Source organism: Alnus glutinosa, chromosome 14 (genome assembly GCF_958979055.1).
Source record: "Alnus glutinosa chromosome 14, dhAlnGlut1.1, whole genome shotgun sequence".
Lineage (NCBI taxonomy): Eukaryota > Viridiplantae > Streptophyta > Magnoliopsida > Fagales > Betulaceae > Alnus > Alnus glutinosa.
Genome location: NC_084899.1, coordinates 25,016,217 through 25,130,168, shown reverse-complemented (window position 1 = coordinate 25,130,168; position 113,952 = coordinate 25,016,217). Strand labels below are relative to the sequence as shown.

The 113,952-nt window shown below is 35.5% G+C and overlaps 11 protein-coding genes and 1 long non-coding RNA gene across 19 annotated transcripts; 7 read left to right on the top strand and 5 right to left on the bottom strand.

Annotated features, from left to right (window-relative positions):
• Positions 1-7,348: 7,348 nt before the first annotated feature.
• On the top strand, positions 7,349-12,362 carry LOC133856527 (magnesium transporter MRS2-I-like). 2 transcript variants are annotated; one of them, XM_062291579.1, is made up of 11 exons: positions 7,349-7,846; positions 7,981-8,010; positions 8,254-8,395; positions 8,540-8,661; positions 9,791-9,865; positions 10,827-11,051; positions 11,126-11,170; positions 11,336-11,380; positions 11,623-11,652; positions 11,867-11,989; positions 12,138-12,362. In XM_062291579.1, exons 1-11 carry the CDS (start codon positions 7,616-7,618, stop codon positions 12,222-12,224), a joined length of 1,155 nt encoding a protein of 384 aa, XP_062147563.1. In that variant the 5' UTR covers positions 7,349-7,615; the 3' UTR covers positions 12,225-12,362. The 2 variants fall into 2 exon arrangements, with proteins under 2 accessions (XP_062147563.1, XP_062147562.1); XM_062291578.1 differs by having other exon boundaries at positions 11,623-11,674.
• Positions 12,363-14,880: 2,518 nt separating this feature from the next.
• On the top strand, positions 14,881-21,513 carry LOC133857089 (E3 ubiquitin protein ligase DRIP2). 5 transcript variants are annotated; one of them, XM_062292209.1, is made up of 8 exons: positions 14,881-15,078; positions 15,236-15,390; positions 16,278-16,377; positions 17,789-18,122; positions 18,276-18,718; positions 18,839-18,889; positions 19,798-19,870; positions 20,940-21,513. In XM_062292209.1, the coding sequence occupies exons 2-8, from the start codon at positions 15,276-15,278 to the stop codon at positions 21,111-21,113; spliced, it is 1,290 nt and encodes a 429-aa protein (XP_062148193.1). In that variant the 5' UTR covers positions 14,881-15,078; positions 15,236-15,275; the 3' UTR covers positions 21,114-21,513. The 5 variants fall into 5 exon arrangements, with proteins under 5 accessions (XP_062148193.1, XP_062148192.1, XP_062148189.1 ...); XM_062292208.1 differs by having other exon boundaries at positions 15,188-15,390; XM_062292205.1 differs by having other exon boundaries at positions 15,179-15,390.
• Positions 21,514-23,339: 1,826 nt separating this feature from the next.
• On the bottom strand, positions 23,340-24,608 carry LOC133857090 (PRA1 family protein E-like). Its single transcript, XM_062292210.1, has 2 exons — positions 23,682-24,608; positions 23,340-23,558 (listed from the first exon to the last, which is right to left on the bottom strand). The coding sequence occupies exon 1, from the start codon at positions 24,349-24,351 to the stop codon at positions 23,767-23,769; it is 585 nt and encodes a 194-aa protein (XP_062148194.1). The 5' UTR covers positions 24,352-24,608; the 3' UTR covers positions 23,340-23,558; positions 23,682-23,766.
• A 1,026-nt stretch (positions 24,609-25,634) lies between these two features.
• Positions 25,635-32,194, bottom strand: LOC133857555 (GABA transporter 1-like). 2 transcript variants are annotated; one of them, XM_062292820.1, is made up of 8 exons: positions 31,898-32,194; positions 30,270-30,392; positions 28,638-28,732; positions 28,328-28,514; positions 28,112-28,242; positions 27,689-27,904; positions 26,702-27,093; positions 25,635-25,944 (listed from the first exon to the last, which is right to left on the bottom strand). In XM_062292820.1, exons 1-8 carry the CDS (start codon positions 32,100-32,102, stop codon positions 25,899-25,901), a joined length of 1,395 nt encoding a protein of 464 aa, XP_062148804.1. In that variant the 5' UTR covers positions 32,103-32,194; the 3' UTR covers positions 25,635-25,898. The 2 variants fall into 2 exon arrangements, with proteins under 2 accessions (XP_062148804.1, XP_062148805.1); XM_062292821.1 differs by lacking the exon at positions 25,635-25,944 and having other exon boundaries at positions 26,493-27,093; positions 31,898-32,193.
• Positions 32,195-36,503: 4,309 nt separating this feature from the next.
• LOC133857549 (signal recognition particle 9 kDa protein) lies at positions 36,504-39,297 on the top strand. Its single transcript, XM_062292816.1, has 4 exons — positions 36,504-36,655; positions 36,862-36,930; positions 38,446-38,539; positions 38,885-39,297. Exons 1-4 carry the CDS (start codon positions 36,584-36,586, stop codon positions 38,959-38,961), a joined length of 312 nt encoding a protein of 103 aa, XP_062148800.1. The 5' UTR covers positions 36,504-36,583; the 3' UTR covers positions 38,962-39,297.
• A 7,401-nt stretch (positions 39,298-46,698) lies between these two features.
• LOC133857439 (probable WRKY transcription factor 21) lies at positions 46,699-49,577 on the top strand. The gene is made up of 3 exons (XM_062292707.1): positions 46,699-48,041; positions 48,182-48,307; positions 49,140-49,577. The coding sequence occupies exons 1-3, from the start codon at positions 47,278-47,280 to the stop codon at positions 49,282-49,284; spliced, it is 1,035 nt and encodes a 344-aa protein (XP_062148691.1). The 5' UTR covers positions 46,699-47,277; the 3' UTR covers positions 49,285-49,577.
• A 3,635-nt stretch (positions 49,578-53,212) lies between these two features.
• LOC133857807 (ethylene-responsive transcription factor 8-like) lies at positions 53,213-54,044 on the bottom strand. The gene has a single exon (XM_062293156.1). The coding sequence runs from the start codon at positions 53,977-53,979 to the stop codon at positions 53,470-53,472; it is 510 nt and encodes a 169-aa protein (XP_062149140.1). The 5' UTR covers positions 53,980-54,044; the 3' UTR covers positions 53,213-53,469.
• Positions 54,045-59,858: 5,814 nt separating this feature from the next.
• On the bottom strand, positions 59,859-65,220 carry LOC133857894 (small ribosomal subunit protein uS19x-like). The gene is made up of 4 exons (XM_062293269.1): positions 65,064-65,220; positions 64,776-64,924; positions 64,564-64,621; positions 59,859-60,309 (listed from the first exon to the last, which is right to left on the bottom strand). Exons 1-4 carry the CDS (start codon positions 65,064-65,066, stop codon positions 60,061-60,063), a joined length of 459 nt encoding a protein of 152 aa, XP_062149253.1. The 5' UTR covers positions 65,067-65,220; the 3' UTR covers positions 59,859-60,060.
• Positions 65,221-80,698: 15,478 nt separating this feature from the next.
• Positions 80,699-82,016, top strand: LOC133856923 (histone H1-like). Its single transcript, XM_062291979.1, has 2 exons — positions 80,699-81,019; positions 81,136-82,016. The coding sequence occupies exons 1-2, from the start codon at positions 80,840-80,842 to the stop codon at positions 81,805-81,807; spliced, it is 852 nt and encodes a 283-aa protein (XP_062147963.1). The 5' UTR covers positions 80,699-80,839; the 3' UTR covers positions 81,808-82,016.
• Positions 82,017-82,317: 301 nt separating this feature from the next.
• On the top strand, positions 82,318-93,449 carry LOC133856924 (uncharacterized). Of its 2 annotated transcripts, none has more exons than XR_009898256.1 (4): positions 82,318-82,401; positions 85,911-92,039; positions 92,261-92,509; positions 93,318-93,449. It is a non-coding gene; the product is annotated as an uncharacterized LOC133856924 (long non-coding RNA). The 2 variants fall into 2 exon arrangements; XR_009898257.1 differs by having other exon boundaries at positions 82,319-82,401; positions 91,669-92,039.
• LOC133856922 (calmodulin calcium-dependent NAD kinase-like) lies at positions 90,391-94,007 on the bottom strand. The gene is made up of 6 exons (XM_062291978.1): positions 93,876-94,007; positions 93,378-93,599; positions 92,348-92,480; positions 91,222-91,544; positions 90,952-91,096; positions 90,391-90,627 (listed from the first exon to the last, which is right to left on the bottom strand). The coding sequence occupies exons 1-6, from the start codon at positions 93,887-93,889 to the stop codon at positions 90,391-90,393; spliced, it is 1,074 nt and encodes a 357-aa protein (XP_062147962.1). The 5' UTR covers positions 93,890-94,007.
• Positions 94,008-102,813: 8,806 nt separating this feature from the next.
• LOC133857480 (putative pentatricopeptide repeat-containing protein At1g12700, mitochondrial) lies at positions 102,814-105,403 on the top strand. Its single transcript, XM_062292751.1, has one exon. It carries the CDS (start codon positions 102,944-102,946, stop codon positions 104,855-104,857), a length of 1,914 nt encoding a protein of 637 aa, XP_062148735.1. The 5' UTR covers positions 102,814-102,943; the 3' UTR covers positions 104,858-105,403.
• Positions 105,404-113,952: the final 8,549 nt, after the last annotated feature.

The window sequence follows — 113,952 nt, the reverse complement described above, 5'->3', positions numbered from 1 at the left end:
AATTCTCAATTTACAAATTTGTTCTTTCCTTATCAATGACCTTATCTCTTGCTCAGTTTTACAAATTTGTTCTTTCCTTATCAATGACCTTATCTCTTGCTCAGTTTTTCATTCTAGATTTATCCTTCTAGATTTAGGCTCTCATATGCTATTTGCTTCATCTTTTTTATCTTTTTTCTTTTTTTAAAAAAAATTCTTTTTCTTAAGTATTTACTTTAGACACATCATTGTTTTGTGTAAGTCACCACATGGCCCACTAACGCAACTTAAAAATAAAAAATAAATAAACAAAAGAAAGAAAGAAAAAAGCTAAGGCTGGGCCCACAGGGCCACAAGGCTACATACAATCCGACAGTCTATTAAAACGGTGTATTTAAGGCCATCTTGATTCTCATCTTCTTCTTCCCCTTCCATCTGGTTCTAACCTAAACCTAACATTCAGAAAAATTTCAAAGACATTTATTCTCTACAATTGAAGTTTGCCCTAAAGTTTGGTGACTGGGTTTCGATTGCCCCGGACTTTGCAGTTGATTGGAGGGTGGGCAAAAAGGGCATCTAAAAAATTTTCTACTATAGGTAAAAAATATTTTTGGAAGTTGAGGGGGGCATGTGCCCTCTCTCGACCCTGGCTCCTTCTTTGTATCATCAAGACACATTGGATGTGAGATCCATGTATATGAGACTCACATGCTATATGTCTTGGTGTAGGATTGATATAAGATAATGTGACGTAAAAAAATCATTTATCTATTTAGAACGGGGAGTAATAAGTGTGTGCGCTTTGGATTTTTTGTTTTTTTTTTTTTAAAAAAAAAATCATTGAATACAAAAAAGGAGTTGTGTAAGCATTTACTCGGGGATTTATATATGAAGGGATGTGCATAGAGATTTGAGAATGATGGAGGTCGGGGGTTGGATGATGTACCATTACGATGACGAATTTGGAACGGTCGTTTCTCTTTCATTTATGGGCCGGTGATGATGATGTGTGATGGTGACATGGCAGGCATTGGCCGCGGTCATGAGTCAATAGTCATGATGATGGAGTTGGTACGATGGTGATGGTCTTATCCCAACCATATTCACATACATTTATACGCCTATATTTTAAATTAATCATTTAATTTATAGGACAGATTTAATTATTAATTTTAAAAAGTGTAAAATATATATATACATATATATATATATATATATATATATATATATATATAAAAGATGTAAAAAAATTATTTTTCTACGACAATTATGTCAACTAGCTTTCAGCGGTGCACGTTGTTTTTGTTTTGTATTTTTATTTTCTTTTTTAACAACATTCGGTTTTTTATTTTATTTTATTTACAGGAAAGAACAAAAAAAAAAAAAAATTGATAAATGTTTCTATACTATTCGTTGGGCAACGTGATTGAAGCGCTAAACACGCTAGGATTGTCTGCAAAAAGTCACATAACCGATCTGTAGGATACGAGGAAGGTACACGTTTAATATATTAATTAGGACATTTTTATTACAGAATTAGATTTTAATTTTTTATTAATACAAGTAACATACATGTGACGAGGCCCAGGGAATAGAGGATATGTTTGTTTGTTAATTGGGCTGTTTTTTGTTTTAAATTTTAAAAATAATTCTTATCTCAGATAAAGCTGAAAATTATTATTATTATTATTATTATTTTTATGCTTTTAATGAGTGTTTTGTGTTTGAATTATTTGTTAAAATTTTTTATAATTGCTCATCCAATTAAAGTTTTTTTTTTTTTTTTTTATAATTGTTGATCCAATAATTAATTTTTACTATCACATCATCAAATTATATAATAGTCATATAAAGTAGCATTATTATTAACAAATAGATCTACGCAAAATCTCTCTATTTCACTTGAAACAAATTTGTTAATAGTAAAATTTTATTTTGTTCTATTTAATAGTGTACATGATGTCACACCACTTAAAACTTCAATTAACGTGACGATATATTTACCATTTTCTCTATAAAATATAATGTTTAACCATGAATCGGATGGACGGGAAACATCCTTTATCAAATGACAATTACTAATTTATCACATATTCCGGTGTAAGAGAAATGAATATGATATGACAACCAAACGTGGGACAAAATTTTGAAGAACATGTTACATGCATGCTAAAAGAGTTTACTATATAGTTTAGAAAAAAAATAGGTTAGGACAATAAAGAGTGTGGTACATATAAACTACACATTAAAATGGCCGAAAGTCATGCCTAAATTTCTGCCAAAGTCAACCGGTTCAAACTTTCATTTGGATTGTTCATATTTATCGATTTTGGTGATCCAACATGGGAAGTTATGACTAATTAAAATATGAGTGAATGTTAAGTTTTCTTAACCCAGATTACTCCAAGTCAAATCTAAACCGATGGACACAATAAAAGAGGGAGAAAAAAAAGTCTAACTTTATATTGACGTCACCTAGATAATGGCTTGATATTATTGTGGTATATAAATAATATTATGAATAATGCTAAAATATATATATATATCAATATCACTTTTTTTTTTTTTTTTTTTAACATGTCCACACAAAAGGGGAGGGCAAATTCAAATTAGTAACCTCCGCTTCATGAGGCGTGGTTCCCAACCGATTAAGCTACCCCTTGATATTGTCACCTCTGCAAATAAGATAGTAGTATAATAAAAATTTGGTTTATAGCATTATTATAGTATTATATTATTGGGTATTTTGTTTTACAATTAGCATAATGTTAAAAATCATATTTTTATCCCACAATGATGACATGACAATTTCAACCAACTTTTTTTTTCTTTTTTTTTTTCTTTTTTTTTTCAAAATGAAGAATTAAACTTCATTGAATCAAATAGTAGAGGACACTCCTCCATCCAAATAGAATCAAAAAGCTAAGTAACCGCCATTCTATCGTTCTTTTTTTAAAAAAAATATAATTGTTGGTTGAGGCCACTATAGTATAACGTTGTGAGATCAAAATGTAGTTTATAGTATTTTTCTTCATTATTAACGCTTTCTCTTTTTTTAAAAAAAATAAAATAAAATAAAATTATATATATATATATATATATATATTGTCTTTTAAAATTGTGGTTTGATTAAATTGAATAATAATCAATCACAAACCCAATCATGATTTTAAAAGACACGTCCTTATTAGAGGGACACAAAGAAAACTTTTATCCTTACTCAATAATTAGAGCCTGTCTAATCCAACACGGATTGAATTTATTTTGAATTAACACTTTTAATTTGATTGAGATTGGATAGGTTCTCAAGTTGACCCATTGGTTATGCAAAATTTATGTTTACATTTATAATTAAAGGGAAATACTCAAAATACTTATGGCGTATAACAAGTGCACTACCACAAGGCACAATGGAGTGTGGCACAATTGAGTGGGACACACTCCATTGTGCCTTGTGATAGTGCATTTGTTGTACACCATGAGTGCATGTATCATTCCTCATAATTAAAATATGTATAGCATATGTTCTTTAATTCAAAAGGACTTGGGGGAATAGAATCAAACATTTGAGTGGTACCCGGAGTACTACAAATTATTGTGATAATTTACATGACATTTCAAGTTAGTCATTAAATAATTAAATTTATTCATTAAATTTTTTTGCTTAATATATTCAAGAAAACACTTAAAGTACAACAACTTTTACTATAAAGTAATTTACAATCTAACGTAATGATCCATGGTTGACTAAATAATTAAGAGAAATGATAAACCAATTTTTTTTGCTTAGTTAATTTACCAATTATGAATTGTTACATCAGTTTGTAAATAACTTTATATTACAAAGTTATAGTATCCCTAGCACTATTCATTAGGAAAAAAAAAATTCCCTTAAAAATATTTTTTTCACTATTTTGCACAATTTTTTTTTTTTTTGCCCCCCAAATAATTTTGCACTATCTTTTTAGTTTTGCCCCTCCCCCAAATATAATTTTTTTTTTATTTTTTTTTACCCCTCAAATTCCAAATGCTAGCTCAGCCCTTGTGCTCACCCATGTTGTGTCATGTGACACTTATGTGGACTAACATATAACTCATGTGAGTTTATGAATAAATTATACACAAGCATTTTTTTAAGAATTATACTAAAATCACACTTTTATTCAACCTTCTAAATATGACAGTTCAAATAAACTTTTACATCAATCATTATTTTTAAAAAATTAAATTAAATTAAAAATATAATACTAAAAACCACATTTTTATAAGTAAACGCGCAACAGCAACTCATAAGTATTAATTAAGATTTCTTAAATAGACATTTGTTGGCCATTGGACCACGAAATATGTGTCTTTGACTCATTGTTAATTTTGTGCCAATTGGCTTGCAAAACCTTCCATCTGATTTTTGCCTTTTCATTGCTACCAAATACCAAAGCTTTGGTGCCTAGCAAAGTTGTTGCTTGGTCGTGATAAACTGATCCTTGATTCATTGATGATAATGAGATATCTACATAAGATAATATTTTATCCTTTTTGCTTAATTGTTGTAGCACTGCTTGGTAACTGTGGATCATCTACTTAATTTCACTTAAGTTATGAGAAAAATTCACTTAACCTTTTTATCATTTTTTGTAATCATATTCTTAAACTTTAAAAGGTAGCAATTTAGTACATCTATCTTTCAATTTTATTTTTTTATTTTTTTATTTATTTTATTTTCAATCATTCATTAGGATTTTCTGTTAAATATTGTAAAATTTTCCAAAATAATCATGTTTTTTTTTTCTTCAAAGATTTAACTGTGGGTACTTTGTAAATTCTATTAAATCTTGTCCAACGCTTAAATCTTTGCAATTTTTTTTTTTCTAAAAAAAGAAAAGAAAAGAAATGCATTTTGAAAATTTTGACATTTATCCGTTAGGATTTAACCGAAATTCCTAACGAATAATTGAAATTGAGAAAAATTGAAAAATGAATATATTAAATTGATGCTTTTTAAAGTTTAAGGATATAATTGCAAAAATGATGAAATATTGGAAGTGGCAAATGAAGTTTTTTCATAAGTTATTGTATGGTCGAGATTTTATTTTGTTGCATATAACGGTATATATGATGTATGCTGCAACATTTTTACCGTATTGCATCATATCAAAAAGTTAAGCACGTGAAATCTAAAAGTGAAATAAAGAGGATTCTATTCCTTAAAAGACTAACAATTTAGACAAAGGATCAATAAAAGATGCATCCTGGTTGGAAATTTGAGAACAACTCCCATGTTATGCCCAAACTTCAATATTTAAAATGTGAGGTAAAACTTTCAAAACCACTTATGAATTTTAATTAGTGATGACATAGATATGCCCTAAAAAAGTAGTTCATGTCGTGTGTATCAAAATAGGATCCGAAGTGGCTGCAATTTCTTATTGGATCGCAACTTGACTACAATTGTGAGATCGAGGCTTAATTCCCTGGAGTCCACGTGTCCGAGACCTGCCCGGGCACGTGGACCTATCAAGAAATTAGGAAAAATATGAGGTCAGGAAAGCCAATAGGATGGGAATTTAAAAGTACGATGTGGGTCACTAGTGTCTATTCGACCATGACACTTGCAAACACTCAAAAATGCTAATCTAAAGACGCTGTTTTTTTCTTTTTCGATTTGTTGTTTTGACAACGAGATCGAAAAGGGCATGCCAAAAAAAAGAAAAAAAAAGAAAAAAAAAAAAAAAAAAAAGAGTGTGGTAATTCAGAAGAGCATATTTCGTATTTTGCTTAATTAGTTGTTAGGACATGTTTGGTATTAATTAGAAGGAACTTCCAAAAGGAAAGTTATATATATATATAGCTAAAGAGCACAAACCGAAAGGAGAAACACCTTTTGCTATTCAGTAGTTTAACCTATTATGTGTTCGTCCAAGTACAAATAATTGTGGTCTCTTTTCGATCTGTTCATGAGATATCAGAAATTCAGATTAATTATGTAAACTTTCCTTACCTTACAATAAATTATGTAAAATTTACACGGTAAAAATATTTATACTTCAATCAACTTCTTGATAGAGGGTGTGACAACGTTACTTTGTGGTGTTAATTTATTAATCCAATTAGCTTTTTTAGAGGACAGATGTCAAGTTGAATTAAATCACTTAGAAAATGATAAAGTGTTTTTTTTTTTTTAACAAAGACTGTTTTAATAGGTGACGGGTGTTACCACGTTAACCTAGCAAAATAGAGAATATAACATATAGCATTACTCGATTATCACATGCAGTATAAAAAAAAAAAAATGTTATAAATTAAAATTTTATTCCACTTTATTGATCTGATATGGTTAATCAACTTTTGAATTAACCCTAATTAAAAAATAAATTCAAAAACAAATCGACCGCACCCGCATCACTAAAATATGATAAAAATATAGTGCGTAACATTATTCTTATAAATAAAAAAAGAAAAAGAAAAATTGTTTGGGTGTATATATATTTTTTTCCAACCCAACTCAAGAGGGAAAGCTCCGCTCCAAAGAATCGTTTTCATCAAGTTGCCTTACCCTTCAATCTTCACTATTATTAACATGGTAGCCTGGTAGGTGAGCAAGACAATTTGTCATTTTCGGCTCTCTCCACGCGCTTTAACTCATAGGGAGAATAACGATCCAATGAAAAGAAAAAGAAAAAGGGGCGTAGAAATAAGAGAGCAGACTCAGCTTGTTGTTAATTTTTATTTAAAATTATATTTCAATATGATATAAAAATTAAAATAATTTTGAGAGTTTTGTGTTTTTGGTTGTTTATTAATTTTTTTTATTTTAAAAAATAAAAAAGCACTTAATTAATCGATGTGAAATATTTATAATCGTAACATACTATCACATTTTACAATTGAAGATCCTCATCTTTAATTTCTAATGGGAGACATGAGCGTTATAAACTCCATTCCTTAAATTCTTGACGTTCTTGTCAGGATTACGTCATGCGGTGCTTCAGCATAACATAGTTTGGAAGGTAAAGGTGTACATACATGTGGATATTAATCGGTCGCATTCATTACCCACGACCACCCTTTATTCGAAAAGAAGAGCTTTTCATATAATTAATATTGTACTAAACAAATATGAGACAATTAAGATTGTAGCAATGAAAGACAATTTAGGTAATAGAACTGTACGTGAGCGCTAGTACAATATAATATTTAATTAGTTAATCGTGTATATATATCAAATTCTTTCTTGTTATAAAAAAATAATTATAACAATAAATAGAATTAAGCTTCTATTCATCTATACCACGCGCATACACACCGAGAGTAGAGGCAAGAGTTTAACATGGAGTTTCAAACCTTTTCCCCTCCAATTTTTAACTCGCACTCCAACATTCCACTGCCAGTCTACCAGCCACTAAACTCCCCCCATGCAAATATCTCTCAGAGCTCCAATGATTCCACCAATGCCAACACTCTGCTCCCCTCCATAACCCAACTTCTCCCAGCACAACCCAATTTTTCCAATCCACCAATCTTCTTACCTCAAACACAAACCTTACTTTACATGGCAATTCACAAGCACCAACCATAGTTATTGCTCTTCACCTACTTAATTTGCTTTGCACTTTGCAAACACAGAGTTACTGGATTTATGGCTCGTGATGGGTTCGAGATTGAAGCTTCTTTGAAGAAGAAGACAGCCGTTTCAAGGAGCTGGGTTTTGCTGGACCACTGTGGGAGGAGTTCCATACTAGATGTGGACAAGTATGCTATTATGCGACGAGTTCAGATTCACGCTAGAGATCTTCGAATTCTGGATCCCCTGCTTTCCTACCCTTCCACCATTCTTGGCAGGGAAAAAGTTATTGTTCTCAACTTGGAGGTGAATAGAAAATTCCTTGCTTCACATTCACTTGTGCTTTTATATTTTATTTTATTTGCTTTGATTTTAGTTTTTTTCTGTGGATGATGTATTCACTTCTTTCGCTAATCTTTTATCTGGGTTTTGTTTTCCAGCACATCAAAGCAATAATCACAGCAGAAGAGGTAAAAATCTTTTTTTTTTTTTCCTGGGTTTTGGGGGAATGGTGATTTCTGAATATCTTTTGAGGGGTGAACTTTTTGTTTTTTTCCTGGGCAGGGTTGAAATTCTTTTACTTTACTTTGAACAGTACCTTTTTCTGTCCTGTTTAGTATTTGGTAGGTACAAGGAAATGTCGGCTTCACGTGAATCGGAGTGAATTATTTTGAGGAAATTGATCACGCTTTGTTTTTGTTCTTTTTTTGTAGGTACTGCTTAGAGATCCATTTGATGACAACGTAATTCCTCTAGTCGAGGAACTCCAAAGACGATTGCCTTTAGCAAACGCCATTTGCCAAGGCCAGGCAGAAGAAGAAGAGCACCCGGGCGTTGAAAGTGGTGAAGAAAACGGTACAAGACTTAATAATGACGCTTTTTCTTGCCAGTTTTGGCATTCTATGGAGGAATAGTTTCATTTTTCTTGTTCATAACGCATTCTGATTCTAAATTTTGGTGCCACACCACCAACACTCTTGCTTTGGCTCGATTATGCAGAGTTTCCATTCGAATTCCAAGCCTTAGAAGTTGCACTAGAAGCCATTTGCAGTTTTCTTGATGCACGCACAAGAGAACTTGAGACTGAAGTTTATCCAGCTTTAGATGAGCTGACCTCCAAGGTATAAAGCTTGTTCACTGAGCTGTCACCCTTTTACTTGTACAGACGAATTCCATTTACATGTTGAGATCAGTTAAAGCTAAGTCATGATTTAATTGCTGTCTTGCATACCATACATAGAATTCAATTTAGCCCTATATCTTTGTGTGCTGCATCTTTTGTTGGCTACGTTTTATATTTCCACTTTGGTGCAAATGCTTGACAGTTAATTTACTGCTTGTTACTTTTTGAGACATCCGTATGTTCCAGTGGTCTCTCTGGATAACTTGAATTGCAATTTGATCCTAGGTTGTCAACAAAGAATTAGTTAGTTAGTTACTTGTGTGTTTCTGAAGAAGAGTGGATGCTCCAAACGCCCACTATTGTGTCTTATTTTAAACTACATAGCAGCCAGCAAGGTCACTCCTGCATCGAACTGAAACCCTGCATTCTTCATTCCATTGCATGCTTTAATCTAGCTCGTCTTTATTCAAAATATAGGATAGGATACTAGGTTTTGTACAACTAAGCCAAGAACCACTTTTTAACTAAGCGATTTCTAGTTATATTTTCATACAGGCCAACTTTGGAGAGGAGTGGCGAGTAGTGCTCCCTTGTTGTGTTCGGGTTACGTAGTATCGATGCTTGAGTATAAGGCTATAAATCAATCATAATCTGACCTATTTAATTAAACGAGTCAGACCCATCAACTCTAACCTGCAAATTTTATATTGAATTCATGCGTAAAAAATTGCTAGTCTAAAATGTCGAGTGTCGGGTTTGAGTTGTGTTATGTTAAGGCATGAGTATAAGACTAAATAGGTCAACCCTAACTCAACTCATTAAATTAAACGGGTCAAACCCCTCAACCCTAACCTGCTAATTTCATGTCGGATTCACGAGTCGTATAAAAAATTGCCAGCCCTACTTTGGAGGAATGCATTTAGGCACTTAAGGTAGCAATATGAAATGGAATATGTTGAAACAACTGTGTTGATGTGCTTCTTGTTGTGTTGAGCTGAAAAGTTGCATGAATTAATACCATCTGTTTTGAAGGTAAGTATTGTTCTCTTGATGGTGATTTCTAGACTTGCAAAGAGTTCAGATGACAAGCTTCTGCTTTCTTGTATAACACTTTCCATAACATGCAGATTAGCAGTCGTAATTTGGATCGGGTGCGCAAATTGAAAAGTGCAATGACAAGGTTGACAAATCGGGTTCAAAAGGTATGTTGATATCTACACGGCATCTGGAATCTTGAATTTAGGTAAAATTCCTTTCCCTTTGGCTGGTTAAATTCCTTTCTTTTTGTATGAAGTTGATTAGACATATATATTTCCTCTATAGATGAGTTTTATTTGTCTTAGGAGGTTGATCAACTCTTAATTGATTGAGCACAGGACTTCAGATAGGCTGTAGCAGCTGCTTTGTTGGTGCTGCAGGGCATCTTGTCCTGACTATTCTATAAGAAAGTAAAGAAACAAAAAGATGAAAAGCAAAACGTTAGACAGACCTGTAGACTACTTCATGGAGTAGTCGTCTTCGGTTATGGGGGACTGGATCTTAGTACAATCTCATGATATTGGCTTTAAAGTTTTGAGTCTGTTAATGGTAGTGTATATCAGCTTACTTGGAGATTTCTATTATTCATTCCCAAAAGAATAACTCTTTTTTTTTCTTTCTTTTTTTTCTGTTGGCAGCCCCAAAAGAACAATTACAAATTCAATACTAATCCAATTATTACATATACCCTAATGCACATGGTTGTTGCAGGTTGAAGAAATTTGTGACCAGTGTTATCATTGCTTTCTTAATTTCTCCTTCAATCATAAATCATTCTCATTGATCACCTAAATAAAAACATCAATCACTTCATTCTAATTTACATAATTAAAAAAAAAAAAAAAAAAAAAAAAAAAAAAAAAAAAAACAGGAGAAAAAAATGGGAAAGGAAATGCTGAGAATAAGAATTGGTCCTTATAGATAGCAATAGGAGAATGTTTTGACAAGATCTATTGTATGGAGTTTAAATCAAAACAAACCAGTAAACACACTACAACACAGAAAAGAGTAGTACACTTTTTACCAATTGGCAGTTGGCACAAAAGATGGAATAGGATCAGGGTGGTAGTTACATCACAAGCTAAAGGATTTTAACTGTTTTCACTGGTTTTCTGGTTTCCTCAGGTAAGGGATGAACTCGAACAACTTCTTGATGATGACGATGATATGGCAGACCTTTACTTGTCAAGAAAGTTGGCTGGGGCATCTTCACCTGTCAGTGGCTCTGTTGCTTCCAATTGGTTTCTTAACTCTCCTACCATAGGCTCAAAGATATCCAAGACAAGTAGGGCAAGTGCTGCAACAACTCAAGGGGAGAATGATGTGGAGGAGCTTGAAATGTTGCTTGAGGTTATAAAAATGTCATCTAATTGTTGTAGGTTTTGCTAAAACTAAAATTAAACTCACGCTGAAATATTTTACAGGCATACTTCATGCAAATTGATGGCACAATGAACAAATTGACTACGGTATGCATCAACCTGTACTAACATGCATGTTGACTTCTCCAGTCTATTGTTCGTGGAATCCTAATTATCCTTAGTAATATTGTAGATTTGAATTTTCTCAAAACATATTTAGTGTTTCATGTTGGTCCATGTTGATGCTTTTCTAAATAATCTTATTTTGGCCAGCTGCGTGAATACATTGATGACACAGAGGATTACATCAATATCCAGGTGCGTGAATGCATCATGAAATTCAAAGTTGTATCCTTTTGAGTTAGTTTTTGCCTTTATTTGATGTCGGAATCAAAAGATATGACCGATTTAATCCAAACTTGAATTCTTAATTATGTCTTGGACCAACTTTTACACCGACTTAACCCTAGACCTAAACCTTAAATAAAAATACGTTTTGATACTGAATTTGTCAGCAACGCTAAAAACCTAACAAATTCCTTATGCATCCCTTGTTGCAGCTAGATAATCATCGAAATCAGCTGATTCAGGTACTGTATTTGAGCTCTAAATGTATGATCTCCCTTTCCCTGTCCAAGTTAATTTATTCACCTGTATCTCTCCTTATCATCAACATGCATGCTTCTTTTACTGCAACCGATCGAGTTGGCCACAAATATTTTTTTCATATAATTCTGGCTAAAACAGTTGCATCTACATCATGTTTATGAAGTTTTATCATACTTTATCTTTTCTCTGTGGCAGCTAGAACTGTTCCTAAGTTCTGGAACTGTTTGTTTGTCTGTGTATTCTTTGGTGGCTGCAATATTTGGCATGAACTTCCCAACTATATGGAAGCAAGCTGGCCATGGATACATATTCAAATGGGTATGTATTAATTTCTCATAATGAAAAGAAAATTAGATCCCCCCAAGAAGGCAAGAATAATAATAATAAAAAAAAGCATTCTGCCATGTCTTGCCAATATACTTAATCATTCGATCGTGTGATAACCTTCCTTTCTTATTTCTTTTAGGTGGTCATCCTCACAGGAGTAGTTTGCTCATCCCTCTTCTTATTCACAATTTCATATGCTCGCCACAAAGGCCTTGTTGGTTCTTGAAATTCATAAAACCAAGTTGAAAAGATATACATGCACAATAAAGCTTGCAATTTCACTTGGAAGTCTTGGGTGAATTTGGAGGAGCATGGTTTACAAACTCAATTAATTAACCAATTCAATTAAGTGCCATTGCATGCAGTGTTTTTTCTCCGCTAGAGATATACACAGATTGGATCATGGGTTCACTTGTAATTAGGGTCCGTTTAGATTTGCAGTTTCAAAACGTACCATTTGAAAACATAATTTTTAAAAGGGCAATTAAGCATTTGGCCTTAAAAATTGTAGTTTTAAAAACGCATCCCTTGTTAGTGATTTGAAAACACATATTTTCTATTTTTTTAAAAAACATTATTTGAATCTGAAACTTTTCTTGTTCTTTTTCTTTTTTTAAACTCTCAAAAAAAAAAAAAAATCTTGATTCTCATCTTAAAAGTTCAACCTTACAATTTTTATTATAAATTTTTTACAAATTAACATGACAACTTACGTCAATCATTAAACAATTAAATTTACATGTCAAATTTTATTATTTAATTATTTTGACACTTAAAAAAAAAATTATCACGTAAATTTGTAAAAACATTATGATGAAAACTGAAATACGGAAACATTTGATTAATATGATGTGGAACACTCACTCGGAAGGGGCAGGCGGTTATGATGATTGATGAATGACTAGTATCCTCCTCTTTTAGCATTGTTGTCAACAACTCTGATGCTCCGGGCCCTTTGGATGCCAGCTCACTTCTCCTTTGAATGATTGCACGATTTGTTTGTTGAAACACTAGATGGCCTCTTTTTACAAGTTACAACTCTGTAAAAAAAATAAAAATAAATTATTATTGTTTTTTTAACCGTCTAGTGTTAATTATAAGTTTTCTATGAAAATGAACCGTTAAAAAATTTGTAGTATATATGAAGTAATTTTTTATTTTTATTTTTACGGTACCTAAACCAAAACTGTATATTTTATACATATACAACGCATGAACTCAATCAATCTTTTAAGGAAAAACTTAAAGTTAGTCATTTGGTAAGAATTTAATAACTGCATGCATCATATTTTTTCTTCAAATAATTTTGGACTATGAAAGTTGAAATTTTTGGCTGTTTTTATCCACAAATTACAAGGTGGGGAATTAGTAATTGCCTATTGGTTGATTTATGAGATCGACCGACCATAATCAGTTTAAAAGTGCTTATTTACGGATGGATCAGAATTGACTGCAATTTATTCAATTAATCCAACCCCAACACGAGAAAGAATCCCGTTGAAGCTCACTTGCTCGAGCAACATGCACAAGACCTGCCAAAGGATCATTGGGCCTCTTGAAATTCTCTGTCAATTGCCCCCTCAAATTAGCTGCAAATTAGGCAAGAAATTACATGATGTGGGATCCCTTATTTGCTTAGCAAGAAATATCCAAAAGAATAAAGCTACCTAACATTCATATGCATGCCCAAAAAAGAAAAAAGAAAAAAGAAAAAAGAAAAAAGAAAAAAGAAAAAAGAAAAAAGAAAAAAAAAAAGAAAAAAAGAAAAGCCTTTAAGTGGGATCCATAAGTTCAACGTGTTTGACTTGCCAAATTCCAGCCTGCAGAATTTTCACGCTGTAGAGTACGGACTTCATGTGAACGGAATAAACATTTTGGACGTACGGATTTGACATTTCCTACCCATCCTTCTTTCTCTCTCTCCGGAATAAACATGTTGCCGTAGAGTTGTAGGTGAGGCGCCTATACCATCAACTCCGTGATTGCCTTTCCAAAGGCCGACAATTGCTCTATCACAATTTGATTTTCTTCGTAATTCACTGTTTGGATTACAACTAATTGATAGAGAAAACTTGGATGAAGTCCACCTTCAGAGGATCTCGCCCGCATCTTGAACTGTTCGGACACCTATTTTTGATAAAAAGGCTCATTCTGACCCTATTTCATTAAGACCGGGCACAAATTATAGTTTGGATCGAATTGTAGCCGATTCAGTCTTAAGTCTTTTATACTGCAGAGGGTATGTTTTCTTTTAAAGTAATGTTACTCTTTATTTTAGATTTTCACATTAATTTTATGGCGGTATATATATATATGATAATTATTTTATAAAATAAAAATAGTAACCGCTTAAAATACGACACATGGACTCATTGAGATGATATGAAATTGGTTGTGAAAATTTGGCATTGCCCTTTCTTTAAACAAAGCTTCGTGGGCAACAAAACAAGTTTGTCCCAAAAAGAAAATCTGAACCGAAGTAACTTTGTGTGCCCAAAACACAAAAAGCAAAAACCTGAACCGAAGTAAACCCCACCCCCCCCATCTGAATCACGAGAGCTCGCTAACATATACCGGTGCACACATTAACACCCCACTCCCGCATAACTCGCCGTCGCGTACACGAAACTCCGTGCGCATCTCACTCCTGTGGCGCACCCCGGCGCACGTTATCCCTACCCTTTAACTCGCACTTCAGCTGTTGAACTCGCCTCTTTAACACTAAACATTCTCAAATAAATAATAATAATAATAATAATAATAATAAAAAAGAGAGAGAAAAAAAGGATACAACGAAAACACACAAATCAAAAAATAAAGAATAAAAAAAAGAAGAAGGAAAAAAGAAAGAAAGAAAACAAATTATATAAAAAGAAACTCTGGGTTCATGCTATTTTCAACGAAGAGAACCTCTCCTCTCATCGATTCAGATCAATCAGACAGACCCTTTCTCTCTCTCCACAAATACACCAAAACCCACGTCAAATCCCCACAAATCTCGCCGACCCATTCGATAATCTCACACTCTGAAGTCACCAGCTTTGGTTTTCTGCACCGATCAAGAACCATATTGCTTCTCTGTATGCAACTATGCATTAATTTCTTTTTCTTGGTACCGTATTTACTGGCTTTGTTTGCTTATTCTTGTTCTCACTTCACCGTTACTGGGTCTAATGCAAGTGAACATAGAGAAATGGACGTAAATTTTGCCTGTGTCCGTGTGGTGGTGACATGCAGTGTCTGGGCACGTTGGTGAGAGAGGCTTTGGGTGGTGGAAATGGCGAATCCGGTGGTGAAGGTCAGGCGGGAGACAATTGCGGCGTGCATGACTTGTCCTTTATGCAAGAAGCTCTTCAGAGATGCCACTACAATATCTGAATGCCTTCATACGTGTGAGTCCCTCTAATCTGTTTCTTGTGGTTTGAATCTTGTTTGTTTGTTTGTTTGTTTTTTTTTTTTTTTTTTTTTTTTTTTAATGCAAATTTTGAAAATTTGGGGATTAAGGTCTGTTGTTGAGGCATTTTGTGGTTTTGGTTATATGGGTTGTTGTTATTTTGTGTTTTATTATATGGGTTTGGCTTGGTCTGGCTCTTATTGATCTGGGCATTGGATTTTGTAGTTTTTTGATTTTTAAGGGATCTCTGTTCCTCTCTCTCTCTTTCTCCCAGTTCTTGAAATAAGATCCTTAAACCCAACTATTACTTTCGCTAAACAAGTATCTGTTTCATAAATATACGTGGTGGAGAAAGATTTGGATGTTTGACTAATAGTGATATAATGGAGGGCGTTTTGTTGTAGTGACTAAGTAAGCATACAAGCATTGCACTCATGCAAAAGGTATATTAGGAAATTTTAGATTTTGCTGGGCTTTGAGTGTGCTTGCCTATGGGCGAGCCTAGGATACAATAATACAGTTTGGTTATTGGGAAATCATTATCAGGGGATCCATTAATTCTCGTTTTGTTGTAATTGATAATTTAACTTTTATCGCAGTCAGTAAATTTTTCCTTCACTTAGCTTAGAAGCCTCTTCTTCTGGTCAAGACTCTAAGAAAAGCTATTGTAAGCCTTATGTGTGAAAAGGAATTCTAAGTATGGCCTATATCGTAGGACTTATTTTCGCTGGCCTCTTTTCCTAAGTTGAAGAGTTTATTGGAATTGATTTTTTGAAATTCAAAGACAAATCATCTGATGATTTGGATTTCCTTGTCTCTATACTTAGTAACGTTATTGACTAAATGAACGGATGTTGTCTAATTTGTCTTTTAAATTTCATCCAGTTTGCAGGAGGTGCATATATAATAAGATTTCAGACGAGGAAATAGAATGCTGTCCAATATGCAATACGGATCTGGGATGTGTTCCACTGGAGAAATTAAGGTTTGATCTGTGATCGATAGCTCAGCTACACATATTTCTCTCTCTCTCTCTCTCTGTACTTTTAACGTGGTAGTAAGCTGATCTATATATAGCATGAAATGAGGTTGCATAAAACAGTGATAGCTTCAAGTTCATATGATTGCCTGGTTGCTAGTATCTATACTTCCATAAGCTAGTGCTTTAGATGCAGTTGTTGAATGATTGATGTCATTGCACATGCACAGGGCACATATAGTTCAACAAGTAGCTGTCATGTTCAGATAGAAATCGATAGAATTGTTGATCACTTAGTCAAAACCTGATTATTTTGTAATATAGATGCATTTGTATCAGAGTCTTGCATCCTCTCCCGCTGGTGCTCCCATGAATCTACTGTTTTTCTGGAAAAAGGATCAAATTATATAGAAGAAATTGGGGTATGTGTGCTAATTTGGGTAAATATTGAGATGCCGAGAGAAGATGCTGGTATCAAGAAGACTTTAACGAGGAAGTAGAATGATGCAATTTGAAACTCTCAAGATCATTTTTTTTTCTCCTTTTAATAAGTTGTCACTACATAAACTAGTTGTAAGGCTTTCTGTTACTTATCTCTCAGTTACAAACATTCTCAAAGAATTTAACTTACAAAAACATATTGTACTTCTCTATCACTTACTTTTGTGAATTATGTAATTTTTTCTTTAGTTGAAACTTTGCTGATGGCTTCTTCCACTTTTTTTTTTTTTTTTTTGGTCCTTTTCTTTTAATAATACTATGTATACTTACACATCTAAAACAAAAAAAAACGTGTAAAGCTTACAACAGAAAGAGTAGAAAGCTTTCCAATGAAGTACACCTCACAATTCATTTTATGCCCTTTAGTGCGAGAAAATGATTTCAGGTGCTTGATATATATTTGAATTCATTTTTTATAGCTGAGATTGCTGATTTGTCATGCTTTGTAATAAAATTTAGGTATTCGTTTTGGTGCTTATTTTTAGTTTCCTTAGGTAAGAGATAATATTTTTGTAATTGCAAGGGCGTATTATTGACATGTTGGGCTGTTGGAACTTGTATTGTGTGTCCGTTTGAGAGTGTTGATGCTTTGACTAGTTTTTTTCTTCTTCTTCTGGCTTTCTGCATATGTGGCAATATTCTTGATTACCTCTGAGAGTTCCACTTATACAGCTCTTTTGCATGTATGCGGGTGGGTTGCTTTGCATTCATATCGATGTGCTTGATCAATGATATATATTGCATCTACTGCCATATTTCAACTTCTCATCACACGTACCATTCTGCAGCAACAATAAAATCTGCTTGCTGAGCAGCATGCACATTATTTCTGCATATTAACCACACATTTCAGTGGATGCTTTAGATGAGAATCCATTGTTCTAGTTAGCCATACTTAATAACCTCTAATCATCAGGCCGGACCACAGTTTGCAAGATGTAAGGGCCAAGATTTTCCCTTTCAAAAGAAGGAAGGTGAATGCACCTGAAGTTGCGCCTTCAACTACATTACCAGCTAGAAGAAAGGAGAGATCACTCTCGTCATTGGTGGTCAGCACTCCCAGAGTGTCAACCCAGGCTAGCATGACTGGGAGAAGATCAAGAGCTGTTGCAAGAAAAGCTTCTGCTTTACAAGGCTCCAGGTTTTCCATTGAGAAACCCATTAAAAAGGAGGGTGATTCTGTGGAAGATCATCCTGAGAGTTCAAGTTCACCAGAGACATCAAACAAGTTTCTGCAGAATACTGGGCAGGTAAAAAGAAGGCCAACATGCTGTTTTCTTCACGCTTGCCATGACTTCTATTTTTCAGCCTGCCTATGTAGTTTTGTTTTCCACTAGTTCAAAAAGATTGCATCTGCTCAAGTTCACTAATAACTTTCCCGCTTTTATATTTTACTTGTACAGAGTTCTTCCCCTGGTGAGCCTAGCCAATCCACCTCCATTAAAGAAACAGAGAATGATGTGGAACCATGGGACGCAAAATTGGATCTCTGGAAACCTTTAAACTGTCTGGTGGAAGTTGCAAATAGGACTAAATCTTTCAAGTCTAATTCACAGGGGTCTGATGCTAAGTTAGAAACTATGCAAGCCAATGAAAGCGAAGGTCGAGTGCGAAAATCCAAAATTAAGGAAGTTAAACGCAAATTGAAAGTTGAGGATGAAAAGAATATCACTGAACCTGCCTCTTCAGAAACAGTAAAACCCAAAATGTTACGAAGGGTTCGCCGGAAAAGGGAACATGCTTTTGGAGAATCATGCATTTCACCCCAAGCTGTGCTGGATGCTGCTGGTAAACATGAAAGAAGACTTGGTCCAGTTTGGTTCTCTCTAGTAGCTTCCGAAGACCAGTGAGAAATAACTTTAGCTTTGAGACTTGAAATAATTAACTCTATTATGAAAACTGGTTGATTAGTGCTGAAAATTTGGTTTTCCTCTGTTTAACATTAACTTGAAATTGATCGTTTCAGGGAAGGAAGTACACCCTTGGCACAAGTTCCTGCAAGTTACTTAAGAATAAAGTAAGTTCCTTTTGCCGCTTTACATGGTATTCATTGCTTTTGACAGCTTATTTGATAACATAACTACATGTGAACATTTTGATGGATTATGTGGGTGTCAAGGTTATCTGCGTAAATAACATAAATAAAACTTATCCAAATAACCCAATTATCTTAATCGGTTAATCCCAAAACACTCCCACTGGGAAATTTTTCACATGCTATTGAGTCAGTTTTTAGGATGCTTATGATAAGCACCAGTATGGTGATTCTAGTTTTTGAATATTTTAAGAGGTGTATATACTGTGAAGACTTCTGGTGACTAGGCATAGGTGAGGTTCCTAAGCATATGTTCTCCAGCTGCCATCATAAGCCTTGAACGTGGGCTTGGTTTTTCTTTCAGTTCTCACCTCAATCATTGTACTTTGCGCTGCTTCTCAGGCAGCTCAAACATCATTTTATTTCAAGCTGAAAAAATTCAAATAAGTTGTTATTTGAGTCACCTGTATGTTAAATATCCCAATGTATAATTATATATATATATATCATATGAAACTGTATAGGATCTATAATCCCAGCATCCATCTCCCCCCTCTTCCAAGATAAAAATCCTCTTGATTTGACTCTCTCTACCAAACTGACTTTTTGACAAAATCTGAATCATCTAGATTGAGCTGCTAATAGCAAAGATTCTTTTCTGACATATCCTAGTGTGCAATAACTGTTCTCACTAAGAAAAAAGAAAAAGAAAGTAATTTTAATATGTTCGAGTAACAGTTGTCTTTCAAACTGTTGTACCTAGCCGGCAATATGTGAATTGGAATATATATTATTATTACTGAATACTGACTAAAGTGGAAAGAATTATGTATTTTGTCGGGATATACTCGGGATATATCTTTATGTCATGTTTGTGAATTTTGTCACAGGGATGGAAATATGCCTGTTTCATTTATACAAAAGTACCTGATGAGGAAACTGGAACTCACCAGCGAAGCCGAGGTGGGTGAATTCGTCAATACTTCTTTAAAAGATAATCTTTAATTAATAGAAAACTGACTTGAATGATTCAATTGTTGTGTTTAATTAATATCCGTCTTGATGTTGGGTTGCCATAAGGTTCAACAGGCTAAGGTTACAAATGTCATTGGGTTGTCTTGACACTATATATTCTTATGTCCGGGAAACAATTTAAATACCAAAAGCTTCTCCTACTTGTCTTTCAAGAGATAGATTATGAAATGTCACTTGTCATTTGGAGAGGTGCACACCCAATCAACCTTTTCTGGACCCTTTTTTTTTTCTTCAATAATGTCCATTATATCGCAACTTTTCTTGTCATATATTCTTCTAATCTTTAATTAGCCATCAAAATTATGATTTTTTTTTTTCCCCGAATGACGATAGTTTAGGCAGAATGGTATTGCTAACTCAAAATCAAATGCCCTAAACATGCAGCCATGTATTGAGAACCTAGAAGCCAAACAAAATTTTCCTGAAATTTAGCCCCATATTTGTGGCCCCTCCTCTCTAAAACAAGTAGACATCTGAATTAATTGGCTGAAAAGTAGGTGACGGGTAAAACAAAAGTAAATCACTATTCTCATGGGCCACCTCTAACAGAGCCCGTTTGCATATATGCTGCCGCATGGGAAGCATTTGGTTATAATTTATAGCATTAACAGAAGTTCACATTTTGTAATGTCCTCTGAACTGCTGAAGGATAAACCAAATGACAATCATTATCCAGTGTTCATCCCAACTAAGTAGGGTCTTGGGAGTTGGGAGTGGTCACTTGACTATTGTCCTCCCTTCAGCTTTTGACTCCCGAGTCTCAAACCGTTGACTTGCCATCTGACAGCCAGAGACTTCATGATTGTACTATATAAAGGCCCCTTGAGGGATAAAGAAAGTATATTGTTAAATTCCTTAAAATTATCAAGGTGCTGTATAACCTGCAATGGATGAACACCATTGGCCGGCCTTTGGTATTTGTCGATCGGTATTCTGCAAACAAAGGCGGGTATTTTGAGTTTATACATTGATAACCGTTCAGTTGATGCTCTTGCAGGTTGAGATCAAATGCATGGGACAACCAGTTGTCCCCACCTTGCGATTATATACTTTAGTTGATTCGTGGCTAAAAACGACGGCAACATCGGAGCGAGTTCCGGCATCCATTGGGTCCTCAGCAAAGGATTTTGTGATGGTGCTGGCCTATGCTCGAAAGGTTTCAGACCCTTGATCATGGTTTTCTCCATCTGCTGCCCCTTGACATCTTCCATAATCTAAATATACTCCTTAGAATCTCCATGTAGAATAGGACTTTCTGATCCGGCATGTATGTTATGAGTAATTTGTATTCTAGAATTGGTTCCTTCACCATAAACTGCCAGCCAGGGCACTCAGGAGTCAGGATAGGAGGGGAGAAATAAGCTACTATAGAGAGCCACTCGCACAAATTGTTACCCATGTTGAAATAATCAGTGTCCCCTAGACTATGGCATGGCCTGCTGGTTGGCTGTAGTATGATCAAGAGGTCCACTCTTCAAGTTTATGGATTTATTTTTCTAATTACTGCATTATTATTACACACCACGTTGTACAACCCTTTTAAGTTGAAATTATTTTTTTTCTGATGCACACTTCCTGGCTACTAGTTGCTCAGCTTGATTGTAACAACATGTCTACTTTATGACGTTCATTAGCAAATTACTAGCATCATTCTGAAATGGTCATGAGCCAGAAACTCTTATTTTCACCCTTGGATCTTTTATCCATACAAATAGTAAAGGACAAAAGTGATGTTGCGGTTCTTTAATGCCTTCCATTTGAAATTGTCTCTTAGTATGTGAGAAACACGTAACAAACAAAATTCTTCCGAATCGGTGTATAGAAACTTTCAATTCATACTTTTTAATAATCGGACTTTTAAGATGACGTATAAGCAGGTTCAGAAAAGAAAATAAAAGAAAATAAAAATAAATAAGGATGAATAGCAATTTGTTCTCTCTAGAAGCCCTGGAATGCTGTTCAATTAAAATAAAAAAAGTCTTGGCATTGACGTTTGTTTTACACGCTTGACCTTTGTGGAAACGCACTTTCAAAGCTTCGGACAGACTGGGACAGTCATGGTTATTATCGTAATCCAGTTAAGCCATCTCCAACAGATTTGCTATTTTAGCCAAAATAATCAAATTTGACTTTTTTTGCTTTTTTTTTTTTTTTCCAACAGAATGGTTACTTTAACCATTTTTCTAAATACATGAACAGTAAATAGCCAACATTGGTTATTCACTGTTCATGTGTTTAGACTTTTTTTATTAATTTTTTCTCTCTCCCTCTCCAATCACTCTTTGTCCCTCTCCGTCCCTCTCTGTCACTCTCCGTCCCTCATTTAATATTTTCTCAATCTCCCACTCTCCCTCTTCGTCCCTCCCGGTCCTGATGCCCAACGAAACCCTCCGCCCCTCTCGGTCAACACCACCAACCCCTTCCCTCTCCTTCACCGCCGCTGCCCTTCTTTCCTCCGTCCCCAGCAACGTCGTCATTCTCACCCAAGACCTTGCCGATGAGCTCGTCCTTGTCGACACCAAGCCTAACACCCTTTCTTCCAGCACGCTATTGCCTTCCTCCCACACACCAAAATCCACGCCTCCGTCGACTACGCCGTCACCGTCGGATCCGATCTCTGCATCGTCATTGCCGGGGCCCGCCAGATCCTCGACTCGTCCAGGTTTTGGTTTCTCGTCGCCGATCATCTCGACGCTCGCCGATCCTCATCAGCTCAAGAAATGAGACGGATTGGGGTTAGGGAGATGGGTTGGGGTTGGGGTTGGGGTTAGGGTTGGGGTTGGGGGAGATCAGAGAGTGAGAGGGAGAAGTGAAAAAAAAAAAATTAAAAATAAAGAAAAAGACTAAAAAATACAATATTTTAAGAAAATGAAGAATGGAATAGATATTATTGTTTGAGTGTTTTTAAGATAGTCAGTAGTTAAAGTAGAGATTTGTATTTTTTGAGTAGTTATTTTAACTCCAATTGCTGGAGAAGGCCTAAACTACCAAACTACACCAATTTTTGGGTTTCGACATGCTCCCCCAATAATATTTAGGTGAAAAAGTAATGCTAACTTTACTTATAATTTTACATACGCCGGCCTTATGCGCTGATCTGGCATTCGACGTGGAACTATCATGTCGGCTAATAATTTTTTTTTTGGCTCAAAAATAATTTTATTACACCTCTAATGCATTTCTGGTACATTTTTTTCTAAATCTATTATTCTGAATGAAAGTCTGCAAAAATATAATAATGGTTGATTTAGAAAAAAGATGTGTAGAAAATATACATCTTAAAAAAATGCTGCTGCTTTTCTTAGATGCAAGAGATGAAATTGGGGCTATTAGCTCATAGACTACATTGAAAGCATTCGACATTAAACAAATCCCACCAGTTGAAGGAATTCAAAACTAAGAACTCCAATCGGATTACAAAATCTGTATCATTAAACTAATTAAATACCCTTTTCGCTTCTTCCTTGAATCGTTTCTCTCAAATTCAAAGACCTCCCCCACATGGGCCATAACAAAAGCATTGCAATCTCCAATGCCTTTGCACTTTGTAAATCCCACATCCCACAATCAACGGAGTTGACAACTTCTCTCACACGCAAATGGCAGAACAGAGAATCTGTATAACGTCAATTCACACTACAAACATTTACAAACATATTCTTCATATTGATGGAATTGAAAATTCATGAAAAATTAGACCATATCAAAAACCAACTATAAGCGACAAAAACGAAAATACCAGATTCCTGGCCTGGCCTACTCAATGATGATGAATATTGAATAGTCTTTGCATTACGACAACTTTCGGCGCGTGACAAACGATCTTATATGCGGCTGAAAGCGGAGCGAGTGGGGGGACTGCCGACGACGGAGAAGAGGCCTCCATCGGCGGCGTCTCGCTCGTTTTCGTAATACAAGTCCTCCGTGCCACGAAACGCAGCGTGTAGGACGACAATCGCGGTTCCGATCAAGAGCGAAACCAGCACGTTCAACCACACTTCGGTGAGAACCAGAGCGACGACGGTGACGACCGCGAGGAGGGCGAGAACGAGGCGGTCGTCGACTGTGCGGTTGAGGATGACGAGCGGCGCGTCGCGGAGGAGGTAGAGGAAGCACCAGGCGACGAAGACGAGGATGAAGACGATCATGGAGATCGGGTGCCAGAGGAGGCTGAGGAAGAGGACGAGAAGGACGATTAGCGCGTAGTTCACGCGGAAGTTGCTCAGGTTGCGCTTGATGTGCAGGCCGGCGTCGCCCAGCGAGCAGGGGCGCGTGAAGGAGGAAAGCGGTAGGACGAGCTCCCGCCATGGGCGACACGTGGGGAAGGAGAAGCGCGCGTCAGCTGTGTTGGAGGTGGAGGTAGAGGTGGAGGGGAGTGTGGAGTAGTAGGCTCCTGATTGCGAAGACATTGGGGAGGGAAACCCCTTGGGAGAGAGAAGAGAATCAAAAACCCTAATGAGAAATCAAATTGATTCTGAAGCAGAGAGAGAGAGAGAGAGAGAGAGAGAGAGAGGATCTGATACGCTGGGCTTTTGATATTTGTGATTGGGGAAAGCACTTGAGAATGGGCATAGACGACGTCGTTTTCGCCGTAATAAACCCAACTGATTAAGAAAGGCATTTAATTCCCAGCCACCATAAAGAAGAAAAGGCAGGGCGTCGCGCCGACTCGCGTCGGCACACAACAGACTGGACAATATTGTTCTTCCCTGTTTTTATACGTTAAAATTACAGAAAATGCTGAATCTACTTCTTTCTAGCCACACAAATTGGTGGGGGATATTTGTTGAAAATTATTTCATGAAAATTTAAGTTTATTTCTAATTTGAATATATAGAAATTTAAATATTTAATTTTTTTTTTATTTCTTTTTGTTACTCTTTGTCCCACATTGAAAAGTTATGAGTATTTTTTGTACTTTATAATCAGTTATCAATCTCTTATACTAGATAAGATTTTGAGTATACATATGCTAGTTGCGTCACCCACTGGTCGTCGCACACATGGCGCTTTGACGCTTTAGACGCACTTCGCATCGTCGCACACGAAATTATTAATTACGTGTGTATTTTTTCTAATATGTCAGTAACTGTGTTTACAATAGTTAGAAACTGTATTAAAACTGCTATAAACTGATTCTGAGTTTTTAGATAAAAAAAACTATATTCTCCAGCATATTTTGGAGATCTTTTTTCTTCTCTTCTTTTTTATCTTCTCTGCTGGTACAGAATTTCTGAATTAAGAGTAGTGTTTAGAATTTGCTGTCTGCACATTACATTTGAACAGTATTGTATCATGGGGACAAAATTGTTGTCTTCCTTTTTGCAAAACTTATTGTTTAAGTGGGAGGCAATGTTTATCTAAGAGCAGGGGCGGAGCCACCTTGAGGCTTGGGGGGGCCTGGCCCCCCCCCCCAGCCCCAAGGTTCTCCCAAAAAAAAAAAAAAAATTTTAAAAAATTTTAAAAAATTAAAATTTTACCCCACAATTTATTATTTCTTCTAATTTTGGCCCCCCCAACTTGGGAGGGCTGGCTCCGCCCCTGTCTAAGAGACAGATTTACATTCGCCGTATTATTCAGTGTTCTTTCTATATGGTAGTTCCACATCTTTATATTTCCAACATTATTTATCATTTAATTATTTATAATATAATCCTAAATTGATTCAAAACTAAACCAAACGGTCTCCTTCTTTGCTAATTTTTAGTTCTGGTTTTCTTTTTCTTTTTCTTTTCATTTCTTTTTTTAATTTCTTTTCCTTTGACTGAAAATAGAAAGTTCCCATCATCCGTTGCTGCCTTGCTGGTGCTTGGGCCACAACAATGTGATAGGCTGATAGCCCTGCAAGCGGCGGCCATGTTGGTAGAAAGCGGCCTTTGGAAAGGTGAAGCCTGCACTTTGAGCAGCCACAGGCCCATCGGAAGCTGAAAATGTTTGTAAGGGTCTCCTGATTCTCCTACTTCGGCACATATAAGTAATGATTTATAAGGGTCTCCCGAAGGCTGAAATTGAAGAGAATATTGTTAAAAAACTCTCTTACAAACTCGTTTAGTAGTTGTTACGATCTTAAGTGTCTCACATGATTTAAGTGCAATCTTAATCATGTATATATAAGTTCTTGGACATCATTTCCTTGTAAGTCGGTTTTCAAAGGTGAATCATACTTTAGGTTTATATCATTTGGTATCCAAGCTAACCACCATGTCGAGTTTGAGATCGAACGCAGTTCGTTGAGTATGAGATCAAATGAGTTGTGACTTTGTGGTCGAGGTACAGAGAAAGTGACCTATAAGATAGATTAAGTCATTGAATATGATCAATGTCGATAGAAGGCCGTAGTAGACATTGTTTGTGGAGTGTAGTGATACGTTATGATCTTAAGTGTCCCACGTGGTTTAAGTGCAATCTTAAGTTTCATGTGTATAAAAGTTCTTCGGTACCATTTCCTAATAAGCCAATTTTTAAGGGTGAGTTCTACCTGAAATTTGTATCAGCAGTTCACGTGTCACTTACTACATTAGTCACTAAATAATTAAATGTACCTGTCAAATTTTGTTACTAATTTTTTTTCATTCATGTTGTAGCAGATTGTATTAATGTGAATTACCACATGAGTTTCGTAGTAAAAGTTGAAGTACCCTAAGTATTTTCCTACTGTAAATTCCTGTTTCAGTCTTGGAAGCTATACATAACCCTTCCAAATATGCTCTAAACATAAAACGAACAGAGATAACAATAGTGTAGAGATACGTAACTCACATATCATGAAAGAACTTGTAAGTCTTGATATCTTCTACAATGAACCTGACTGCACCAATGCAACCCAACACTGCAACAACTGAGAACCAGGAAGCTATTGCAAAATTAAGGAGCTGCATTGAAAGGCGAAGTCCGGTGTTCTTGGGCATTCTTCCCACTTTCAAATATGCTACAGCAGGGAAGACAAAGTCCAGTGGAGTGAACCCAATTGCCCCACAGATGGACACAAAATCTCCGAAAAAGGGCATGGCCGCCGCAATAAGAGTAATAAGAACCATGTAAATGGAGGTAAAAATAAGACGGACGAGGTGATTTCTCAGGGGAAAATGGCTATTAGCTTTATTGGACAGCATTCTTTCCTCAAAGTAGGCATATGTCGGCCTGCAATATATCTAAAAGAAGAGGCATTCAATTTATAAATATTTGGAACCAATAATAACCCCCCAGTTGGGAATAAGAGAAAAAATAATCATAAGTCATACAAAAATTTGGTTTGATATAAAGGAAGTTTGGATTTATGTATTTGAATGCTCATATGGTCATATTCTCTTTTTCCAGGAATCTCCTATCTTCACAATTTGATGCCTACTTCATAAATTATTTGTTTCTGTACTGTAAAATCAAACAACACATAGCTAATAAATCGCTCATTTTTAGAGATTAATTGCCAGATACTGTAACACTGAGGTCGGTTTGTAACAATGCATCAGTGTGAATAATGTTCTCAAAATGTTTGCATGAACTGTCTTCTGAATTCTTACCATACCATGCTTTCCATCAGATTTTATGAATAACTTTTGATCTCTTTATTTACTCAAAATTTAGAAATATTCCTGATTTTTTTTTTAAAAAACAAACTATCAACGTTAAATCACTACTTGTCCCAAAAAACTTAAGCTGATAGAAAATGATAAACACGTAAACTTGTAATGGCAAAGCATGTTATGTAAAATGTAACCGTTCATGTAATAAATGTTCAAATAGTACCTGATAGCATCCTGATATTTGTATCACAGCAAAGAGATTTGCCATAACAATTGTCCATTCAGGAACAGTTAGAGAAGATAATATGTAAGGCTGGACTTCTGATCCAAAAGCCCAGTATCCACAGAAGGCCAATTGCCAGTAACTCAGGATAATGACAGTGTATGCTGCTGATACACCCTTATACATATTCTTCCTTGCAGGTTCTCTTACAGTGTTCTGGAAAGCAAATAATTCTTTAAGTCACCCTATTGATTGTTAAGAACATATAATTTACAAAAATGTTTTCCCTTAATCTACAGGTAGACTGACAAAAGACCAAAACAAAATCAAATCTGACTTCAGCAGATTGAAAACATCAGCAAAAGAAAAACCATGAAACTCAATTTCTCAAATGTGAAGTGTTGTGGAAGTATATTATATTACTTGTATTTCTGGAAGCATTGCATCTCCAAATGAAAAGGCAATTATCCCGAGAGCATTAAAGGCTGTAAAGGTCTTTAGAGAGGAGCTTCCTTGTAAACTATAACTTACTGCATTTCTGTCAATCTTTTTACCTACAATGACATGGGAAAAAATGGAGATGAAGCTCTGAAGAGACTGAGTTTGATGAGAGAGCAAATAATAGTATCAGAAGCCTACCATCATAAATCGACACACCAATGGTTGTAGCAGCAAACCCAATAGTGCTGAAAGTGCACAATGCGTTTACCCATCTCAATGAGTGAATATCAGGAAGCTGGGAGAGAACAAGTTCAAAGGCACCAAAGAAAATAATGAAATGCTGCAAGGTCAAGGCACCATCCTTGTGAAAATATTTGTAAACTGCCTTCATAGAGATGAAGCAGAACCCCCGCGCCAAAAAATCAGAAAAGGGAACAAACCAATCAGCCAATCAGAAAAGAGAAAGAAACAAAAATATTACTCGTGTTCTAATTTTGAGATTGCTAACCTTAAGGCTGCTCCCAGCAGCAATTTGAATGGCAATGTTATTGCCCAAAGAAGCCACCTGCTGAAAAAATGCAATAGAGCAATAACCCCAGAATCCTTCAAGAAGTGGGAAAAAGAAATATTATAGTCAAATAAGCAGAAAATAGATGGCGAACGAGCAATACAAGAAAAAGCACTCAAAAGATCATCAAAGTTAAATGCATCAGTTAAGTGGCGATATTTGGTTCAATTTGTGAAAATCAAGATCTTTTAACTGTATATGAGCATTAAAACTTGTAGGAAGAAAACAAGTGAAATATATGTAACTCAAGGAAATACTTGCCATAACTTATAAAAAAATGACCATAGGAACTATAGATCATTTGTTATCCAAAGGGCGAAATAAGAGGTCCAGAGTTCAATTAACTTGTACCCTATGTTTCAGGTTGGGAATAGGAGTAGGATTTTCAAATTTTAAAGTTCTGATTTTCTGAAATGTACCTAACAAAGCATTAACACTAAGGTTCAACATAGAAGATTTAGAAGGGCGAAGAAGTATATTAATATCCATGGAAAATTTAATGACTACAATTATTCTAAATCTTCTAAATCTCTGGTGACATTGTGATACAAATTTTGGGTAGAATTCATTCTTGAAAACAGGCTTGCAAGGAGAGGGTATCCAAAAGCTTATATCCACGTGGTTAAGATTGTATTTAAAGCCATGTGGGACACTTAGGATCGTGATATACCACTACGCTCTGCAGTCGACGTCAACAACGGCCCACTCTATTAACACTGACCCGATTGTAGTCCTTTATCTTTTGGAAGCTCCATTCACCTATCAATATTCAATGACTTAACACTATGCCCATACATAGTATGAAGATATTTTAATCCAGCCTATAGATTACCCCCTCTGTGACTCGACCACAAAGCCACAACATCTTCGATTCTATACTTGACGTGGTAGCTAACTCTGGCACCAAATGATACAAACTTTGGGTGAAACTCACCACCCTTGAAAATCGATTTGCAAGAGAAGAGTGTCAAAAAACTTATATATACATGATTAAGATTGTATTTAAGCCATATAAGACATTACACTTAAGATCGTAACACATTGTCTCTCCCATCAACACTCTGCCTTTACCACTAAAAGATAATTAATATTCATTATCTCAGACAGACTATTGCAAACATCTCACAATCATAGACAAAAGATAATTTAATGGCTACAATTATTCTAAAAGTACATTGCTTTCTAGTGCGTTGTGATGCTGGAGACATAGATAAGGATATTACTTGTTTACAGGGTCCAGAAAATAATTTCTTCAATCAACATACAAGTACAGATAATCCCGAATTATAAAGAAACTCGCCTGAGGAATATCGCAAACCAATCTGTAATGCCATTCTAAATGAAACCAAAACTGGGAACAACAAGCCTGAATTCCCTCTTTTTCTTTTCTTTTCCACATTTCTTATTTCTTAGACGGATGTTTGAGTTCTCCTAATCATAATAGCTCGACAAGTACACAACCTATATGAAGCTAACCTTGAATTGGATTTCAAGGCTATATTTCTTATTCTAGTTCTTGTTGTCACTGTTGTTCTTATCATTATAAACTGAAATTCAGGAGATAATACCAACCAAAGATGCTCTCTGCAAGTTTTGTATACTTAATGTGCTTCTTTCCATTCCATCTCCATAACGATGCAATCATAAGACTAGAATACCAAGTTGCCAATGTTGCACCCACTAAACTGCTTACACCTGAAAAGGGGAGAAAAGTGGATTAGCAACAACATATCCACAGTAAGAGATTGCCTGGTTAAGGAAATTACAGAATGGTGGCAAAAAAGAAAAATTAGCACCAACCAAATATAAAACACAAGAAAACGAGAAGCCGTAATTTAAAGCATTATACATTAGCATGAATGCATGATCTATGTTATTTAATTACCTTTCTACAATAAACCCACTTTAGAAAAGTTCAAAAAAATTATTGAACTGAAATAAGATTTGGTCAAATGGGTTTCCCTCGAAAGGCCTAGGACGGATTGTAAAACATTATCAACAAGGAACTACAGCAAACGAAATTTATATATATTATGCATGTTTCAATCAACAAAAGAGAAAGAAATGAAGTTGTGTTGTTGTTCCTTATAGCACTAAATTCAAGGAGATTCGTGGTGCGTTTGGGTATTGAATTTTGAGAATTAGAATTGAATTCTAATTCTATTTACAAATATCGAGGTAAAAAATTGTGTTTGGATGTTGAATTTTGAGATTGAAAAATATTATATTTTAATGGTAAAAAATGATTGGAAGTTTAAAAAGTTGTGTATAATGATTGGTATTTTGAAAAGTTGTGTAAAATAATAATTTAAATAATAATAATTTATTATATATTGATTATTTAATTAATAAATAAATAAATAATTTTTTTAAAAAAAAAATTAAAAAAAAAAAATGATGCAAGGGTAGCTGCCGGTTGGCAGCCACCCCCAGTGGCCGGGGGAGGCCACGCGGCCACCCCCCGTGGTCGGGGGAGGCCGCGTGGGTGGGGGGAGGCCGCGCGGCCACCCCCGCTGACCGGGGGTGACCGCGCGGCCACCCCTTGTGTTTTTAATTAATTTCTTTTATTTTTTTTATTTAAATTTGTATTATTTTATTATTTATATGTGGGACCCACGCGCTTTTTGGGAGACAGCTTGTCCTGCGCGTGGGGCCCAGCCATTACTCAAAATGTCAGCTTAAAATTCAAACGAAATTCGGGTCAAATTCGAGTATTCGGGCGGGTTTTAGAAAAAACCCGAGTGGAATAATTATTCCACTCGGTTGCCAAACAGGGTAGATAACGTGAGAGGGCTTGTTTTTATCATGCACAACGATATTGAATAATAAAGAATCGAAAAGAGAAAAACAAAAAAAAATTTACGTAATTCGGCAATTTGCCTACGTCCACCTTAGTCCAGCTATGAAACCACTTGTTCCAACCGGCCTTATATGAAATCACATGTCCAAATAAATGTTGGGCTACGGAGCCACCTACCCGGTGAGGTAAGTCTCACACGGAGTCTCTCTCAAATCCCTTATATGGAACCATGTGCTTAAAAAAATATTGGACTGTCAGGTTTCAGAATATATAATTGCTTTGGCCTCAATCCATAAAATTCAGCTAACTTGAGTCTACCCTTTTCCTTCCCTAATAAGTTTTCCGAGCAACAAACAGAGGTTACCAAAAAAAAAAAATCAAAGAAGGAAAGAGAACTGACCGAGGGGCCAACCAAGAGAAGCAAGAGCGAAGGGCAAGGGAGCGTAAGCAGCCGGAGTGGCAATCGTGGTGGCGACATGGAAAGCCGCGTGCTTCCACGTCCCTCTTCCACCCTTTACTGCTTCTTTTTCATGCTCCTCTGGTGCTATTGTTGGTGTAGTGGGCGGTGGCGGCTGAGAAGAATTGTCGGAGACGACGGAGAGCATTGCACCAAGTCAGCCAGTTGGAAAATATGGAGTTGAAAATGGCACAAACATCCATCACTTGTCTTTCTTTGGAGGCCTGATCCTGATACACACGTAAACTTTCCGTCCCCTAACAGGCTTCTTTTATTAAAAAATTAAGTTTTAATACAAAAATATCGTTTGATGCGATATCAAAGGACATTTTCGTATTAAAATTTAATTTTTTAATACAAAAAACCTGTTGAGGACAGTTTTCCGTTCCCATTTTAATACAAAAATGTCATTTGACGTGCTATCAAAGGGATCCGGCTTCAGTGCTGTTATAAAAAAGAACAGCATATCTGCTGTTAAAAAGCGGACGGCTAAGATTCAATAGCAGAAATTTCAAAAAGAGGACGTCGTCGTTTAAAGACATCTAACGTCTAACTCTAACGTTTACTTTTAAAACTAATGTCTTCCCTACCAGGCTACCACTTACTTAGAACACGAAGGAAAAAAAAAATGGCCCCAGCTCCAACATTCGCCACATGGTCTCCATGGTTGAGCTTGGCAAGCTCATCCTCCACCCCAACTCAGAGCTACCCTGCTACAATAGCATTTGAGTTTATCTGGCTCACCTGCCACTTAAGTGCGATTAAAGACTAGTAGAATTTGTAGCCATCTGAACCACATAAGATAGATGTCCACCAATAAACTGAAAATCCCAAAATTAACATATCCCAATACTCTCTTCCACTTACTGAGACTCTCCAGAGAATTGACCTCACATCCCTCTCTCCAGTAAGTGGAATAAACTTCTGGAATGTGAGCAACTTTTTAATAGTAATTCCCTTTTTCAGCTGGAAGAAGCATCTTGATTAATTATTCGGGCATGTCAAAAAATTCAAGCATAATGGTGGTTGGATCAAAGACCACTACTAACTCTCCCTATTTACAAGGCAACTGTTTTGACCAAATCATCCCGTCACTTGGGCTCATGCATCCAGGTCTGTTTTCCCCTCTATTCACCTCTGTTTTTATGTTCTAAAACAGAGCATTCATTCCCGCATCAATCTGCGACATATTTTGTATTTGGCTTTCTAAAACGACGTAGTCTATCAGCGTATGCACTAATAATAATGCACCTCATGACTTTTGTGGAGGTATCCAAGCCCAGGTGGAGGTGGTAAGAGCGCATTCTTTGTGTTTGTTGTCCAAGGTATTTCTTCGATGCTTTCGTCTTAGGCTATATGATATCTCCTAAATTCGCTAACTGTGTGGTGTGTTGGCTTGAGAAGGAGGTAATACATTCATACATTGAACCTTCCGTCTTCATATCTAGCTATTACCTTTCACTTTAAGTTTGTTACACTTACAGATCTAAAATACAGGAGAAAAATGGTTGATGAAAGGGCACAAATGGTGGTTGAGTAGGCGATTTGTTGGAGTGCCTGGGGGCATGGGCTAAGCCGAGGCTGATAAACTCGAACGCTATGATGGGTTGGCTCCGAGTTGTGGTGGAGGATGAGCTTGCCAAGCTTAAGTTGCTTAACTATGGAAATCACGTGGCCTAGAGCTGGGTCAGTGGGATTTTTATTTTTTTTGTTCCCTTCGTGGTCTGATCAGTGGTAGGAAGACGTTAGTTTTAAAATGAGACGTTAGAGGTAGACGGTAGATGGTCTTTAAAATGACGTCGTGTTTTCAATTTTTTTGTCCTCAGATCTTGGCCGTCCATTTTTAACAGCAGATGTGCTGTTATTTTATTTTACAGCACTGAAGCTGGATCCCAAAGAAATTTTTTTTATTAAAACTTAACTTTTTAATACAAAAAGCCTATTGGCCCGTCCCCACAAATCATTTTCCCTTTCTTTTTGACTTTTCGTTTGTTGCCGGGAGAGATCCAAGTGTTGCTTTCCCTACGCCGACTTCTATCAGTCTCTCTTAATTGCAAGTGAAATTGACATTTTCTGGGTTCAGACTGCATAACTTGCATTCGGTTCGGTTGTTTATTTGAAGCCTTTTTTTTTTATTTCTTTTTTTTTAGAGAAAAAAAAAAAGTCCACTTACGACATGCGTTACTCAAACTACCGCATAATCACACAGAATTTCAAATCAACTTTGTTGATACAGTTTTTGGTACGAAGACGTGTCAATTTTTAGTTGGTTTTTAAGAGACTGATAAAATGAAGTAATCTTTGATTGGTTAATTAAACAAGGACCTGCAAAACAGCAAAAGCACGTCTGGGTTGGCCAGCCGAGCCTCTTCTAATGCTTAAGTCAGTAAAAGTCGGTATTATAAATGAATAAAAGTATATGTTCAGCTCTGTTTTACCTACTCTTTTTATCGTGTATTTATACTTCCTTTTGAATTTGCTGACGAAAAGGCGATCCCCTATTTTTCAGGATTATTGACCATCCGATGCGAGGTGCACAACAACTTGGCACTGTATGAGCAGTGGTTGGTCCTAAAGCCTACCCTTCCTTTCGGCCGGATTTGACCCTGTTTAGTACTTGACTCAATAAATGCTGGAGATCCCAACAAATGTTGAAAATTCCAGAATCTCCACATTTGTCAGGCAGGCGACACCCTCGGTTGTGCGCCAAACTTCGGCTATTGAGAATGCGTGCTCGGGGAGATGATTGGTAAACCTCCCTGGATACGACACCTTGTACCCGATCTATTATCCATCTAATCGCTCCACTACGGCTGCAGTATATCAACTTGAATTCAATTTGACTGTAGCTCATATGGGCTTGAGGAATGACAATTCCTCAACAAACTTGATTATAGGAAATCTTTCAATTATAATATTTGGTCCATATATGCATTTTACCACATGCATATTGGCACGGTTCAAACTAAAATTAAGATTTTATGATTTTTTTTTTATTTTTTTTAATCAAAGCTTCTTATAATTAGGGATGAAACCGCCTCGGCAGTTGGTGGTTATATACCCACTAACCGTGAAAAGCATTAGGATTCAAATTTTACTTCCATTGCTATGCTTGGATTCATTTCTAAGCAACCAAATGAAACCAAAAAAACAATAAAAAATACAATCAGATCGAGAATTTTCAACGAATATTTGCATTATAAGACCAATCAAACAACGCATGAAAACATATGTTTTGGATTCATACATAGAAAATACAGAAAAAATTAAATCGAAGACTGCAAAATTGATTGGGAATTAACGTACGAGGATCCTTGGTTGTAGATGTCGATGGAGATAGAGACGCGTTCGGCACTGGACTTGAGCCTTGTGAGCAAGGCCTTCTTGGCGGCAAGAGAGAGAGAGAGAGAGAGAGAGAGAGAGAGGGGTTGAGAGTCAGACAAAATGAGAAAATGAGATGAAACTTGAGGGTTTTTTTTTTTTTGGAAGGGGGGGGGGGGGGGGGGGGTTTGGAGTGAAATGACACTGTTTTGGTGTTAAAAACCTAAACGACGCCGTTTCATATATATATATATATATAGACACACACACACAAAGGTGGTTAGCGGTCCGCTTTTAAATGCGGTTTTACGATTTTACGGTTAGCGGGCGATTATTATGAGGCGGTTATTTCACCCCTAATCGCATGTAGAAGATTTTGTATGACAAAACTATTTCAACATTATTCCATGCAATCTTCCCACATTTAATATTGTTTTTAAATCAAGGGCCATGATTTAATATCGTTAAAATCAATGATTTAGATCATCGGCTATGATTCATTATTGAATATTTTTAACGAAATTATTTTTAAGAAAAAATATTTTATCTGAAAATATTTTTCGGCATTTGGCCTGTACAAAAAAATAACCAACAACAAAAAAATTACAGTTAACGAGATTCTTTCATTGGCTGGCAAGATTCTAGCCACTTTTATCGAATTCTGGCTATTGTTGTTAGATTTCAACAATGAATGTCAAAATCTGATGACAATGGCCAAATTCTGACCAATTTTCCCGGCATGTGGCCCAATTACATTTCGGTTCAAGGGGTACGCGTGCCTGAACAACGCCTCCACAAAATTTATATCCCAACATGTATGGGAGTCATGGGACCTCAAAAGCTAATATCAATTAGTGGCCATATCCATTTGGCTCACTGGTCTTTAGATTTTTTTTGTAATTAAGGAGTATTTAAATTTTTAAAATGGCTGATATTTCTCTAATTACATGCTAATAGGTACTAGCAAATTACAAAATAAAAATATAATTTTTAGTATTATTCTTATAAAAGAGCTATAAAGAGATTTGGGATCACATTAGTCAATAGTCAGTTAAACAATTGAACATATATTATCTCAAAAAAATAAAAAATAAATAAAATTAACATATATATTATATTTTTTTTTATTGTGATAATTTTCCTCACGGCCAAGAAAAGGTTATTTCTCTGTTAAAAAAAAAATTTATATGTCGTTTTGTTATATATAAAAGCCCACCCTAAAGTTTTAAACCCAAAGCAAAATAACGTGGTTTTTTTAGGTCCTCTGCAGATTCTTTGGATTTCTCAATCTCTCCTCTTTGCGGCGCAATGGTTTACATAACCTCGTGGGATGAGTTCGTAGAGCGATCAGTGCAGTTGTTCCGTGCCGATCCCGATTCTGTGCGTTTTTTTATAGTTTCTTCTACTTTCTCTGTTATTTTCCTCTTCTCTATCTCCTGTTTGGTTTCCGAGAAAGCCCGAGGAAAAGATGATAAAGTGCAATACTCATTTTTTGATTATTTTTTCATATACTGGGTGTATCCCCACAATTAAATATTTTGTTAATACTGTTTTTTTTTTTTCCCCCTCTAATTTGTTGGATATAGACACGGTATGCGATGAAGTACCGGCACTGCGATGGTAAACTGGTTCTCAAGGTCACTGATAACCGAGAGGTACGAGCTTTTTAAGAAGTTTATTTATGTGTTATTTAGATCGAAGTCATTGAGTATTACTGTTGTGAAGGCTATGATTTTCTGGGTTTCAATGAGGAATGTCTAAGGTTGTGTTTGATAGCAAATATTGGAATCCCAATTGCGTTGAATGTTAGATTTTAGGTTTAACCATGGAATCTTCTTGTGGATTTGGGGTCTAGTGATGCTTTCAAGTAAATTGGTAATGCCCAATCTCAATGGGTTTTGATTGGGTCTTTGTTCTGTCCATCTCTTTGTGTTTTTTTTTTTTTTGTCCGCTCCTTCAATATGTAGTTTTTATGAGTTTGCCATTTGTAGTGAAAATGGTTAAACCCAGAAAATTTATCTTGAGAAAGGAATGGAATTGAGTTGCTAATCAATAATTGCCATTGGCTGGTCAGGAGTCTCTTGAGTAGTGGTTTGGCTTCATCAAAGATTCGATGGAGGTTGGAGTTGGTGTTTTTGGGTGGTTATTGACGGAGATGTAAAACGCAGGCCATTAGGGAAGGAGACATAGAGCTCGACTCTAGTAGCAGTATTGGGTAATTGATTAGTGCAACGGGAGGGACTCACAAGAGATGCTCTTTTGGCTAGAGAAGAGAGGTTTTCTCTGCTTTTTGGTTAAAGTTTCTAGTGAATGAAACAGGAAAATAAAATATGAAAGATATGAGTAGAAGAGTTTGAATCTAAATGCTTGAATGATTTATACTTGCTCCACAATTTGGGCTTATAAAATGCTTATTGATTAATCTTGATTCTGTCCAGGGTACTTATCCCTATCAAATAGTGAAGGGGAGTCAATGAACCATCATATGTTTTATGTTGATAAATGTGCATGTTAAAGAACTCTCATGACCTGGGAGGTAATTGCTATATAATATAAAATGAGAAAATCTTGTGCATTTGTTCTTGTGTCTTTCCGAAACAGTTGCTAGCAAGTTAATTTGCACAATGTACTTTATGTTGAGTGGATTTTTTTTAAAAGTTTTCTTGGTTGGAACAAGTGCTGATGGTAGTTCGAGATTGATATGCTAGAGGACATTTTCTCTCTATTTTTCTAAATTAGAATGCCAGTGATTATATGCGATAAGTGTTCATTGCTATGTTATGGGGATTTCAGGCATCAATGAAATCTGACATGCACTTTTTTTTTTGTCAAGGGAAAAAACACCTATGCTTGCTTATGTTGCAATGGCAAATTTAAGCTATATTATATGCTTATTTTCTGAGCTTTTGCATCATAAACCTGGACTAAATATTTTAGGCAACTCGTTGCTAGATATTGAGTTGGGAATGTTTTTTTGCACGTGGTTTGGTCATGGCTTTCAGGTAAAGAGAATAACATTGAGTTGAGAATGTTTTCAGTACACGTGATTTAGTCATGGTTTGAGAATAACTGAATATCACTCATGTGGTTGAATAACCACGGAATCAGAATTTTATCTATTGGTTTAGTATATGGTTGCTCATATGATGGGTTCTTCTGCTTTTTGCCAGTGTCTCAAGTTTAAGACAGACCAGGCACAGGATGCTAAGAAAATGGAGAAGCTTAACAACATATTCTTCACTTTAATGGCTCGGGGCCCTGATGGTATCATCTTATTCTAAGCTTCTCTTTGTAATCTATGGTGTATTTTGGTATTCCATGGAAGTAAATTGTTCTATTTCTATCCAGGGTAGTTGAGTACTTGAGTGCCCACAGATTTTGAAATGGAATTACTAAAAATGGATGTATCACGATGCATTATTATAAGGTTTAATCGGTATAGATTTCATGACATTTAAAGTCTTTCCCTAAAACTTGTCATAATGATGAACTTAAAATAATCAGAGAAACTGGTTTCAAATGCTATATGAAATGCAATGGTTTAATTTTCTTACCGTGAGACACCTACCATACACTAATGAAAACCTGTTCGGCTTTCTCATTTTGCAGCGGAGACGTCAGAAGTTACTGGGAAGGAACAGATGGATGCACAGCCAACCAAGAAAGGAAGAGGAAGGAAACAATAACTTTGTTTGCTACTAGACAAATATGTTTCAGACAAATTTTAGTAGGCATCATAGGCTGGCAAACTGTGATGCCCGGAAAATCCATTAAAATCATATAGGTTAAATCAAATTTTCAAGAGGGATTTTATCAACTGCTGCTTCATTTAGGTTAAATCAAATCATTTTTGTTTCGTGTATACGGATCATTGCTACTTTTCACTGTCTTTATTTGGATTCTTGTGCATTCATTTTATTTCTTGTTTGAAGCTTACTGGATCCTGTGGCCTTGATTTGTTACCAGTTGCCACCATACGGAACATCTCTAAAGAATACTGTGGCAGTAACCTTGATTTGTTACTGGATCCTGTGGCCTTGATTTTTTTTTTTTTAATAATTGATCTGAAAACGGGTTCTGATGTGATATAAATATGAAAATTGTTTTTATATTTTGAGTTGTTAATATTTTTGACTTGAGAACAGTCAATTTCTTCTCGTTCAATCTTGTCAATATCAGAGGATTGAAAACTAAATTGGGCATAGCCAATGAATAAGAAGATTCACCTTGTTGTGGTTTGTCTAGAATCACTAGATCGAGTAGTGATGCCATTATTGACAACAATGGGTTGTGGACAAAATATGGATGTATATGCATTTGTTTGTTTGTATATCTTAGGCTGCTGCACGACCTTTCATTTTGATAGTCCATTATTGTAGAGCGAGTCACTATTTCTCATGGAATCAGTTTTGAGAGATCCGCGATAGAATTACTTTTTTCACACATTCTAAATTCTAATTTCTAATTTCTAATATATATTGCGTACTACAGTGACATTTGAGTAGCCTAATTTTAGGATATTCATTTCAGTAAATGACCAAAATGTGAAAATGGTTGTATTTTTGCCAAGTTATAGGGCTGGAAATGAGCAGAGTCACTAGCGAAGAGGCTTAGGCTCGATTCAACTTAGCTCGACTCGAAATCAATATATTTTTTAAGCAAACAAAGCCTGAACAAATATTCAAGCATGTTTCTTAAACAACTCGACTGGATTTGTATAACTTTATTTTTTATTATTTTTAATTTTCTAATGAGAACATCTTAAGCATATGAAAGATTAAAAAAAAAATTATCTTCTTAATGTAATAGATATAGTTTTGAATTATTTTAATTGTGAATCTTGATAAAGATATATGTGTATGTGTACATGAGTGAGTTTGTGTGTATGTAATAAATGTATATACATATTATAAGATAAACATATATATATACTCGAAGATCAAATTGTTTAAGATTTGAGTTAATTTATTAATAATTAGTATGGATTTACGAAAAAAATTAAACAATCGCAATATTTACTTTATATATGAAATAAATAAGTTAATTGTATAGCTTGTGAACAAGCACGAGTTCATTTAAAAAATAAGTGAACAGATTATCTGGTTCGGTGATAAGTTCGAACTCGACTTATATTAAATAAAAAAAAAAACCAAAACCGAACTCAAACATTTGGCTCAACTATAGCCTTATGCCTAGTTGATGTACCTTTTATTGGATAAGGATCCTTGCACATGTGAGAGTTCTTAAACCATTTAACATTCTAGTTGTAAAGTGTAAACAAAGTGTTGGGTTGTAATATCATGTCCAAATGCAAATGCAAATGCAAATGCATGCACTTGTGAGGTAAGAAAAAAGTGGAAACGTGGCCGATAGTTTGTGTGTGTGTATGTGGCTGAAAGTTCATGTTTAAAACTTACATGTCAGCAACTCACTTTGGCTGCGGCATGTCTCTCTTTATACCTCCCACAAGTGTGCTAATTGAGAAAAGAGATAAAGGTTTGGAAATAAAGGAGCATCCATGTGGTAGTCGGGCAAAGTGGAGAAAAAAGATTAAAAGAAACAAATAAATGAAGCCCATAATCTTTCTTTGAGTTTCACTAAACTTTAACAAATCAAAATCATTATTGGACTTAACATGTGGGAGCCCATCAAAATCCTTCGCTGAGACAACCACTGGATTTTGTTGGGACAATGAACCCTTCTTTTTTTTATCCTGAAAGAATTTCGAGAAAGTCCGTCCACACGATGTATTGGGATTTCTTATAATCTCTTTATCCCCGCGTTACAAAATGATTCTTCCAATTGTGAGAGGCTTTCGATGAGCCTCTTGTTCGAGCATGTGCATGCAAAGGTGCTTTACTTTCTTAATTATAGGAATCCGATCCCATATGATCTGATTAGTTGTTTAAATAGCTAATAATTCCAACAGCAAATGTAGCTGATAAATTCGAATACAAGATAGAAGGTCCAAAACCAAACATATATTTCCACTTCAACTTGTAATCATGGCTGTACCTCAAAAGTCTAATATGTCTCACCGGATCCCGAAGAAGTTCTTTTGCTTTTCTTGACTTTATGAATAATGAGGCCATTAAAAAGTAGAGTGTTAATTCCATGTGCCTGTAAAAGCTTGTGAAATTCTACCCTTTTTTTCCCCTAAGAAAGATAAATTTAAAAGGAAAATATATTCTCCAATCAAGAAAAAGGGACAGAGGACAGAATGTTTTTAGTGCGTAATGAGGTAGGACAAAGTGCATTGTCTTCTTTTATGAAATGGGGTACGTTATGTTCCCAGGTGGTGGGGCTAACCAGAAGGCTCCCTACCTTGGCATCAAGCACCATTCTCTCTTTAAGGTGGTAGTAGTTTGATTCCCCTCTATACACTAGATCACCTATTGGCATGTGGGTGGTGAGAACCAGAATCTCCCTTATTAAGGTGCGTGAAAAATTTAAAAACTCACTTGTTTGGAATAAATAGGTTTTTGCATCCTAAGCAGTCCGGAGTAGTTACGCCTCACATTAAGGTGAGATCAGTCGTATAACCTTTCTCTTAGGCTGCCTAAATTTTTATGAAATTGAGGCAGCTTAATAATAATAATAATAAAAAGCCTAATAGAAGAGCTCAAAGGGTTAGTTCTTTTAATTTGGCAAGAAGAATGAAATCGAGGGGAAAAAATATATAAAAACAAAAATAAACTCTACACTTTTTTGAGATTCCTTGAGAAAAGGAGAGGAAAATATGATTGTAATTGAGAGACTGCCACCAATGAACTTTAGAACATAAGGTAAAGTTGTGAACTATCAGCCATGTACCTCAGCCTCAAAAGTTAATGTGAACAATTAAAGATTGTCACAAACCCATCACATCCCCCTTTCCCCTGCCCAAAAGAAAATAACTAGAAAAAAAAAAAAAAGAACAAAAAACAAAAAAGGATAAAGTTAACGTGAACACAAGGTGGAGTGATAGTCCGCGTTTTAGTAACTGACGTGATAAATGTTAAACGATTGTCACGTCAGCCTGTACACGTAATAAATGCCATGTAACAAACATAATAAGCATCATGTAAACTGACACGTAGACCATCACAATAGTTTACGTTTTAGTAGCTGACGTGATAAATGTCACACGATTGTCATGTCAGTCTATAAACGTAGTAAATGTCGTGTAAAATGTCACATAACAGACTTAACATAAAAACTGACACGTCAGTTTATAAAATTTTGTAATACCCCTAACAGCATGGTCGTTTAATCAATGATCTCACGAGATATGTTGCATCCATCCATAGGCATTAGGCATCATATACTTGTGTGGAAAAAAAATATGCCCATGCCTATTTGTGCAGTAAAAATGCATGAACCACCCACCCTATGATTAGATAGTTGTAGCTCATCTCCTTTGAGTCCTTCCATCTAATTTTCCTTTCCCTTTTTATCAAACAATTGAATTTGAAGAAGAATCAGGTTTTGGTCATGGAGACAGAACAACACATAACTAATTCCTGTTCCAATTCACATAGAGGTCAAAGCACATGCTTAAAATGTTGAGACATTACAAAGGAGTTTGGTGAGTGGTTTGACCAACCGGAGCCGCAGGATGAAGATCAGACATCCGAGGATAAGGACTGTGTATGCTAAACTGTCCACACACAAATCTTTTTTATGGGGGTATCCTTGAGTGAACGGTCTTAATCCAACAGCTCCAATTTAACCAATCCGATGAAACCCAAATTGGTGATGATCCATAATTCACGTCTGGATAATAATCAGTTCAACCAGACAGGTTTGGTGCGAAGCATGATGGCTTTGTCACCTCGACAATTTTAGGAAATTGGCTCCTTTACCACCTCTTCTTTGACTGACGTTGAAATTTCAGCACTATCACAGCGACACATATGGATCAGTGGGTCATTGCTTCACGAACACAAATAAACCTCTACAAAAAAAATAAAAAATAAAAAATAAAAAAATCCAAAAATTCCCAATGTTATCAAGTATATACAGGATTGAATGGCAAATAATTGGTTTAACCCATTAACTTTCCTACACTAGTTTTTTTTTTTTTTTTTATTAGAATAAATTCAGTCTATTAAACCAACATATTTTCTTAAAACATGTGAGAATATTCACGTGATATAAAGATAAATGTGTAACGACTTAAAGAAAAACGCTAGCTAGCCACATCGATCTGTGCTATCACTCCAAAAGGACTAGACAATTTAAAATTTCTTAAAATGGTGATTTTTCCTAAAACTTTTACCTAGCTCATAAAATTAGCTTACGTGGCTTTCACCAAACTTTGACATACAAACTAATGTTTTATTTTTCTTCACCTCTTTGTGAATTTATCTCGTGTGGGAATAGATAAAATGTACACAATTAAGAATTAAGATTCAAATTCATGATTTCGAATCTGATAGCATGTTAAATTAATAATAATGAGTGAATTTAATTATTTAAAATAATATTTTAACAATCTTCCTCGTGTTTGAGTTTAGATAAGATTATTTTAATTGAAATAAGTGTTAAACTGTAAAATTAAAGTTCAAACTTACTATAAGATTATTATGTTAGAATTTAAGTTGATAAGAGGGAATAAATTTAATTATTAGATTATTATTTAAATATAAGGTATGAAAGCAAAATTAAAGAAAGTGGAGGGAAGGTGGGGGGGATTGACTTGTGTAACCAACTTGATAAGATTATGCGTTGGTGTATTAGCACTTGGTATACTATCATGTCAATCAATTTTTTTACTAATTATGCGTGAAAAAAAAAAAAAAAAAAAAAAAAAAAAAAAAAACTAAATATAAAGTGTTTTGAAAAACGCGTGTTGAATTTGACAAACCAAAGTTTAGAGTGATAGAAAAGGAAATCATAAAGGAATTGACTTGAGATTGATTGAAATATTGATTAAATGGAAGAGCTCTTTGCCACTATTATGACCTAAGCAATTATTTTATACCAAATATTTTATTTTATTTAGTATAATGTTAACTTATTCCTAATAATAATAATAATAATAATAAATTATTATATTTAAAGATATATATATATATATATATATATATATATATATATATATATATATTTGACATCGAATCATTTAAAACTAAAACTTAGTTTTAAATGATTTAACAATATATTTAACATGTGATAATATATATATCATAATATCTATAAATTCTAATCTTAACCTTGAAATAACTTTTATCTATTTCCCTAGATTCCTTTAGGGGTGGCGTGCGGCCACCCCCATTGGTCAGGCCGTTAGGGGTAGCCGCCTCTTTCTCTTTTCATTTTCTATTTTTTTTTTTACAAAAATATAATTTTTTTAAATTTTTCTTATTTATATTTTTTTTTATTAAGAGTGGCACGTATTGTTATATTATTGGTACTAACGTGACACCTAACAGAATTTGTCAAAATTTTTAACGGAATTTGACTTTATTGAGCAATTTGTAAATTATGCCAACTACAGAAATATCTTAATTAATTTTGATACGACATGAGTGATTTGTAATTTAGGTTAACCACATAGATTAATGGTGCAATTTTTTTAATTTTTTTTACTCAAGGTAAGCCGGACTTTTGGAGAAAAAAAAAATCTTCATGAGGGTATTATAGTCATTAAGAACGTTATATTGCAATTTTGGAGGACATTTGAGCTTTTTTGGTAAGTAATTGTGTTGTGGAATATTTGTTTAAATAATAATAAAAAGTGATTGATGTGATAGAAAAATTAAAAATGTTTTATAAAAAAGTGAAAAGGTTTTTGTTTTGTAGTGAAATTTTTTTTTTTTTGAATTAAAAAAAAATTATTAATGTGATATAAAAAAGAAAAAAAAATTAGAATATTTTGATTTGATTTTTTTTTTTTTTAAAAGAAATGAAAAGAAATATAGAAAAATTTAGAATGATTTGCTAAACAAGTTCCAAAAGGAAGGTGTTGTTATAATGCTCCTCCAATTTTGGCCTAATTCCTCAATTTACCAAGATAGACTGTTAAAGTACCCCATGACCCCACAAAGAGAGGGGAAAGGAGGAAAGTCAACGAGGTTGGGACCCAGCCGGACCCACGCCGTGTCAGTCACCGAACAAACAGTGTTCCCACGGCGCAGGATAGCAATTGGCGAGCAGGGCAGTCAAACAGTACCTAGGAGTACGTGTCAGACTTTAGCCAGCCATTTTTACACGTAGCGTTCCTTCATTGGTTGTCCTTTTAAACGGCTATATAGAAAAGAAATGCTCTCTCGAGGACCGCTCTTGGGTCCCACTTTTGGCGGACATTTTGATAAGCCGCGCAGATAGAGGGAAAAAGAAAACACTTCAAAGCAAAGTAAAACCAACTAGTTAAAAACAACAAAAACAAAAAACAAAACAAGAAAGGAAAAGAAAATTCTTTTCTTTTTTTTTTTTTTTTTTAATTAAAATAATTTTTTTTTTAATCAAGAGTTTGGTGTCTGGCTTTGACTTTTTCCAATATCAAATATATTATTGTTTTTATTTTAGCTACGAATTATTTTTAGATGCATTAACTATGAATTATTAGTTATTAATAACTCTAAGCACTCCAATTAGGCAATTAGCATGCTTATTAGAGAACATATTGGCTAGAAATCTTAATGGAGTTCAATAAAAGTAATAAAATATAACTAATCTTCATTCCTCTTGTTCTTATCTACTTACCTACTAGTTAAGCAGGTTAAGTTAATCATCAAAGGTCAGTTTTAGAAGGTGATTATTAAAACCCTCAACGTCAAAACATTGAGAGAAAAAAGAAAAAAAGGTTAGCATCATGGTTTTGAAAATCTAATACCCATGATGTTAATTTTACACTTCTTAATAATTATTTGCTTTCCAAGCACTGTACATGTAGACTCATTAACATTTTCTCTAGGAGTGCTGTTAAAAATATCAGGACTTATTTATTAATGTTTTTTATAATTTTTTTAAGCAAAAAAATTACAAAAAAAAAAAATAATAATAAATTAGCAAACAGCTCAACACATAAAATGATCATAAAATATTTAAAATTATTTTTATATTTATCTTATATTACAATAAAAAGCTAAAAATTAAAAAAATATATTTTACAAATTTACATGATAATTTATAATTGAAGCTTGTACAACCAAAGCACAAAGTATAATCTAGAAGTAGTAAAACTCAAGCTGAGATGCATATAGGAATATATAAAATATATCATACAAGGCAGGCAGGCAGGCAGTCATAGAAGAAGAAAAAATTAAAGATTAATTAAAGCTGAAATGTGGGGAAGAAAAAGAGTGACAAAGGTCTTTGCGTGGGGCCAGCCTTCAAATCTGTGACAGAGACGGCAGTTTCATTTCTCTCTAGGACTGCTTATTTAAATGCAACCCTTTCTCTCTCCTGTGAAATCTTGGTGTTTTTTTTTTTTTTCTCTTTCTAGGAAAATAGTAAAATATTGTTAAGGAGAAAGTTGAGGGCTTTGTATTCTTATGGCTGTGTGAATTCTCAAGCGAAGCCAAAGTCTTCTTTTTCACACCTTTCAATCTCAATACCATGGAAGAAGAATCTAGGGTTTGACAGCACCAAGTCCAACAAGGTCTGTGCTTTGGTGCTTTCCTTGCTTTTTCACTCTAAATTTGATTAATTTCCTTTTCTGAAGTAGCTATATCCGGTTTAATATCTATTTGGGTGTTTCTCTTCTCCAATCCATTTTCACCGACCCAGTTGGTTATGATCTTCTGGGTTTTCTTTGTTTTGGAAAATTAAGCCTCTGATGTGGTGAAATTCCTGAAATTTCAATGAAAAACTCCAACTTGGGCGTTTGTTTGGTGAACAATGGGATTTTGACTCTCTGGGTGTTTGTTTTATCACATGTTGATAGCTGGATATCTATTATTTGAGTAGTTATTTGAGGTTTTGGGGTCTTTTATTGCGTGCGTTGCTTAGGTTTTAGGGGGTTTGGGGATTTAGGGGTTTTCTTTTGTTTTCCTCTTGTTTTGGTTGGGGTCATTATGGAGGCGGTTGAAGAAGCTAACAAAGCAGCTGTAGAGAGCTGCCATAGAGTTCTAAGCCTTTTGTCTCAGCCTCAAGATCAGGTTCAGTGTAATTTAACGGTAGAGACTGGGGATGCTGTGTTTAGGTTTAAGAAAGTTGTTTCTCTTCTCGACACTGGTTTGGGTCATGCTAGAGTCCGAAAGCTCAAGAAACTCCAAATCCCCTTTCCCCAAAGCATTTTCTTGGAGAACCCAAATTGTAGAGCAGAACAGCAATCCAAAAATATTCAACTTCTTCAGTCTAGTTTTCCAGAAAACCCAACTCAAGAAATAGGCTCAAACGTTAAGAGTACATTGTGTTTGGGAAACTCATCTTTGGAACTGAGCTCAAATGGGAAAAGCCCTCTCCAACTTGCCGAGCAAACACCTTCAACACATTATCACTTCCTTCAGCAACAACATCACCAACAGAGGTTATTGCTTCAGCAGCAACAAATGAAACACCAAGCGGAAATGATATATCGCAGGAGCAATAGCGGCATAAATCTGAATTTTGATAGCTCTAGTTGTACTCCCACAATGTCATCCACTAGGTCTTTTATTTCCTCCTTGAGTATAGATGGAAGCGTAACTAACTTGGATGGAAGTGCTTTCCACTTGATTGGGGCACCTCACTCTTCGGATCAGAGTTCACAACAGCATAAGAGAAAGTGTTCTGGCAGGGGAGACGATGGAAGTGTGAAATGTGGGAGCAGTGGTAGATGTCACTGCTCAAAGAAGAGGTTAGACTTTGTTTCCTCACCATCCATCTATTCCACTTAATTATGGTCTTGGATCTTATAGCTTGCAATTTTTCCTATTAATCAGTAAGGATTAGAGTTGTTCCAACAGATTTTTCTTAATTGGTTAACTCTGCTTCCAGGAAACATAGGGTTAAGAGATCAATCAAGGTAGCTGCAATCAGTAACAAGCTTGCAGATATACCTCCTGATGATTACTCATGGAGGAAATATGGGCAGAAGCCAATCAAGGGTTCTCCTCACCCTAGGTATGTTCAATCTCTGCTTCTTGGTACACAACTATGTTTTCTGCGATGCATGGCAATTTTTTGTTCAAGTTCTGACAATTGCTTCTGTAAATTTGCTGATAAGATTTGCCAATTTTTTTTTTTTATAGTTGTTCTTCAATTTGATATGCATCTAGGATCCTGTGATATAAGAGTATGATGATGCTTTCACATTAGTTCATGGATAAACTGTTCTTCTTGATGTTGCTAATTCTTTCCAATCTCTTTCTTGTCTTGGGAAGTACTGCTGTGTTAAAAGATCGTCTTCCCAAACCCCCCCCCCCCCCCCCCCTCCCCCCCTCTCTCGCACATGCTAAAAGGGGTGTCTAATAAGACATGTAATATAAGACTGTTTTGGTGATTGAGCATTTGATCGTTTTCTGGGATGTAATATTCACGATCTTTACTGGAAGGAATAGCAATAAACATGGGACTCTTATCCAAGAAAAATGCACTAAGCACTGGCCATGTCCTTGTAGTTTTGTCAAGTGCCTTGCTTTAGATACATTATTGGAAAGAAAAAGCGTGAAGTCTAAGAACTATGAAGCTTTTACTCGTGGTTTCTCTGTTGCATTTTGGCCTTGCTATATCATTCATCTTTTCAACAAGAAATTGTAGTGTCAAATCAGAACAATCACAAAATTGTCTCTTCTTTTTTTTTTTTTGACAAGAATAGTTATAAATTTGAAATGTTTCCAGACTTCCACTTATCATTTTCAGATTTGTTACTTGTAATACTTGTTGGTGTAGTTTCTGCATGAACTTCCAACATTTGAGGAACTTCATAAACTGAAAAGTTTCTGAACTTGTGCAGGGGATACTACAAATGTAGCAGCATGAGAGGTTGTCCTGCAAGGAAGCATGTTGAGAGGTGCTTTGAGGAGCCTTCCATGCTCATTGTTACCTATGAAGGTGAGCATAACCACCCCAGGATTCCATCACAGTCAACGACTACATGAACTGCATGGAGAGCTTCAGCAAGGTCAAGCCCCGCTGTTCAATTTTCTGGAACTTTTTGTATGGTTGGCTTGGAATGCTCTCTCCTGTACATATTTTGCATCTTTCGACCATGGATGTATACTTGGAGCAGTTTTTTTTTGGTTTTGGAGGGTTAGCTCCTAGCCTTTTTAGCTTATCCGCAAGTGGGCATGAAGCCCGGTGCTTAACTGAAGAATTGTGTAGAATTGGGGGTTTCAAATTGTAAAACATCTTTTTTTGCAAGCAATGCTTTAAACAGTTAGGGTTTTCTAAATGACTTAATTGCCTCCGGATTTGAAATTTTAGTATTTGATAGAGGGTTTTGATGTTGGGTATTATTCACTGTCACATTGAAGGCTGTGGGTTTAAATTCCTCTTATGGATAGTTCATACTTGAGTGGCATCAATAGTTGTGAATGATATAAGAGGATTTTGCATCTTCTATGATGACTAGAAGATTTTGCATCTACTATGATGACTAGTCATCACGTCTAGAAGTTAAAAGATAACTATTCACCTCAAGTGTTTTCTGAAGTGTTTGATAAGAAATTCGGACTTTGGCAACACCTTTGGTTGTCACTTCTGAGAAGTGTTTCATCTAGAGGCATTGAGCTCGATCTTGTGAGTAGGGGTGGTATAGATTCGGTAGGCAGTTAATTCGGTCGGTTAACCGACTTTTGTCAGAATGCAGTTAGTGAATTATTTCGGTTAAGTTGATTAAATAGCTAATAGACGGTCAGTTAAGTCGGTTAAGCGGTTAATAGACGATCAGTTAAGTCGATTAAGTCGGTTAATAGGTGGTAGGTTAACATGGGTAATGAAACGACGTCGTTTTGATTTGATTTTAATTTTTTTTAAAATGATCAAACGTTTTGTTCTTACTAAAACGATGTCGTTCGTTTTATATCGGCAAGGTTAATCAATCTGAATAAAAGGCAGTTCGGTTCGATTTGGTTATTGATTAAAATGTGGTTCAGTTCGGTTACCGAACCAAATTTCGGAATAAAATTTTATGTCGACTACCGAACCAAAATTAGTTGATGGCAATTTGGTTCGGTTCGGTAAGCGGACAATAGGCGATAGGCAAATAATTTGCCAACCCCTACTTGTGAATGTGAAATGTGAATCTTACCAAGTAATGATTATCAACTGGACCCATAAGTTGGTGGCTAGAAACATTTGCATTTGGATCCAATAATACTCTATCAAGCTCAGGATAAGTTTAGAGTAGAATTGTTAATTTTTTACACAACTCGTAAATCAGACACAAACTCAATGCGAAATTAGTGGGGTTAGGATTGAGAGATATGATCTGTTTAATTAAATGAGTCGTGTTAGAGTTAACCTATATGTTTAGAAACACTTTTCTAGACTCAAAGTTGTCCTTTTCAAGCTAAATCTAGCTCTCTTTTTTTTTTCCAATTTGCTGTTTCTCTATGCTTCTCTAAGAAGAATTATTCAAGTTGTCCGGATTTTAGGAGTCTAGAGAACAAGGCATGTGAGTAGTAAGGGGACCAACATGGGTAGTCATGCTCGACACTTTTACATGATGTTCGGCCTCCATTGGCATCCAATTATTCTTGGGACCATTTCCAAATATATCAAAATTATAGGAGGAGATAGTTAGAAGATAAGGGAACAAGAGCTCATGTAAGGTGAAAATTAAAGTGCTTTCTTTGGCCCATTTATTGATTAGAAGATTTGTAGCACGTGTGACTTACGATCATTCCACAATATTGATGTGCCAAAGTTCAAACTACCCCTTAATTTTTTTTTATTTTTTATTTTTTTTTAACAAGGACTGATCTAAGAGTTTGTTAAGACTGACACGTCAGTCTAAATTCAAAAAAATGTAGATATAGCATTACTCTTTTTTTTTTCTTTCTTTTTTTAAACAAGAGTTGATCTAATAACCTTGCCAAATTAACTTTAAGGGATATTTGTTGAGATGTTTGTGTGGTATGTACCATTTCTCTTCATTCTTTCAATATGTATCATATTTTTATGAGAAATGATCCCTACACTCATTTCTCACAACAGCCCCACAACAAGCTGACGTGGCTGGTAATATTTTATTGTTTTTTTTTTGTTTTCTTTTTGTAAAAAAATAATAAAATATTACCAGCCACGTCAGCTTGTTGTGGGGCTGTTGTGAGAAATGAGTGTAGGGATCATTTCTCTATTTTTATCACATAACTATCTCATAATACTTATGTGGCAATCTCAACCAACCCTTGATTTTTTATTTTTTTTTTAATCATGACAAATAAGGTTGGTTGGCACCGCCACATCAGCATTGTTAGATTATAGTTCCGGGATAAAAATGTGACTTTTAAGCATTAATCCACATTTTTATCTCTCAACTATCTCATAATACTGATATGACCCTTCTCTTTTTTTTTTTCATTTTCTTTTTTTAACAAGTACCGATCAAAATATTGGTTAATATTATTACGGTAGTATTGTGTGATAGTTATAGCATAAAAATAGCATTTCCAACAACTTGAAGTCAGGCTTCCTTCCTTTCTTCGGAACTATTACACATGGGCCTGAGCCCATTTGGTCAACAATTAGTTTTGAGCCTGTGTCATTGTACGGGTGAGATATCGTGAGACCTCTGGTAGCTTATTTATTTAATTATATAATCAGATATATAATATAGTAGATCTTGACCATGATTTAACTCCGGGTGCACCAAAATTACATGAACCCAGCAGGATGAAGAGGTGGGGAATGAAATGCAAACGAAATGATAGATTTAAATACTTTATATATATGATGATATTTTTTCACTAAAATGTACGTTCTCCCAGCGACAAGCCCATAATAAATTTCTGAAAATTTACTTCACTCTTTGTGTGGATTTCAAGCTTGGATTTCTATTTTTACAGTTCTAGTTGGCTTCCTCTTTTTCTTTTTTTCTTTTTTTTTTTTTTTTTGGGCATGTCGTGGTCATTTTATATTGAAATAAATGAGTAAGGCTTGTGTTTTGTGTCTATTGAAATAAGGAGTAATGCTATATACCCGACGAATATATCTATTTCATCCCTCTAAAGCTGATGTGACTTAATCCTTCAACCAAAAATATATTTACATTCCCCAAATACTACGGAAAGAGCACGCCACATCACTTTAAGGAGTTAAAAGAATATGAATATATTTGTATAGCATATAGCATTACTCCCGAAAGCTAAAGTGTCACGTTAGTAATTGAAGAAGCAAAGTTAAGGGAGCCATTTTAAGATGAGGATCTCGTGTGTTATTAAAATGTTCGAGTTTCTGTGTCGAGCTCACATGCCCCCATTTCAAGTCTTATATACGTAACTCACAGACCCAAAACAAGTGAGTCTCACAAACTCCCTACCGCTTTTACTATAAAATCATTTACAAACTGATTTTTTTACTTAATTATTTTCCGAATTATAAATTATACATCAATTTCTAAATGTCATTCAATGTTAAACCTTTTTTTTTTCTTTTCCTAAAAAAGGACGGATCCCAAAGGAGTTAGAAATATCAAATATAGGAATATCAGCAGCTTTTCCGAGCCATGTCGGTCCGAGTATCATGGGTTTGTTTCTATTTATAGGCATTTCTCTAATCTAAACTTGGTTCAAAACGTAAGTAGGGAGAGAATAATAATAATAATAATAATAATAATAATAATAATAATAATAGTAAAAGGGAAAGGGAAATGTGTGGTTGAAATTCAACAAGTGTAAATGGCAGGCACGTCAGTGAAGTGAATCAGAGACCAGAGTGGAAACGTAAGGAACAAGAATAGGAAAAGGGGTAGAGTCAAACGCAATTATTATCCACGGCTACTACTGGCAAGTGGCAAGTGGCAACTGCACAACCCACTGCATGCCTATGCCTATTTGAGCTCTGTATCACACAATTCCAACGCCATTTTCTCAGATCACCACTCATACAATTTTCATTCAATCCACGGTAAAGGGGTCATTAAGTTAAGCCCTGCCCAACCTTAATTGTAATATAATCAAAATGGTTTTTTTGCTAATCAGCTGTACATAAGCAGGGAAAATTGACTAACCACGATGCCAAGAGAGGAACCCAAATGAAAAACAAAAAATCAAAACATGAACAAAAATACAAGACCAATCTTCTCCGGGGAAGCCCTTGCCGGGAACCTCGTCTCCGGCGGTTCAGAAAAGCGGCGCCGGCAGATTCAGATCGAAGAGAAACGGCTTCTCCTTCATTTTCTTTTTCTCGTCCTGCCCGGCTACCACCAAGTCCGCGTTCTCCATCACGTACCCTTTGAACTCCGACCTCGCCGGAGCAGGAATACCTCCCCCGGGAAATAAGTCCGGCAGAGGCCTGAAGCCGAAAACCTCTACGGGAGTTCCGGCGACGGCGACCGGCTGAGCGACGAAGTGGCCGCGCAGGCCGAAGTTGGTGCGGGCCTTGGAGCCGCGGAGACTGATGGCAGCCTCATCGTAGGCGAGAGCGGCCTCCACGGCGGTGTCGAAGGTGCCGAGCCACTTCCTGGTCTTCCTCCACGGGTCTCGGATCTCCGCCGCGAACCGCCCCCAGGGCCGCTTGCGCACGCCTCTAAAATGCGTCTCTCTTCGCGCGCCCTTCGCAGGAGGAGTCCCTGACGGAACTCCGGCGACGGTGAGCGAGTCTCGGCGGAGGTTTTGCGCGTCAACAGGCATGGACTCGGTGTACTACGGACCTAAAAAAGGTAAAGTGAGAGTTCCGAGAGTGGGAGTTAGGGTTTGGAGTTTATTTATAGTGGAGGGGACAGTCTGGATTAACGCCGACAGCTTTGGTTTTTTCTCTGTGCGCGTGTGATTGTTCAATTTAATAATGTTTTTCTTTTTTTGTGTGTGTTTTTCTTTCAAACTTTTTGCTTGTTTTTGGAAAACAAAAAAAATATATATATATAACAGTTTTATTATTAGTATTATTCTTATTGGTGCATTAAGAAATTAAGAAATAAGTACAGTAAATGCATGCTTCTGAAGATGGGGAAAGGCGTCTATTGATGATTTGTCAAATTTTTTATTTATTTATTTATTTCATATTAAATTTGTAAATCGTATAAAAATTTTGTCAAAATCCTAACAAAGAGGAAGTGAGTTAGGAAAGCTGCCCTAATAACGGTCAAATATATATTCAATGACATTCGATTAAGTTGGTCGTTTTGTCTAAAAACTTAGATATAGAAGGTCAAAGAAAGGGAGAAGAGTAGTGGTCAAGACATGCCGTTAATTAAGTATACAGGAACAAATAATTGACAACTTAAAAAAGCTTGAGCCTAAAAGCCTAGAGTTATCTTAAAAGGAGATGAAGCCAAAGGCAGCATTAATTTGTTTGCTTTTCCATAATTGAAGTTCTAGCAGAATCTTGGAGCTCAGCCCTTTTAAAAGCTTTTTGCTTTTTAATTGTGTGGGCTACGCTACTCTCGCTAGGTGAGGGCTGTTCTCACAGCTCGGCGCAGGGCTCGTATTTATTATAATTATTGCATGGCCTTGTTGCCCAAGACGTAATCGAAGTAAAGTTATCCGTTAATACGTTCGGATTTAATTCGATAAGGCTGGATTATTAAATGAGTCATTCGTAGACATAAAATTATATTTAATTATTAAATAATACATACTCGTAAAAAGATTTGACTCGCCTATTAGCGTGGCTCGTATATATATATATAATGCTATAACTATAAATTATAGTTATATAATGTTATATAATTTATAAATTTCAACTCATAAATATACAATTCATAGTAATGTAAACTATAAATATTATGAACTAGTGGTAACTGAATCACTTCACCACAGAGATCGTGATAAATTTAAATGAGCCAAGCTTGAACATGCACTATCTGACCGAGCTCAGCTCGTTTAACTCCCTACTTGTCACTAATGGTCCATTTTCTTTTCTTCTTTTTTTTTTTTTCTAAATAGTTGTAATTGAAAAAGGGTTCTCACATCAACAACCCAACAAAAACTTTACTACAACTAGGGCTGTAAGTAAGCAGGGCTACTCGTGAATATTCTCGGATTCGACTTGAATTAGCTCTGCTCGAGATCGGTTCATTTATTAAACAAACAGAGCTTGAGCAAAAAATTCAACCTCGTATAAATTTAGGCACGACTCGACTCATATAAGCTCGTATAATTTCATTTGTATTATTTTTATAATATTATTTTTAATTTTGTAATGAGAACATGTTAAAGTTTTTTTTTTTTTTTTAAAAAAAAAAAAAAAAAAAAAAAGTTCTTCGTAATTTTGTGAATCTAAATATAGATATAAGTGCATTTATGTGTATATGAATGTATAAATATACTATAAGATAAACATATAAAATTGTGAATAGATTATTTAAGATTTGAGTTAATTTCTCTAATTACTCAAACAATAAATCTTAATCATAATTAAGTAACTAATATATAGTATTAATTTTTTTAAAAAAATTAAACAATCACAACATTTACTTTATATATGAAATAACTAAATAAATTGAGCAGCTCGTGAACAAGCTCGAATTCGTTAAAAAATTAAACGAATCGAATTTGAACATTTAATACTCAACCCGATTCGATTACAACTCTAAGCATAAGTAAACAATTTTTCCTCACATGCCAAGAGAGGGGAAATCTATTAATTATCAACTTAAACAAAAAATTTAAATGATAAATTAAAGATTGATAAATAATTTATACAATATAACTGGAATTTAAAATCACGAACTTTTTAAAAATTATTATAGGATCCAGCATCACTTAACCAAAAAAAAAAAAAATATATATATATATATATATATTACATATTCTCACTCTAACGCTTTTCTATATGACTTTTAAATTATTATTGCATCACTATTAAATTTTAAAAGGACAAATTTTTTAAAAAAATAAAAGAAGGTCAATCAATTGTTCAACACAAACAAAAAGGAAAAAAGGTGGGAACTGTGCGCCGGCGCTTAGGTTGGAGGACGAGACCCACGTGGGTCACTACCTGACAAGACTGGCACTAGTATGATTTGGGTAAAGCTACTGCCTTGATAAAAGCACCAACGGAGGTTCTACTTCTACATACATCATAGCCCACCGCATAGACCACACTCGCCGCCGTCGGTCCACACCATTTCACACTAATAAAACGTACTACTGCACACCAAGACCTTTCATAAATGAGTATAATACGACTGTCACATATAATTAATTTCAAATTTTCAAATCCTTCTGCCGACTTCTCACACTTTTATTTAGATTTATTCAATTATTAATCTACGTGCTTTTTTTAGGGTGTTTCGTACTTTTTAGTTCGAAACGGTATTTTAAGGTATCAAAAGTTTAATTTATTTCTCTAAGAAAATATTTTTAATATAATGTCTATTTTAAGAAATTTAAACAAATATGACGCGTTACTTGTAAAATATTTTTTTAAAAAAAAAAAAAAAAAGTCACCCTCAATGAAGTAGAGGGTGGCAACCCGACCACCCCGACTATATGAGGTGATTGCACAATCACACTGACCAACACAGAAGCGGTCGTGCGACCATTCTTTATACGCTCAGGATAACCATGCGACTACCCTAATTTTTTTTTTTAAAAAAAAATAATTAGTTGCCCCTACCAATGTTAATCACCAAATTGTCAAAATATTTCTCCAAAAAGAAAAGAATGCCTATTTATAAAAGAAATATTTTGTATTTGAATAAATGATTTATGTTTTGAGATATTGGTAATGTATTTGTTTTGAAAAACAAAACAAAACCGTTCCAAACATATTAGTCACTTGTGTAAGTTTTAAGGTAAATTTCCCTTTTATTTCTGCTAACTTCAGTAACTTGTAATGGCTAGTTACAGTCTAGCACCATTCTTAAACCCAAAAGGACTTGGGAGTTGGGACCAACGTCTTTTCTTTATTTCAAATTTTATTTTGGGCGTTCGTTGGACCAAACCTATTTGTCCCTTGTAACTATGGTAAGCCCAGTCTAGGCAAGTCATTATGAAAAGGTAAATAAATGGAGTTTGGCCCTTTCTTAGGTAAAAAGGTATGACCTTATGGTTTTGCTTTAACTTTAAGAAAGAGAAGTACTCCGGAGGCTAGAGGGGGATATTTTGTCACTGGCTGGGGCTGATCATGTTCAGCACTTTGAGTGGTATTTAGGTCATCCGGCTTTAATTGGATGGTCTAGGCTGGAAGGAGAAATTCCTTACGCATGCTAGGAAGGAAATCTTGTTAAAGTCTATGATTCAAGCGATCCCAACGTATACGATGTGTGTGTTTCGACTCTCTAAAACTTTAACAAAATATATCAATGCCATGATAGGTAAATTTTGGTGGGGCTTCCAGGATAATATTAACAAAATTTCGTGGATGTCGTGGAAGAGGATGGGTCGAAACAAGGATATTGGAGGATTGGGCTATAGAGATCTTGAGTGCTTTAATATGGCAATGTTAGCCAAACAATATTGGAGATTATTGAAGTGGCCTGATTCCTTGGCAACTTGTGTTATGTGTGAAAAATCCTATCCTGGTGTAGACTTTTTGGATTCTAATTTAGGGAAAAGGCATTATTTTGCTCGGAGGAGTATTTGGCAAGTAAAACCCTTTCTTCAAGAAGGACTCATGTGGAGGGTCGGGAATGAATCTAAGATCAAATTGTGGAATGATAACATAAATCGTTTGGGAACTGTATTTTTAAAAATTACGATTTGAAAATGCAGAAAATCTGCTTTTTCAAATCGCATGTAAGATTGTGCTTTTTTGAAAATGCAAAATTTTAAAGGCTAATTTGCAATTTTAAATGCTAAACTGCGATTTTGCCAAATGCTTAACTGCGTTTTTAAAAATCACTTTTTTAAAATCGTGATTTTAAATCGCACTTTTTAAAATTGTAAACACAAACATACCCTAAATAGAAAGCTTCAGTTTCCTCTGAAATGAAAAAAAAAAAAAAAAAAAAAAAAAAAAAAAAAAAAAAAAATGAAAAAAAAAAAAAAAAAAAAAAAAAAAAGGTGGGGTGGGGGGGAGAAGGGAAGTAACATAATACCATCTTTTCATATTTCTATGGGTAAATATTTGAATAAATTAAGTTATGATTGTAAATAAGGGTTTTGTTTCCAACCATTGAAACCTTTCCTCAAACACAGCCTCTCTCCGGAGTTCTCTCTCTCTCTCTACCTTTTGATTACTTGCTCTTTTGCAGCTGTATATCAATGGCTCAGTTTTTCATCAAACTCTCACTTTCTCCCTCTCATTGTGTCATTTTCTATCATCTATAATGAGAGTCATTTTCTATTATCTATACCTTCGTTTCAATATTTGACTTTTCAGTTGAATGTTTTGGGTACTGAATATCTCTGATCTGAGCCTGTATTTCAAAGTTGGTGAATGAAGCTGCTGCTATGGTAGTGGTTACACAGTCCTTTAAGAGGGAATGAGAAAGTTGGAAAGAGAAAAACCTAGCTTACAAAGAAAAATAATGATATTTAGTAGACTAATATATAATTGGAATAATGTCAAAGTGATATATAAGAATAATGCTACACATCATCCCCTTGTCCTCTTTTTGTCCCCCCAAAATTGATGTTGCTCTTAAAATCACCATTGGATCACTTAAAATCACCATTGAATTTTTGATATATCATTCTTGAATTTTGATCCAATGGTGATTTTAAGAGCCACATCAATTTTGGGAGGACAAAGGGATGATGTGTAGCATTACTCGATATACAATAGGAGTAATGCTACACATCATCCCCTTGTCCTCTTTTTGTCCCCCCAAAATTGATTTGGCTCTTAAAATCACCATTGAATTTTTGATATCACTCTTGAATTTTGATCCAATGGTGATTTTAAGAGCCACATTAATTTTAGGAGGACAAAAGGAAAACAAGAAGATGATGCTCTACATCCCCTTGTCCTTTTTTCCGTAAAGAAACCACTTAACGAAAAGGAAAAAAAAAAACAGGATTTTGCAAGAGAGAGAGAGAGAGAGAGATTCTGGTTTGTGTGGCTATTTGATTTGCACTTTTGGGTTTCCAAATTTAGGCAAAAAATGGGGTTTCTTTTGGTAATTTCCCTTCACTTTCATGATGCCCAAACACGAATAAAGGTCCGAAAATTGGGGGCTTTTCTCTAACGTGCTGATCGTGTGTGTGTAACTGATCCGTTTATATATATAAACTTTTTCAGATTAAGACCTGATACAACATAGAGATTAAAAAATCTATCCTCAACTTATATCGAGTGCAGAACTAAATACAAGATTGGAATAACAATGATTCCGGTTTCAATCCAATCCAATCCTATCCTATCGGCCTAATCCAACTAATCCAGTCTGACACACCATCGTGAAGACCGGAGGGTGTTCATCTGGATAACTGCTATAGATTAACACTTTTGAAACAGGAACTCTCCTAATACTTCACATCTACACTCTCCAACACCATCCAGATGACACGTGCCAAAAGTTGTAAAATAATTCTAAGAGTTGGCATGTGTAACATTTTTTCTCTGTTATAACAACAAATCATTTTTTACGTACCCGACCACAAAAGAAAAAAGATTATCTAGATGACACCAAAAAACAGTTATAACATAATAATCAAAAATAGAAAGTTAAGAACAGGTTGATTAACTATATGGTCATAGATGAAGTCACATTACTTGAGGTTGAAGAGCAAGACAAAATCAATACAATATATGTTGGTCAAAATTCAGCAAAGATCGAGTTAGCACTGCCATTAGGCCAACAATTTAAAACACATGCAAAATCTTCACTTGAGAGGAATGAACCTAGAGGAGTGGGTGGCACCAATACCCGGCCTTCCATGCTTGACGGGCTTGTAACTGATTGAGAATTCAGCTAGATAATGGCTAATCATTTCTGGTTTGATTTCAACTTGATTAAAGGTCTTTCCATTGTAAACTCCAATAACGCTACCTATCATCTCAGGTACAATGATCATGTTGCGGAGGTGAGTCCTCACTGGTTCCGGCTTTTCACCAGGTGGGGCCTCCCGTTTCTGTTCCAAGCATAGGACTAACGTTAATTTAGATAGCATGATTATCCTTTGTATATGTTGAACAACACTTAACAAATACATTTAAAATCATGCTGCATAAAAATTTGAATAACCACCACGAAATAGTATATAACAAGGAACTATAAAATATTAGAAAGCACATTGTTTGATGCATCATGCGCCAATAATTTTCTGAATTTCAAAACCATGAGCATACTAACTGCTTAGGAAAATTTACAGGAAAAAATTCATCTGATCTGTGCTATAAAATTGAAAGCCTGGACAGCATGTGAAAAGACAAAAGCATTATGTAAAAATGATGAAGTAACTGAAAAATGGAATTATGTCCATACTCTTAAATCAAATATCAAATGCAAGATGATGTAGCATGTATACCATCTTCCACCTCGACAATACTGTTCAAATAATAAATCCTAATAGATTCAGATCTTGAACTCATGCAAAAACAAACCTTGAAAGTGACATGTTGCACTATCACTCAATACTAATGAAAAGAATTAACCAGTTAAAGAAAACTTGTACAAGCACCTAGTTTTACATGAGTGGACATAGAAGCTTAGTCAATCTGGATTAGAAATCCTTGTGCCCACAAAGCATGAAGTTAATTCATAAAACACACACACACAGAGACATCAACAGGATTTCTTGTGGGGTGGATTCAAGGAGGGGTTTAAATTCTATCTGGTTAGTTGGTCTAAGATTTGTGTTTTGTACCCTGATTTCTCAGGCAGTATGGGATTAGAAACCTGCTTTTGGTTAGCTAAGCTCTCTTGAAAAGTGATTATGGTGTTATGCCACAGAAAGAGGGCCTTGTGGAGCTTAGTGGAAGTTAAATATGACATGTGCGGAGGGTGGTGCTCCAATGCGGTTTATGAGTCCTATGGGATTGGGGTATGAAAAAACAGTAGGATAAAGAGGGGGGGGGGGGGGGGGATTTGTCTAGAATTGTTAGATTTGAGATGATAGATGGGTCTAGGATCAAGTTTTTGAATGATGTGTGGCGTGGAGATCAAACTTTGAAGGTTGCTTTCCTGGTCTTGTTCAGTATTCCTTGATGGCAGATTATGAGTAAATTTGTAACACTCTATAGTAGAATGTCGCTTTTATTAGATTAGTGCATGATTGGGAAGTGGAGTTGGTCACTTCGTTCTTTAATCTTTTGTACTCTCTCAGGTTAAGACAAGGCGGCGAGGATAAAATTTGTTGGATCTCTTTCAAAAGGCGGATGTTCAAGGTCTGATCTCTTTATCAGACGCTTAGCAGCCCCACTGGCCCTCCTTTTCCTTAGAAGAGCATTTGGAGAAATAAGGCTCATTCAAGAGTGGCGTTCTTTGTATGGATGGCTACATTAGGAAAGAGTTTAACTTTGAATAACCTGGGAAAAGAGGCATGTCATAGTAATGGAAGGATGTTGCATGTGTAAGAAGGACAGGAAATCCAATAATCATCTCCTGCTCCACTACACGGTGGCTAGAAACTTGTGGGTTTCGATTTTCCGACTTCTGGAGATAAAGTGGGCCATGCCCCAATGGGTAGTGGAGTTGTTGGATAGTTGGAGAGGTTGGTTTAAAAGCCATTGCAATATAGAAGTCTAGAGAATGGCTCCCCCGTGCTTAATATGGTGTATTTGGAAGGAACACAATGCACAAAATTTTGAAGATTGTGAAAGATTAGCAATTGAGTTAAAAGCTATGATATTCAAATCTCTCTATGTTTGGATGACTATTCAAATTGTATCTGTGGTGCGGGGATACGGTTTTGAAGGGAGATTTTCCTGATCTATTTGGTATTGCTCGTGTGAAGGATGCATCAGTTACGGATAATATGGAGATTTTGTTCAGTTCTACTCAATGGAACGTGTGCTTTGTTAGAAAAGCGCATGATTGGGAAGTGGATGTCTTTGCTTCCTTCTTCTAGGCGTTGCACTCAGCCATTGTGAGTAGAGATCGTGCAAATAGGCTTTGGTAGGTCTCTTCCAAGAAAGGCTTGTTCAAGGTCAAGTCCTTCAACTCCTTGGCCTGCTCTGAAGGTAGACACTTCCCTTAGAAGAGTGTGTGGCGGACTCAGGCTCCTTCGAGGGCGGTTTTTTTTTTGTGATCGGTAGCCTTAGGCAAGATCCTTACAGTGAATAATCTCATGAAGAGGCACATCATCATTGTGGACATCATCATTGTGGATAGATGTTGCTTATACAAGAGAGATGGGAAATCAATGGACCACCTTCTTTTTTCTTTTCTTTTTTTGATAAGTAAGAAGACTTTATTAATGAAAGTGTAAGGCGTCCCAAGGTACACAGGATGTAGCTTCCGCTCTGTGGAATACCCTTTTTGCTCGATTTGGTATGTCTTGGGTTATGCCTAAAAGAGTTATCGACTTGTTTGCCTGTTGGTGGAAGGTTGTAAGGCTGAGGAGTGCTGTGATTTGGAAGATGGTGCCAATCCGCATTTTTTGGTGTGTTTGGAAGGAAATAAATCTTAGTTGTTTCGAGGATTTGGAGAGTTACATGGAGGATATTTTAGCTTCGTTTTTTCATACTCTGTATCTTTGGAAGGTGGCTTTTTTGTCTCCACTGTCGATTAGTTTTGCTGATTTCCTTGTCCATTTTTCTATTCCTAGTTAGGTGTTTCCTTTTGTATACTACCAGTGTACTTAGGGGCACCTTACGCTTTCAATAAGACTAAATTTACTTATAAAAAAAACAGTTTTATATTTTCTAATTTTCTAATTTATGGATTTATGTTCTTCTCCTTCGGTGTCTCTTTGGTATACTAGCTATGTACATGGATTGCACCTCTTTGCGCTTTCTAATAAGATTAAACTATGCATCACCTATTTTTCCTATTGTTACCATTTGGTCTAAATCCTATTGGTAGATTCTCTCATATAATTCTCTAGGATATGCTTATGAGTTGGAGGTGTAAAATCTGTGGAAAACTGGAAATCTATGGCTTCTTACCTAACTTGGAGGAGAAGGATACAACACTTGTACACACACCGACGGCCACCACATGCATGTAACATGACAATGCAGGATCCTAGCAATTATTTATGTCAGGTTCTCCACTTTATCAAGTTTAGATTGTCCACCATTATTCATTTTCTCGCATGCCTAATTGATTATCATCAATACAACAAAAAAGATTTGAAGCAACATAATATTGAAAATAATTACAGAAATTACATGTATACAAATGTTTTTTGTACTGTTGCAACTTAATTTCATATATTTCTCTACAGACACGTGCATGCATGTCCTTGAGTATTTAGTTTTAGGGTTGCAGTGTCGCAAACCTCATGTTTCTCAACTCTGTAATTACTTTTTATTATGCAGGTGCCACTGAGTTAATGAAGCATGAACTCCTATATCAATATCTCAACTCATCTCTTCTATATGGCTCCCAGTCACTAATATTTCGACCATTCCTTCCCAATATGTATTCTCAGCTTTCTAACTCATGCCACCTTACCAGGGTATCACAGAAGGCTGGCCAATCCCGTACATCATCTCCCTCGTCTAGCGCCAATCACATTAACGCACATCAAGTCATACATGAAAATCTTAATTCCCTTCCTTCTATTTAACACCCAAACAGTATATCATTCACCGACTCTACCTCCTACCCTAACTCCCAATCACAATAAAATTCCACTCCTAAATTCAAGTAGAATCAATGAATATTGAGACGCTTACAATCTTTCACCAGTCCATTTCTAGAGAGCATTCAAAAAGCTTAATAGTGTCACTTCACTTGATGTAACTACTCTGCTTTCACAAGGCACAATACCATCTGAAATGATAGACAGATACACATAGCTCCATCTTTCACCAATTCTAAGTACTTCAATCATATTTTAATACTCCATTTGATGCCCGAGCTCACACACATACACGCTCATAAAGCAAATTAAAAATAACATTAAGAAAATTAAATCCTACAAATTGTCTCAGTAACTTGCTTGACATCATTTAAAAACAAAAAAATAGAAGAAATTCCCCTCTACAATTACATGAAACAATAATCATCGCTATAAAATCACATCATGGTTAGACAAAGTCAGTATATCTGATCAATCAAAAACGATTATCAAACACACCAATCATACACCACAATTAAATCAACAAAACAATTCACGACCCCGGCGAATCACATCAATCATATGAATATCGATTTGAACCTAACTAACATTTAGAACCAAATATTATATATCAAAAACACAAAAATAACCACTCACCGCCTTGCGCAGCTTCTTGATCAATGCCATCGGCTTCCTCTTCAATCCGCGCTGAAACCTAACACCAAATGAACACATATCGCGTAAATATATGTCCAAGCACACACAACCATATACACACACATACACATATACGTATATCGGTATATGCATCATATAGTATTTGACATAGAAATAGAAATTGAGCTCTGAGGCTCTTCGAGTTCAATCACCTCCGGCGAGCGCGGGCATGGAAGAGCTTGACGAGCTCGTCGGTGGACATGTCGAGAAGCGCGTCGAGATCAACGCCTCTGAAGCTGAACTTCTTGAACGTCCTCTTCTTCGGCAGCCCTGGCGCCGCAACATCTGCTTCCACGTCCGCCTGGTAAAGACACAAAATGACAAAACAAAAAAAAAACTTGGCGTTATAAATTGAATTTCCGTGAGGTGAATGGTCTGTTTGGTTCTCGGGAAAGTGACGGAAAGAGATGCAAAATTGATAGTGATGAGACGAAGCTCACCATGGCTGAAAATTTGAGAAGCAAAAGCAATTAACTCGCAGGGCGCCGGTTTGTGATCGCTAGGGTTTTACGGCTTATTATCGGTGAGTATTTATAGGGTAACCCAGCGAGTGTATGGATTACGGGTTTCTGATTCAATGACCCGGATTATATCCGAGAGTTCGGTCTGAGCTAGGATCGCAAACTAAGGATTTTTTATTTTTATTTTTGAGTAATTGTATCATAACTCTAACGTAAAAGCGCGATTTGGAACTAATCATTCAATTTCTAAAAATTAAAATTACGTCCTTAACTTTTTTAAGAAGTTGAAATAAGTTTTTCCTTCGCTTATTCATCCAATTTCGCAATTCAAGTTAGTGTCATATCAACTTTTTTTTCTATATCACCTTAAAATGTTATTTTTTTAATAATTTTATTTTTAAAAAAATTAAATTTAAAAAAAAAAAAACGATAGCCACTCTTAAATCCATCTAAGAGTAGTCTGAAAGCCACCCCAAGGGGCCACGGGCTGACGCACGGCCACCCCCGACCCTAGGGGTGGTTGTGAGCCACCCCCTTTGGCAGCCACCCTTAATACTTTTTATTATTATTATTTATTTAATTTTTTTTAAATAAAATTATTAAAAAATATTATTTTAAAGTGACGTGGCAAAAAATGTTGACGTGGCACTAACAGGAATTGCGAAATTGGACGGAAAAGTGAATGAATAACCTATTTCAAATTCTCGAAAAAGTTAAGGACCCAATTTTGATTTTTAAAAAGTGAGTAACCAATTTCAAATCGCGCTCCGACTCAGGGAGTTACGATACACTTACCCTTTTTTTTTTTCAGTTAAATACCTCTAATAGTGGTTTAAAACTTTAAAGACTTTTATTTTTTGCCTCTATATTTCATTTCGTATCATAAATGATACATCGTTTATGGTTAAAGACGGAAATGGTACCTTCATCAAATTTCCGTATACAAATTGAGGAAAGTCCACATCATCGACCTTAAAAAATTGACACGTGTCCCTATGCCTAATTAAAAATTAAAAACATTAAAAAAAATTAAGAACAATAAAAAATACTTTTTGAAAAATATATATAGGTGTGGCTCATGCACCCCTAAGCTATTTGCCATGGCCAGTCTGGGGGTGGCTGAACCACCCCATGACCCTGGAGGTGGCCGAAACAACCCTCAAGAGTCGTTAGGTGGCTCGGCCACCCCGATTTGGCCTGGGGGTGGGTTTGACCACTCCTATTTTGCCCAAATGATTGGCTCGAGCCATCCTTGGTTTTTTTTTTTTTAAGGTTTTTAATATTTTTAGTGTTTTAATTGTTTTATTGTTAAAATTTATTTTTAATGGGACATAGGACAAGTGTCAATTTTTTAAGAGTGCTGACGTAAACTTCCGTAAATCTTTGAACGGAAATAGCCTTTTCGTCTTTAGTCATAAAGGAGGTACCATTTGTTATATGAAATGAAGAATAGTCGACAAAAAATAAAGTCTTTAAACTCCAGGAGGCAAAAAGGTATTTATCCCCCCCCCTCCCCCCCTCCTTTTTTTTTGGTCAAATTACTCTTTAAAATTTAAAATTTAGTTTTACACAACTAAAATTTTAACAAGTTTATAATGTACGCGAAGAGTAGGTCAAACCTAATAGAATAATTTCACATATATAAAAATGCCACATTTACCACATGATAACAAAAAATTGAGAGGGAGGTAGGTTGCCGCCACCATCACCCCCACTCGTAAAGGAGTGGGTGAGAGGCTATCCACCATCTATAAAAAGGTGTGGGTGGGTCGCCCTACCGACCCTCGAAGGGCATAGGCTACAACTCACTCATGCTCTCCCTCACTAAAAGGGTTTAGGTAAGTTGCTCTGACAACCAATGGAGGAGGAGGGTGAGGTCATTTCATTACCCCCTCCGTTATTGGAACTCATATCCATTGGTGAATGTCGGTGTAGGTTGCAACCACCCACACTCCCCTCTGCCAATGAAGGTGTGGATGGGTTGCCTCACCCACGCACGCCATAAGTGTGCATGATTGCAATAGCGGAGCCATGAATTCTTCTCTTGGGGTACTGAAGTTACAATGCCTCCAAATTATTTAACTGTAAAATAACTTGGAGTGCTACTACTATTCCTTATAAGTGAGATTTACAGCGGAAAGCTTGAGTACTTTTTAATATGCATATCACCACCAATCAGAGCATCTATAAGTCATTGACACACATGATCTCATAAACATAATAGTAATTCACATCTATGACTTCAATACATGTCCATTACATTAAGTATGCCATCAAATAGTTATAAAAAGTGGGTTTGTAGCTAATTTTCTCAAACCAGTCTAATAAATTGCCAAATGTCACTTAGCATGTAAGAAAATAAACACATATTTTTTTAATAGCATCTGTTTCTCGCATGTTTTTTTAATAGCATTAATAAGAAAACGTGCGCTTCTCACATACTTTAGGAATACATGTTACTTTATTAAACTGGTTTGTAAGAATTAGCTACAAACCAGTGTGTAGCTAATTGATGTCCTTAAAAAGTCAAGCAAAACAATTTTTTTTTTTTTTTTTTCTGAAAAAATGTAAAATCAATCCTTCTAGTTTCACCGATTTGCAATTACCTTCTTAGACTATAAAAATTGGCTAGTAGTTCCATGTCGCAAGAAGAAAAATAAAAGCCGATGCACCAACTTTTGTCCATTTTTTTATGAAACTGTTAAATGTCATGTCAGCACCAATTATATTATGACACATGTCACATATAATAAAATATAAATTATATAAATTAGTTGATTTTTTTTTTTCAAAAAAAGAAAAACGCAAGGAGGTGGTCAAGTCACCCCATTAGCCAAATGGGGTATTTAGGGGTCCCCCCCCCCCAAAAAAAAAAAAACTTGGCCAAAGTGCGTGGTCGAGAGCCACCCCCTCAAGTGTTTTTTTTTAGGCGACACGAGTTATAATATGATTAGTATTGAGGTGACATTTAATAGTTTTTCATAAAAATTTGGATGAAAGGTGAATGTAAAGACCTATTTGTTTTTTGTTCTTTTTCTTTTTTTCTTTTTTCTTTTTTTATCTTTTATGCTTACTAGAGGGAGTTGTCATCCAATTTTTATACTCCATTGAGCTAATTGCAAATTAGTGAAACCACATGATTTTGCATTTTCTCTTTTTTTTTTTGGGGGGGGGGGGGGTAATTACCTTTTCCCCCCATGAACTACCAAAAAATGCACGATGCCCCCATGAACTACCAACTCGACCAAAATAGAGCATTCAACTACCAAAGATAACCATTTTCCCCCCTTCCGTCAGTCACACCCCCTATGAACTACCACCATCTTCCTCTTTTCCCCCCATGAACTACCATCATCTTCCAACATGCCCCCATATAAAACGGCACATGATCCGTTGACCGTTTGTTTTAACCCCTTTGACTGACGAAAGGGGGAAAAATGGTTGTCTTTGGTAGTTGAATGCTCTATTTTGGTCGAGTTGGTAGTTCATGGAGGCATTGCGCATTTTTTGGTAGTTCATGGGGGAAAAAGGTAATTACCCTTTTTTTTTTTTTACATAGTAAATTGAGGAAGGAATTCAATATATGAGTCTGGTTAAACATAATCTAAAAAGAGCACTTTAAGAGATCATTGCTCAGCTGAAATATAAAGAGCTAGTTCACTCAATGAAAAGTCATATGGCGTAAAAGAGCAACCATGATTTTATTATAACGAAAGTATAGTATATGAGCATCAAAATGAAGTAGAAACTCTCAAGCATGTTGTTAGAAAATGATAGTTGTCAGAAAAAGGTGTTGATCAAAATGGATTGAGTTTCAATGTAATATCATCTCCAAGTCATAAAGCAGTTTCACATACATCAAAATCATAAAAGTTGTGTATGGTACTTTGCACTTATTCACTCAAACATCAAGTGTCTGATTGCATTTGTTGCAATTATGTATGTCATTTACTTCTGACATTACTTAGCTTGTTAGAAAGACTTCCTGTAACTCAACAATGTTATAAATATGACAGCGTACTCTGTTTGAAGTAAGGCAAATACAAACACAAATACAAGTGTTATAATTCTCTTGTATGGTATTAGAGCCTTCTTGTGACCAACGTCTTTTATCATGGCTTCTTCCACCATTAGTTAATCAAGCTCTTAATCTTCAGGCTCTTCATCCTCCACCCACAACCCCACTACCCTCCTCACTGTTCCTAACTCCTTTCCTCACAAGCACACGAGGGATAACTATTTAGTTTGGAAGATGGCTATTTTGTCTTATGTCAAAAGCCAAGGTCTTCATGGCTTCATTGATGGGTCGGTTACATGTCCTCCACATACTATTCTTTCTCAAGACAAAAACGCCAACATTGTCTCCCAAAATCCTGATTGGTTGCAGTGGCATATGCATGATCAACTCATATTCAGTGCCTTAATTTCATCTCTCACAGAGAAAATTATCGCTCATGTTGTCAAATGTACAACGACATGGGAATTATGGGTGACTCTGGAGAAAATGTTTACATCACATTCATGCACTGGCACCATGCAAATTCACTATCAGCTGGCTACCTTGAAAAAGGGCAATTTGTCCATCGCTAATTATTTCTATAAATTCACTAGCCTTGTTGACACGTTAGCAACTACTGAACAACCATTAAATGACTTTGATCTCATCTCATTTATCTTGGCAGTGAATATAATGCTTTTGTAACTTCGGTTACCACACGCCTTGACCCAGTCTCCCTTGAAGAGTTATACGGTCAAGTACTTGCTCATGAAAACAAATTAGAGCAACAACATCTTTCTCTTGATCTTATCCATGCAGGTGCGAATTTTGCTTCAAAAAGCTCATCAGTATGTGGACATGGGCGTGGTCCATCCAACTTTGCTGGTCGTGGAAATTCATACTCCACCAATTTTTCACAAAACCATGGCAGAGGTCGAGGTTGAAGCAATCAGTCTTTCTCCAAGTCTTCACGTCTCATCCGCCAAGTTTGTCAAAAAGAAAGTCATGTGGCTTTAAACTGTTACCATAGGTTTGATAACGCTTTTCAAAGTGAGGTATCATCAAATATGCAGGCTTATCTTACTTCCTCTCAGACTCCTACTGACTACAATTGGTGCCCAGACTCTGGCGTCACACATCATTTGATCTATGATCTTGCTAATCTCAATGTTAAAGCAGAAAAGTACTTTGGCACATATCAAATTAAGATTGGTAAAGGAACTGGACTTTCTATCCAACATACTAGGACTACTCATCTCTCCACACCCAATTTTAATTTTCATTTACTTCATGTTCTTCATGTTCCTAATATTTGCAAGAATCTTATCTTTATCCAAAAATTTACTCAAGACACTAATACATTTTTTGAATTTCATCCATCTCATTTTCTTTTGAAGGACCGAGCTATGGAGAAACTACTACTTCACGACCCGAGTAACCATGCCTTATATCCCATTTTCTCTGCTTTCAATAAAAGTCATGCTTCTTCTTCACTTGTTGGATAGTGTACTTCTGCGTCTCAGTGGCATTCTCGGCTTGGACATCCTTCCTTGAAAGTCGTTCGTCGTGTATTATCTTCATTTCATCTTCCAATTTCCAGAAATAATGAGTCCTATTTTTGTTCTGCATGTGTAGGCTCCAAAAGCTTCAGTGTTTCATAATCCAAGTCTCCTCTTGATTTAATTTTCAATGATGTATGGGGACCTGCCCCAATTTGCTCTAAAAATTGACTCAAATATTATGTTTCATTTTTTGATGATTTTAGTTGATATTCTTGGATTTATCATATTTCTTGCAAAAGTGATGTTAGTGTTGTCTTTCTTAAATTTCAAAATTATGTTGAAATTTTTTTGGTTCTAAAATTAAAGTTGTTCAATCTGATTAGGGTGGAGAGTATCATTCTTTAAATAAATTACTTCAAAATCAAGGGATTGTTCATCGCCTTTTATGTCCACACACACACCAACAAATGTCGAAACTGGTATTGCGTTACTCTCTCATGCCCGTCTTCCCTCTCATTTTTGCGATGATGCCTTTATCACGGCTTACTATTTAATTAATTATATGCCCACTTATGTCCTTCATAATAAGTCACCATTCGAAGTCCTTTTCAAAGAATCTCCTGACTACTCTTTTTTATGAGTTTTTTATTGTACCTATTGGCCCAATTTGCATCCTTACAATAAAAATAAATTTGAACCTAGATCTCTTCCTTGTGTATTTCTGGGTTATAGTCCTCTTCATAAAGGGTAGAAGTTTCTTCATATACCCACAGGTCGTGTCTATATTTACAGAGATGTTATTTTCAATGAGTCAAGTTTTCCTTTTGCTTTAAAATCTGCGTCTCCTTCAGTGACTACGACGTCTCCTGACATGGTTACTCCTCTTGGCCCGTGCACAGTAGCAACACCACCAGCTCATTTCACGACTATCACATCTGTAAGTACACATATTTCTAGTCCAACATGTGATCTCTTACATACATATGGGCCATCTACATCTTCTACTACCCATGTGTCATCCCCCTCTCCACAACTTCATTGTCCTACTAGTACCTCTCCTGATTTGTCTAACAATTCTCCAGTGCATTTAAGTCTTGCTGCCTCTTCCCATTACTCTTCACCTTTGAGGCCTAGTTGTTCTACCCAATCATGTGAAGTCTTAAACCCAACCTTACTATATGTGCCCAATTCGAACTTGACTTTTTCTTCAGACCTAGCCTCCACTTCACCGGACTCTAATCCTCCCACCCATCCCATGATCACTCGGTCCAAAAATCATATCACAAAACGGAAATCCTTCACGGATGGTATTGTTCGTTATCCCATTCCTCGAGCTCTTCTTGCTGAAATTGCTTCATCTATAGTTGAACCCACGTGTTTTACTTCTGCCATTAAAGATGAAAATTGGCGCAAAGTTATGAATATATAATTTGACGCCTTGCTCAAGAATCAAACATGGACCTTAGTTCCTTCTTTTTCTACTCACAATATTATTGGTTGTAAATGATTTTTTCGTATCAAACGAAAGGCTGATGGCACAATTGAGCGGTACAAGGCACGATTGGTTGCAAGGGATTTCATCAATAACCGGGTGTCGATTATGGTGACACGTATAGTTCTGTTATCAAGCCTACCACGATACTTCTTGTTGATGATTTGAGTACTTCTACTTTACATGCTTTTTATTCTGAATTAGATTTTATTGGCATTAAGTCTGTGATAATAGATATAGCTTGTTTATAAAATTTTTGCTTAAAAATAATCATGTGATGCCTAAATCTAAGGAATCAGGAACACAATGAAATTTTGTTCCTACTTGTCATAATTGTGAGAAGATTGGTCATATTAGACCAAATTGTTATTTATTAAAATCCCATAGGTTTTGGATTAAGTAGGATGTTCTGAGGAAAGGTAAAGTTGAAGATACTTCCTCATCTAAATATGTTCATCCTTATTGGAGACATATAAAAGGTAAGAGCAATGTTATTTGTAAGAATGCTAACCATAATTTTGCAGAGAATGTCAAGAAGCATTCAAACAAAAGAAGCTTGCCCACTTGTCATCACTGCGGCATCATCTGTCACATCCGACCCACGTGTCCACAGCTCCAGGCCCATAAGTTGAAGGTTTAGAGGGAGTTGCCAACAAAAGCTACATCAGGCAATCTACCTCCGATGGCACATCAGACTCCACGACATCAGCAGAAGTTTGTTCTTGCCAATCATAGTGGCAAACCAAAGAAGAACAAATCAAGGCGCTACAAGAGAAAGCCACAAAAGCCCAACAACAACCGTGGTTATGAGAGGTTGCTAAGTCTGATGCAATGTATGCTAATGAGAATGACCAACATAGATAAGACTTGCAAACCACCTCCACGGGTCAAGCAGGTATGGGTCAAGAATGATGAGACCATTCACCCCTTGAGGGAGAGTGGACTCACCTAGTAAATGTGAAGTTTCACCATACCTAGAATTTTGGTTTATAAATCCTAGTGCATGTCAGGTATGTTTGCACTGCATTGTTTATCATGTCACATCTTATTCATGCCTTGCATTCTGTTTGAGGAACCATTTATTTTATCCCCCATGTTTTCTTTTGTTGTCTTGAGAAACTTCTGCAGGTACTAGCAAAAAGCACATCAAACTGTTGTTTTTCTGTCTTGGTATGTCCAAACCTTTCTCCCTGAGATCAGGTTTGATCTTACTATACATGCTAGGAGTGTTGTAATCTAGCATGTTTTTGTTGTTTTTCTGTCTTTGTGTTTTCAACAAAAATAATAATAATAATAATAATAATTGGGGGAGAAAGATGTGGAAATTTATTTTTTTCTTTTAATAGCTGTGCATATATTGTATGTATTTTTGCCTGATATCTTAGTTCATTGTGCATTGATTAACTATGTTTTTATATGATTGAGAGTTTATGTATGATATCTGCTAAGTATTCATGTGCATCTTAATGGTAGAGAATTGCTTTTCTCATGCGATGAAAAAATGTGCACTGTCCAAAGCTCCCTATGGTACATTTTTTTTCTCTGATTTTTAGCTTCTGAAAATTCTGATAAGAGAGAGATTTTTTTGCTAAGATGGTCAAATTGACCAACTCGCTAGTTGAACCCAAAGCCCATAAATTATGACATTTTTTCTAGGTTGCAGCACCAAGTGATAAAAAGCATTCAAAACTGAATAAATATGGATAAATGAAAAAGATCCACTGCTTTTGTACTATAAATTTGTTCTTGAACTTGTTCCTATAAAAACAGTCAGTGACTAAATTATTGCGAAAATAGATGGTCACTAAATGACTAAGTAAAAGAAAAGTATTGTAACTTAGGGGGAGTGTATCAGATGAGGGTGGCTAGGCCATACTAAGATAAGGTTTGACTTTTGACTGATTTATCATTGATTTTCTCTCTTGTTTATAAAATTTGGTTGCTTTAAGTCATATCAGTGAACTTCATACCTTATTGAGAAAGCATTCATACCTTGTTGAGAAAGTATTCACACACATTCGCATTGCATGAGTTAAGTAATCTATTTAAAATTTCTATTTGCAGGGAAATTTGTGCTTATTGAATACTTAACTCTCATTTATATCTTTGCATATTTTTGCAATGCTATTTGACTGCTTTATCAGTAGATTATGTATGCATGTTTTGAAGCTAACTTTAGGGAAAAATATTTTTGTACAAATTTTTCTCCAGTTTCAGATTTTCAGTGTGAAGCGTCTGGATGGACCTATTCTTACGTCAGGACGAGAGAAGTCTTGATGTACGCTGACCTAGCAGTAGCCATCCGGACGGTTAAGTGACACATTCGGACGAGATCTCTACAGGTTTAAGACTTGCATATCTTTCTCTATCATACACACATCTCTGCATTTTTATTAATTTATCATGTCATGTTGTGTGTTTTTCTCGTAAATTTTTCTCGAGATTTTGACATTCTTTGCATATTTCTACTCATTCCATGATCTTCTTTGTGTCTTCCTTTGTTCTTTTAAGTTTTTGTGTTTTTAGAATATTAGAATATTTGTTGATTGTAATATTTTCTTGAGATATTGTGCATGAAAAACCTATTATACCTGTGTGCTGGGTTGATCTTGATATATTTATGCCTTATGAATTGCTACATTACTTATATTTTTCTTTGGCATCCATTTGACAGCTGTCATAAATACCACATTGTTTTTGGAACTAACAGGATTTGATTTTTCTTGGTAATGGTATTTTTGGAGATATTTCTATTTAATCTTGGTTAATGAATATGTCATCTAGCGGCTCCTAGCACAGTGTTTGACAGATGGATCTTTTGGAAAACAGACTGTTGTTGAAGTCATATGTTCATATTTTCAAAGGTCTTAGGTTTTAGATGAGCTCTTCCCCTCGCTCACGCAGAGCCTTCCGTAGCATCTCCCTCATATCTGTATCAATTAGAGATTTAGTGGTAAATCTCCTATTTTATCGTGCAAACCAGTTGTTAGAGGATGTCAATTTGCGGATAACTAGGTTCATGCTTTGCAAAATCAAGCGATTGAAGGTTTTTCAGTCCATGGTTCCCGGCTTCCGGAGCTAGAAGCCGAAATAGTACAAATCCAACCTTTTGTACGGTTTTCTGTCCATTTCTTGATTTCAGTGGATTAGCAGGATTTAATACTTGGAGGATTTTTTTTTTCTTCTCTTTTGGGCCACTTGCAGACTCTTCTTTATTTTCCTATTGTTTTGAATTTTATAACATTTTTGTCTGTGGATTTTCTATACTCTGTTTACCCTGGTCATGTTGAGACATCAAGGGGAAGTATTTTATTACTGTGGTCTTTCTATACTCTGTTTACTCTTTGTCCATTTGAGACAAAAAGGGGGAGTATGTTAGATTTTAGACCGGAATTGTATTTTTAAACCGATCAAGTGATTTTTGTTCCATAATGACCAAATGGGGAGTTTGTTAGTTTTTGTGTTAGCTGCATTCTGTTTGACAAAATCACTATCATGTAATGTTGTTGCTTTAACAGGGATGCCGTATATTTCAGAATCTTCATAGTATTTAGAGTTTATGTCTCTAATACGGAAATAGCCTTATCATGATAAGTTCAATGTCACAAGCATGAAGAAGGCTATTTCAGAAGTTTCAGGAAAATTCAGTGCAGATTCTAACTCAAAGAAGTTAGATCTCAAGCTTCCGTTTGGATGACCCAGTATAACATTCGGACGCTCATCAGTTAGCAATATCAGTTCGGACGATGTGCCAATACTGTTCGGATACCCATCAAGTGTCTATAAGCTTCAAACAGTTTAAAGTTGCATCCGTCCGGACGTCATGGCAACACGTTCGGACGATCTTCAGAAGTTCGATAAGAATCTTGCGTTCAAGTGCATCCATCCAGACGATGTGGTTATACCGTCTAAACACCAGTTAGAACTCGAGGAGAATTAGGTTTTCCTTTCGCATGCACATATATGGGAAGACAACTGCATATGTCCGGACGTCAGGTCTACACCGTTCGGACGCTATCCTTGATAAGGCAAGTTGTGTAGACGATGTTCAACCGGTCCGGATGTCAGACTCCATGGTCCAAACGCTCAGCCCTTAATATGAAAATTGCGTGCAGCTGAAGTGCAACCGTTCGGAAGCTAGGGCAACACTGTTTGGACGAGGCCCTATTCAGGAAAGAATTTCAAGCGAATTTGGAAAGCCGATTGCACAGTTGTCCGTCTAGATGCCCTTAGCTACCGTCTGGATGTCGCCTTGGAAAATCGTATCAGACGCGATTTAGGTTTCTGTAGCCTATAAATAGAGACCCATAGGCATGTATTTTGTAATAATTCAGTATTGAATTCCGTAGTGCTTAGAGATAATATTTTATGAGTTATTGTGCTAATCCGTTCACTCTCAAGCCATTGCCAAGTGTTGTTGCTGTGCTGAAACTAAAATCTATCTTAAGGGTTGTCCCTAAGGTAAATGATTCCATTAAAGACCCCTTCAAGTAGGTGACTTTGTTGGGAAGCGTCTGTGTTGGGTTACACGTCAGAGTTCAAGGTACGACCACTGCATATGGGTATGTGAGTGCTACTACTTTGTAACTAGCTTTGTTTTATAAATAGTGGATATCTTGAGTTTTTTTCTCTTAATTGAGTTTCCACTTCGTCAACAAAATATTTGTGTCATTTAAATATCGCAATTTAAATATTGTGTTACACACTATCACACACTTGGTAAAATAGAAGTCATCTTTATTTTTCAGATCCGGCCTTGTTTCGTAGTACATTGGGTGCTTTAACAATATTTATGTATTCCCATGCTAGACATTTCTTTTTCTGTCAATAAACTTTCTCAGTTCATGCATAAGCCCACAGTCATTCATTGGCAATTTGTCAAAAGGTTATTCCGTTATCTCAAGTAGACTCTTCATTTCGGGCTTCATATTACGCCGTCTAACAATCTATGCTTGCAAGCATTTTGTGATGCTGACTAGGTAGGTGATAGAGATGACTGACGTTCCACCAACAGCCATTGCATTTTTTTGGGTGCTAATCTTATTTCTTGGAGTTGCAGGAAACAACCTACTGTCGCTCGCTTTAGCACCAAAGCATAGTATAAAGCTCTAGCTAACATTGCTGCAAAAATAACATGGCTTACTTCCTTGATCTCAATACTTGGCCTAGGACTCTCACAACCTCTTATTCTTTGGTGTGACAACATTGTTGTTACTTATCTTGCTTCCAACCTTGTGTTTTCATGCAATAACCAAACATGTTGAAATTGATTTTCATTTTGTTCATGATATGGTGCGGCGCAAGTCTCTGGATGTTCGATTTATATCTAGTAAGGATCAGTTAGCGGATATTTTCGCCAAACCAATCTGCTCTTTTCGGTTTGCTTTTCATCGAGACAAACTCAATGTTGCTCCCTGACCGTTGAGTTTGAGGGGGCGTGCCAAAGACTCAAACGTTTCATCTCCAAGTCATAAAGTAGTTTTAGTTACGTAGCTATTCAAGACCCACTCAAACATTTCACATACATCCAAGTTATAAAGTTGTGTATGTTACTTTGTACTTATTCACTCAAACATCAAGTGTTTGATTGCATTTGTTGCAATTATGTATATCATTTACTTCTTACGTTGCGTAGCTTGTTAGAAATACTTTTCCTGTAACTCAACGTTATAAATATGACAACCTACTCTGTTTGAAGTAAGGCAAATACAAACACAAATATAAGTGTTATAATTCTCTTATAGGTGTAAACCTCTTATTTCACTAGTTCATTTTAAATGAACAGCTTAAAATACAACAATATATAGGAGAGAGAAATAATTGATGGCTTGCAACATGTGCAAGCCACATGGGTGCTGTTAGGGTGGTTTGGTCATCTCTCTGGCAAAAATTGCCATATTAGGAGAGGTCAAACCACCCTCATGGTGAAGGGGATTGTTTAGCCATCCCCAATATAGCCAATATTGGGGGTGGCCGAACCACCATCTTGACCAAAGGGATTGGTTAGCCACCCTCCAAACCGACTATTGGTGGTGGCTGAACGATCCCGTGGCCAAAAGAAGTTGTTCGACCATCTGGCTCATCCCCAATGGATATTTTCGGTGGCTTGCATAACATTTATATGCAATCCACTGATTATTTTTCTCTTTTATGTGTTGCCACGATCTAAACCGTTTATTTAAAATGAACAGCCTATATAAAAGCTAGGTATTACAACAGATCTCAGTCTAATCAAAATCATTTATGTTAAGACAAGAGTTACAAGAACTTGAGAAACAATGTCATAAGAGTTATAAGCACTCAAGAGACAAGAGTTTCAAGATGATAAATTATATTTATTTATTTTAATGTAGAAACATAAGAGACTTGTAACATTTAAACTATTTCTCTATAAAGAGAGTTGTGTACACAATCAAATGAATCAATTAAATATGTAGCAAAAAAAAGACTTTAACGTGTGGACGTAGGTCATAAGCCGAACCACCTTAATTCTCTGTGTCTATTTCTTTGTTCTAATTTCTTTGCTAGATTATGTGTCCTTACAATTTATAACAAGGATCCTTCTTAAATTTTGACCACATGAGCTCGTAGTGATTGATGGGAATTTAAACCCGCTTGTCACTGACAAAACAACTGAACAAGTGTGAATTGAGCTAATAATTTGTATTTTGTATAAGAACAACTTTTAACGCACTGAATTGCATAGGCTTTTACAAGAAAATCTTAGACCACCCAAACGAACACTCTTTGTTGTACATATCTCTGCTTCTCTTTTCCTCAGAAACAGAAAATTGTTCTTGAACAATGATCCAATGAGGCCCTTAGTATTTACATGATGCAACTAACTACAAGTGCACGTTGTGGTGGAACTTGAGTCACCAAATGGTAGATCTAGCTAGCAATGGACTCAATACAACTACATCTTAATCCATAGAACAACCACAAATTCATTGACCATAAAACCTGAAGGACTTGGCTTGAGTATAGTTTCGATTATAACTAGACCCGTTGGAATTGGTACACGTGCTCCAAAATAAGACACGAACTCAGACACATTTGCCAATCTCAACCGTCCAGTTTCAACTATAACTAGATCCAAGCCGGATCTCAAATTCACCAACATGAAGATTTTTTTATGCTGTTAGCATAGTGCATACACATGTTTGCAATTGGTATCCCATGTTTTAAAGAAATGCCCAAACGTTTCTTCTATGGCATTTTAACTAGCCGCAAGAGTAATTGTTGTGCATTTTACACTTTACTTATAGAAAGTCAATTTTTTGCTTAATCCTGTAAAGTGCAATAGAGGAACTATTTAGTATTATAACAAGATAATAAATTTTTGCTTAATCCTATAAAGTGCAATAGAGGATTATGCATTCCAGTTAGAAATTTTTGGACTCAAAAGCATACAAAGATAGTATAATATGTACCCTTACCATCTATGAGTAAATAATGGCTCCTTATGATTGTGTATGTAAAGCAATTTTGTTATATGAGTAATGCTATACATCACACTTTTAATTTACTTTGTTGATGTATAGCTATAATCAGTTCTTGAATATTTTCTTTAACAAAAACCGAATCAAAGAATGATTTACAGTAACATATCATTAAATATGGGATAAAAGTGAAAACAAAAATGTGGTATATATCATTTCTCTTTGTTACATACATGTGAGAAAAGTCATGCTTGAAAAATAATACCATGGCAATTGAATTTGTAACTTATATGCCTTCACATCATATCGTCCTAGATTTATCATTCATAATGTACAAACATAATACAAAGCGATAAACGTTTCATATTTTAGAAATTTATCGATGGGTATGATGGGTTTGTTTGTTAACGTGTTTTGAAGGTGTTTTCAAATTTTAGTTTGAAAAAATGTTTTGATGTGCCGTAAATGTGAAGATTATTTTTATGTCTTGGATTGTTTGATAATGTTATTGTTTTGAGATAAGAAATCAAAAGATGGAAAACAAAATTTTTAACAAACATAGCTATTGATATGTTTTACATGCATTACATCACACCTTAAGTACTATCAAACATGTTCAACTTTGAGGACATTCTAACCCATGGTATTATATCCAAATCTTATCGGATTTTTGCAATTCTTGAACCAATAGTTTCCTTTACTAAGCTACTTTCACATGAGATACAAAAATCCCAATTTGGTTCCAAGCATTCTCTTAAAATGGCCCAAAACCACAATAACATCATAAGAAACCCTAATCCTGACCATTGAAGCTTTAAAACCAAATTTCTTGCAAACCAAAAATCCTCACAGCGGGCATAAATACTTGTTAGAAAGCTTATATAATTCCCTACAAGATGAAAAAAACCTCACGAAAATTCATCAAGTGTAGCAAAAGTTATGCCCAGATCAATCCAGCTTAAAAGCACACCTAAACATACCCAAACACCCACCCATCCCTAGACTCCCTATCCTCCCCTCCCCCATCTATCCTTCTCAACCGTCGATAACGACTTATCCAAAGGCTCACATTCAAACTCGCCAGAAGAGGCCGATCCGCGTGCTGGGCACTCCACCAATCAGAGCTCAGCTCCTGGATATTGCCTCTCACGCACACGACTATTTAAACCGTTCCATTTCCGTCATCTTCTCACGCAACGAAATTACCAGTAAACAGCGATAGATTTATAGATCCAATACTTCTTCGATTCTCTCAGCTTTCCCTCTTCCAAACTCTGACCTAGATTTCCATTTCGAAGCTCCTCAGCTCCTTCTGTACTCCAATGGCGACCGAAGAACTACCCATTCTTCCCGTCGAGCCCGCTCCCGAACCGTCCCCCACCGAACAGGTCGAGGATAAACCGGCCGAAACCAACACCGGCAAGTCGAAGAAACCCAAGGAGCCCAAAGCCAGAAAGCCTGCCGCTCCGAGGAAGCCCCCCTCGCACCCTCCTTACGAAGAGGTATTGCCTTTAGATTTGTTAGAAAGTCATTATTTGAATTTTACGATCAAAGTTTTACAAATTCAAGCTTGTGGATTGGATCTGAGTTTCTGATTCTGTGGCTTTTGCTTTTGCAGATGATTAAGGACGCGATTGTGTGTCTGAAGGAGAAGACAGGTTCGAGTCAGTACGCGATCGCTAAGTTCATCGAGGAGAAGCAGAAGCAGCTTCCACCGAACTTCAGGAAGCTCTTGCTCTTCCATTTGAAGAAGCTTGTGGCCGGCGGGAAGCTCGTAAAGGTGAAGGGATCGTTCAAGCTTCCTGCTCCGAAGCCGGCAGCGTCTGCAGTGGAGAAGAAGAAACCGGCAGCGAAGCCAAAGCCGAAAGCTAAGCCTTCGAAGCCGAAGACTAAGGAGGTGAAGACGACAACTAAGGCGCCGGCGAAGGGTAAAGCGCCGGTGAAGCCTAAGGCGGCTGCTAAGCCGAAGCCGAAGCCAAAGCCAAAGGCGGCTGCAAAGCCCAAGGCTGCTGCTCCAAAGCCCAAGGCAGCCCCGACAAAGGCGAAGCCTGTGGCAAAACCGAAGCCCGCTCCAGCTAAGGCAAAGCCAGCTGCGAAGCCGAAGCCGAAGGAGAAGCCGGCTAAGGCCTCGAGGACGTCGACGAGAACCTCTCCCGGTAAAAAAGCCCCACCTCCTAAGCCTGCGGCGAAAAAGGCTCCGGCGGCGAAGAAAACTCCGGTTAAGAGTGTGAAGCTGAGGAGCGTGAAGTCGCCGGCGAAGAAAGCTACAACCAGGAGGGGAAGGAAGTGAGAGAGAGAGGGGGGGAGCTTAGTTGTAGTAGGGGTAGTCTTGTAAATTTCTTGAGCTTTGAGGGTGTATTTAGATCCATATATGCCCATGGAAAAGAAATATTTTATTTTTATATTGTTATTTGTATTTTTCTTCTTTTTCGAGACAGTTTCAGATGTACTATTATTCAGTTAAGTGGATTCCGAGAAATCAATTCCGAGCTTGATGTATTTCGTGTTCATAGCCTCTGCACTCATTTTTTCTGATGTATTAGGGTTTGCATTTGCCGACTTGGCCTGGGCAATTAGGGTTTTTTTGGGTTCAATGGGGCTTGAAGATGGTGCCATCTTTATGCAAGCATTGGCGTAAGTTACTCACCATGAAAGCGGGTTTTACACGCCAGTGATTGCGTGGTAATTGAGATTCAAAGCTTGCAGTTTCGTTACTTGCTTCCTATCTAAGCACTTAGGTAAACGCTGAAACATTTCAATATCTTTCTATTTTTCTATTCCTAGCGACTTCAGTTTTAACAAATTGTTTGCCTGGTGTGCGCCACAGTTGACTGGAGCTCAATGGAATGTTGAGTGCCCAATTCGCGAATTTGCTTGGATCGCGGTTAGTTTCTTCATCTTCTCTTCATGCTAATGATTGATTGATTTATTTATTTTTATGTAATGTGCCCATTGTCTTTTTAAACTGTTGTTTATGGAACAAAGATTGATGACTTTGACTACACCTGGAAAGTGAGGTATTTCGAAGTTGAAGGAGTTGCTAGAAGAATGGGTAGATGGTGTGCCAAATGGTACTGTTACTCTATTGAAGATATTTCCTAGATAGAGCTGAAAGGGGTAATAGGAAATCTGAACGTACCATGCAGTTGCGATGTAAGGCCCCCCCCCCCCTTTTTTTTTTTTTTTTTTTTTTTTAAAAAAAAAATTGCGACCAAATGTGTAATTTCCTTGAAAGAGCGTTTCTCCCACTTTTCTTGTGATGGCCATTGTATCATTGAAAATTGCAGCCGACTGTTTAACTGGTAGCTTCTTATTGAAGCATGGTGAAGAATGATCATTAACATTCATCCAAATCAGTGGTTGGGATGAAAACACAGCCCTCTAACCTGCCTGTTAGAATAATTTTCATCTTTAGTTTCATGTAGGCCTATCATTAGTTGCCTACATTTTCTAGTCTACCTCGCCTATCACAATCTCTTTATACTTAATAGAGCATGTTAATCTCATTTTATCATATAATTCAATACAATAAAGATGTATTCCTAAGAGTCCTTAATCCTTTTCAATGGTGGACGCATGCCTCTAAGGCTGAATCAACCCAAATGTCATGTGTTCTCTTTTTCTATCTGCTTTCGCTATTCTTCATATCTTTTATATTTTACATAAATTTCTATATGGTATCAGAGGCTAGAGCCAATTTTTTTTGTCCTTTAACAAACTTCTTATGGCGTTCTCTTGGCGTTGTCTCCCTCTTGGCGTTCTCTTCAGCGGTCCCACAACTGTTCCAAGCATTTTCTCAAGTCGGTGACTGACACTAACCTCGAAATCTGACCTTCCCAATGCCGCCAAAATCAGTCCAATCAGAGCTTCCACACGCACTCCTGCATCACTTGAAAATTTTGCCATTTCAGCCACGCATCGCCATTGGTAGCTCTTCTCAAGCCTTCACTGCAACTAATTAATTCTGGATTATTAATCCTAAAATCAATTTTGCAAGGTGCAGATCTACCGATCTGCAAAGCTGCGATAGCAATAGATCTCAAACGCACTATCAAGCACCATTGTGCATCATTGTTAGTTCGTCCACGTGCTGCCGCCATCTGATATTTTTTGGCCAAAACAACCACCAAAATTGGGTTTTTCAGCCCTAGATTGGTGGATTTGTACAATTTTGTTGGACACAGAGTCAGCAGGCGCTCCCACACGCCGCCCATTGATGCTGACAACTCCTTCATGTGCTACACGTGCCGGCAACCTCTTCTACGAGTCTCCTTCACACGTGTCACTCACAACACGTGTGTTCGTCGGATCCGGTTTATCCGATCCAACCCTACGAACCGGTCCATCACAAGGTCCATGGTTCTCAGGCCTTCTATGCCCAGTCAGCGGCCCACTTTGACTTGGGTCAACAACCTAGTTTCCGGCGATCCACAGCCTAGCATCGCCTGGCTCCATCACCGGTGTCTTTCAGCCACCGTTCTTCGGCCGTTACTGGTGTCTTCCAAATGCCGTCCTAACCACCATTGACCGGCTGCTGTCCTGCGGTGTTCATTGTTGCTGCCATTCTTTGGTTGTTCCTATCGATGTCTTCTTTTGACCGTTGCCGCCACCACCGCAGTATCCGATAACTGTCTTTCGTTGTGTAAGGCTACTCTCCGCTGTCTTTGGCCGTCATCCACTAGCATCTACCGGCTACTGTCCTTCTCAGCCCTCCGGCTTCACTGGATCTCGTCCGCCACTGTACCCAGTGGCTCTCTCTTTTGGCTTTATCTAAGCTCACACTCATATTTTCCTTCGGGTCGCAAGGGCTAATATAGACCTATTAGCCTTTGCAATTTTAATTAGAAGCTGTATCTAAGTGTAACACCCTGCTCAAACACGTAACTAACCTTTTACAAAATCACCGGTTTAAGCATATGAGTATACTATTATCTTTTTAAATACATACATGTATGCTAATTTATATATATGTACCATACTTTTTATATACAAAGTAAAAGATAATGTTGTATTTGGTAAAAACCCCAAATGAGTTTCAGGGTGTTAAAATGATCAATTTAAAGACATGGTGAAATTTGGGTTTTCAAAACACTTGGGTTTTTAGGTTTTCATGCAACGATTGAACGGTTTGTGAACTGTCCCAACGGTGTCCCATAGAACGTTCGGACGATGATTAGTAGTGGGTAACGAAATTTTAGGACAATCGTTCCAATAGTCGTGAAAAAATGTTCGAACAATTTCACTGTGCAACTTTAATACGTCCAAACTTAGAGGAAACACATGAGAAAGCTTATAAAAACCCAAGGGAACCCTAGGGCAGCCATTTTGGCTCGCCCATAGCACCCCTAGAGAGAGAAAGAGAGAGAAAAAGAAGGGTCTTCCTTGAGGGTTTTGTGCTCTTAGGGCTTTAAAGCTTACACCTTTGAGGTATAAAGCTTAACCTAGCCTTAATCTATGTGTTATATAACTTATATGTCATGCTAGAGCTTTGATTTTTGTGGTAGTTTTTCAACTTCTTGTCTTTCCTTGATGGTGGTTAAAAGCTAGGTCCTTAAACTAGTTAAGCTTGACCCTTGCATGAAAGGTTTGAACTTTGAGACCTAGCTTTCATTTTGACCCTAAATTTGTGCTTAACCACTCACCTTTCAACACATTAGAGCAATTCTAGGTTGTTTAACATGGGGGTTGTGAGAATGGAGAGAAAGTTAGGGCCTTTTTTTTGGTGGGGGGGGGGGGGTTTGAGTTATTGTTAAAACCTTGGTTATAACCTCTTGGAGTCAAAGGAAAGTGGTAGATCATATTCTAGTTGGGTGAACTTAGGAAAAACACATTATGGGACAAAATATTCGAACGGTGTCGTGGACCGATTCAATGGTCCAGGCCATTCCAACGGTCTTCGAGGAACGATCGAATGATTTCAAGATAGAATGTGCAGCTTAGGTTGTTGAGTGTGGATTAGGGTTTTTGCTTAGAACCTTGGCTAATATTAGAGTATAATGCAGAGTAAGGAGCTAGTAGCTTCGAAAGAAGCTTATGTGTGGAGTTGTAGTGCTCAAGGCAAGTAATCGCCAATGAAAATGCCAAAATACTGTCATCAAGCATGAATATTTTATTTATAAACTGTGCACTTTGACGTATTTGTTTATCTTGAAATTATGTCGTGAGCCCTAGTATTTGACAAATGTTGATTTATAAATGCATTGATACTCATGTAAAGTATTATGCTCTCAATTGGAAAATGTTGTCGTGTGACTTGCCATCATTGTAAAAATGGGTGAAGAATATGGGATACGTACACACTAGTATATAGACATAACCCTATGACCCATGTTTATTTTAATGTTAATTGCCTTGGATTCAATGGTTGGAGGTGATTGGCGCAACCATGTGCAGATGATGGTCATGTCCTGTGGCATCGCTAGTGGTGTGGATCATCCGAGGTTGGACTCGATCAGACAACTAGTGGTGGTTGTACCATTGTACCTTACTGAGGCATCGGTGTTGTACCATATATCTTACGGGACACGCAAACCTTACCGTAAGAGGTTTATGGGTACGGATTGTACTATATTTAATGTTAAAACGGCAATATGTTGTCCTTGGAATTATGCCTTAACTACTTTCTAAATGTACTATTTTTCCTTACGGGCATAATTAGCGAGATAACAAATTATTCAAACCTCATAATGTTTCTAAAATGTCCGCCTTTATACTTCCAACTAAACTAGGCTCATTGCACGTGCTAAGTTTCGTTAACGATTTATTTACCAAGCCGTAAACTTATGTAGTTACTTTTTCACATGTAAAACATTTTTGTTTTACAGATTAGTAGGTTAGCTTCAGGGGTGCAGTTTAGAGCTATTCGCAACGCTTGAGATGCTAGGCGAAGGCTTGTAGTGTACTTCATCTATTTTGTATTTTGGAGGCTCTAGTTTGTATCAATGATAGAAAAATATACTAATGTATATAGTCTTTCAGTTCAGATTAATAGTTCACTTTCCACTGATTTTATACTAATATTTGTTGTTACAGGTAGCACTTTGAGTTAATTACCAATTAATCAAATTGGGGGTTCTACAAGTAACATTTCGAGTTAATTACTGTTAAATCCTAATGGAGGGGTGATATTGCAAAAAATTTGAAGTTTGATAGACTAAATTGAGAGTTTTTGAGCTTTGGAGGGGAGATTGCAAAAGTGATGAAAGTTCAGGGTTAAGTGAAGTTCCTATTTGTTGTATGTTAATGATTCTTTTTCCTGAATGGGTATCTGTTCTATCTGTTTGTGTTTCTTTTTTCCCCTTCTTGATGACATGATGCAAAAATATGTTGGTTCTGGAAATGGGGGAGATATTTATGCTGAGGGGTTTGAAGTGTCAGCTTATGTCATGTACTTCAAGATTGGTATTTGTATATGGACACAAACATTGCAGCTATCATCTTTGTTTACAACAGACTTTGCTATGTACACACATGATATGCGATTGGTAGAGAGTTGATGTAGGCGGACAGCCTGGCTTTTAGAACATGATGGGGTGATCACTGTGCTTGAAGGATACTTACGTTATACAATCTCAGGAAGTGGAATGAAATATAGTTGATTGGTGTTGTATTTGTAAGGCTAGTTATTAAGTAGTAGCCACCTTGTTCTTCTTTGCTTGATCAACTGGGAACATTTGTCTCTCGTCTTTTCGTCATTTTGGATTACATCAGTTAACCCTATGAAAGTTGAGGAGACACTGGCATATTGGAAACGGCATTCTGGTAACCAAGAGTAGAGCACGCTTTAGAATTCTGATCTGTTGTGCCTAATGTGGTGATCGTAGAGAGAAAGGAATGCTAAGACCTTTGGAGGGCACCAAGCTCCCCTAATTAAGTTGAGGCTTCTGTCACTTAGATCACTTTATGAGTGGGTGGTGGTGGCAACTTTTTTTCTGTCTCCTCTATAAATGGGTTTTCGGAGACCTATTTGTCTACCATCTGTGTACTAAATTGTGTCCCTTTCTGCAGTTTTTTAGTAAATTCCCTCAAGAGAAAGATTCTGCATTTTATCTGTTAGCTAATCAGGAGCCAAATTTCAGTAAGATGCAGTTTTTATGATGCCAATCTGCATCATTTAAGAAATTCCTTAGTCAAGGTATTATTCTAGATTGATTAGACTTCTAATAGATCTTCTAATGTTCTTACCATGAAGCACCCAATCAACTAATTTGCATATTGGTGCCACCTATTAGTCACACAGGATTTGTTATGTAAACCACTTCATTTGACAGGACCTTAACATCTCTTCTCTGCATTGTTAATATGCCAACTCTGTTCTCTTGGAAAATGTAACTTTTAAGTCAGAAAACTTTTAAAGATTAAAATACTCCATGAAGGGAGCCTTGTTCTTAGTTGGGTAAAATACTCCACTAACTTTTGCATAGCTCCATCAATTACGGGGATACGAAAAATCTCTCTAGGCGTAGAAAAGGCAAGGGAAAGGCAAGGCACATATGTTAAGGCTTGTTGTGCCTTGGCATGTAGTGGGTAGTCAATATGTGTTTTGTTTATTGTTCAGAGTATCAACCTATCTTAGCCCCCAACCAATTTCTTACATAACCGATTCTTTCCCTGAATAGGTTGCTAGTGTTCGGTCCTGATCCAAGATGAGGAACCAAACCAAGTCTTGAAAGTCTTCCTCAAGTGAGTACTGGTCCACCTATCCAGTATGTGAGGAAGTTTCTCCCATGGAGCTAGCTTTTGTATGTTACTAAGCCGGATCGCCAATACTAGGTTCTTTTTCCACGCTATGTGACTAGCCGACGATGATGGGACTAGTAGACGCAGCAGACTGAACTTGTCTCATGAAATGGTTCTTCTCGACAATCCATTTATTGTAGGTTAGATTCAGACTGAGCAGACTCTAGCTCTTGCGTCTGCATGATCTGACTTCTATGACTTGTAGTATAAAATAAATATAAAAATACATTTATTTTGCTTCCCCTTACCTCCCGCCTGTGGGTCTCTCTAGTAGTTAGATCGAGTATTCGAGTCTGTGAAGACCTAAAGGCATAGGCTGAGGCTACGGACACAGAGACAAAGGCAGCATCCTCACTAGCACCATCATTTTGCATCAAAAAGCCAGCACATTAAGCTAATGGTGGTAGCATAGCTTGTTCCAGCACAGGTAGGTTAGGTAAAGAGCGCCCTCAGGCAATTAGAGTAGGTAACCACCGCCTCTTATTAGGTAGGTACCTGCAAAGGCAAAAGTAAAGGGTTCCAATCCTGGTTGAACAAAAAGATGCCAATCCTTGAGAACAAGAAGACAGGAACACCTGACTAAGAGGGGGAAGGGACAACAAAGAGGGTGAGCCTCATTCCCAGAATTTGATGTGAACTAGCTCATGAGAACGCTTGGTTCTGGGTTTTCACCGATTCTTTCCAATGTTCTTAGTTGGGTCCTTTTGTAGTTTGTTTTTGATTTTTTCGTTTTTTGGGGCTTTGGTGTTATGGGTTTTTGCGGGTTAGCTTTGGTTGTTCTTGTGTATACTTCTTGTGTACTTAGGGGCATCTTATGCTTTCTTTAATAAAGTCTTCTTACTTATCAAAAAAAGAAAAAGAAAAAGGGAGCCATATATTTTAGTGGCGCATAGGTTCATCTGTTCTAATGTCATATGCTGTGTATTATACCATTCGGGAAAAAAAAGATGCTGTCTTTAGAAAGTTGTACTTGATGGCAGCAATTAATGAAGTGAGATTTTATTGATGCTTGTAATATAAATTCATAGGGATGATTTTATTAAAGAAGGGTCAAATTTGCATATTTATAATTATCCAGGCCTTAATATTTTAAGTAACAGTCCAACTAATTGGGGTTGACTACATGGATCCTTTTTCTCCCTTCAGCTTTATGATCTAGAGTCATGTCCTAATTTACCTCTCTTGCAACCATGTCTTGCCCCCCCGAACCCCACGCTAAAGTTCATGACCTTGTTGGTCAACACTCAAGATGTATCATTTGATAGAATTTGTATGTGCTGTTTTTGGACTTGCCTGATACATCGCAGAAAATTGATGTATGAGAGAATGCTTTGGATGCTGTTGCAAAATGATTTGTGAAGCCAACGAAGAACAGTGCAAGGATTTGAGGTTTTAATCAAAAAATAATTGGCATAAGTGAAGTTTCTAATCTGCTTAAATAACTAGGCAGAAAATGGACTATGTGAAATGCTAAATGAATTCTGAACATTAGGGAGAAGCAGTTGCTGCAGCTATGTAGCTGTTGAATTGAAGCTCGACAAACGAGTGAAAGAAATTTAGAGCTTGGAATGAAAAGAATGAAAAAAGAGGGGAAAAAAAAGGGAAAAAGGAAGAAGCCAAAAAAACTAGAGGATGGATAGAAGAGGCAAGTCTTTCCTTACTATCATTTATTTCTCTGATTGTTTTGCTGATGCGTGTTTTCCCAGAACCCAGGTTCTCAGTGTACATTGTCATTATTGGTAAAACATCCAACATTAATTGAAGTTTCAATCAATATTTAATCGATGGATCATGATTTATGAGCTTAGAAAACCTTAACTATTTTGGCTTACTTGCTATGCCTGTGATTGCACTTTGAATTCTTTTCTGCAATTCTAATGTTAAAAATATTATGTACATGCATTTGATTATCTGAATCACCCCCACGATCAATAGACATGTTGCCGAATCATCAGTTTTTGAAATCTTAACTGATCTTCTTTGAATGAAATTCTACATATAAGATCATCAGTACAACATAGATAAACATTCTTGCTTGCAAATATTGAAATTTTGACACTTTCTCCAGCATCTGTTTCCTGAGTCATGAGAGTTAAGAAGTTTCAAACTGTATCAGCCCTGCACCCTTGATTTATCATTTCATTCTCTCAATTCTCCGGATGCAATACTTCAGCTCCTGTTGAATGTTCACCCTAGAAGGTGACAATACGATGTCTTTCCAAACTGACCCAGCTTTGGAAGCTGGGTTAGGGTGCTTGTAGAGTTCATATATGGACTTTGCATTTTCATTCAACCTACCTAACCTTTTTAAACAATCAATTTCATCTGGATCAACCAGCAATGTCTTGTCTCTGTCTTTCCATCCTATCAACTTCACAGCAATTATGACGTCAGTATGATATGCTGAATATAACAAATTGCTATAGTAACTTTCTGTTGACAGGCATAGTCCTGAATGTCATGGCCTCCATACAAAGACCAAATCCCATATAAGAAAGTATAAGATTGCATAAACATGTAACTCAGCTGAGCTTTTACCAAGTAAAACAACCCTAAATTATTGAGCCTTGGTTGGTTAAATGAAATTCTGCAGGTTCTTTATATAGGCGTGTGTTTAAATCCAAGTTCTTCTTGTTAAACTCTGAAGTAAGCTTCTTATTGCTACAATATAAAAGAGGAGATATAATGGGTGTACCTTAGGTTGGCCTTCCAAAGCATTGGTGCAATATAGCCTGGCATTGTCAACCAGTTGACAGTAAGCTAGAAATGCATTTGCAAATTGCTTGCTGGATTTTAATTGTGAATTCACTCTTACAGCTCTTCTACACATGATAGCTCTCCTGTTTACATGCAGAAAACCCACTTTGATGCATCAGATACCTCAAGAGAAAACCAACATTGTATGAAAAAATTACAATTAGATAATGTAAGACCACCAAAACAAATGTAATAATCTGTAATATACCGTATGCCTCTTATAACAGCTAGATAAGCATCACATACAACTCCAACAAGCTCTATCCTGTATGGTTTTCTCTTTTTGCCTCCAACTTGCTCTGGTTCTTCGTTTTCAATTCGTTCCCAGTAGATTTCGTTTACAGTTCCATCTCCATTCACCCTGTAACCAGCACCCATACGATAACGGCGGCGGTGAACATTTCTGGCCATTGTTATTGTCTGCACAACAAATGGTTGCCAAGAAAGGGTGCCATCCATGATCACATCCCGCCCTTCATTAAGTGCTGTCACCAGGAGGGATGATGCTGCATCGGTAGATGATTGGTGCACCTGTTTGAAACAATATTTGTTGGGTCATATTATGAAACTCATGCTAGGATATACTATGATAATGCATATTGATGTTATGAGAAGCATTTGAATCATTATGAAATTGTTAATGCATCTGTTATAGGTATTTTGTTTGTTTGGTTTTACATCTGAAGTGGCACTAGAATGGTTAAGAGCGAGGAAAAGGCACAAAGTAAGGAAGCTGACAATGCTGGTTCTTGGCTTAGTTGGGAAAAGGGTGGGATGAGCTCTGGGTAGATCTTATATTCAAGACTTGACAATCAAAAGTGAAAGAATCTGACTGGTGATGTATGTGGTGCGGAAGGAAGATCAAAGAAGAACCTTTAAGTTCTATATATAGAATCACCCATTTAAAGATACGCGCAGTGTTTTGGGTTATTGGTCAAAGAGTGATGGAAGAGTAACCGACAGTGGAATTGAAGAGGCAACTTCTTATCATGGGCAGCAAAGTACCTTGACCAGATTCTCTGTCAGGTATGTTTATGAAGATTTGGGCTTGTAATGTTTATTCCAGCAATTTAGCTCAAGTTTTTCTATATTGACTTTATGTTCTTCTTAACTTTAAACTGACAGAACAGAATAGGGTTTATACTCAAGCAGTTTCATTTCACAGGCTAATGTTCACTTCTGGAACTTTTAGGCCTATTAATTCTGTGCTATTATGTTCTCTAAAACAATTTCAGTGCAACTTGTAGAAAACATGGAGTACTTCTGCATATATAAGATTGGGGAAGAGGGTGGGCACAGAGAGAGAGAGAGAGAGAGTCAGTCTTATATCTCACCAGTTCAGCAGTTTGTAGCATGTCGACATGTCCATGACCTCTGGAGCTAAGGGCCCTATAGATGACGTCTGATTCTTTGAAGGCATCTGCCTCAATTATGACTGCATTCCCTGCTGCTCCTGCCCAGAATGGCCTGTTCACATTCATTCACCAACAGTCAAGGTTAACTCCTTGTTGATTGTTCTATTGCTTTTCATAATTCTAAATTCTATCGTTTTTAAGACCAAGTAGCAAGATTGAGATATAGTCAATATTTTTGAATAATGGCCGAAGGATTGAAATAAGACCTCTTAAACTTACCATTTTAAAGTTACATACCAATGTAGCAAATCATGTGTGGTGGTTAATTAGGAAGGGAAAAGAATTAAGAACACTTCCCTTTAGCGACTTCTTCATATTCCATTACATTTTCCTAAATTCAGTACTCAGTCATGGACCTGGAAAACCTCTTGAATTCTTGAAATTTTATTCCATAGCCACTTTAACTTATGTATGAAAATCCAATGTTGATTTCAGTTTTATACTTTGTTGAGTGATGCAGATCGAAGATTCAACTGCTTTAGACTTTAGTCCTTAAACCTAGTTTTCATAGTTATCAGCGAAGAGCTCAGGGATAGTTCATAGAATTGGTAACAAACTTAACACTCAACTTCATTAATAGTTATGACATTGCTGCTTGAATTATTGACAAACAGAGAGTTTTGATCTTTGGAAGTGGAAAAATTCAGCTGAGAATTTGAAATATATAGAGAATGAAATTCGACATGATGGGTTATGTACCTGCCCTTTTCCCAAGCAAGCCAGGTTTTTGGAACACATTCTAGGATAACCTTGACTGTTGAACTCTGCTTCTTTCCTCTTGAAGTTTTAACTTTATCAATTAAAATTTACATAGGGAGAGTATCCGAACTTAACACAGAATTCTGAATCAGGGGTGACTTCTAAAAATGTATAGATTTTTTACTTGCAGGATTTCAGACTAATCTAATGGTTAGGACTATGAAATGGACGATAATAATATTGTTCATACTCTTTCAGAATGTCCTGAAGCACAGTGCTCTTCCCAGCTCCCATCCCACCACCCATGAGGAGGAGGACTGGACTCCTATCGCTGTGTGCCACTGGAGCCATCACCTCAGTACATCGCGAGTCATCATTCATTATCATTCCCATTGCTTTAAGCTCCTCTACTAATGTAGTGAACACTCTAGCCACCTTCAAGTTCTTTGTCACTCTCTCAAATCTTTGTTCCCTATATCAAGGGGAAAATAATATACTTACAAGAACAATAATAATAATAATAAGAGCAAACGACTTGGCTCTTTCTTTTTGTGGCTAATTGGATATATCTGAATTGACACATAATTCTGACAACTTGGGATGACATTTGTAGTTAGATAATTTATTAGTAATTATTTCAATTAAATATTTACTTCCATTGCCATGTGCTTTTTGATTGCTTCCCAGTCATCTTAGCATTCTGAACAATAAAAATATATAGCATGATGATGATGATGATAATAGCCACCTTGTTGCTGCCATGAAAATTTGCTTGAGCTTCCTTTTGGGCTCAGGATCAGAACTCAACACCTGAAATTATGTAGTATATAGCAAGAAAAAAAATGCATAAGAACACTTCACTGATATATTTAGATGTAAAGTATGATAGAGGATTCTAACATTTTTGTTTGATTTATATCCCCTTTTTAAGTCATTAGATGTTGGATATATATATACCTGACTAATCGTAAGATCAGCTTGGCTCCAATGGAACGCAAAGTAACTAAGCGTGCACCGCTCAAACTCCTCCACAAGCTTCACGAAGAGCGAATCTGCATCCGGTTCGCTAGAAAAGAATGTATAGATGTCCTCCTCACAGCCCTCGGATTTCCTAATGTACTGAGAAGCCAGCTTGCATAGCTGTGGACATTCTCTTCTATCTTTGAATCCCATTTGCCTAGCTGCAACCAAGGGAGAGACAGAATTAAGACTAGATTGGCGGAGCCAGAAATTTATCTTTGGGAGGGCCAGTTTTTTTTTTTTTTGGTTCGATCCCTTTATGTTCTATAGTTTTATTATACACAAAAATATAATAAGCACAATCTAAAATAAAAATGAAATATTTTATAAGATAATATGTTATGTGTTCTATATTTTTATTATACACAAAAATATAATAAACACAATCTAAAATAAAAATGAAATATATATATATATATATATGTGTGTGTGTGTGTGTGTGTGTGTGTGTGTGTATTTTATAAGATAATATGAGTATAACAAGATATATATATATATATGTGTGTGTGTGTGTATTTTATATATATAACAAGATGTGTGTGTGTAATTGATATATTAGTAAGTTAACATTTAGGCACTAATAAAAGCAAAAATAATGTAATTGATATATTAGTAAGTTAACATTTAGGCACTAATAAAAGCAAAAATAAAGTATTTAAAATTACAGCCTTCAGTTTTGTAGATAACTAAAATTATCAAGTATAGAATTTGAATTAAAGTTCTTAATAATTTTTTTTTCTCATTTTCACAACTAACAAACTACAAGCTAAATTATATAATATAAAAGGTCTATAAAAGACTCACAAAGGAATTAAGAATAACTAAATACAAGTAAAAATGTTACCTAGAATTGCCTCTATGCGAAGCTCTTTCAAAATCTCGTGTGTGTGTAATAATTGATATATTAGTAAATTAACATTTAGGCACTAATAAAAGCAAAAATAAAGTATTTAAAATTACAGCCTTCAGTTTTGCAGATAACTAAAATTATCAAGTATAGAATTTGAATTAAAGTTCTTAATAATTTTTTTTTTCTCATTTTCACAACTAACAAACTACAAGCTAAATTATATAATGTAAAAGGTCTATAAAAGACTCACAAAGGAATTAAGAATAACTAAATACAAGTAAAAATGTCACCTAGTATTGCCTCTACGTGAAGCTCTTTCAAAATCCCGTGTGTGTGTGTAATAATTGATATATTAGTAAGTTAACATTTAGGCACTAATAAAAGCAAAAATAAAGTATTTAAAATTACAGCCTTCAGTTTTGTAGATAACTAAAATTATCAAGTATAGAATTTGAATTAAAGTTCTTAATAATTTTTTTTTTTTTCATTTTCACAACTAACAAACTACAAGCTAAACTATATAATATAAAAGGTCTATAAAAGATTCACAAAAGAATTAAGAATAACTAAATACAAGTAAAAATGTCATTTAGTATTGTCTCTACGTGAAGCTCTTTCAAAATCTCGTGTATGTGTGTAATAATTGATATATTAGTAAGTTAACATTTAGGCACTAATAAAAGAAAAAAATAAAGTATTTAAAATTACAGCCTTCAGTTTTGTAGATAACTAAAATTATCAAGTATAGAATTTGAATTAGAGTTCTTAATAATTTTTTTTTCTCACTTTCACAACTAACAAACTACAAGTTAAACTATATAATATAAAAGGTCTATAAAAGACTCACAAAAGGAATTAAGAATAACTAAATACAAGTAATAATTGATATATTAGTAAGTTAACATTTAGGTACTAATAAAAGCAAAAATAAAATATTTAAAATTACATCCTTCAGTTTTGTAGATAACTAAAATGATCAAGTATAGAATTTAAATTAAAGTTCTTAATAATTTTTTTTTCTCATTTTCACAACTAACAAACTACAAGCTAAATTATATAATAGAAAAGGTCTATAAGAGACTCACAAAGGAATTAAGAATAACTAAATACAAGTAAAAATGTTACCTAGAATTGCCTCTATGCGAAGCTCTTTCAAAATCTCGTGTGTGTGTAATAATTGATATATTAGTAAATTAACATTTAGGCACTAATAAAAGCAAAAATAAAGTATTTAAAATTACAGCCTTCAGTTTTGCAGATAACTAAAATTATCAAGTATAGAATTTGAATTAAAGTTCTTAATAATTTTTTTTTTTCTCATTTTCACAACTAACAAACTACAAGCTAAATTATATAATGTAAAAGGTCTATAAAAGACTCACAAAGGAATTAAGAATAACTAAATACAAGTAAAAATGTCACCTAGTATTGCCTCTACGTGAAGCTCTTTCAAAATCCCGTGTGTGTGTGTAATAATTGATATATTAGTAAGTTAACATTTAGGCACTAATAAAAGCAAAAATAAAGTATTTAAAATTACAGCCTTCAGTTTTGTAGATAACTAAAATTATCAAGTATAGAATTTGAATTAAAGTTCTTAATAATTTTTTTTTTCTCATTTTCATAACTAACAAACCACAAGTTAAACTATATAATATAAAAGGTCTATAAAAGACTCACAAAGGAATTAAGAATAACTACATACAAGTAAAAATGTCACCTAGTATTGCCTCTACCTGAAGCTCTTTCAAAATCTACATGAAGCTCTACATTGCCTCTACATGAAGCTCTTTCAAAATCTCGTGTGTGTGTGTAATAATTGATATATTAGTAAGTTAACATTTAGGCACTAATAAAAGCAAAAATAAAGTATTTAAAATTACAGCCTTCAGTTTTGTAGATAACTAAAATTATCAAGTATAGAATTTGAATTAAAGTTCTTAATAATTTTTTTTTCTCATTTTCACAACTAACAAATTACAAGCTAAACTATATAATATGAAAGGTCTATAAAAGATTCCCAAAGGAATTAAGAATAACTAAATACAAGTAAAAATGTCACCTAGTATTGCCTCTACATGAAGCTCTTTCAAAATCTCGTGTGTGTGTGTGTAATAATTGATATATTAGTAAGTTAACATTTAGGCACTAATAAAAGCAAAAATAAAGTATTTAAAATTACAGCCTTCAGTTTTGTAGATAACTAAAATTATCAAGTATAGAATTTGAATTAAAGTTCTTAATAATTTTTTTTTTCTCATTTTCACAACTAACAAATTACAAGCTAAACTATATAATATGAAAGGTCTATAAAACACTTACAAAGGAATTAAGAATAACTAAATACAAGTAAAAATGTCACCTAGTATTGTCTCTACGTGAAGCTCTTTCAAAATCTCGTGTGTGCGTGTAATAATTGATATATTAGTAAGTTAACATTTAGGCACTAATAAAAGCAAAAATAAAGTATTTAAAATTACTGCCTTCAGTTTTGTAGATAACTAAAATTATCAAGTATAGAATTTGAACTAAAGTTCTTAATAATTTTTTTTCTCATTTTCACAACTAACAAACTACAAGCTAAATTATATAATATAAAAGGTCTATAAAAGACTCACAAAGGAATTAAGAATAACTAAATACAAGTAAAAATGTCACTTAGTATTGTCTCTACGTGAAGCTCTTTCAAAATCTCGTGTGTGCGTGTAATAATTGATATATTAGTAAGTTAACATTTAGGCACTAATAAAAGCAAAAATAAAGTATTTAAAATTACTGCCTTCAGTTTTGTAGATAACTAAAATTATTAAGTATAGAATTTGAACTAAAGTTCTTAATAATTTTTTTTCTCATTTTCACAACTAACAAACTACAAGCTAAATTATATAATATAAAAGGTCTATAAAAGACTCACAAAGGAATTAAGAATAATTAAATACAAGTAAAAATGTCATCTAGTATTGTCTCTACGTGAAGCTCTTTCAAAATCCCATGTGTGTGTGTAATAATTGATATATTAGTAAGTTAATATTTAGGCACTAATAAAAGCAAAAATAAAGTATTTAAAATTACAGCCTTCAGTTTTGTAGATAACTAAAATTATCAAGTATAGAATTTGAATTAAAGTTCTTAATAATTTTTTTTCTCATTTTCACAACTAACAAACTACAGGCTAAACTATATAATATAAAAGGTCTATAAAAGACTAACAAAGGAATTAAGAATAACTAAATACAAGTAAAAATGTCACATAGTATTGCCTCTACGTGAAGCTCTTTCAAAATCTCGTGTGTGTGTAATAATTAATATATTAGTAAGTTAACATTTAGGCACTAATAAAAGCAACAATAAAGTATTTAAAATTACAGCCTTCAGTTTTATAGATAATTAAAATAATCAAGTATAGAATTTGAATTAAAGTTCTTAATAATTTTTTTTTTCTCATTTTCACAACTAACAAACTACAAGCTAAACTATATAATATAAAAGGTCTATAAAAGACTCACAAAGGAATTAAGAATAACTAAATAAAAGTAAAAATGTCACCTAGTATTGCCTCTACGTGAAGCTCTTTCAAAATCTCAAAAAAAAAAAAAAATGAACTAAAGGGCAACATGTGCAGAGACTATTATTAGACCTCTAATCATATTTTAATGTTTCAATTTTCTTACCAAATATATATTCAAAATGGACAAACTAGCTAGTTTATGGTGCAACAATTTAGTAACTCAAATAATTTTAAAACAAAAAGAAACTACAATAATAATAAAAATAAAAATTATCTTATAATATAAATAGTGGAAAAATCTCTACATAAAAAATATATATATATTAAAACAACTACAATTTGGATGTCAATGATACAATTTAGAATAGATAACTAAAACTAAAAGAAAAAAAACAATATTTAGTTTTGGAAGAGAAATCTATGTGGCAAAAAAAAAAAAAAAAAAATCAGAAGAGAAAACTAAGAAAGAAAAAAAAAAGAAGAAGCAATTTGAAAGAGGTTCATAGTTTTCAATTTGGGATGTAAATCAATTAGAATGAGATCAAGTAATTACCTACATAATGGGGAAACCTTTCTAACTTTTCAACACGTCCTAAGTCGGATAATCTCAGGCGTGGAGCAAGTTTGTGATCGCTTAGCTTCCGAAAACGATAATGCACTGCTGCAGCGATGATCAACCCAATGGAAGAGGCTACCAAGATCTGTGTGAAGGTGGGTTTGCTGCTATTATCTGGAGAGAAAGACAAGAAAATTAAGAGAGATATGATGGGTGCGGAATAACAACACAGTTTCTGACAACCAGAATTCATGAGGATGATCAACAAGATCATTTAATTTGTTCTTTGAGGCTTACCATTCTGCATGTCTCTTTGAAATCCAGGAAAAGTTGATGAGATGATGATGAGAGAAATACTGTCCTTTAATTTTTTGATTTAGTCTTGCAGTAGTGAGAAACAATCTTTTTCCATTGCCTTGCCTTTGTAGCTACATGCTAATCGTTGTATTTGTTGGAGACACTGATAAAGGTGACAGGTAGGTCGGTGGGGGTTCGTTCAAGAGTTTTGCATGAGATCGACCTATTAAGATCAAGTGGCCGGCCGGCCACACATGCGTGTAAATATATATATATATATATATATATTTGGTTAACTCCTCTATATATGCACATATGAATATGTTTAGCCAGAGAGGTTTAAGATCATACCATGCATGTTAATTATCCTCTAGCTAATGAGATCGAGATGTCAATCAACTTTGGCAATGAGAGATCGACAAGAATGAAAAGCAAAAAAGATCGAGATGCAAATTAATGAGTGATATTTTGAAATAAAGAGAATAGAGATTGATCGAGAAGAAGGAGATCGACCCCTGGATTTGAATTACAGATGGTTGGGTTGGTTCCTTGTTTTGCGTTCTTTTCCCTTTCCCTCTCCTCTCTATTTTTAGCTTCCAAAGACCACCAGACAGGCATTGGCAAATACCATCTTTTTCGTATCACTGTTGACTTGCTGCATGCCTCTTCTTCTTTGCTACTCGATCTCCACTCATACATACACATCCACCAACCATACCCTCTCCCTTTGCCACGTCATCCACAAGCACCCCAACCCTAATGAGTCATCAAAATAAAAATAAAAATAAAAATAAATCCACAACAGAAAGCCATATTACCCTACGCGGACGTACAAGTACAAGGGTAAATACATAAAATAGTTCTACTTGAGTTTGAAAGCTTGCTCATCATTTAAAAAAAAAAACAAAAAACAAAATCAAACGTTTTACACTCATCATCATTATTAACCCGCTGATATTAACCAAAAATGGGCAAAACTAGATGTACACATGCGTGGCAGCTTGAAAGTTTGTTGCAGAATTCACATTAAGGCCAACAGGGTTTGTGATCTCTACAATTGATTTTTTTTTTTTTTTAAGGAATATTTATTTGTTAAAGTAATTGATCCACGTCTTCACTGAGATCTCAACAAGGGTTCGTCAAAATTGAAATCTCAACAAAACGAAAAAATGATATAAATATATATTCTATACATCTTGTTTCAAATCCACCATTAGATTTATGAGACCTATATTGGGTCCCATAAATTTAATAGTGAATTTGAAACTTTATTGTACGGAGATGTGTAAGGATTATTGTATGCAGTGGTAGAGCCACGTTAAGGCTAGTAGAGGTCGTGGCCCATGCAAATATATATATATATATATATGAATATGTTTAGCCAGAGAGGTTTAAGATGATGATCATACCATGCATGTTAATTATCCTCTAGCTAACGAGATCGAGATGTCAATCAACTTTGGCAATGAGAGATCGACAAGAATGAAAAGCAGAAAAGATCGAGATGCAAATTAATGAGTGATATTTTGAAATAAAGAGAATAAAGATCGATCGAGAAGAAGGAGATCGACCCCTGGATTTGAATTACAGATGGTTGGGTTGGTTCCTTGTTTTGCGTTCTTTTCCCTTTTCCTCTCCTCCCTATTTTTAGCTTCCAAAGACCACCGGACGGGCATCGGCAAATACCATCTTTTTTGTATCACTCTTGACTTGCTACATGCCTATTCTTCTTTGCTACTCGATCTCCACTCATACATACACGTCCACCAACCATACCCTCTCCCTTTGCCACGTCATCCACAAGCACCCTAATGAGTCATCAAAATAAAAATAAAAATACAACCACAACAGAAAGCCATATTACCCTACGCGGACGTACGAGTACAAGGGTAGATACATAAAATAGTTTTGCTCGAGTTTGAAAGCTTGCTCATCATTTAAAAAAAAAAAAAAAAAACACAAAATCAAACGGTTTACTCTCATCATCATTATTAACCCGTTGATATTAACCAAAAATAGGCAAAACTAGATGTACAAATACGTGGCAGCTTGAAAGTTTGTTGTAGAATTCACATTAAGGCCAATAGGAGTTGTGATCTCTGCAATTGTTTTTTTTTGTTTTTTTTTTTTTAAAAGAAATATTTTATAAGAAAATTTGTTAAAGTAATTGATACATGTTTTCACTGAGATCTCAACAAGGATTCGTCAAAATTGATATCTCAACAAAACGAAAAAAAAATGATATAAATATATATTCTACACATCTCGTTTCAAATCCACCATTAAATTTATGAGACTTACATTGGGTCCCACAAATTCAATGGTGAATTTGAAACTTTATTGTACGGAGATGTATAAGGAATGTATGCAGTGGTGGAGCCACGTTAAGACTAGTAGGGGTTATGGTCCCTACAATTAGTTTAAAATAAAATATTTTGTAAGAAAATTTGTTAAGTAATTTATCTTCATTCCCACACACGGTTTTTTATTGGATTTTTTTTTTTTTTTTTTATTAGCCACATAGGATAGGTATGTAGACTTTTAATGTCTAAGTTCTTTTTAGAATAAAAAGTATTATAGGTTATAATAGATTACAAATTGAAGAAAAATAAAAGTCTCAAATTAAAAAGTATAAACCTCTTTCAAATTGCATCCTTATTTATTTATTTAATTATTTTTATAGTTTTCTCTTTTTTTTTTTTTGCCACGTAGAATTTTCTTCCAAAAGTAAGTATTTATTTTTATTTTTTTTAGTTTTAGTTTTCTATTCTAAATTGTATTAATGACTTCCAAATTGTAGTTGTTTTAATTTTTATTTTATTTTTTATGTATAGGTTCTTCTATTATTTATATTATAAGATATATTTTTTATTTATTTATTTTTGTTGTTTCTTTTTGTTTTAAAACTATTTGAGTTACTAAATTGTTGCACCATAAACTAGCTAGTTTGTCTATTTTGAATATATCTTTTATAAGAAAATTAAAAAATTAAAATATGATTAGAGGTTTAATTGTCGTCTCTGCACATGCTGCCTTTAGTTCATTTTCTTTTTGAGATTTTGATGGATCTTCACGTAGAAGCAATACTAGGTGACATTTTTACTAGTATTTAGTTATTATGTTATAAAATATTTTTTTATTTTATTGTAGATTGTGTTTATTATATTTTTTGTGAATAGTAAAAATATAAAACATAAAGAGAAAAAAAACACACACGCACAACTCAGTCCTATGAAACGTTTCAAATTGCTTATTGTGTGGATTTATTTATTGATGATCCCCTTGGAATAGAATTTTTAAAATTAATATTTATAATTTACTAAACTCAATATTTATAATTTCTAAAAACATCAATTATTTCCTTAATATATTAAGATAATGAAATATAAACTATTACTACAAATAACAATTAAAGTTAGTAAAACAAATTAACAAAATGTCGTCATCATCATCTCTTGTATGAGAATTGGGCTCACTGTCCACAGCCACTAGACGGCGAAACAGAGCCCGTATCGGGATATCGGCTGTGCACAGTATCTACATTCTGAAAGAACCCAAAACCAAAGTTCACAACTCTCTCTCTAGATGGTGTTCAGAACTCCACCTTCTTCTTCTGCTGTTTTGTTGTCACCTTCTTCTTCAGGAACTGCTCCAAAAGGTAAACTTTCCTCTTTATTCACACACCCACATGAACCCACAGCTTCAAATTCCAAATCTTCACAAAAATATTCGTACCCACATAGATGCACTTCTTCAAATCCCGAAATTCCACCAGAAAAGTCACTTCCCGAAGTTCCTATTGAAACCCCACTTGAAAGATTCTTGAAGATTAACTGTAACTGTAAGTCCGGTAATATCACTCTCAGTGAAGCATTGCACTTCTCTGATCACATGCTTCGTTTGCAACCAACCCCATCGATATCATCATTCAATCATTTACTTGGAGCACTTGCTAGGAGTAAGCATTATTCTAGCGTGATTTCACTTTGCAAAGGAATGAATTCAACTGGGTTGTTGCCCGATTTTATTACTTTGAACATTTTGCTGAATTCCTTTTGTAATGAGAATCGGGTTTGTTACGGCTTTGCTGTTATGGGAAGTATTGTGAGGAGGGGTTGTAGTCCAAATACTGTGACGTATACATCTTTGATTAAGGGGTTGTGCAAGGAGGATAGAATTGGTGAGGCCGTCGGATTGTTTAAGAAAATGGTCAAGTTGGGTTGTAGGCCTAGTGTGATTACATTTGGGACTTTGATTAGTGGGTTGTGTCGAACAGCCAATACAAGTGTTGCACTTAAGTTACATGAAGAAATGGTCAGTGGTCAATTTGGTCTGAAGTGTAAGCCTAATTTAGTTTGCTATGGCGCTATTATTGATGGGCTTTGTAAGGATGGATTGGCAGACAAGGCGAACGAACTTTTCTTGGAAATGAAGGGCAGGGGAATACTTCCAGACGTGGTTGTTTATAGCTCTCTAATACATGGTTTGTGTTATGGGGGTAAATGGGAGGAGGCTAAAAGTCTGTTTACTGAAATGGTGGATCAAGGTGTCCAACCAAACGTGGTGACGTTCAATCTGATTATAGATGTGCTTTGCAAGGAGGGGAAGATGAAAGAAGCAAAGGAGGTGTTAGAATTGATAATTCAAAGAGGTGAGGGTCCTGACATGTTTACTTATAACACATTGATGGATGGGTTCTGCTTGGTGGGTAGGCTTGATGATGCAGAGGAGCTGTTTGACTCTATGGCAAGCAAAGGGCACGAACCTGATGTTGTAAGCTGCAATGTGTTGATCAGTGGATATTGCAAGAATCGAAAGATAGAGGAAGCTATTAATTGTTATAGGAAAATGATTCACAGGGGAGTTAGACCAACAGTTATAACGTTTAATGCATTATTAACTGGTCTTCTTAAGGCAGGTAAGGTTGGGGATGTACAGAAGCTATTAGGTGAGATGGAACTTCATGATCTGGTACCGGATTTATCTACGTATAAAATATGCTTGGATGGGCTTTGCAAGAATGATTGTCTTCCAGAGGCAATGGAATTATTTAATTTTTTAGAAAATTGTAAATTTGAACCAAGCATTGAAATTTACAACTGCCTCATTGATGGGTTGTGTAAAGCAGGGAAAATTGGAGTTGCATGGCAGATATTCTGCGGATTATCACGTAAAGGTCTGGTGCCAACAGTTAGAACATATACCATCATGATTCATGGGCTCTGTAAGGAAAAGGATTTGGAGAAGGCAAATAATTTGTTTTTGGATATGGAAGAGAAGGGTTGTGCTCCAAATCTAGTCACGTATAATGTGCTTATGTGTGGTTTCTTCAAAAATAATGAGTCAGAAAAGGTTGTTGAACTTCTCCACAAAATGGCGGAGAGAGATGTGTCACCAGATGCCTCCACATTCTCCATTGTAATAGACTTGCTTTCTAAGGATGAAAAGTATCGTGAATGTCTGGATTTGCTACCAACATTTCATAGGAAGATGAGATGATGGATGTTCACTAGTGAGTTTTACTTCAAAGTAAATGGGAAAAATATTCAACCCTAACCAGAAGGTACAAGATGCGAAGGCCTGTCACTGCCATTGTCTAAACTTCCTCCACTGACTCTACTCAAGTAAAAAGACTTCAATTAATGGCCTGATCAGTCTAGTTAAGCTCTTGTGGTGGCAGATCAAATTGGTAACAGGTTGAGTGAAGTTTGCGTTGAAAATGACTGTACTACACAGTTTGTTTGGGCTTATGAAATTAGTATCTTCCCAATGATCTCCTGGTGGTGAATTGCAGCTGATCTTCCCCATGGGTCCATCTCTAAATGTCACTGCTTTTCACAAATTTCATTTCAACATTACTCAATGTTGGCTGTTGAAAGGACAAGATCTTCGGGAGACGTACGCCACAGGAGCCATCTAAGGTGTGAACTACTTGAGAATTGTATTGGAAATATATGAAGTTTCTTTATTTTCTTCATCAAAATTGGGAACTTCTTGTGACATCAACATGTAGAGCTATACTCCAGAAATTGATGGGTTTTTTTGGCAAGACATTCTTTGCTTAAGAACTTTCTTATTCTTTTTTCTGAGTTTTAATTTGGGTAAAGTCTACGTACCCCCTTAAACTATTACTCAATTGACAATATCTCCCCAAATTAACAAAAATAGTCAATGTTTTCCCAATGATGAAAATACCTTAATGAAATAAAATAAATAATTCAAAACTAAAACTTGAAAAAAAAATTAAAAAAGAAATACGTAAAAGCCAAGGGTGGCCAAATTTAAAAATTAGAAGAAAATTTTAAAAGTTTTCGTTTTGTTTTTTTTTTTAAAAAAATTAAAATTAAAATTTTGTTTTTTGTTTATTAAGAAATTCAAATTTTCTGTTTTTTAAAGAAAAATTAAAAAATTCGTTTTTTTTTTTTTTAAAATAAAAAATTTCTGTTTTTTTTTTTAATAGGAGTATTTTTGTTTTATTGAAAAAAATTGTAAGGTCATCTTTGTCTTTTTGCTAGCCTTGGGGGTACATTGACAATGTTTTGGTAATTTAAGGGACATTATCCCAGTTGAAAGTTTGGTGAGAAAAATATTGTCAATTAGATGGTAGTTTGAATGGTATGTGAATTTTTTCCTTTTAATTTTTATTTGTTTAACCCCCCCAAAGTATCACCACTTTTGCATTTTAGCTTCACGTGCTAACTTTGGCAAGTTAGCTAATCTAATAACTTTTTCTTTTTTTTTTTGAACGGAATGTCAGACTCAAGTGATTTTTTTTTCTTCTTTTTTAATCACCTAAACACCTCAATGTCTTAGGTGATAAAGCGTTCAAAAAAGAAAAGAGAGAACAAAAAAACAATTGAGGGCGGTCGAGCCACCCCATTTGACTAAAAAGGATTGATCGGCCACTCCTAAGCCGAGCCACCCTCTATAGCCGACCTAAGGATAGCCGAATCATTCTCAATGGCCATAGGGGTGGTTTCGCTCTCAATGGCTGGCTTCGTAATGATGGGTTGGTGAATAAGGTTGATAGTATGTCCTTTGCAAGGTGGGGAATTAAAGAAGGAAGAAGCAAATGTGCTGTTTGAATTGATGATTCACAGAGGCCAGGATCCTGACACGTTTACATATACCACATTGATGAATGGGTTCTGCTTGGCAGGTAGACTTGATGATGCAAAGGAGCTGTTTGACTCTATGCCTCCACAGTCTCCATAGTAGTAGACTTGCTTTCTAAGGATGAAAAGTATCGTGAATGTCTGGATCTGCTACCAACATTTCCTGCCCAATAGCGTGGAAGATTGAGATGATGGATGGTCACTAGTGAATTGTACCCTGGAGAAAGTTCAACTCTAGCCAGAAGTTAACAAAATGTTAAGGCCTGTTGCTGCCATTGTGCTTGGATTTTATAGGGATCATCGGTGCTGAGCCTCGAGGAACTTTATTTTCTTGTGCTTGGATTTTACAATTATATCAATACCAAAATGGTTAAGTAGAAGACCTACAGAATATGCAGTTTATGCCTTCTCCATGGCCTAAATTAAGTGGAATCCGGATATTTAGACATTGAAGAAGCAAACACCCTCATAGATACATGTATAGATCTGGGAGATCGATGGCATTCTCACAAACGTGGATTGACGTTGGCAAGGAATAGATGAGATTAGATAAAAACTTCAAAGGCTGCATTTAAGCCTATACTACTTTACCTAACTACCTATATGACTATTGACTATAGCCATCTCTCCGTCTTACAGTAGTACTCTCCCCTTAGTCCCTTTCCACTGAATTCGGATCGAAAGCATCTTACTGACTTTTTCCTGACTTTTGGGATTTAAAGTTGTTCCAATAATGGCTAGATCTTGGACCCCCTCGTTTGGCAGATCCCATGACGACAGTCCATGCACCATTGAATTCCCAACCTGAGCTTGTCTTCTGTGCTAATTGTATTTGATGAATCGGGATTGGGTGCAATTATAGCTGCCATATCTGTGTAGATTGTATTTGGTAGATCGTGATCGGTTACAAGTAGATGTCTGTATTACATGCAATACAGGCAACTTATGTAAGAGCTAGGGTAGGTGAGCTCTCCACCTACTTAATTAAGTAGCTATTGTGTTTACTCTCCGTCCATCTTTAAATATTTATCACATGTAGTCGATCAATAGGGTCTCCCCCCCCCCCCCAAAAAAAGAAAAAAGAAAAAAAAGAAAAGAAGAAGAAAAACAAAGAAAATTGACCATGCCATTTTCCAACCGGCCTCTTGACAAAAATTTCCATCCCTATACTGAGATGACACATTTCATTTTCTCTTCTTCTCTGCTATATAAACACGGTATCATACAATAGGACTAGCTAGGAGGTGCTTAATCAGACCTAATTACTAAATGATTAGATAAATAAGAGTTTCATAACCAATGTGTCACATTATTTAGTCATATTAAATTCTACGAAGATAAGATAAGGTCACTGCCTCCCTGGTCTAGCTTTATGGCAAGGACTTGTGATTGTGACGCCCAACAAAATCTGTCTTTGAATGGATTTTCATGTTTCGTTGATGCATACTTTTCTAAGTATCATTGGTGGGTAAGTCAAAAAGTAACAAATTATATGATAATCTATTTATCACTTTCATATGCAACTGAAGGCGACTTTATGGAAGTTGATTCACTTTGGGAATTGCCCTTTATTTTTGTAGACCGATGACTGCTTTATGTTATTTTTGGACAGAAATTTTTATCTATTTTTCTGTTCAGATTATTAGTAATTTGAATAAAAATGTGAACGAGTCTTTATGAAACCTACCTATTCGAAGAAGTCTGTGGCATGTTCACCGGAAAGGGAACATAAAGACCAAAATAATTAAGTTGCCTGGGGGGCATGTTACCAGCAAAGCATATGAACTTTCAGAAATGGCTAGTGGCCTTCATTGATTTCTTTCAATCTAATTAGGTGGCACCTGCCTTGTAGGGTAAAAGACTCTAAAAGCATGTTGGTAAAACAAAGAGAGTACTGCTGCTAGGGTACTATCGTTTTTAATTACTGCAATTGACATGGCATTTCATAATTCGTGAAATAATTAAATAAAAAATTTGACATATTAGACTAGCTATATATGTCTACTATATACTCTTAATCATTTAACTTATTATTAACTCTTACCTCAATTTGTAAGGAAGTTGTAGTAAAAAAGTTGTAGTACTTCAAGTATTTTCCAAACAGAGACAGTAACTTATTGTATATATAAAAGGCAACTAACAGATTGAAATAGCAATGATTAAGCATAATGTTTTTGTTTAAAAATTTAGAAGTGCGTTATTATTTCATTTTTTTCTTTTTTCTTTTTCTTTTTTTTTTTTAACATGAAAGCCCGGGCACATACCTCAAATTATCTCTCATTGTCGCACATCTCTTTCTCCCTCTCACGCACAAAACACGCATTAAAAAGCTCTATCTTTTTCTTAGGGTAGTGTATCGAAAAAGAAACAAAAAGGTTGTTGTGCGGCGGTATGCTTTTTCTCGCAATACGAAATTAAGAGTGTGACTCATTTTTTTATAAAACATTAAATACAAGTTGGTCCATGAAAGAAAGCCTCTCCTTTTTCAATGAGTAATTGTTGTTGGACCCTACCAACTTGAGGGGTCAAGTCACACGTCAACAGATCTAAATTAATGAAATTTAACTTGCATTGTACAATATTGCTGGGATCAATTATACAATCTTGAAGTAGCTTGTCCTATTCTCTTTGATGGCTAATAGTTCTTAATTTCACAATGTACAACTAACTATATAGCATATTCAAACCACAGCATGATCCAATGAGAGGCATTGAGGAATCAGTTTGTTTCTTTAAATGATTCATGCATGGTAAGTGTTTGACATCGATTGATAGATTTCCATGAATATATATCTTTTATTTGCTAACAGTGCATGCATGTGTCATGGTGGAGTAACGTTTACCATTGACTGAAAGATGAGTTGAAGGAGATCATGAGCTAAAAGAAGTAGAAGAAGAAGAATAAAAAGATATATATAAAAAAAGAAAGATGGTAACCCTAATCTAGACACTAAGACAGCAGCTATATATATATATATATATATAACACTGATGCAAGCACGGACGTACAAGAGTCAAGACCCTACCCCTCCTGTATTCCTCTTTTTAATCTTTCATCTACAATCTGCATCCCCTCCAATGTCTTATCAGACCCCAGAAAGAAGTACTTTGGTTCCAAATTTTCAACCTTACTTTCAACATGAGAATCACAACCATATAATACAACAATTTCACCAACAGATATCGATATTGTCCTATGTCTGCACATTGTCAATTGCATGTTCTCTCCAGCTCATAGATATATGCAGTACTTGAGCTTCTTTTTTCTACTACTATTGTTACTTTTATTTTTTTTAGTGTATATATATATGTGTGTGTGTAGCTACAGTACTTCCTTTAAACATATGACAACCTCCAGCAAACCTGACCCACCTGAAATTATGAGCTTCACATGTAGATCTGATGATCATGAATATATAGAGACAGAGTCATTTTAGTTTCCTCGTGTACAAGTTGACCCACAAGAGTTTATTTCTGAGCCACCTTGTGGAAACAGTTGGGCATGAATAAAGGGTTCTGTTATCATGAATTTGGAAAGCCATAGCAGCAGCACCCATCTTCCAACTTGTATTCTTTTCTTCTCTCAGCTAGCAAAGCCCACGATGTAATATATATATATATATATATATTTCCAAGTCCCAATAAAATAAACAAACCAAAAGATAAAGGAAGACCAAAATCTTGCAGTCAGATGTTCACACTAATGCAGCTTTTTCTTTTCGTCAACAAATTAGGCGAAACACATGGAAAGAAATGGAACATTAATTAATTAAATGTTAATGTTACCCACCTGGTGCTCGCTTCTGACTGGTGCATGCCTGCTCTGTTTTCCAATTTCTGGTCCTCTGCTTACCGTTTAGAACAATAAATCTTATCATCCTGAATGGTGATATCTAGAAGTTTCTTTGTGTAGTTGAGGGGAATGAAGCCTGGTCCGAAATCATTCAGATGGTAGCTTAAGCTTTAATTTGCATGAATGATCTCGAACCAGACGACATTCCCCTCAACTTTTCATATGAGAGAGAGAGAGAGAGAGAGAGAGAGAGAGAGAGAGAGGTTTGCATGAATGATATCTTGATTAGTTTTCATGGGGTCCTTATATACGTAAGGATGAGAGGAGATTCTTTCTTGGGTCACATGACATGGAGTCCACTTTCTACACTAGTACACTACCCCTATCTTGCTTTTCACACATAGGGATATTGTTTAATAGAAATGTTTCCAACCAATATCTGCATATAAATTGTTTGTCGGTTGAAGAATTAATCGAGACTTTAATCTTCAAAATATATATATGGTTTCTATAAATACTTCATTACGTTTGATATATATTCTATTAGCAATACTCAGGTCAACCCAAATGGCTACTCTTACACACCGACATATATAGAGACAAGCTACTTTATATATAGTTTATACCTTCGATCATCAACACCTAGTTATTCAACACCACAAGGGGTTTTTTCTATGTTCATATTAGGTTTATTAATGTTATATTCTGTAAAAAAATATCTCTAGATAGAACTATATACACCCAAGATCTAGAGCACCTTAATTTGTGGAGCTGATTAGTTTTTAGGGTCTGACTTCTTTTCAAGGATATCTTGACCTTGTGTTTGTTCTCAGCTCTCAAGTAAAGGATATGTCTTTTGCTTGCCACTTGGGCAAAGGGGAGGTGGGAGGAGGAGAACCTTCATCAATGATGGCATATATATGGAGCTGCATGTGATGCCAAGCTTAAATTCGAAGCTTAATTAACACAGATTGGCCTCTTAAAGCTACAGCAGGACCAGCACATTTATAAAAGAAAAGTGATTTTTAAAGTTACTCTATGTGCTTACTGATATGCTAAATTTGTCTTTGATTTATATTATGGGTTTGACTTCAATCCAGTTTCTAATTGAAAATAAACGTCTTAAAATTATGACACGTATCTTATAACATAACACACAATTTAAACACGTGTCACAATCCAAATAGGCTCTATTCCAGCCAAACCGTACCCCTATTTCGAAGGTCGAAACTAGGCATTACCTTGGGAGGCTTCGGCCCTTCAAAATTTTAGGTATTTCTTTGAAATATATTATTTATATAAGGAACCTCCAAAAATTAAAAAATTTCCCTAAAAAAATATTTTTAATAATTTTACCCTCTATAGCAAAATTTCTAATTCCGCCATGCCTATTTGTTATGTTTAATTGCTCACTTTTTTTTTGCAAGAGTGCTACTCCAACTCTTTCCACTGTTTATGACTTGGAGAAGGATCCAAGCCGGTTCTTTATTCAAGAGAGATAAAATTGTCCAAAAAAATAAATAATAATTTTACCCCTCTGAAAATAAGAAACCGGCTTCTCTTCGTTTCATTTGAAAGCATTGGGACATAGTATATATATATATATGATTTCGTCCTCACAAACACCATTAAACTTTATTAACTTTAAGGTTGAGTTGCACTTCTAAATCCATGAATTTTTGAGAATTCTCTTTTCAATTTTTCCATAACAATCTATTCCCTCGTCCTTTTTGGGTATTGTACCTAGCTAGATCATGGTAATCATAAGTTGTTTTTGGTTTTGAAATTTTTTCTTAAAATATATTATTTTTGGTTTAAAAATTAAGGATCCATGCTTTAGCCCTTTCCAGTGAAAATCTTGATTCCATCCCTTCACAGAACAAACCCATCTTTGGTCAAGTAGAAGGAGGTTCCCTTGAATAGAAGATCTATCAATAGATCCTCAAATATATAGTTGTCTTCTCTAACATGAGTTCTTACTTTAAGGTAAGAGAGGAGAGTGAAGGAAGACCGGTGAAGTTATTATACTTAGAATGTTAAATTATCACTTGTTTTTTTGGAATAATTAATGATTTAAAATGGTACATAGCCGTGATCGTGAATTCGAAACTAATTCTCATTGTTAGAATATATTCTGAATATAATATTATTGATTTATATTTTCTAGTCTAAGTCGATTTGTGTTTTATTGTATAAGTCAATTTAGGTTTACTTGTATATGTCGACTTATTCAACTATATAGAGACCTATGTATTGTAAATAATCAAGTTATTGAGCACAATGTAGCCCTTTGGACTTTACCTTGTGGACGTAAGTCATAGACCGAACCACGTAAACTATCTCTCTCTCTCTCTACTATTCCGCTTTTATTCTATTTTAGATCTATACACAAATCTCAACACGCATAATTTACCTCTCATTTTTATTAAAATATTCCATGTATCCTATCACCTTAAGTATTTCATACAAATAGTAATTTAACAGTTTATCTGCTAAAAGTAAGAGTACATACTAGTTAAATTGTTTTATTAAGCATTCTTAGTTTGTCAAAAGTTTTATACAAATTCGTTCTCACTAAATATCATGTCATATTATGCATAGGCACAAAATATTAACTTAGAAATCTAGTTAAATTATGCATGGATCAGGGACAGAACAAAAGGGAGATTGGGGGGCCATAGCCCCATTGTTTTTTTTTTTTTTTTTTTTTTTTTTTTTTTTTTTTCTCCAAAAATAAGCTTAAAAATTAGGTTTAACGCCTATCAAAATTAAGTTTAACCTCTCATTCATATTTTGGCCTCCCGAATGAGAAATCCTGATTTGGTCAATGAAAATTTGTAGGAGATGGTTCAAGAGAATTCATCTGTAAGATTTGAGAACTACATATTTCTTCCCATGAATATTATGGGATTATTGGATTGATATTTATCACAACAACGCAACCATTCAACTTTTATTACAATTATGACCGGTTACAAAGGGACCCTAAGTTAGTTTAGAGAAAAATTTTGTTTTAATTATATTGTACTTTAACTAACCAATTGGTTGTTTTTTTTTTTTTTTTTTTTTCTGGGAATTGAATTCTGGTAATTGTTTAAAATGGTTGATGCTTTTGTTACCTTCATCTTGAAATGATATGGTTGGTCACTATGAATGTCCATAGATCAAGATGCACTTTATTTGGGTAGATTTTTTCATTTGATGATGGAAACTATGGCAGGATTTTATTGGGTTGGAATTATGCATGGTACCCCTAACCACAGGAAGTTCCACAAACAAAAAGAAGAAGATGCCCATGAGTCATGAGGAATTGACAGGTGCCTTTCCTTCATGGAAGTGTTTTCAATTATACACCTCTAACAAACAAGAAATAAAAAGACAAACACTTTTTGAATCGATCGAACATGCTTGAAATGTGGAAACAGAATGCTATTCGAAAAGGTGCTTTGACTTTTAGGCTCATCTCAATGTAGCATAACATCTTTAATTTGCATAGAGGTCATGATTCCCCTTGCTTTTTGTGCATAGTTTGATTGGTGACAGATTTATCTATTGTCGTTGGAAGTAATATCATAACAACTTTATTCTGCCACCATTTCCAAACACCACAGGGCACAAAAATAGCTCATGTCGAATACAAATGTCCCCATACCAACTTTATTTTTATTTAATCTATTTGATATCAA

What these genes read in the sequence shown, in the direction of transcription:
- LOC133856527 (XM_062291578.1), top strand. Translation starts at nt 7,616, where the DNA reads ATGGCTCGTGATGGGTTCGAGATTGAAGCTTCTTTGAAGAAGAAGACA. An exon ending in TGACAAATCGGGTTCAAAAG is followed by an intron (nt 9,866 to 10,826) that starts GTATGTTGATAT and finishes TGGTTTCCTCAG; the next exon opens with GTAAGGGATGAACTCGAACA. An exon ending in CAATGAACAAATTGACTACG is followed by an intron (nt 11,171 to 11,335) that starts GTATGCATCAAC and finishes TATTTTGGCCAG; the next exon opens with CTGCGTGAATACATTGATGA.
- LOC133857089 (XM_062292209.1), top strand. Translation starts at nt 15,276, where the DNA reads ATGGCGAATCCGGTGGTGAAGGTCAGGCGGGAGACAATTGCGGCGTGC. An exon ending in ATCTGAATGCCTTCATACGT is followed by an intron (nt 15,391 to 16,277) that starts GTGAGTCCCTCT and finishes AATTTCATCCAG; the next exon opens with TTTGCAGGAGGTGCATATAT. An exon ending in AACTCACCAGCGAAGCCGAG is followed by an intron (nt 19,871 to 20,939) that starts GTGGGTGAATTC and finishes ATGCTCTTGCAG; the next exon opens with GTTGAGATCAAATGCATGGG.
- LOC133857090 (XM_062292210.1), bottom strand. Translation starts at nt 24,351, where the DNA reads ATGTCTTCGCAATCAGGAGCCTACTACTCCACACTCCCCTCCACCTCT.
- LOC133857555 (XM_062292820.1), bottom strand. Translation starts at nt 32,102, where the DNA reads ATGCTCTCCGTCGTCTCCGACAATTCTTCTCAGCCGCCACCGCCCACT. An exon ending in TTCTCTTGGTTGGCCCCTCG is followed by an intron (nt 30,393 to 31,897) that starts GTCAGTTCTCTT and finishes TCCCCTTTTCAG; the next exon opens with GTGTAAGCAGTTTAGTGGGT. An exon ending in CTGCTGGGAGCAGCCTTAAG is followed by an intron (nt 28,515 to 28,637) that starts GTTAGCAATCTC and finishes ATCTCTATGAAG; the next exon opens with GCAGTTTACAAATATTTTCA.
- LOC133857549 (XM_062292816.1), top strand. Translation starts at nt 36,584, where the DNA reads ATGGTTTACATAACCTCGTGGGATGAGTTCGTAGAGCGATCAGTGCAG. An exon ending in AGGTCACTGATAACCGAGAG is followed by an intron (nt 36,931 to 38,445) that starts GTACGAGCTTTT and finishes GCTTTTTGCCAG; the next exon opens with TGTCTCAAGTTTAAGACAGA. An exon ending in AATGGCTCGGGGCCCTGATG is followed by an intron (nt 38,540 to 38,884) that starts GTATCATCTTAT and finishes CTCATTTTGCAG; the next exon opens with CGGAGACGTCAGAAGTTACT.
- LOC133857439 (XM_062292707.1), top strand. Translation starts at nt 47,278, where the DNA reads ATGGAGGCGGTTGAAGAAGCTAACAAAGCAGCTGTAGAGAGCTGCCAT. An exon ending in TGTCACTGCTCAAAGAAGAG is followed by an intron (nt 48,042 to 48,181) that starts GTTAGACTTTGT and finishes CTCTGCTTCCAG; the next exon opens with GAAACATAGGGTTAAGAGAT. An exon ending in AAGGGTTCTCCTCACCCTAG is followed by an intron (nt 48,308 to 49,139) that starts GTATGTTCAATC and finishes GAACTTGTGCAG; the next exon opens with GGGATACTACAAATGTAGCA.
- LOC133857807 (XM_062293156.1), bottom strand. Translation starts at nt 53,979, where the DNA reads ATGCCTGTTGACGCGCAAAACCTCCGCCGAGACTCGCTCACCGTCGCC.
- LOC133857894 (XM_062293269.1), bottom strand. An exon ending in CATGCCCGCGCTCGCCGGAG is followed by an intron (nt 64,622 to 64,775) that starts GTGATTGAACTC and finishes ATTTGGTGTTAG; the next exon opens with GTTTCAGCGCGGATTGAAGA. An exon ending in TCAAGAAGCTGCGCAAGGCG is followed by an intron (nt 60,310 to 64,563) that starts GTGAGTGGTTAT and finishes TGCTTGGAACAG; the next exon opens with AAACGGGAGGCCCCACCTGG.
- LOC133856923 (XM_062291979.1), top strand. Translation starts at nt 80,840, where the DNA reads ATGGCGACCGAAGAACTACCCATTCTTCCCGTCGAGCCCGCTCCCGAA. An exon ending in CGCACCCTCCTTACGAAGAG is followed by an intron (nt 81,020 to 81,135) that starts GTATTGCCTTTA and finishes TTGCTTTTGCAG; the next exon opens with ATGATTAAGGACGCGATTGT.
- LOC133856922 (XM_062291978.1), bottom strand. An exon ending in TGCTACAAACTGCTGAACTG is followed by an intron (nt 91,545 to 92,347) that starts GTGAGATATAAG and finishes TGTTTCAAACAG; the next exon opens with GTGCACCAATCATCTACCGA. An exon ending in CTTTGGAAGGCCAACCTAAG is followed by an intron (nt 90,628 to 90,951) that starts GTACACCCATTA and finishes ATTGCTGTGAAG; the next exon opens with TTGATAGGATGGAAAGACAG.
- LOC133857480 (XM_062292751.1), top strand. Translation starts at nt 102,944, where the DNA reads ATGGTGTTCAGAACTCCACCTTCTTCTTCTGCTGTTTTGTTGTCACCT.